This window comes from Pteronotus mesoamericanus, unplaced genomic scaffold, assembly GCF_021234165.1.
Source record: "Pteronotus mesoamericanus isolate MK-2021 breed Mesoamerican mustached bat unplaced genomic scaffold, CSHL_Meso_final contig_182, whole genome shotgun sequence".
NCBI classification, from domain to species: domain Eukaryota; kingdom Metazoa; phylum Chordata; class Mammalia; order Chiroptera; family Mormoopidae; genus Pteronotus; species Pteronotus mesoamericanus.
The window spans coordinates 34,490,142-34,634,320 of NW_026555078.1; the positions used below are offsets into that span (position 1 = coordinate 34,490,142).

The 144,179-nt window shown below is 39.6% G+C and overlaps 1 protein-coding gene across 3 annotated transcripts; it reads right to left on the reverse strand.

Moving 5' to 3' along the window:
- Positions 1-5,490: 5,490 nt before the first annotated feature.
- GNG2 (G protein subunit gamma 2) lies at positions 5,491-112,485 on the reverse strand. Of its 3 annotated transcripts, none has more exons than XM_054567572.1 (4): positions 112,350-112,485; positions 95,332-95,368; positions 22,972-23,087; positions 5,491-7,938 (listed from the first exon to the last, which is right to left on the reverse strand). In XM_054567572.1, the coding sequence occupies exons 3-4, from the start codon at positions 23,056-23,058 to the stop codon at positions 7,810-7,812; spliced, it is 216 nt and encodes a 71-aa protein (XP_054423547.1). In that variant the 5' UTR covers positions 23,059-23,087; positions 95,332-95,368; positions 112,350-112,485; the 3' UTR covers positions 5,491-7,809. The 3 variants fall into 3 exon arrangements, with proteins under 3 accessions (XP_054423547.1, XP_054423546.1, XP_054423548.1); XM_054567571.1 differs by having other exon boundaries at positions 95,332-95,372; XM_054567573.1 differs by having other exon boundaries at positions 95,332-95,372; positions 112,314-112,485.
- Between the last annotated feature and the right edge of the window lie 31,694 nt (positions 112,486-144,179).

Consider the following 144,179-nt stretch of genomic DNA (forward strand, 5'->3'; position numbering starts at 1 on the left):
GAACTTTTCTCAAAACCTTTCCCTTCCATACTTGTATTCCCGTATACTGTAAGATATAGTTAAGAGTTAAATCTTTGCAATCAAGACAGAACTAGGTATATATTCTTGATCTCTTACTTAGTAGCCGTGGGAACTTGGGGAAAGACCTATTTAAATCCCAAATTCTTTGTAAACTGGGGTTGAATTAGCTTGAGTGTCCCCCAAGGCAAAGCCAGAGCCAAGGACTTAGGGCTGGTGGTGGGGGTGATCTCAGAAGGCAGGAGTATAGGAAGAAAGAGAAAGAATAAGAGGAGAGACCTATACAGTAAGTTATTGGGCTCGTTACTCTGAATAATTGAGGCTCAGTCCTGCCAGAGACCATTTAAAATATACTCCAGAATTATCCTCTGAAGGGTGGGTGCCTGAGACATTTGTCCCTCATTGGCTGAGGATTACCCCATGGACACTAATTTCCCCCGTGGGAAGAATATGAGCTTATACAGAAGTCTCCACTGCAGCTGTGGCTGAAATCAGAAGTGGGTCACCGGATGTGACATGAGTCACAGAAAGCACCTGCTATGGGAGAAAAATAATATCTTTGTTACAGAGTTTTGTGATCATTAACTGAAATATCTATAAAAGGTTTAACATTGTACCAGGGACACAGTTAAGTACTTACCGTGTTCACTTTACTGTTGCTGCTGTTGTTGTCATTGTTATCATCATGATAATCATCATTGCACTTTCCTGAGTAAGAGGCAGAGTTAAATTTGTAGAACGAAACATAACCCACAGCTTGTCTCTTCTATACCACAGCCTGTAGGATTGTATGGTTGACCATGACTTTGTGCCACCTGTAATTATTACAGATTATCGTGGTACTATTACTTTCTCTCTGTGTGTGCATGTATGTGTGTTGACATTTGGTTACAAGGAAAAGTCATATTCAGTCAGTTTTATGGGGTGGAAAAAAGGTTGCTAACCATTTCTCCAGAATAGCATTATCTGATAGAACTTCCTGCACCGATGAAAGTAGTCTTTATTGCTGTCCAATACAGTAGCCACTAGCTGCATGTGGTTTTTGGGTACTTGAAATATGGCTAGTATCGGTGAGAACTCAGGTTTTAATTTTATTCAACTCTAGTTAATTTATATCTAAAAACAAATGGCCACATAAAATACAGCAGAGGACAATTAGAAATAGTGTTTTCAGTGGATTGTGGAAGGACCCTTTCCTGGAGCTAAGATTGGCCAGTGGGGTATTTAACCTGAATCCTAAGCCCGCCACATCTCCCTTTCAGGTTGGAGAATGAAATTGTGGGGACATTAAGCTGGTACTGGCCCAGGGAGGAGAAGCCACAAGCTCCCTGTGGCGCGGTCCGTTGTTCTGTGCACAGAGTCCCCTGCTGGCTATTGTGCAGGCAAGGACTTCATTCTTAGCTGCCTTTGCAAACTCACAAGACCAGCTCTTACTACTTATGCTTCTACCTTGTACCATTTCTCTGCAGGCATTTTTTTTCTGTGCTCACAACCCATGAACAATCATTGCTGAGTACTTACCGTGACCCCAGGTGCTGTGTGAGGCACTGAAGAAGATTAAAGAGAGGCCTATCCACCTGCTGTTCTCTATTCCCTAGATTACGGTGAGCAATAAGATTCTCATATAATGAGCCACTAACTTCAACAGCACCTTCTCTGGTTGGAAATCCATCTCTGCCTCCCTCCCCTCAGCTCCCTGTGTCCTGGAGCTTCGCACTGTGACTGGTAATTGACAATTTACTTGTCTACTTCCTCCACTAAAGCTCCACAGAGGCGGGGACCTCAAACAGTCAAATACCAAACTGTGTGAGGCTGATAACAAGGGCAACAGGAGCTGGGAGAGGAAAGAGATAGTATTCTCTGAAGCCATTCATAGACAACATGGAATTCAGGCTGGGCTTTGAAAAAGAGCAAGATTTATTTACTTGAGGAGTTGAGAAATGGCATTCCAGAGGTATAACATCATAAGCAAAGGCGTGGAGGTAGGATTGCAAATGTTATATTCACAGGAGGCCAGACGAATCAGAAGAGAGGTTAGAAAACTATGTAGGTTAGTAGGGTGGGCCTTGACAGCCAGGCATTTGAATATGGACCTGTCTTATGGGTGGATAAGACCACACTGAACCGGAGCACTCTGTGCTTCTGAGGGTGTTGAAACCCGAGGTTACATCAGAGAGTCTGTCAAGATGTGGTTGGCACCACTTGGTTTTGCCTTTAACCTTTGATCTCTCCTCCTATAGTAGGAGCACTTCAATTTCCTGAGAACCACTGTTCTGCCCATGAGGCACGGTGATATTACCTCTATATCTAGGTTTGGGGATGGATGGACATGTGAACCAGATCCAGCCAATAAGAGTCTTAGGAAGCATTTCATAGACATAGCCAGGGAGTTTTGCTGGAACCGTTATCTTTCTTCTCTGACTGCTAAATTAGTGAGATGTAAGCCTGGAGCTTTCTGACACTATCCTGATGCTGCAGGGTAAGTCTACTTGAGAATTAAACCAGCACAGAGCAAAGCAAAACCAAGGGATGAAAGAGATACCTAATGACATCATCTGAGCACCTGGATGCAGCTGAGCCTGAAGTAGCATCTATTTCTGAGCTGATCAGTTATTAGCCAGTTTCAGTTAGTTTCCTGACACTTGCAACCAAAGGAGTCCTGATTAATGAGTGCAGAGTGGTAAGTGGGATGGCTTAGAGTGGAGGAGATGAGAGTCGGAGTGCGCACACAAGCGGGTTGTGGCTGGAACTCAGACGTGATGCATTGAGGATCTCAACCAGGGGTAAAAAATAAAAAAAGGAGGTGAGTCAAGAGGGAAGAAGGAACTATTTAATCTTTTCCTCTCGTTTAAAGTTGTACAAGTAATGTCTAAGGATTCTTTATCACCTCTTCCTCCATGGTGCCCTTTACCTGCTCTCTCTCATTTGGTTTTCGCAACTTAGTAAGGCACATGAATCAGATATTCTTGTCCTTATTTTATAGCATGAAGAAGTTAAAGGACTTGCTGAAGGTCACACGGGAACTCTGGGGCCTGATTCTGATTCTCTAGCTCATGCTAGATGGACTCTTGTTTGCTTGCATATGGTATAAAGTCACCAGCCACTATCTCTCTGTCTGTCATCTTAGAGTGTGCACTGCATACCGCTCCCCACCCCCCGCCCACCACCCCTCCCCAGGCTTCTCTTATTATGGACGTGGAGAAACAGTAGGAGTTCTTACTGAGCAAAGGCCTGGGAGCCCATGACCCTCTTCATTAAAAATAAAGCCTGCTTGAGCCTCCTGGTTCTAAATAGAAGAAAATGTAGATTTGGGGCAGAACCAAAGGGAAAGGGATTTCCCTTGGCAAATTATTTGCAATTTGTGGATTGGAGCTGACCCAGCTCCAATTCCCACGTCATTGAGCGCGCTAAAATGTGACCAGCTTATTAAAGAACCGGAGCTGGAGGCAGTCCTCCCACAGGGCTCAACAGAACAGGAGCAGAGTTAAAGCCCACGAGCTTTCTCCTCAGTGACTCATGTCCAGGAGCTGCTGGCAGCTCACCCATGGGTTATACGTTCACTCTCAGGCAGGACTTCCTGCGCGGTAGAAATTAGATCAAGCACATTTATGATTGGCTTGTGTCTTTCCTTAGGCATTTTGAAAAGTTACCTCTCGTCGTACAGTTCATTCTTGAACAACACGTTTGAACCAGGCAGATCCACTTGTATGTGGGGTTTTTCCCAATAAATCTGTACAGTACTGTAAATGTATTTTCTCTTATGATTTTCTTAACATTTTTTTCAATTTACTTTATTGTAAGAATATAGTATATAATACATATACAAAATATGTGTTGACTGTTTATGCTATCAGTAAGACTTCTGGTTAACAGTAGGCTATTGGTAGTTAAGCTTTGGGGAATGCAAAGGTATAAACAGATTTTTGACTGCAGGGGTTAGGGGTGCAGTGTTCACAGGTCAACTGTACTTAACTTAGTAGTCCCCAGACTACAGCATGCAGCAAGTGTAAGTTCTTAAGTGCTACTGCCAGAAATTCCGAGCCATGCGGGGCCTGGTGTCGGCCTTTCTGATACACACCCCAGGTGATTCTGAAGCAGGTGGTCCAGGGGCCACAGTCTAAACAACAGGGATGTAAGTGGACAAATGCACAGACTGCAGTGGCCCCTTCATCAGAGGTTTAACGATGCTGCTGTCATCGGCACAAGTCCCAGGAGATCCAACATTTCCTTTTTTACTAACACGGTCAATTACTGGCATAATTTGAAGGACATAGGCCTTTCTTGAGTAAGGGTATCTCTGAGGAGCTGCTGACTCTAGAGTTCTAAGCATTTATCTTCTCCAGTACTCTTTTAAAATCATTAACAGCTGATGGAGAACAGCACTGTGCGTGCATACGTGTGTGTGCGCGCGCGTTTGAAAAGGAAAACCCCCACGTGGCACACCTACAGGGTGTCAGAGTAGGAATGCAGCGCGTCGGTCTCCATGGTCTAGCCCACCAGAGCCCTGGGTGTGTCCCCATCGTTTCCTCTTGCCCAGCCCTGTACCTGAGAGGTAGGGACCAAGGAGAGAGGTTTGTGAAGAGCCTCGTGTGAGGTTTTTCCTTCCTTTGGGTACCTCTATTAACAAAACTCTAAAGAAAATCGACAAGTTCCTATTTCCACATCCACCATATGTGTCATCAACCTTCTCAAATTAACCAGTGGGTGAGGTGGTCCACAGCCCTCCGCAATAAAATTGACTGCATATGAGATGAGTCTGAAAATTCCATTTATTAAAACAAATAAATGGTCCATGTGGGATGAAAATGTACACATCACATTCAGGTCTTCCTGCTTTAACATTTCTGTATTTTCCTCTTTGAAAGACACACTCCATAGATCTTATATAGGAAAAACATGAACAGTTTTTGGGCTGGGGAAACATTAATGTATATGTAACAATTCACCATTGCCAGGAGCAGCTAGAAAAAAAATATTTTAAAAAAAAGAGAGAGATTACAAAAATTCCTTAAGACAGCATGCTCGATTTCTCAAAATTCCATTCGTGAGTGAGTGTATGAAGAAATGATTTTTGGTTTTTCCTTGGTAAGCAACCTCTTTCAAATATTATTAGCAAATTAGCCTTAGACCAAAGTACTTATTTACAACCTGATTTAAAGAAAATAGTATTTGGTTTAAACATTGAAAAAAATGAAACAGTTAATATTGAGAATAATGTATTTTTTTTAAATATGCAGATTATTGTTACTATTTAACTAATTCTATGGCAGATTTTATTACCACTCAATACATTATACACAGAAATTAGGGACTTTAACAATTAGAGTAAGTTTCCCCTTAAGATAAAATTATGCTGGTGAAAAATGATTTTTGAGTCTCTAAAAGAATTAAAACTTTTTAGAGGCATAAATAATCATAAAGGTTTTTTTCCCTTTAATTAAAACTAAAAAGCGAAAACTCATATAAGACCCTTGTATTATAATTCTGTACTGTAAGACATGGAATTAGGAAAAAGCCAAAACATTAATTTCAGATGGGCTATATGTTTACTACCTTCTCTATCCTTTTACAAACAAGGTTACATGAAGTTCGGAGCTTCCTTAATTTTTAGTAACCAGAGCTGTATTGTGGTGCTTCCTAAAGTTTTAATTCTATTTTGATTGTTCCAAAGATCTAGATGAACACGAAAATATAGAGTCCTTCCAAGAAAAATAAGTGGTGTGGGTTATAAAAATCATCAGGGTGTTATAATGATGCCTTAATCACCACCAAAGAGTGCTTATTCACAGTTTTTATGTGACCACATACTCAATTCCATTTTGGCTCATATTAAAAATTGATATGGTTTTAGCTGATTCCACAGATTTGCTAAACTAATGGTACAACACTGTAGTTTGATACATACTCTGCCAGGGTTTTTCCCTCCAAATCATCATCTGTGTCCTACTGACTAGAACAAAATCCCAAAGTTTGAACAGAAGTATCTGGTTGTGGAAGTGCACTCATTCCTTTCACAAGCATTTCAGTATTCTCCTTGCTCCACACCCCCATGTGAGTATTAATTGGATGCATTTATTCTTTTGCCAGCATGCCCATAAGGAGGAACTAGGGAAAATATTTACCAAGTCTGTTTCAAAACCTGTTTTGGCATGTCAAGTCTTTTTGTCTTTTCATTTATTTTCTTTTTAAATGGGGGTAAAGGAAAGAGAGGAAAGTAAAATTAATTTGGAAATGGCCTTTTGGGATTTTGAAGCAAACAAGATGTGATAAAGGCTTCCAGCAACTCCCATCACCAATGGGAGACTAGAGCTGCCATGAAAAATCATTGTCAATGTCAGCTCTTGGGAGGAGAGGGCTCTAACTGCAAGGAAGTTGTAAATAAAGACTGAGCGCCTCTAACAAACAAGATGGAGAACAAAAACAAAAGAAAGATTCTAGTGAAAAAAATAGGTGAGTGACACACAAAGACCATCTCAGTGGAAAAAAGAGCCAGACCCCTCCGGTGGAGGTGGCTGTGGGGGTCACACCTGCCCCCTTCTCCCAGATGGGCGAACAGCTGGGATTCTGAGAATGGGTTTTCTCTGGTGCCATGGGTTCATTTCTCCCAATATTGGGAAAATAAAAACAAAACCAAAAAATAATAAGAAACAAAGGCCACATTTTTCTTAAGAGCACAGAAAGAGTTCTTTCAATCTAGAATTTCCATGATTCAGGGAAAGGAGGCATTTGCTCTTACTCTGTGACAAAAACACCTTCCTGCTCTGGATGGAGCCTTACATCTCCTGCTTGGTGGTAACTGTGATTCATGGATCCCAAATAAAACCCACATGCTTTGGATTCTGGAAATCATATTGAAGAGGCTGATAACTATACCACTGAAAACTAGGAGGTATTTTAGGTGTGGCTAAGGCGCTGAAGTCATCTCAATTTTCAAGATACTGAGTTTTTTCCTTCCCAGCTTCTTTGCTCTTTCATTTCTTTTCCAATCTCTAGAGTAAAACAACAAAACTTCTGAATGGATGTAACATAGGGACATGTTCATGCAAGAGTACTCAAAAACTGTCACAAATATATGAAAGCACCAGTCACAACACATGATTTACTTTTACTTGCAGAATCAAAGCTATCATGTACAAATGTTAGGAATAGTGATACGAGAACACAGACAACCGGCATTGTTTTTGTTACTACCATGAGGATAAACCACTAGGAATATCTCCCTAACACTGCGTGCTTATCCTTGCAGTTCAGTCTCACAGACAAGTCCAGCCTTATCTCTGTACTACTCTAATGGGGAGGGGGTAGCAGGAGGGTCAGGGAGAAAGAGAAAACGAAGGCACAAAGACTAGACATCAATGCCATTAAACCGAACCGTGGTTACACTGGACAACTCAGCTGATCAAAGGGTATTCTAAAGGCAATATTCATTCCAAAAAGGTCAAACATATCTTAGCTCAGTACAGCTGTCTGTTTGAATTTTTATTTTTTAAATATGAAGCAGAAACAGAAGGTTTTGGGAGGGATAGCAGAAAAGAAATGACACAGATTTTATCTTTACACAGTCCCCTCCTCCAGGCAGTTCTGCAAGATATCAGAGCTCTTAACTCAGGGTGTGGATTGACTTTCATTGTCATAAAGGGGACCAGTTCTTTAAACATGCATAGCCTGGAGTTTCCAGGATGGTTCTCCTCCCTCTATTTAAATGCTGTGGACTAGAAAGGCGCCCACTTTGCTAAAAACTCTACATCAGTGTCCCAGGAGCCCTGAGGCTCTTCAGCTCCTCATGAAGACTTAAAGGATGGCACAGAAAAACTTCTTCTCCCTAAATGGGTTCTCTGAAGCCGGAACAGGGGTCAGGAGGGGATCTTCCTTGGCATGAGCTTCACAGTAGGCCATCAAGTCTGCAGCTGCCTTGGATACCTGGAAAGGAAGATAACAACCAAAACTTTAGATGAGGCATTGATGCAAGTGCAGTCAGTTAAGGCCCAGGTTTTGGTGTTCAACTTCCCTCAAGAATTCAGGTTCAAACCCTAACCCCGCCACTTGCTAGCTCAAGTGAAAGTGAAGCAAGATACTTAACCTCCATCTGCAAAGAAGGGAGTTAATGCTCTTGACCTCACAGGATTGCTGCAAGCAGGTCTAGGTCTAGGGTGAGGGGAATAGGCACTTAGGGCACAAAATTGAGGGAGATGCACATGGTCAGGGTCACGCAAGTATCAGCTCTGCATTTGTACAGCCCCGAGAGTGGGTTATCCAATTTATTGGCATTTAATTGTTCATAGTATTCTCTTATGATCCTTTTTACATGGTGTTTGTGTGGTATTAGTTGTAATGTCTCTTATTGCATTTCTGATTTTACTTATTTGAGTCTTTTATTAGTCAAGCTAAGGTTTGTCAATGTTGTTCATATTTTTAAAAAAATCAGCTTTTTGTTTCATTGATCTTTTATATTCTCTTTCTGGGTTCCATTTTGTTTGTTTCTGCTCTAATCTTTGTTATTTCTGTCCTTTTGCTAGTTTTGTGAGTAATCTGTTTTTTTTTAAAGTTTCCAAAGGTATAAAGTTAGGCTATTTTAGATTTTTTTTTCTTAATGTAGGCATTTATCGCTGTAAACTTTCCTTTTAGAACTGCTTTTGCTACATACCATAAGTTTTGGTATGTTGTTTACATTTTTTTGTTTGTTTCAAGATTTTTTTAATTTCCCTTTTTATGTCTTCTTGATTCATTGGCTGATTGTTCAGGAGTGTGTTGTTTAATTTCCACTTACTTGTAATTTTCCAGTTTTTCTTCCGTTAGTGATTGCTAGTTTCATACCACTGTAGTTAGAAAAGATTCTTGGTATGATTTCAGTCTTCTTAAATTTGCTAAGACTTGTTTTGTGATCTATTATTTAACCTGTCCTGGAGAATGTTTCATATGCACTTGAGAAAAATGTGTATTCTGCTGCTGTTTGATTAAATGTTCTATATATGTTGGTTAGATTCATTTGCCCTAATGTATAGTTAAGGTGAAATCCAATATTTCCTCTAATTTTCTGTCTGGATGCTCTATCCATAGTTAAAAGCGGGGTGCTGAAGTCCCACACTATTATTGTATTGTTGTCTATTTTTTCCTTCAGGTCTTAAATATTTGCTTAATATATTCAGGTGCTCCAATATTGGGTACATACATATTTATGATTGTTATATCCTCTTGATGAACTGACCCCTTTATCATTTTACAGTGACCTTCTTTGTCTCTTGTTACAGTTTTTGGCTTAAAGTCTCACTCTTTAATAGGCATTACATTGCTTCTAAAATATTTTTATTGTGTTTCAATTTTGTTCCATATCTTGATTTACTTTTTCTCTTTTGATCTACATAAGAATCCTGAGGTAGAAAGTGTTATTTTCCTTTTAAAAATGAAAAATTAAGGCTCCGCACATTGCATATACATATAGCAGAGTACACAGCAGAAAAAGAACTTGAGCCACTATATTTTGCTATTAAGCCTCAGCCACCCACATACAAACTACTCAAATGCAGGGCTAGTTCTAAAGGTTGATTAAAATTCCTTGTGCATCTTTATGAAATGCTACTATGACAAAATGAAAGAAAACATCCTGTTCTCGTTTTAGCTCCTCTAAATAAAAGCAAAGGACAGACTTTCAGAATTTTGATTACTCTTCTTTTGTGACTTTCATGGTTTGATCCATAGCCATCATCGCACCAAACAGGAGCTTAGCTGCAAGCAGCAGAGACTGGACAACATTAATATCGAAAACTCACTCGTTAAGAAGAGATCCAGCGCCATCATTACTCATTTGCAATGCTTATGCACAAATATGTGCAGAAATTCTCAAAATCTTGTTATGAAGCAGGAAAGTGTTATTCTGGGAAAAAAATGAAGAGCTTACAATTGCTCATGTCTTCTATTTGAACACTTGATTCTAGATTTCCTTCTCAAAATATATTATGTGTTTTATCTTGTTTCCTTAACTAGAGTGCAATCTCCTGTGGGTGATAGTCCAAAACAATGTCAGAATCCCAGCAGTAATTAAAAGATTGCTAACATTTACCTGTCCTTGCTATGTAACAAAACTACACTAACCACTTTACATACAGTATCTCATTTAATTCCTACAACAATATTATTGGTCACAAGCTATTATTATCCTCATCTTTAATATGTGAAGTTGAGGCTTCATTAGGTAAATGTTTGCCTTAGGTCTCATAGCTCATGGGTGGCCAAGTCATGGGTCTCACCGTTCCTGACTTAATCTTTACGAATGTTCTTCCTTTCTAGCCCATAGCTGCCATTCTTGTTCCTTACCTTACAATGATTCACAACAATAGCCTGCCTGGCAAATCTTGCTTTCTGACTATTCCTTTTAACATTTTGTACATAGTGTCTTTTACATTTTATATCCCTAGGTCTACTTTTTCTGTGAAGATTTCCCCAATAACTTTAGATAATCTCTCCCTTTATCCTATTGATTCTTCCAAAAATATCTGATTTGTCCTCTATTGTCATCTCTATTAATATTACCCTAGTTCAAGCCTTCACCTTTTTTTCCCCATGATTATTGAAATAACCTCTTCAGTTAAAATTCCCAAAGGATCTGCTATAGACTGAATATGTCTCCCCAAATCATATGTTGAAATGTTAATCACTGATGTGATGGTATTTGGAGGTGGGGTCTTTGGGAGGTGATTAGGTTATGAAAGCAGAGCCCCCATAAATAGGATTAGTGCCCTTATAAAAGAGACCCCAGAGAGCTCTGTTGCCTCTTCCACCATGTAAGGTTGTAGTGAGAACACAGCTTTCTATAACCAGGAAGCAGGCCCTCATCAGACACCAAATCTGCAAAACACCTTGATGTAGGACTTCTAGCTTCCACAACTGTGAGAAATAAATTTCTACTGTCTATAAGCTACTTAGTCTATGGTATTGTGTTACAGCAGCTCAAATGGACAAACACAGGATCCATGGGTAGAATTCAGGGGTAGTTTATGAACGTCAGTGATTAAAAATAACTACATCTTTATTTTCAATGGAAAACAACCTCATTGGAAATTTAGCATTTTTTCCATTATAGGTGTAAACACCACACTGCAGTAGCAGTTTCTGTGACTTAGTTGCCAATAGAAATCAGATATATTCTCTCATGTTAGTTATTGCAAACATCTCAACATTTCATTTATGTTCACCCATTTTATATTTATAGATCTTCTTCTAGACGTTATAGTCAGTTAATAAAGGATTATGCATATATCACAAATATTTTTCTAAAAAATATTTTGATGAAATATATTTCAATATAAGTAGTTTCCTTTGTAAATTAAAAACATTATTCTGAGAAGGGAACCATATTCTTCAACAGACAGCCACATGGGTTCAGGGCACAAGAAAATGTTTAAGAATCTTGGTTTTAAATAACTTTTCTTTCTTCTTTTATAACTGTGCCAGGAGTAGTATTCTCCATATGCAACTAGAAAGATATTTTAAAAACATAAATTGGCTCATATCACTGCCCTGTTTAAAACTTTTAATAGCTTCCCATTGTATGTTGTAGAAAACCGAAATATCATAAAACAGCCTGCGGGTCTTGCCGGCGTCAGGCCTGCCCATTTCTCCAGCCTCATGCGGTATGCTCTCCTCCCCACACAGGTCTCCTCTCATTTTGCAAAATCTTCAAGTTCTTTTCTGCCTCAGAGCTTCATGTATACAATTTCCTGAAACATTCTTCTCCTCATCATCTCAACAGGCTGGCTCTTTCTCTTCCTTCAGGAGTCAGCTGAAATAGCGTCTCTTTGTAGAATCTTTGGCGAACACTTCCTCCAATAATGACTTTCCTCATTATTCTCTTTCAGAGCACCTCATTCTATTCCTTCATAGAAAAACACTTATCACACTATATAATTATGATCATTGTTTATTTTTTGATCTATGTCTTTCACTTTAAGCACTTGCTCGATGACGGCAGGAACCTAGTTTACTTTATTTACCACTGTGTACTTGGTGCCTAGCATGTAGTAGACACTCAGATAATTGCCGAAAGAGTTCTCAAACATTATCTTACTCAACAAGTGTTTCATTAATATTTACTGGAAACCTAATGTGCCAGACACAGTCTAGAGGCTTGGAATTAGGGAACAAAATTCACAAAGATTCCTGTCCTTGTGGAACTTAAGTGGTATCATAAACTTCCAATTCTGATTCTGATGGAGTCACTGAGACCAATTAAACCTTCTTGCTTTAACTTAAAAATTTGACGAAATATATGAAAAAATGTTTTTAAATGTTATATAATAGGCAGCAAAAGACAATAATCCCTGAGAGAATGGAGACAAGATAAGCCTTCCTGCCTGATAGGGTTTCCAGGCCGCAGCGCAGGCAGGGAGCACCCAAAGCGTTCAGAGGTGTCCCCGAGGTGAGGTGACAGTAACGGAAGAAAGATCTGGGGTGTGTGTGTTGAGGAGGGAGAGCACTCATGCTCTGGAAACCTTCAGAGGGTTCCTTTGAGTCTTTGGCTCAATACTGATAAGCACATTTGTGGAAGACAACTGCTCGAAGCTGTGCAAAGAATTTCAGAAAGTACCAAATGAATCAATCCCTGATGAGCACATAAGGCCCAAATAATTTGCTTCTCCATTGGTCAGAGTGGAAAAACCTCACAATAAATGGGGGATTGAGTAGAGTTCTAAGAAGGGCATTGCTTCAGTTGTGGTGCCAAATAGGCCTAGGTTAAAGGCTGTTATAGACTCCCCTATCAAAGTTTAAAAGTAAGCCTTGACTAAATCAAAATGTTTCCAAGTAACTTAATTGCACCACAGAACAAAATTAAAATATTTAAAGGGATACAAAAAACTTTAGCATGCCACAAGATAAAATTTACAATGTCTAAAATAAGAACAACAAAAACAGGAAAAAACAGACATGAAATAAGTAGGAAAGAACATCTCTCCTATAATGAGGAGAAAGAATTAATCCAAAAAAAGACCCAGAACTGACACAGTGATAAAATTAGTAGATAAGGAGGATATTAAAATACCTATTGTAAATATTGTCTATATGATCAAAAATATAGAGGAAAGCAAAAATGATGAAAAGAGATATGGAAGATCTTAAAAAAGACACAGATCAAATTTCTGGAGATGAAAAAAAAATACACTAAATGAAACTAGCATCAGCTTAGATGCTGCAGAAGAAAAGATTACTAAACTTGAATGCAACAAAGGGAACTCTCCAAAATGAAGCAGAGAGAAAACAGGCTAAAAATAAACAGCACACACAGAGCAAGGAGACAACTCTAAGTGACTATATATATATATATATATATATATATATATTTCAAGTCTCTGAAGGAGAGGAGAGGAATGGTGGGTAGAGGGGAGAGAAACATATTTGAAGACAAAATGGAGGAAAAACTTTGAAATTTGATGAAAACTATAAACCCTGCAGATTCAAGTAACTTAACAAGCCCCAAATGAAGAAATATGAATGAAACTACTCCAAAACACAGCATAAAGAAATTGCTTACACAGTATGTGAGTGGGAGAATAAAGAAAAGAGAAAATAAAACACAATAAGTTGATGTAGATAATATTAGAAGGTACTAAGTTTTATGAGAAAATAAAAGTAAAGTAGGGTCAAAGGGGTTGAGAGTGTGTGTATTTGGGGAGGACGGTGAGGAGCAGGTGGTAGGGCGTGAACTCCTGGATCCTGTCCTTGATCAGGGAGATGAACCTAATGTGCAAGTGAAGGAATTTACCTCTGATAACAGCAATGATCTCCCACATCAACAACTGCTAAAACCTTGCTATCTAGCAACTTCATTGAACCAGACTAGAGCTAAGAAACAGGGAGTAAGGGGAAGGGGGTCCTAGACAGTCCCAATAAAAGCTACCAGGTTGTGATGTTAGGCTCTTAAAAAAGAAAAGAAAAGAAAAGAAAAGAAACCTTCTCTAGGCAGACACCCTGACAGCTCTGAGAAGAAGCAATTTTCTCTAAGGATAAAAACCAGACCCAAGGATTTAAACAGTATGCTAGGATATAGCTCTGTCTTCATTACATACTGAAATTGAGACACCTCAAATTATGTAATTCCACCCAAGTCTATCTTTTGAGACACATCTTAAAAATGATCTTGCAAAATGCTTGCAAGCCATCAGGTAAAGAATTAAGCACTGACAGGCTGTCACTGACTACGCACGTGGGAAGTTGCTTGTGCATTAAGAGGAGCGTCATTCAATCACTCCTTTGGTTGAGTTGCTGGCGTTAATGGAGCCATCCAGGTTGACAACTCTAATTTGTTGCTTAAAAGAACTTCAAAAATTACACTTAGAGACTTGAAAATGGGATGTTATGCTGAACATTGATCATTGTCTGTCACAGGCCTGGCAATATAGTTGAGAGCAAAAGAAACCACTGAACCTCTGGGAAGAGATTGTAGAATTTTCACACTAGGAGAGAATGATCTGGCATTTGTTTAGAAAGACCTTTTACTAAGGTCAAAAGCTGTCGGCCCCTTTAAGCTTCAGTTTTCTTTGAACCATTAACATAATTCAAGTAAGGGAAAATTTACACACCTAGCTTGAGCACTAGTAAGTGCAGAAAAAACCCTCAGTTTCCTTTGTTATACCTTGGAATTACACTGAAAACATGGGAGGTGCTATAGAGAGCAAGCTCACTAATGTAGGGGCTGGAGAGCAGCGAATCACCCCAACGCCTGCATTATCGTGCGGCCACGAATCACTGTTGGAGGCCAAAGGTGAGCCTGATGGTCTTTCCACTGTGAGCACCCAGGATCAACTTTGGTTTTGATACTAGAGAAATTATAACTGTATAGATAAATATCTACTATTTTTCTTTATAAAAATGTATGAATATTCTTTAAAAATTGTTTTAAATTTATTTTTAGAAAGAGGGAAAGGGAGGGGGAAAGGGAGGGAGAAAGGGGAGAGAAACATCGATGTGTGAGAGAAAAACCTATTGGTTGCTTCTTGTGTGCCTCCCAGCTGGTGACCTGGCCCACAACCCAGGCAGGTGCCCTGACTGGGAATCCAACTGGCAACCCTTCAGTCCATAGGCCAATCCACTGGCTCAATCCACTGAGCCACACCGGCGAGTGCTAAACATTCTACATAAGCTTTTCCTTCCCACTCCTCCAAGGTGATATTAAATTGATGGTACATATCAATAGCATATTTTTTAAAAGGAAATAGAATAATTAATTTTAGAAACCACAGTCATCAGGAAAAATACCTTGTATTTAATGTACTCTATTTAATCAAAGAAGGAAAACATTCACAATTGTCACCCAAAATAGTTACATTGCTTAAGAAGGGAGACATCATCTGACCTGAAAACAAGGCTATTAAGAAAACTTCACTTTCCAGATATTTCAAGTTATCAAGGCTTTACAGTTCTACTTTTCTAGCTGCCGGTACAATGCATAAGGCTAAGCATATACTTGGTGCTAAACAAATATCTATTAAAATTTTAAAAATTATATCAACCCTCATAAAAATAAAGTTTTATGTTCAGTTATTAATGTACATTTGAATTAAATTTTAAAATTTTTGCTTCATTTTCAGTAAATCAAATGAATTAGAACTGGTCATCTTTGAACACAGCCCTTTTCTCTATGAGCCTTTTGATATGCTATGCCGATTTATTATCCCTGAAAAACTCTCAATTGGCCTAGAAATAGGCTTGCATCTCATTCTGTCTAATAAATTGAACACAAGCTTGTTCAGGAAAGAAAAGTTAAAACTTTCAACTCAATACTGGAAAAATACTTGAAAAGTCCCAAACTTAGGATGTATGTCCCCCCTCTGGTAACAAGTATGATGAATAACTGGCCCATTTCTCAGTACAGTTTTCTATAAAGTTCAGTTTCAATCTCTCATGAGCCAATCATCAGAAGGATGATTTAATTATTAGAAATGTTCATATTTGGTTAAACAGTTCAAACATATTTTCCAGTTATGAAAATTAGTATGTTCTTTTTATGTTGAAATATTTTAAAAAGAAGATATACTATAAATGCTGGCTAATTATAAACATACCAATGACATGATATATTTTACCCATAAAGTGATCAATTTTGCCCTTCTTTTTTATATTTCATTAAATTTTCTCCTATTACCATGCTTTTATTTGGCCAACTACCTCAATTCCTGGAATTTCCCAAACCATAAATATAATTAGCAATGTCATGTAGAATAATGTTTTTTCATATGACACTCTTAGTATATGAACTGAAAGCTATTCACTAAGAAAGTGTTTCCTGACTGCCTGTACACCTCAGCACCATGAAGGATGTAAAGAAGTAAATAACATGGTCTTTGGCTTTGAGGTCTGTCCTGAAAAAGTTCAGTCATTGTAAATATAACGAGAACAGTTTGTGCAACACTGATGTAACCGGGCAGCCAAGGAGAGTGGACTAGAATGCACATGGTGAACGATAATGACTTCACTGTACTAGTCAGTGGGGGGTGGTAGACGCTGTTGAGTGAGCATGTGCACTCAAAATGACTGAGTGAGTAAAGCAACAAATCTGCATCAAATTTTGCCTTAAGCTTGAACATTCCTTCGTGGAAATTATTCTGGTGATTCAGAAGGCTGCAGCTCTGGGCAACTGGTGATTGGCAGCCTCATCATGACAACATGCTCGCTCATGCATCATAGCCATGCAGAGTTTTTTGGCGAAACATCAAATCGCCGAGGTGACTCAGCCCCGCTACAGCAGTGATTTGGTGGCCTGTGACTTCTGGCTTTTGCCGAAACTAAAAATTACCTTTGAAAGGGAAGAGATTTCAGACTGTCAACGAGATTCAGAAAAATACAACAGGACAGTTGATGGAGATTGGGAGAACTGTGTGAGGTCCCAAGGTGCCTACTTTGAAGGGGACTGAGGCATCATTGTCCTATGTACAATGTTTCTTGTATCTTCTTCAATAAATCTCTCTATTTTTCATATTAAATGGCTGGATAGACCTGTACAGTCTAGTTGGAAAAATTATCTGATGAGGGCAAAATTAATTAGCAAATTCATTAGTAAATATGGTCAGAATGGAAAAAAGGATTCATGGACAAGTGGGGATTTGAGCTCACTTCTAATAGAGGCATAAGATTTGAATAGCATTTTAGATTATTCAGGCTGCTATAACAAAATACCACAGACTGGGTGACTATAAATAACAAAATTTATTTCTCATAGTTTTGGAGGTGGGGAAGTCCAAGATCAAGGTGCTGGCAGGTTTGGTGTCTGGCGAGGGCCTGCTTTGTGGTTCATAGATGGCTCTCTTATCGCTATGTTTTCTCATGGAAGAAGGGGCAAGGCCTCTCCTTGGGGTCTCTTTTATAAAATAATACTAGTTGTTCTTATGACCTAATCACCTCCCAAAGGCCCTACCTCCAAACACTCTCATGTTGGGGGTTAGGATTTCAACATACAAATTTTTGTGGGGGACACAAACCAAGCAGTTTATCATAGATAGAAAAAGAATAAGGGAAAGGGTGTTCTCAGTGAGGGACCTGAATAACCAGAGAGGTGGGAATTTGCACAGCATATTCTTGGGATGGTAAGGAGAGCCAGTTAGAAAGGTCTTGCTAGGACAGAGATGCTACTCTAGGGATATGGAATTGAGACTAAGAGGGATTAAATCAACCTATCTCTTTCTTCATGGAGCTGAAACTGTGCCATGTGATCCTGGGAGCCATGGGAAGCCATCTTGTGTCTGTCATGTGAAATAAGTAGCTGAGAAATCTATTTTTCCCCAGAGAATAAAGAGGCAGACACAGAGAGAGAAGCAGAGACACGTCACAGAACACCCACAGTTTCTGATGGCCTTCCAATTTTCACATTCACTGCTCACCCAGCTACATTTCTGCTCTTGGATTCTGAGACACTCTTTATCTTTTACAATCAATCCGCTTTTTCTTCTTAAGCAGGTGTGGGGTTAGGTTCCTATTATTAGAAACCCAAAGACTCCTAATAGAGCAATGAATAAATAGATTTACTGAAGTCCTGCTGTCCTTTACTTTTATGCATGTTCTCTCAACTTGCGCTCTCAGGACAAGGTTTCTTTCATTTGCCTTAGTGTGAGTACACTGCTGTTTCACATATCTGAGTGTCACAGTCTTCACCGTACCCTCTCTGTCCCTCCCCCCAGACCCCTGGACAGCTTCTTTGGATTTTACTTTCTGTCCCTGAATGACATGCTAACAAAGAAACACAGAGAAGCTGGGAGTATAATTTATATATGCCTGAGGCTTATGAATAGATAATGGGTTCCATGGCCCAAATCTCCCAGGATCTGTGATGCACAGGGATTGGAAACAAGAAGGTTTAAAAATGAAAATGCTATTCAGATTCTTTTATGGTAGGTCTGCTCTATGTTGCCCAAATTATTCTGGAGCCCACATGAGAGAGAAGGCCACCTCCTGCTTAAAAGACCCTCAGAAGCTCCAGGGCCAGCAGTGCTCCCTTACTGTTCCTTGTGACCTCAGCTGCAGTAGGCTCTGCCAGATGTATATAAAGGCCTGCTTCCAGAAATGACGGCTCGAAGAGGTCACTACTCTGACTAGAAAAATCACAACGTGGGATGTTCCAAGAGAAGCCCCTTTCTGCTGACAGTATCATGCATGAAAAGCAGGTTTGGAAGCCTGAATGCTCAGGAGCCCTGAAGGGACTCCTAAAGGCAGATAACCAAGCTCTAGACCAGCTAGCTGACAACTGTGTCAACAGAGTCACAATTTTATCCAACAGCTAAACTAAAAATAATGTGACACTTCACCACAGCACGCCTGCCTGGCTCCAATGTGCAGAACAAATGCTGAAACATAGGCTGCTGCTGTATTTCCAACAATTAAGGTCTAATGACATCTAGAGGAATTCAGAGATATGAATAAAAGATCACCTAGGAAGGTAACTCCTTGGTGTTCAGTTGGTTAGATGGATGCTTTACCCCTCTTTTAATAGTGATTTATCTGATGTCCTTAGAAGTAGTATACAAAGGGAATCAGGGTGTATTGTTGGTTTCTTTCTAATCATTTGGTAATTATGCTCCTTGGATATCTTATTGGCGTCTTTGATTGAATTTGTTCATACATTGTGTAACCCCTCACTAGACAAGGAGATCCTTGAGGGCAAGAGTTATGTCTTCAATATCCATCTCTATATCTCTAGGACCTAAAGAGGCCTGGCAGTTTAGGAATCTCCCAGTAAAATATTTATTACATAAATTAATTAATGAACAACTGAAGAAACAGCAAAAATCCAACTTTAGGAGGAGTTTCTGGGAAAGCTTCTTAAGGGATGTAATGATTGGTCCAAATGTTCAAGGAACTGAAATTCATTGGAGTTGGTTAAACACAAGGGCACAGAGGATGAGAGTGAATATTCCAGGCATTTGAAATTCCCATCAAGGTAATTAAGTGGTTTGGTAACATGTGGGCAAAAGGAAAGGGATAAAGCTAAAAGACGGGCAGGGGCCGGAAGGACCTTGCATACTCTGCTAAAGAATTTGAATTTTATAATGTGTAATACCACACAAACAAAATGAAGCCTAAAAATGATCATATCGAGAGATGCAGAAAAAACATATGATACAACCTAATATCTATCTATGATAACTCCCAGCAGAGTGGGGATGAAGGAACATACTTCAACATAACAAGGGCCATATATGACAAGCCCACAGCTAACATCATACTCAACAGTGAAAAGCTAAAAGCTTTTTCTTTAAGATAAGCAACAAGACAAGGATGTCCACTTTCACCATTTTTATTCAACATGGAAGTCCTGGCTATAGCAATCAGACAAGAAAAAGAACTAAAAGGCATCTGAATTGGAAAGGAGGAAGTAAAACTGTCATTATTTGTAGATGGCATGAAACTATATATAGAAAATTCTGCAGATTCTATCCAAAACTATTAGAACAAATAAATGAATTCAGTAAAGTAGCGAGATGTAAAATTAATATTCAGAAATTTATTCAATTTTATATACTAATAGTAAATAATCAGAAAGAGAAATTAAGAAAACAGTTCCATTTACAATTGCATCAAAAAGAATAAAATACCGCCCTGGCTGGTGTGGCTTGGTGAACTGAATGCTGGCCTGCAAACCAAAGGGTCACAGGTTCGCTTCCCTGTCTAGGGCACATGCCTGGGTTGCAGGCCAGGTCCCCAGCAGGGGGCGCATGAGAGGCAACCACACATTGATGTTTCTCTCTCTTTCTCCCTCCCTTCCTCTCTCTCTAAAAATAAATAAATAAAATCTAAATAAAAAAAGAATAAAATACTTAGGAATAAATTTAACCAAGGAGGTAAAAGATCTGTAAGTAGAAAACTGTAAAATATTGAGAAAGGTGAAAGGGATTAAGAGGCACAAATTGAAAGTTACAAAAATAGTCACTGGGATATAAATTACAGCATAGGGAATATAATCAATAATGTTATAATAACTATGTATGGTGCCAGACAGGTACTAGAATTATAGGGGTAATTGCTTTGTAAGGTTTATAAGTGTCTAATCATTGTTGAACACCTGAAACTAATATAATATTGTATATCAACTGTAATTGAAAAATACATTTTTTATCCTTACCTGAGAACTTTTTTTTTCCTATTGCTTTTAGAGAGAGAGGAAGGGAGAGAAACATCGATGTGAGAGACAAGCATCGATTGGTTATCTCCTGTATGCACCCAGACTGGGGATTGTATGTGCCTGGCCTGGGGATCCGGGATCAAGAATCGAACCTGCATTTAGGTGTGTGCTCTGCCTGGAAATCAAACCCTCAACCTTTTGGTCATTGGACAATGCTCCAACCAACTGAATCTACACAGGCCAGGGCAAAAAATAATTTTAATAAATGTCTGAATTTTATTTTACAGGTGATGGCAATCACAAAAAGATTCTCCATAGGAGGAGAATATAATGAGATTTCTTATAGATATATTCTTTGGCAGTAACATGGAGGGTAAGTGAGATGGAATTTCAGAGATCAGCTAAGAGTCTCCTGCAGTTCAGAGTTCAGGTGAGATGATAAAGGTCTGACCTATGGTTGAAAAGGCCTATATCTGTCATCTTCTTCCTCTGTTACCTTTTCATCACCATCAGCACTCTCACAAGTGCCTTCAGGAGCCAAGCCTGGGGGTGCTGAGTAGTAACAGAAAATGCCAATCACTATAGTGCTTCACGCTTTCCTCTTAGTTGGATCACCCCACAAGTCAAAGTGGACTTTCCTAGAAGGCCTGCCACCCTTCCCCCGCAAAAAAAACTCTGAAAAACTCTTTCTGAAGCCAAATCCTTGGGCCACCTCACTTCTCCCATTGTGCCCACCTGCCACAGTGTACTTTTTCAGCAGGGGAGAATACAGAAGAGGCAAAGGGAAGAAAGAAGAAGAGGAAGGTGGTAAAGGAGCAAGGCAGATGATGAAGACCCTTTACCTCATTTGTGAATAAAGATGAATGAAATCTGTAACAAGAAGAATAGAAGCTGTTTGCATCTTGTGGCCTCAGATTTGACAAGGGAGACTTAGGATAAATGGAAAAGTGTCCATGGATATTTGCCCAGCTTATTTATGGGAGAAGAGCTGGTGTTTCACTCTCTGGCACATATCTGATGGGAATTAAAAGGAGCTAACCCCTTTCTCTAGAACTGAGGTTCTCAACCTCAGCTATACATTGACATACTCATGCCTGAATCATATCCCAAGAGATTCTAATTTAATTGGTATAGGATATGGTCTCAGAATTGGTCCGTTTATAGAATTCCCTGGGTGATCTGGATATACAGATGGGCTGTGAACCACTGCTCTAGACTAGGGGTCAGTAAAGTTTTCTGTAAAAGGCCAGGGAGTAAATATACCATGTTCTGGGGGCCACGTGGTCTCTGCTGCAATTACTCTACTCTGCTGTTGCAGTGTGAAAGTTAGCCATAGACAATATGTAAAAGAATTTGTATGTAAATGAATTTATACAGTAGGCAGTAGGCTGAATCTGGCTCATGAGTCATAATTTATTGACACTCTAGAAGTATACTCCAAAGGCAGTTGGATTGTCCAACTCACTAAGTGAGGTATGGAGAAAATAGGAATATTCTAGTTTATACAAAAGACATTTGGAAGAATGTTCTAGTTTTTAGTAAAATGAGGTATGTTTCTGAGTTTGATGTTATGATATACTTGGATCTTCTGGGAAAGTGAAGTTTTGGTAGTTGACAAAAGTTCACTTTACCAACCCTGCCATAGCTATCTGTTAATAATGATACCATGTAGGTCAACTTTACATTTAAAATATGACAACAAAGTGTTTGGATTTAAAGTCTTGGTTCAATATGAGTTAGGCCCAAAGCTGTCAGGTTAAATTTGGGCAGTGAAAGAAAGGAGGAAAATAGTAGATTATTAACTTCCATTAAACCTCTATGCTGTTTGACTTCTTAGGGAGGCCATGTGTGATTTTCATGTTTCGGATTTTAAAAAATCCAATAAGGTATAATGAAAAAGAAATCCCACAATGGTGAATTAGAAAGACTAGACATTAAAGATGGACACAAACTTAGAACTTAAATAAGGACAGAAAACAATTAAAACCCAAATAAGAAGAGGGCCCTGCGAGGTAAGGGAGGTCGACTGGTGGACTGCTACATTTTATGTGTTCTTCAATTTCCTTGGCTAGAATTCAGTCATGAATCTATGTTTTATTTCTATTTTGTTGTTATTATTTTGTTTTTACTTCTACATGGATAACCAATTTCAATTTATACTCTCATATTATGCTGGAAAATCTAGAAAAGGCAGAGACATTAGACAAATGAACTTTTGCCTAATCATTAAGTTTCTCTGTCATTATCGCTGGTTTCATTACTTTCTTTGGAAAGAGAAGTAAATGATAGGTTGCTGCAAATCATGCTCCTTACAATCAAGGCTAGATGAGCTGTGTGGGCAATGTTATCCTTACCTTTATCCTATCGATGTTGGCTTCCATCTTCAGCTGTTCCACCAGCTTCCTGGCTTGTGCTATGCTGGCAGTGTTGTTGCTGGCCATTGGATTGCTGCGTGGGTTTTTCAGACACACTAAGAAAGAAAATGAGGAAGAAGAATGTGTCAGAGAATTTAGGAGCTGCCAAATGTGCAGGTTCATCATAACTAAGGGATCCAGCCTTCTACCTCTTCAATCCAGCATCGCCTCAGATTGTCAGGCAGACCAGAACCTGGGGTTTGCTTTTCCAGCTCCCCCCACCTTCCGCCCTTTCATCCTTATTTAGGGGAAAAAAAGAATGTTACCCACTCAGTTATAATAAGACGGGCCACCACATTAATAAAGCAAGTTATTAAAATTATCATAGTTTATAAAATAAACTCAAGATAATAAAGGTGATGGTATACGTTATTATTGTTGTTATTTAATGAGTACAACTCTTGTCAGATACTGTGTAAGTGCCCTGGGAGGCTGAGCGAAAGGCAAGCAGAGAGAGGAATGGAAAATTACATAATCCTTCGGGATTAAGGACACCAAGTTTACCCTGTTCTCTTGATGGATGGGCTCACCCTCCAACTTTCTGTAACTCTCACCACCTAGGCCTATAAAACTGCAGAGACACTGCAGTCTGAGATATGGCTTTGCAGTGTCTGTCATCCAGCATTGTTTTAAATAGTCATTTCTCTTCACTCTGTCTGAAATATGGCTTTATTCACAACTGTTCACTTTACTCACAACTCTTCAGAAACACATCTATAATGTCCAGGGGGAGGGGCCGCCATGTCTAAGTTGTTAATTATATCAATGATTATTGAGTTCACGAGTGGCATTCTAAATTAAATACAACAGACTTACTACTTTTTAAAATGAGCAAATGGAACATAAATATTTAGAGAGTGGAGCTCTGAGCCTATGTAGATTGAGATGTGGTTTCTTTGCCGCTGACTCTGCAAGACTCCCTCCTCATCCTTGCCCCCACCCCCTCCCACTTCCTATCCCAATTTTATTTCTCTTCTAATTTTTTCTTGACCCACTGTCTTGCTTTATTCTTGTTGTTCATCTCAGCATGCATCCTATTTTATTTTCAGTGCTCATTTTCCCTGCATTCTGATCTTGCTTCATGCCAAGGTGCCACATGCTATTTCAGGACCATCCACGTAAATATGCCCCTTGAGGTCACTGACACACAATAATGAAGCAATGTCTGACAGCTGCAATTTAACTAGTGTGCATGACTCAGAAATGAGGTGCATTAAAATACTGCTTCAGTCAACATTTGTTGAATCTTGTTCAGAAGACTTTATATTAAAAGCTGTGACTTCTACTAGCTTTGGGGAATATTTTTATCTAGGGATAAAGTAGGATCAGGTTACCATCTAAAAAAAGGAAAGAGGACAAATAGAAAACCTGGGGAAGGAAGAATAACCCATAAGTTCAATACATAAATTTTTTCCTAAAATAAACAATTTTTAATTACAAAAAGGCAAAAGATTATAAATTATCTCCTTTGGTTTTTATTTCTTCATATCTAGTTCTTCACAACAAAAAAAGAAATTATGTATAATTCTCTGAAAACAAAGAAGCCCTTTGCTAGAGAGTGCTATTTTACAAAGAATACTGCAAAAGAAGCCACCTTGGCAACACTTACATTATAAACTGGAAGATAAATTAACTGTTGCCTCACTTTATTTTCAAAGGGTTTGGAGATAATAGAATGGGAGGGAAGATGCAAGGGATTTTAAAGCCACAAAGACCTCCGACTCTGCTTTCACATGCTTGAAGATCAAGAAACATGGAAAAACAAACAAAAAATAAATAAAAAGAGGCTTTAACAACTATGGCTTCATCTACATGGTTAGGGACCCAACCATCTCAGCCCTACAGGGAAATTAATTATATGCTCCCAAATCAAACAAACATCTAACCACCTTGCAAAACCTCACAGGGACAAGATGGAATATCGACTTATCCATTAGAGTCGTCTAACTCTTCCACTCATCCTAATTGGAAGCAGTCATGATCTTCAAAGCCCAGGACATTGTTCTGTGAAGCTAATGTTTCTTACAAACTAAAATTTATGAATTTTACCTGGACATATTTTAGCAGAGAGATACATCCCCCCATCCTATCTTACAGCCCAGTCTAGTTAAATGACTAAGTTTTGGCCAATGGGATATAAGTAGGAGTGTCCTTGAAGGGAGGGGGTGTGTCCTTGGCCTCTCTTTCTTCCTGCTGCTGGCCTAGGGGGTAGTCATGTTGACCATAGAGCTCCATCTTAAATCTCTAGGCTACACTCCAGGGTAAGCAGGAAGGATCTGGATCCTTATAGACACTATAGAGCCACCAGGCCAGCTATAAACTGGTTACCATCTATGTGAAGAGAAAGAAGCACTTATCTTGTTTCCATCACCATTAGGGGTTTCTCTGCTACTGGCTGACAGATCTGCCATTAACTGAGTAAATAACCCATTATTTTCATTTGAGTGTCTAGGAAAGTCTATGTCCTATAATGCCTGTTCCTGTTCCCCGGGAAAGCTGTGGATGTCCTGAGGAGACTGAGCTAGAAAGTATATGAATTGTCTATTGCTGCTGAAATATATTACTGTAAATTTAGCAGCTTAAACAATAGAAATTTATTATCTTACAGTTTTGGAGGTCAGGAGTCTGATGTAGGTCTCACTGGGCTAAATTCTAGATGTTCTGGGGCTGCATGCCTTACAGAGTCTCTAAAGGAAATCTGTTTCTCTTCCTTTTCTAACTCCTAGGGGCAGCCAACATTCCTTGCCTCTTGGCCTTTTTCCTTATCTTCAAAGCCAGCAAACATGCGTAGAATCCTTCTTATATCATATCACTATAAACTCTTCTCTAGTCATGTTTCCCTTTGACTCCCTTCTGCCCCCTCCTTTCACTTATAAGGACCCTTGTAACTATACTGGGCCCACCCAGATAATCCAGGATAATTTCTGTATCTTTGGGTCAGCTGGTTAGCAATCTTAATTCCATCTACAAGCTTAATTTCTCTTTGCCATGTAACAACATATTCACAGGTTCCAGGAACAGGGACATGGATATCTTTGGGGGCTTTTATCTTTCCTACCATAGAAGGACACCTCTGTACAGATAGAGAAGGGACGTGGGGAAGGGAGGGTAGAGATGGGAAAGAAAGAGGAATGGGGCAGAATGCATGTCCAGAAATGCTGGCGAGAGAACACATCTGAAACCTAAATGGACTTAAGAGAAAAAGGTAGCAGGCTTTGATTTGCGCTCCTAGTTTTAGGAAGATACATCCTGAATGTCCTTGTTTTATCATATGACCCAACAGACTCTACTGCCACTTTTAGAATCACTTTGTGCATTTTTCTCTTTTTTACATCCAGCTGCTTTCCCATAAAAGTAGGGACAAAATCCCCCTTCTGACGACTGAAAACTGTGAAGTCCTAGACCAGTATTCCAAAGAGCTATGTGTTTTCCTAAAAAGTGGCTGTGGTAAATAGAAAAAGCTAGTCTATCTTCTAAGCTTGAGGCATCTGGACAAAGCATTTTGCACTTACACACATACATGCACACACTGTTTTCATCATATAAAACTGAAACTATATTCAATAAACAATAACTCCCATTCTTTTCTCCCCCAAGCCCAGAAAACAACTATGCCGGTTTCTGTTTCCATGATTTTGGCTGGTCTAGGTACCTCACAGAGGTAAAATCGTACAGTATTTGTCTTTCCATGACTGGTTTATTTCACTTACCATAATGTCCTCAAGGTTTATCCATGTCATAGAATATGTCAAAATTTCCTTTTTTGAAGGCTGAATAATATTTCATTTTGCTTATCCATTCTTCTGCTGATGGGCAGTTGGGTCACCTGCATGTTTTAGCTACTGTGAATATCACTTCTGTAAACATGGATGTATAACTATCTCTTCAAACCCCACTTTCAGTTATATTTCTAGAAATGGAGTGCTAGATCATATGGTAAATCTATTTTTCATTTTTCTGAGGAACAGCCATACTGTTTTCCACAGCAGCTGCATCATTTTACATGCTCATCAAAAGTGCACTAGGCTTCCAATTTTTCCTTATCTTCACCAACACTTGTTATTTTCTGTTTGTTTTTTTGGTAGTTGTCGTCATAATAAGTGAGAGGTAATTTCATTTTGGTTTTGATTTTTATCCCCTGATGATTAGTGATATGGAATGTCTTTTCCTTATTAACCATTTTTACCTTCTATAGAGATATATCTATTCAAATCCTTAGCTCATTTATTTTTTTAATTAAATTTTTATTGTATTTTTTTCCATTACTAACCACCCCCCTCCCCCCACCAACCACCACACTTCGCACATTTTGAATCAGTTTTTTTGGTTAAGTTTTAGGAGTTCTCTATATATTCTAGATATTAATCTCTTATCAGATATATGGTTTGTAAATATTTTTTTCCCATTCCATTAATTGCCTCTCCACTGTGTTAACGGTGAGCTTCAATGCACATGAGTGTTTAATTTTCATTAAGTCCAATTTGCCTTTTTTTGTTGTTGTTGCTTATGCCTTTGTGGTTATATCCAAGAAATCATTGCTAAATCCAATTTTGTGAAGCTTTTATCCTATTATTTCTTCAGAGTGTTTTATAGTTTTAGCTCTTTTATTTAGGTCTTTGATACATTTTGAGTTAATTTTTGTATACGGCATCAGGTAAGAGTCCAACGCCATTCTTTTGCATGTGGATATCTAGTTCTTTCAGTGCCATTTGTTGAAAAGATTGTCTTTTTCCTATTAAATACTTGTCACCCTTGTTGCAAATCACTTGACCATATATGTGAGGTTTTATTCCCTGGCTCTCTGTTCTATTCCTAAATTAATTCTATTTTAATTTAATTTCTAAGTATTTTCTTCTTTTGACACTATCATAAATGGAATTTTTAAATTAATATCCTTTTCAGACTGTTCACTGTTAGTGTAAAGAAATGCTATTTACTGATTCTTAATGGGGAAAAAGAAGCCTCTTGCCTTCCAACCCTACCCGACCGGAGAGCAGTTGCATGCTGTGAGGAGTGTTGAGGAAAGGTCTTGCGCCTTGTGAACATAGTGACCCAAGAAAACCTGTTGACAGAGTCCTGTCAGATGTTTAAGCGGTTTCAACAGGGAAGCACAGACACAAGCCGGATATTCTTGGCTAATGTTCCTGTTTCATTTTACGTGTAACCCAAGTGGAGCAGAACTGATTTTTTTTTTTTATAATAGGGGAGGAAATTGTTTGAATACACTAACCGAAATAGCTAAAAGAAAAAGTAAAATTCTGCTGAAAATGTCATGCAGATAAAGCCTTAAAACACACATACCTCTTCAAAAACAACCGATAACTTTAGTTAAAAGTAGAGAGTGCCTCATTGCTATGCGTTGCTCCTCTCTGACCCCACCAGCCCGGTCTTTGGCCTGCCTTGTGATGCACTGGAGCTCACCTCTGCAGCGCCCAGCCTGGCCCTGCAGTGGTCGGAGGGCCACAACAGAGATTCACCCGACTATGGGCTCTATGTTTTCTAAAAATCAGTGGGGAAAAGGGAAACTGAGTCAGAGCCTGGTTCTCTTGGGGGAACTTTGGATTCCTGAGGTCATTTCTGGAATCTCGAAACATCTCTGGGAGTCAGCGGGGGTGATGACCAAAGGTGGGTAGTGCTAGAGTGACACTCTTTAGTCCAACAGGCTGTTCTTAGCCCAGCAATTGGTAGCACCTGTCAAGTGCTGGATCCTCTGACAACTAAGTTATGGCACAGAATACGGGTGATTACACATCTCTAAGTTGGACTTAGAGAACCATAATACTGCATACTAATTCTTTCAGAATTCTATAGCCAATAGCTCTTTTTAAAATTCTAATAATTTACCCTCTGGAAATTCCAAATGGGATTCAATCTATTCTCCAAGCCCCACACCAGCTTTACTGGCGGTGGTTCTCAACCAGCAGAGGTACCACCCCTTAGGAGGCATTTGGAAATGCGTGGGGGTGGTCTGGGTTATGACAATCACTAGAAGTGCTCTTGGCATTTAGTGAGCAGAGGCAGAAACTCTCACGCCCTGCAGAGTGCCAGGCAACAATGACTTGTGCTGCTCAAAAGGTCCACAGTACTCTCAATGGGAAAGGACACTGACCAGATGCCATAGAGCCATGCATGAAAAATCGGCTCAAAGAAAGTACTCCACAAGGAAATTTTCAACTAACTGGGCTGTTATACTTATGTCTTATGATCCCTGTTTCCTTTCTGGCAATGAATAAGTCTTAAGTGCTCATAATTCTCATTAGCATTATGCTTTATGGATATTTGATTCCTGCTATTTAAAAGAGAACATAGTCTCTTTCTTGCAATGAGCTGGTAGAATGAGATTATGCTGGGTTTTATCTGCCAGTGAGCAAAAAGAATACAAACAACAAAAACCCCGAGAATAATGATAAAGCTTGTGTATGACAGATTGGCAGGAGTCTGCAAGAATGTCCTAATTATCCCACCTGAATTCCAAACCCAAGAATAATACAGAAGGCATTTTATTCTTCTCAACTGATGAGAGGAGCATTCCCTCACCCCCACCCCAGCAACATGGGCCTGTCATGGAATAATAACCACTAGATGAGTTTTTTCTTCCTAAAAATACATCCGGCATTTTAATTTCTTTCAGGAGGAACTTTTCTGTTAAGAAACCACACATTTTCTTGCCATGGAGGCTTAGGAGTAAACACTCAACCCCTTATTTCTGTGGCACAAAGATAAATAAATGTTTTGCTAATGGGATCCTTGCTTTAGAAAGTGCAGGTTAATTGTGGAGGATTCCATTCTTTTTTATACTCTAATGGTGTTTTTTGAGGCCAGTATCCGGCAGCTTCCCTGTGGCCTTTCATTTTAATTATAACTATGCGTTTCTCAGAACTGTGTTGTGATATTTGCAGTAGGTGCTAAGGGGGTTTGATTTATTTGTTTTGTATCTTTACAGGTTCAGATTACATTGGCAATAAAACAAACAATTTTAGGTCTAGAGAACAAATTAGAGGTTTATAGTCTCCCAGTCACCTGATGATACCTTTATTATTCTCATCTGTGAGTTAGCCATATCATTCATGGGTGAGCAGTTGTTACTTGATTTTGAATTAGGGGGCTAATTTCAAACTATTCCAATTTAAAATATTTCAGGGTTTCTTTCTACAATTAGTCACCTAGATAAATGTCTTTGTTAACTATTCATACCACAACCCAAGTTTAGCTTGATCATTTTTTGTCACTCATTTTTTTTTTTTTTGGTCACTACTCTAATTTATTCTGTAGCAAGTAAGTATGCAGTCATGAAATTGATTAGATTATGCAAACAAAGGGTAAAGTTAATACGCATTCCTGTGAAGGGCTTCAACAGTCAGAACACTAGTGAATTTATGCCCAGTAGCTGCAGTGTGTATCAAATAATAACTGTAAAACAGTCTGCCAGGCTTCAGTGTAGCTTTCTGTCAGGCATCTCTTTCTATTACCAGTTGGCCACTTTGACTTGATACCAAAATAGCAATTTCAATCTGTACCAATCAGCACACACTAATTTCTTTTTGGTTCTCCAGGCACTGGGAACACTTTAAATTAATAAGGGATTTATTTGCAAAGCTTGTTGCTTTTCTCCCAACACTTTCAAGCCCCAGGGTATCAGAGTTGGAACGGGCCTTGGATGCTCACTCTTTCCCAATCATGTGTTTCAACAATTGGAGAGGTTACCAAGATATCTTTTGGGTGTCACAATATCCTAGTTTCCTCATTTGCCTTTGCTCATTTTTGAGCAGCAGTGTGGAGGCTGGAGGTGGAGAATGAAAGCAGAGATGAGAATACAGCAAGTGGGGGGAGGAAGAGGGGTAGGGTAGGGTATATCCACACAGACTTAGGCATTGGAGGAGCTTGGGGATAAAGGGTATGAAATTATTTAATCCTCACCCTAGGATATATTTATTGATTTGAAAGGAGGAGAGGGAAAAGGGGGAGGGGGAGCCAGAGAGAGAGGAACATCAATTGGTTGCCTCCTGTATGTGCCCCAACTGGGGATCTAACAAGCAACCTAGGTAGGTAGGTGTGTGCCCTGACTGGGAACTGAACCCACAACCTTTTGGTGTATGCTACAACATTCCAACCAACTGTGACACCCAGCCAATGCTGAAATGATATTGGACTCCACTGGCACTGGTTGATATTTGAAGTGAAGAGGGTACCTGAGAGGGGTAGGGAGGAGAGGGCACCCAGGGAGATGAAGGCGGCACAGGGAGATACCCTTCCCTGGGGAGTCTCAGGGAGTTCACAGGCAGCCTGACCGCAGAGAGCTGGGTCACACAATCGTGGCTAAGATGAAAGGTGGATTTGTAAACAAAACAAAACAGGGGTCTTCTAAGTGCCTTTCCCCCACTCTGCCCCCTCCTCCATCTTCTAATGCTTCTCATTTCTGGGAATTCAATTTTACAGGCCAAAAGCTCTGTTCTTTCACCAGAGGACCAGGAACTCATACTAAAAATGAATATTAGCTTATAAACCAAGGGCTTGCCATGTGCCAGGAAGTGGACCAAGTGCTTTAAAGCATTATCCTATTTAACTCTCACAGTTCCAGGGGAGTAAGTAACCAGTGCATCCCTACTTGGAGGAAACTGAAGTTTAGTTTAAGTCAGAACATTAGTGAGGAAGGTGTTTCTGAATCATGCTCCCCAGGGAAAGATTTTCTTCTAGTCTCTTAATTCACATTTTTAGAGGCAGCAGACATCCTAATCTGGGACCCGTGGTATACGTTTGGTCGTTTCACACATGTAATAGCCATTTTTATAGTCTTTGGAGTTACAGAGAAAGCAAATGCGAATGAGGGCTAGTGTGGATGCTATAGCAGCAAAAGGGCCAAAAGGGAAGAGAAGGAACCAAGGGAGCGACATCAACTTAAAATCCACTCTGTCCTACTTCCATCCAGGTTTGCTGGGATATTGCCACTCGCCCATTAGGAGGAAGACAAGATCGCGTCTGATTTTCCTCAAACCAGCATGGAGCTGTCTATGCTGTGTAGGTGGAGAGTAAGACACAACACAGCTTCCCTGTTGCACTGGGTGCCAGAAACCATTACATGAAATGATAGCTTTCTACTTTCCAGTAAACCGTTGCCTTTGAAACATCTCTGCAAGATGCAGCCCTCCTCTTAGAAAAGGCATCATTGGTTAGCCGCTTTTAACGACCTTGACAAAAACATAGCCCTTGGAAAATGTTGACTCAGTCACGGATTTCACAGATTTTGTAAAAAACAAGACAGGAATGAATAGGCCATGTTGCAACTTAAAAATGACACGTAAGCTTTTAGTTTTTATCTGAGCCTTGGATAAGGAAACGGCTTGTTATCCACAAATGGGGCTGGCAGTCTTAGATGTTAAATGGGCTTTGTTCACTCCCTGAAAAAAAAGATTAGTATTTTGTGTGGCATATGTTGAATTTTCTTTCTTTCTCTCTTTTCTTTTCTCCTTCTTTATTTTTTTTAATATGGAAGCCCAGACCATGAGCCAGTAGGATTCCAACAAAAGAGAAATAATGAGCTTGTTTCCATAGAAATGGCTCAGTTAACCTCCTGATGTCTCATACTCTGCAACAGCAGGCAAGGGGGATCTGACAGGCAGCAGCCTTCTGTTTCCTTGTAGGAAATTATCTATTGGTTAATTAATTTCTAAAAAAAAAAAACACTGCTTCAGTTCTAAATCCTCAGCGGATCTCAAGCCTCAGGCAGCCCTGGAGTCCTGGGAGCCTGCCTGTCGGAGCTTCCTCGCCGCTCTGCCAGTGGCCCCCTGAGGCTTACAACATGGCTGAGCTCCTCAACACGGCCCCCTGCCCTCCGGTAAGGACTGGACCGCCTCCACTCAGAGTTGTTTTTTTATCACTGTGTTGTCTGGGGATATTCCCTGTGATACAGCTGCTGGGTGGAGCAAGGCTGAAAAAATAGGCTCTAGGAGATAGGAGACCTGAACTCTAGTGTATTCTGATGCTCCCAGCTGTTTTACAGTGGGAAAGTCACTTCATCTTTCTGGGGGCTCAGGGGCCCAGCTGTAAAGTGGCGATAACAACTCCAGGATTGCACAAGTGTGCTTAATGCTTGTGACAGCTTGTTATGGCTATGGAGTGCTATGCAAGCAGCAGGCGTGAATGGAGAATGACCGCCACCATTTATTAAGCAGCCACTAAACACTGGGGCCTAAGAACATTACATACATAGTCTTTAGTCCTCATAAGGAATGTAGAAAAAGAATCAGTGACTAAGAAAGGCAAAGGAAAAAAATCTATAATGATGACCAACTGTGACTCTGTTAAGTGAGAACTTAATTATACATAAGAACTTAATATTCCAAAGGGAAGGAAACCTTCTTTGGGAGGAGGAGTAAATCTTTACATTCAACTTTGAACTTTCCATTTGCACTGAAAGACTAGGGAAGAGATGGAGATTATATGAAAGTCAATTGCAATTTAGAATCAGTAAACAAGGATTTATTGAATGCTTAATGTGTATGAGCCGGAAGCCTGTGCCCAGGCTACACACAGTGTTTCTAAGGAAACCAGCCACTGAGCAGATGTGCTACCTCAATAATTCTAGAAAGGCACTTTCTTTCACTGGTATCTTCTGGAGGGAAAGGCTCTCACATTCACATATAGTGTTTGTAAAGGTTTCCTGTGGCCACAGAATAAACTTGCTGCCTATCACCTGAGGCTAATTGGTTTCAGCCTCCTCCTCAGTCCTGTCTCCTGTATGTAAAGGCCAGCAGAGCATCTGTGCACACACAGCAAGCGTTGCCATCAAAATCTCCACTGCCTGCTGCTGCCTCACATCAGCAGCCCTAGCCTTCAGCCAACCCAGCCATGTTCTCTGTTCTCCGGACACAGCTCAATCCCATGGTGGCCATGATTTTGCCATATCTCTCATCCCTCATGCACGCCTGTATCTGACAGCCCAGATCGAGCCTCTCTTCCTCTGAGAAACCTTCCTTGGCAACTATATAAACCTCCTTGGTCCCTCAAGCCCACCCCAGCTCAAGAGGTAGTGCCCATATAAACCAAGCCACTTCTCTATTTTTAAAATTGCATGTTATTGGTATTATCAATTATTAGTATTTTGTCCAGCCTTCCTCCCATAAATATTTATTAAACCTGCCCTTGTATCCCCCAAGTTGCTCACTGGTTAAACAGGTCAAGCCAGGATTCACCTGAAGGCTCTGGCACCTGCTGTTTCCCAGGTGCACGATGCTGCATTGTCCCTGGGTGGGGCCACATGCAGCCGCTGCAGTGTTCTCCTTTAGACCTATGTTCAAGTGCCAAGTGTCCTCCTGATCATACCCTCTGAAGTGCCCCGTCCGGCCCCTGCCATTCTCCAGTACATCACCCTGTTTATTTTCTTCAATGCATTACAATAATCTAAAGTTACTGAATTAATTCATATATTATTGGTCTCTTTTCTTCTCTAAGTGTAATCTAAGAGCAAAGACCTTGTCTGTCGTATTTATAGGAAGTGCTCAATAAATATCTGTTAAATGAATGAAAGTCCTGCAGAGAACCGCTAGCACCCAACCTAATATACATATATTAGGTGCATCAGTAAGCGTTTGCTACTTCTGAGGATGAGTGCCTGGCACACAGCATCATCCACACCCCTCTCTGTAGCCCCACCAAACAGATGTTTCTGGATACAGATTGCTAACAATGGCTTTTGTCTGGTAGTGACGGGCTTATGAAACGCGGTCCCCAAAACGGCACCTCACAGATTCTGTATCTCATCTGATCTTCACGTATCCCCACATTCTTGGGGCAAACGATAAGCTTGTGACTTGCACCTCTTCCCTCTCACCATTTCCTGGCTCCCACCAAAAAAGGGACAGATCCTCAAGTGACCAGATGCATTCCAGGTTGTTTTTGGCAACATGTAAAGCATCAATAAGTTTTCCCAGTTTGCAAAGGGACACAAACGCTCTGTTTGAGAGAGTAAACATCAGCCCGATGCTGAAAGCTCCTCTGTAACTTCAGCCTTGCATCTCCCCGCTGCACCCGTCTGTGACCGCCCATCTCAGACAGAATCCCAGCCATGCCCTGACAGCAAGGCATAAAGGCCTTGTCTCCTTTTTATTAGTTTATTGTCAGGGAAAGCAGGAGATCCATTTTCCCCCAATTCACGTGTTAAAATATTTTTCCTTATAAAACAAATACATAGCCATTATCCCTGTGAAAAACACAGATTCAGAAAACAAAAACCTCCTATAATCCTTCTACTGATAAGACAACCTGGTTAACCTTCCCAGTAACTTTCCAAGTGCCTCTCCCCAACTTGGAGTGCTTATTTTTCTGGTGTATAATATCATGCTGGGATGATAACATTAACTAATATACATAATCACTTGCTGGCCCTGCATAAATGTTGGCCTTCTGAGATGCTTTCTCATTACCTCCACTACAAGATTTGTTCCCCTTCCGCCTGACATCCTTACGAGAATGAAGTTATTTTAATGCTCCCCCATTACTCAAGTGTCAAATTTTATATTACGTCATTTAAGTCTATTACATATCTCTGAAATGTCATACAGAGACCATTTTTTATTCTTTCAGACAACATTGTTTTTAAAACTACTGCTCTAGGTGCATAAAATAAATTGCCACGCCAATATCCCTCTGATCACAGGGAGGAATGTAGAGGAAAAATTTTAAGAAATTAAAGATGAAGAGACACATAACTTTTTTTTTAACTTTGTCCCTAAGTAAGGACATAGACAGCTACAGCTACTGCCCACTCTTAGTAAAAGAAAAAACAACAAACACTTGATTGCAGGAGAAGAGTCAAAAAAGGCTCCCTTCCCCTGCTGTTTATTGCCATTTCCAAATGGTAAAATGAACTTGTCTGAAATATTGATTTGAGAACCAGGAGTTCATCTTACAGATACGTTTTGTAAAGTAAGTTTTATCATTAAAATTCCAGGTTTCGGTGGGCTGATGGAAGGGTTTAATGACTGTGTTTATGGAGTCTCGAAAGTATCTCAACTGCAGGAACTACTTTCAGGAGCTATTTCACTATGTTGGCTGCTCACTTTCTTCCTTTTCTAGCCTGCCCTCATAGAATGAACACCTCTGAGATCAGTCCCCAGATATCGAGAGCAGTTCTGAGAAAGCAAAGGCTGTGAACTGAACTGACCTTAATTAATATTCTCTGGTATTCATGGAGTTATTAAATCTCAGACTTCTGCAGGACCCAGAAATTATCTTGCAGAACTATCTATCCAAAACAGAAATCTTTTTTATAACCACTGACTTAATACCCTTTAATCATTCGTGACGCAGGTTTAGAAAATACCTCTCAATGTACAGAGCCCAGAGTGGCACTGTGTTTTACTTAACATTTGGTCCACTTTTGGCAGCCCCTTAGGGGCTCATGAAAGGAGGCATCTCCAGGAAAAGAGTTCAGGATTTTTCTAGGAATGAGCAAATTAGAAAATGGCTCCTCTGCAAATTTATGCCACTAGCTTAAAGAGAGGCTAAATGTAAGACATCTGAAACCCAGGGAACCAAAGTTCTTATTTCCCAGATTAAAAAGACTTAAGGGTCAGAGTGATGAAATGAATTGCCTTAAAAAAGAGCTATAACCCAGCATCAGAATCAAGGACTTAAATCCTGGTTAAAAAGTTAGATGCACTTTTCACTGTTTCTTGAGCATTTCTAACATTTTAGTCCTCTCTACATTGGAAGCATTATTAAGGTTCAGGTTTCTTACTCAGTTGTCTTCCCTCTCTGCCCAACATGTGTGGTCACTACTAGGGAAACCCTATTAGGAAAACGGGGGAAGGGGAGAAGGGAGTCAATGAAGTCAAAGTAATAGTCTATACACTCTCTGTTGACCCCTCATACTCTATGGTGACCACTACTCGACAGCGAGACATTATGGGTGAGAGGAGCTGGGCTTGCTTTTCCCACCTTAGTTACTTTTTGTACTATTTTTGCAAAGGATGTAAATAGCCAGCAACTTTGACTACGACGTTTCTCTCATTAAGAGTGAATAGTATTTGCTAAGCAGATCCCTGCTCTTTAATAAAATAGGTTCAATGTTGTGTGGAAGGAGAAACAGATAATTATGTAGATCCCCAAGGAATTTTTTTAGAGGACATCTCTTTTTAATAACTGTGGTGTCTCCTGATAAAGATGTGAATGGAAAGACAGAGGGGGCATGCAAATAGCAGAGCCATGAGGATGCTCAATGAGCTGACAGTCACGGCACCACAAGGTACGGAACCGACCTTCAGGGAGGAAATGTGAGAAGCAGCATGGGGTAATACGGAGTGCTGAATTCTGAGGCTGGAGGTCTGGATTGGAGTTTCAACTTTGCTGCATAGTCATTAATGAGTCATTTCACCCTTCTTGGCCTTAATTTCCCCCTCCGTAAAATGAGAGAATTGAGATTGATGATTGCTTTATTCCTCTCTCTTTTCAAGAGATGTTAACATAGTTCCGTTTGTCACTGTATCATGAAATCCCACAGCTTTGGGATTCTCCACATAGTTAAATTTCAGCCCACGTTCCAAAATTAAATGTCCAAGGAAAGCGGGCATATATGCAGAAAAGCTGTAAGGCCAAGAGGACCCCAGCTGGTTAAAAGAAGGCTTTCGAGCTTTCTATTCTCTCATGTCCATTTCCTGTCTTTCCAGGTCACTCCCACTGTCCCCCAATTCTAAGAATTCAGGACACCAATCTATTGAGCCTCCTGCTTCTTCACTGTCCCTCAAAACCCTCATGTCCTCATGAGCTACCTTGCCAGGCTTAGAGAGGGTCCATGATCTACCAAGTGGTCACTCCCTTTCCACTCACAGAAACTCTTTTTCTCCCTCAATCATATCAGCTGATAAAATCCCCAACTCTGGTTGAATCCAACCCTCAGTCTGTCCTTGGGCAACTAGAGTGTTGAGTAGACACACAACCACAGACTTATAGATATTAACTTCAGGCAGGTCCTTAATGCTGCCCAGCATTTCTTCCACCTTTCCTTAGACAAACTCCAGTAACATTTTTCACACCTTTTCTCTCTCCTCAAACCTCTACTACCTCCTCTCTCACCATCCTCATCCTTAGCTGGTAACCTTGCTTCTTATTTCACTGAAAAAGTAGCAGCATCCAGAAGAGAATGCCTATATTTTCCCATGACTAACCCCACCAACTTACCTGCACCTGCACTTTCACAAACTCTGCCTTCTCTTTCCGTGTGATGATGAGCCGCCCATGCCCGGTTCTGGCCGCCCCTCGGCCAGGAGCCCCTTCGCTGCAGCACTGCTCCCCTCTTCTCTTATCTACTGCAGGCCTTGACCCTTGTCTTTTTTTTTCTTGTTTTCTCCTGCATCACTAATTTTTCTCTCCTCTATATTGGACAATCTCATTAGCATATAAACACACTAAAACATCTACCACCTTAAGACAAATGACAGTAACATCTGTCTATTGACTCTCCATGCCGTTCTCAGCAAGACTCCCATTTTTTTCTGCTTTCTCTTACAAATGACCTGGAAGTCTTGTCTAGCCTCACTACATCCACTTCCTTTCCTCCAATTCTTTTTTGTACTCACTCCAAATAGTTTTCCCCCAATTACCCTACAGAAGCTACATTTGTCTAGGTCACCAGCAGGTCCAACTTCTAGTCTGCCAAATCTAATGGTTACATATCAAGTCCTCGTTTTACTTGACCTCTGTTTTAATTTTCTATGGCTGCTGTAAGAAATGATCACACACTTGAGGGCATAAAACAATAGAAATTTATTCTCTCACAGTTCTGGAAGCTAGAAGTTTAAAATAAGTTCCACTGAGTGGACATCAAGGTGACACTAGGGCCATCCTCCTACTAAACTCTCTAGGGAAGAATCCATTTCTTATCTCTTCCAGCTCTAGATGGCTACCAGCATTCCTTGAGTTGTGGCCACATCACTCTACCCTCTGCCTCTGTGGTTCCACTGCCTCCTGTTCTTCTGTGTGTCATTTCCTTCCACTGCTCTCATAAGGATACTTATCATTGGATTTAGGGGCCACTAGGATAATCTAGGACAATGATTCCATGTCAGGAAAATTACCTTAATCACACCTGTGAAGACTCTTTAACCTTATAAGGTAACATTTACAGATTCCAGAAATTAGGACTTGCTATCTTTGGAAATCATTATTAAACTACAATTACCTTGTAGTAGCATTTAACACAGTGGTCTACTCCCTTCCCCTTAAATACTTTCTTCACTTGACTTCAGAGATGCTGCTTTTTCTAAATCGATGATTCATTCATTCATCCATAATTATGGTAAAGTACCATAAAATTTACCATCTTAACCAACTTTAAGTGTACAGTTCAGTCGTGTTGTTTACATTGTTGTGCAACAAATTTCTACACCATTTTCATCTCTCAAAACTGAAACTCCATGCCCACTGAACAACAACTCATTTCCTCCTCTCCTCAGCCTCTAGCAACCACAATTCTACTTTCTGTTTCTATTAGTTTGACTAATTTAGATACCTTATATAAATGTAATCATAACAGTGTTTATCTTTTATAACTGGCTTATTTCATTTAGCATAATGTCCTCAAGTTTTACCCACATGTAGCATCTGACAGGATTTCCCCCTTTTCTATGGTTAAGTAATCTTCCATTGTATGTATACATTACATATTGTTTATCTGTTCCTTTATCAATAAACATGTGGGTTGCTTCCACCTCTTCGTTATTGTGTATAATACTGTTATGAACATAGACATACAAATATCTCTTCAAGATCCTGCTTTTAATTCTTTCAAATATATATCCAGAAGTTGGATGGCTGGATCATATGGAAATTTTATTTTTAATTTTTTGGGGAACCTCCATACTGTTTTCCATAGCAGCTGCACCATTTTACATTCCTACCAACAGTGCAGTGCACATTGTTTCACATGATCCACCTCCTTGCCAACACTTTTATTTTCTGTATTTCTTGATTCTTGTCTCATTTTACTGTCAGTTCCTTCTCAGTCTCCCCTCTTGGTTTTATTCATCACCTTGATCCCCAGGTCTCACTGTGTTTGCACTTTTATCTCCTATGTTTACACTCACCTTTTACCCTCCCTTCCATGATCTCATTCAGACCCAGGACGGTAAATACCATCCCTTTGCTTACATCTCTCAAATTTACATCTTGAGTACCAGTGTTGCTCCTAGACTCTAGACCCATATATCCAACTCTCTACTCACCCTCTCCACATGAATGGACACCTCAGACTTGGTATGTCCTAAACCAAGTTCTTGATTTTTCTCCCCCAAACCTGTTCCACCCACAGTTTTTTTCATGGAGATCAATGGCAGCTCCATCTCCCTGGCTGCTCAGATTAAAAACATTTAGGACAGTCTTTCTTCTTCTTTGTTTCACATCTCACCTATAATGTACCAGCAAACTCCTGGACTCTTCCTTCAAAATATCCCCAGAACCCAACCCCGCCTCTCCCTTCCACTACTGCCATACTGGCTTTGCCACCTTTATTTCTTGAACATTCCAATATCCTCCTATCTCCCCTGATTTTACCCTTACCCCTTTCAGTCCATTTTTCAAATAGCAACCAGAGTGTTTGTTAATAAAGCATATGTCAATGATGTCAGTTCTCTGCTCACAACTCTCTGTTGGCTTCCCACCTTTCTCAGAGCAAAAGCTCGGTCCTATACAAGGTCTATAGGAGCTGGATAATAACATCCATGGGTGTTTCCCTGATTTCATCTCCCACCAGCCTCTCCTTCTCCACTGTAATACAGCCATAGTGTGTCCTTGCTGTTTCTTGAAAATGGCAAGCATTCTGCTGTCCTGGAGCCTTCGCACTTACTGATCTCGCTATTTGTTATGTTCTTCTTAAAGTTCACATCTTCATTTTATTCAGCATATACTCAAATATCAGCTTATAAGAGGCCCTCCCTGGCTCTCCTGTCTAAAAACCTACTCCTGCGTCTTGCTGTTCTCATCCCCCTTACTCTGCTTTACGTTTTTCTTGGCACTTAACACCACATGACACAGTTTATCTTTATTTACTTGTAGTGTCTGTATTACTTACTAAAATATAAGCCCCATGAACACAGAGGATTAGTCTGCTTTGATCACTGCAGAATCACTGGTGCCTAGAACAGGGCCTGGCTCATGGCAGGCTTTCAATAACTATTTGCAGGATGAATGAATGAATGGATGAAGTACCTATAATGCCTTTATCAAATAAGTCATTTCTCAAAATGGGATTTGCTTCTATTGATTATTCATAGATGGCTCTTGAGAGCTCTGGCAGTTTGAGACTTTAAAAAAGACCTTACAGGAAGTTAGCTTCCAACCAGGTTTCCTGTTGTACCCTCTAAATACTGTTCTCACCTATACAGGTTATGAAATTTGATGCTAACATCTAAGTGATACTCCTGAGGCTTATTTGTTCCATTGAATTTTAGGTCATTAGTATAGGATGGTAACTATAATTGTGGAAGCTTATCTTCAAGAACATACTGTACTGTCCACTGTTTTGGGGAAACATCTCTGAGACAAATCAAAAACAGATTTTCAGATGAAAAAACAATAGATAGAACAGGTGAGCAGACCAAGGTCACAGATGGTGAATACAAGCCACTCTTTATATCTCTGAGAACTAGTACTTTCACTAGAAAACCCCAGAAAATAGAAATCTCTTTTCTTACTAGTTCTTTTCTATGAAAATGACTAATTTCCTCCATTATGCAGGGTCAAGGATGGAGCTCATATTCAGAACCCTTTTGTTTATGGTGGTGATGGGTTAGTCAGGCCTCATTCCCAAGAGGCAAGGCAGGACAGGGCCGAGCAAGCATTTTGTGGCCCTGGGATAAAGCAAAGCTGACTCTGCTGAAGAGGAATAAGAGCGTTCAAACCATACTTGTACAGTGTGCTAACCAAAATACACCAAAGGAAGTACACACACCAGAGTCAGAAGGGAAATTCACGCCTGGTTAGAGCATTATTCGCTTGGCTGAGAGTTATTTACAGTGTCACACAGGTTGAGGCTAAGATGAATAGGCCACTCCACAGACATGGGTGGTGATTAGCAGTCTGCATAGAAACATATTCTGGAAGCCCTGGAGATAGATGCTTTCATTGCTGGTGAGTTTAAAATTAGGGTGATACATTTTCTTCTGGCTGTTGGGAACAGATATTATCATCCTAGCAAATAATTTTCCAGAGGCATTGTATCTTCCATAAAAGTTTCATTTGTCTGTCGAACTGGTATCAGAGCAACCCATGTCAATTACGACTGCCAGCCTCTCCTCTCAACGCTGGCCTCACCTCCTCCTTGTGTTTTCTACCTGGCCAAGCACGGAAGGATCGAGGGAGTCCCTCTGGCAAGTAGATTCAGTCTTCTCTCATCCTAAAGAATATTTCCATGAAAATCAAACCAAAACTGAGTAGGAAACAGAGGTGGATTACATTTAGTTTCGACACCTGGATGTCATTAACCTTACCCACACCGAATTACTTTTGGCTCAAGGCACATAAGGTTTATAGCTATGACTAATGCCTGGTATTGTTTCTTTACCCTTTGCCTTGCTTGGAGAGGCAAATTCTGCTAAAATTGCTAGAGATTTCTGTGATTTATAGATGCTCACTTTCAAAAACCTTGTGTGTTTGAAAGGCAGCTTAGTGAGTGACTCCAGGTTCTTGGCACCCTCACATCTTTCCCTTCTTAAGCAAATGTGAGATGGTCCATGCAATTATGAACTGTGTCCACTGTTGGGGGTAGATAGGAAGGGGATGAATGAAGTCAGTGGCTCCATTTCAGAAGTTATTTGAAAAGCTGGGTAAGAAACAATAAACAACCCTGTATCTAAGCCAGCTTACTCGATGGGCCTGTTATTCAGGTGACTCTTGATTAAACAAACAAGCCCAATTCATTTTGTAGAGGTCTACTGAATACTCTAACGTTACAAAGTCATTTGAAATTCCAAGAATTTGGTGCTAAAAACCCTTGCTTATGAAGTGCTTTTTATTCATAAATTTTCCACATACACACAAATGACAAAACAGAATCTTTAGTAAAAGTCTTTAAAATGTACTAAAGTTATGGTTTAGTGCAAACAACAAGAGTCCATGATTTATAAGAGACAATGGCTCAGTTCATGCCAGGTGCTGTGACAGCTCAAAGGCCAACAAAAGGCAAACACCCAAGAGGGACTTCAGAGGAGACTTGGTATTTTCATGAAGTGTTTTGGTGTCACAACAAAAACCTTAGGATTTTAATTCCACAGGAAACCAATCATCTTTTCTTCCCATTGTTTGCAAAGAGCACCAAATGACTTAGTTTTAAAAACTTTCAGTCTTCGTTATATAACAGATATTCTTCCTTAACTCCTGGATGGCTTTATTTAATCTAAACGGGCAATTAAACAGAAATCTCGTTGCCCTCTGTGGCAACTTTCCTGTCAAATATCAGTGTAATCAAGAGATTTTGGGCTTGTCCGCTTAATGTGCCAAGCATTGCTGAGAGCCAAGGATAGGACAGGGCACTCGACACAACCCAGCTTTCAGGGAGCTTATGCTCTAAAGGTAAAGACAGACCCACAAACAGGCAATTTCAACATGGCATCTGGTGTGTTAAGATAGAAGAAAGCCCAGGTAAAATGGAAGAACCTACCAGGGGCATCTAAACCATTTTTTTCCCATAGAGAGGAAGAAATAAAAAAGACTTCATAGTTCTAACATGAAATATAATGATATGTGAGGTTAAATAAGAATTTCTCTCTGAGAAGAATGGTGGTTGCCAGGGGCTAGGGGGTGAGGGAAATGGGAGATGTTGTCAAAAGGTACAAATATCCAGTTAAAGATGAGTAAGTCCTGGGAATCTAATGTACCGCATGGTACCATAGTTAACAATACTGTACTATACACTCAAAAGTTGCTAAGAGGGTAGATCTTAAATTTTCTTACCACACACATACACACAATGGTAATTATATGTGGTGATAGATGTGTTAACTAACGTTATTGTGGTAATTATTTTGCAATATATTATGTTTCAAATCATTACACTGCATATCTTAAACTTGCACAGTGCTATATGCTAATTATATTTTAATAAAGCTAGAGGAAAAAATAAATAAGAATATGATGCATAAAGAGTCCTCCAGGAAAACAAAATAAACACTACTATAGGCTTACTTTGTAATATCTGTGTAAAAGGCATTGTGGTTTAACCTTTAATAATAAAACAGTGAAGTACAAAGAATAATAATTTATCTCTATCTAATAAATGCAGATCAACGAGTGCTCAGTGCACAGTATATGATTTGTTCTAGTCATAGACATAAAGGTAAACAAATGTTTCAAGTGACAGTGAGAAAGGCAAAGGGACTTAATTTAAATATGTGACAAAAGCTGACAACAGAAGCTGCAAACAAAGACACCAACAGTTTTCTCCACCTTTGTACTTCAATTCTTATTTGATCCCTGGTCACATGCATGAGATGTCTTAAATGACGTGGAATCATAATTTGAGCCAATGACGTAAAGAATCAGATATGACTGATTTTGAAGTTTTAGTGTCATTTGCTGTTATTCATACAGTGGTGGGTGGGTCTTAGTTGAAATAGAGACCCTGGCTTAAAAAGGAAATCTGAATTTGAAGAATTTTAATGCTATTAAGTTGAGAAAAGCGGTCAGAGAAAAGAAGTATAGTGACTGTAATTCAAAATGACATCAGCTCCAGATAAGCAATAGACATTTGATCCCAGACAAAATTATTTACCATGTTGCTGGATTGATTATGCACTCAAATGGAATTATCTGACTAAATGGGACTGCTAATGGTCAGAGACAAAAAATGAGAAGGCCAGCGCAGCCCAGGAAGGAGGGAAGACTCTTCTCCTAATTAATAGCCCAAGAAAAGGAACCGGCTGAACTGTGTTTGGCAACTTGCCTCAAGTCAAACAGTTGCATTTGCCTCTAAGGGACTCCTCTCTCTGAACACTGCAGAGCGTAAGAAGGGTGACCACACAATGAGTCATTGATCAGGACATAGTGAAAGTCATTTCATATGAATGAGCTGAAAGTAGGGAAATACAGATATCTGGTCCCTATCTCCTAGTATTTTTTCAAAATAATCATCTTATGGTGATTTTAATACCTAGACCATTATAAATGTTACTCTATTTTATTGACCTTTTAAAAATAAGAGTTGGTAAAGAATAAGAAAAATAATCCTTCAAAAAGTTAGGAACTTCAGACAGGGAACGGTATTGGAGCCACAGTCTCCTGTGTCAGTGGTGATTTGTGCTCGGTCGCAGCACGCAGGAACATCAGTCTCAGGGCGACATTTCTGCTCACTGCACACCCCGCCCCTGAAAAAATTAGTCCAAAGCTCATTCAAGAGTCAGAAATAAACCTCATGCCTTTTTTCTTTCATATGAATCTACTTTTGCCTGTAATTTCTATGTCTTATTTAGAAGGGAAGGGAGGATATTTTTAAAAGTTAAGATCTAAAATCCACTATTTTACTTTGCTCTTCATGACTTTCTCCAAATAAACTTAAATGTACCTTAGAGAAGTCTGGTGTTAGAAGCAAGCATAATGTCAAACTGATGATTTCAGGGGGATTTGGAAGACAGCAAAACAACTCAGTGTATTCCAGCATGGCCAACAGCAGAATTGAGAGCTCACTATATATACTACAGATCATTTTTTATAATAAAAATGGACACTTTTATGTTCTCAATATCCCTACCCCTCTGTTTTTCTCAAACCCTTATTTAGCTTAAAAAATACAACTGATCACTTCCTTGGAGTCTTTCCTTTTTTGGCCTTACTCTGTCCTCACTTCTCCAAGTGCATTTAAGGCTTCAATGTCAAGTCTCGTGTAAGAGGAGTTGACTGCCCCAAAAAGTGAGCATCCTGCCACTGTCAGAGGAGCAGACTACGCGGGCTCCGGTCTTCTGTACGTTGTAATGATGGCCTTTACCTACAATGGCTATGCTGTGGGTTGGGAGGAAGTACAAGGAGGCACAGAATCAGTTCAGTTCTATAGTCACGCTACCTGGTTTCAGTTGGATCTTTTGCCATATACTAACTGGTCAAGTTACTTAAATACTCAGCTTCAGTTTTGTCAACTGTAAAATGAGAGTATTATAGTACCCAGTTTTTACGGTTGCTGTGAAGATCAGATGATTTCTGTACAGTGTGAGAATAGTACCCCATATGTAGCACTTGCTTAACAACTGCTGCCATCACTGGGATGATGAACACCAGGGGAGATGACAGGCGGTGTCACGAGAAGCACACAAGACCACTACGTGTGTTGAAAGGTAAGTGGACTCAGTGTTTACCTTCAATTATCTACACTTTTGGTAGATCTTTGCTTTGAAAAATATTTTACTCAGAACTCCACAGTCTGTGTCCTTGGGACTGTCTAATAATTTAAGATGAATCTCATCTATGGACTTTTTTTTATAGCACCTTGGGCAATCAGGGGTCTACCTGGAGGTCCCTCTGCTGAATTGCAGAACAGGACTTTGTTCTGGCATTTACTCACCTCTTGTCTTCTTCCTTCTCTCCTCGGATTTGTAATACATTCAAATTCCAAAGTCCCTCACTGAGGTGATGCTGTAATTCTGACCTTCCTAAATGTCTTATATTTCAAAGTTACCTGTTCCTATACCTTTCTCCTTTATCTTTTAACCAGTCTCAACTAAAATGATTAAGAATGATAACTGATATTTAAATAGTACTTCATAATTTAATAAGAGGTCTTCCATGAACATTGTATGTCATTTTGACTTCATAGCTGTACTATGATGGCAAAGCAGGCACTATCATTCCTAATTTCAGATTAGAAAACTGAGCCTCAGATGCATGAACTGGTTAGTTCTAGTCCACAAAACATAAGTGACCTTACATTAGGAACTCGCTGCTTCTGATTTGGTCTGTGAAGCCAATCGGAGCAGAAAGCTAGTTGTTTAAAGGAATTCATACTCAGGTGTGGATGACCAATTAACTGAAACCTATCAAGAGATATATGCTTTAAAAAAGAGAAGCCTTGAAAAGGCTAATGAATTCATAGTTATAGAATAAATGTGACAGTGAGGAATTTAGTATATTTCAACACAGAATCTTTCTGATTTTCGCTGCTGACCTGCACGGCCAGCCCTAAGCTAAGGTGTCTCAGGGTGTCTGCAGAGGCTGAGAGGCAAACAAGCCTATGCCCCCAGGGAATCTGTGGACCTTTCCTATCACAAATAAGGGTTATGTTCCATTTTTACCTTAAATTCATATGCATCTTGCATTCTATTCCATGCTTGCTTTATTTTTTTTTCAGATTTTATTTATTTATTTGTAGGCAGAGGGAAAGGGAAGGAGAAAAGGAAAGAATCATCATGTGTGGTTGCCTCCTGTGTGACCCCTACTGGGGACCTGGCCCGCAACTCAGACTTGTGCCCTGACTGGAAATGGAACTGGGACCCTTTGGTTCTCAGGCCGGCACTTGACCCACTGAGCCACACCAGCCAGGGCCCCATGCTTACTTTAATATAAATTTTTAAAAATAAAACAGAGTGAAACTTTTAGCATATTAATCCTTGTATATGGTAGCATTATCCCAGTTTAAGAAGGTTCTATGAAGTCCAGTTGAGTCCCATAAACAAATGTCTTTTCATTTAAATCTAAATCATTCATATATGTAAAATGTCACTTACATAAAATATAAATGATATACATATACACATGTACCAATACAGCATGGAAAAATGTAACTGTACATATATATTTGTACATGTATGGGGAAAAATATGAAACTAACCATTTAATTTCATAGCTTCAAAAAAAGTTGTGAATCACTAGATCCAACTCTCTTTACCTCCACAATTTAGATTCAAATCTTCCGGAAGCCTGATGACCTTTATGTAATTAAGATCCAAGACCCAGAGGGGACTCTCTCCGAGCAGCTGGGCCTCGCTCTGGGCGCCCTCGTGAAGGCTGCCACAGGAAACGCGACTCGCTGGCCGGCTGTGGCTGCGAGAGACAAAAACCTTCGGTTCCAACCGTTTCCTATGTAATGCCTATTATTTTCTCTGCTCAGTTGTTATATTTAAATATGGGTATTGTGTGAAAAATAAAACCTCCTGTCCACGGAAAGCCACAAAAAAAGTTATTTGGCAGAAAGAACTGCTCTGCGAACAAAATATACGCTGGCCTGTTTCAGACGGAGCTCCCGGGGGCGGGGCGGGGGGGGCTCCGAGGGGCGGGTGGGAAGCGTCTCCACGGCCGCGTGCACACGGCCCCTGCTCCACCCCCACCAGCCTCGGAAATGAGCAGTTGCAATCTTCGACTGGACTGTACTGAGCCTCCCACCCGCGGCTGCTCAGGAAGCACATACCAGCAAACAGAATGAAAGGGGCCTTTGTAAACAGCAGTCGGTTATTTCTTAAACAGACTCCCACATAAAGACTTTTTTGTTTCTTACTCTTTAGGAAAAACTGAGCTCTTTCTGAACAGTCTTTGGAGAGGGAGGAGAAACTGAAGATGGGGAAGAGGCTCAATGGGGGGTGCGACGCAGCCAGGGACAAAGGCCGGGCAGTGGGAAGCGTCGGAGACCTTTCTGAGGTTAAAGCTCCAGAGTTTCGTGGCTGCCAGAGAGCGGGGTCAAGGTGTTGCTGTGGGGGTTGAAAGCAGTTGGCTGGACAACCGGTTACTTGGGGTCTTTCCCCCCCCCCCGAGAAAGGGAGCCATTCATGCAAGGAATATTTAGGAGAAATCTTAGTGCTCTGCTCTCCAGAAAAATGTCAGGGAACAACGAGGTGCTCTCTGAAGACACTTGATTTCTTGTCTCTTTCCCCCCCTCTTTTCATCTAAAAAGCTGCAGTTTATATTTTATAAAATTCACAAACAATTTTCTTCCCATCACACTATCCTAATTTGTTTCTCTGTTCCTAAACAAGCAAAATCTCTTAAACTATTTCAGACATCCAAGAATCTGAATACATCGGAAAAGGCTACAGTTTTACCATCTCGTTTATTTGGCTATAACATGGTTAAGCACGTGTGTACGCATGCACAGAGGCGCACACAGAAAAAAAGTCTCAATTTCTCCTTCATTATTTAAACATTTACTAAAAATTTATCATAATCTCACTGAATCCAGGTGCTACCACTGATGAAGAAAATGCCAAGAAAAACAGTACAAAGAAAAAATGATAGGGTCTTAGAGATTTGGATTCATTAATAAATGAAGAGATTATGATATTGTTTATTGCAGTTCTGTATTAGCTTTACTAAAACAGAATCCCTACTGTAGGTAGGAGTCGGCTGAAGTTAACTCTTAAAATTTTTAAAGAACTTTTCACAATTTGAAAAATCCCCGTTTAATTTACAAGGTCTTATTATGTTGTTTAAAAAGAACAAATACTCATTGTCTTAAGAGAATCCACTTCTCAGTACCTCTGGTCATGGCATTTATCTCTCTTGTTGTCCTGGCCACAGGTGTGACAGCATCATGAAGTGAGCACTAGTTTAATATCCTGTACACCCCCTCATAGCTAAGGACTTAATTACCTGCCTGTGTCCTAAGGAAGAAGGGAGTTCCTCTGGGAATCAAACACAGCATTCTCCGGTTAAGGCCCCTCTACCGGCAATAAAACGTTATCGCTTCAAAACAAAGGGAGGTTTGGTAGGAATTGTGAAATTTTAAATCTCAGTTCCCACACACTAGTCTGTTTATATGTTTGCTCCAATGTCTTGAGCATTCTGCACCTATTGGAGTCCCATCCTTCACGGAGGTGACTTCCTTTCAGAGGATATTCATAATAGTAATACTTCTTAAGTACTTACCATGAGGCAGCAGCTGCTCTAAGTACTCTACTTAAATTAATGCATTGAATTCTCACAACACTATGTGGTGGGTACTAATGTTATCCTCCATTTTACATTTGCATGGATGCACAGAGAGGTTAAGGAACTTACTCAAGGTCACACAGTCAATCAGTGACAAAGCTGGGATTGAAACCCTCACAATCTGTTCCAGAGTCTGTACTTTTTGTCACTATACTCTACAGCCTTTCAGGACTTTGGATCTAAAAGGACCTCAGAAATGACATCATCTCAATTTTCTCATAAGAAAAAGAATAAGAGTCAATGGAAGTTAGGTGACTTTTTTAAAGACATACAGCTAGTTATTAGAAAGCTCAGAGCAGAATCAAGATCCCTCTAATCCTAATGAAATGTGTAAGTACTGTCCTCTTCTCTTGTCCATTCCCTCAGAATTCAGGTTTTCCTAAGGTACCCAGTACCCTTTTCGCCAGGCAACATTTCCTCTGATACTATCATGGCCCAAACAATTGCAATGTGTCAGGCATATGTAAATTTATATCTTGGTTAAGAAAGATCAATATTGGCAGTAACAAAGGCAAAATTCCTTGGGGTATTGTGGTTACTTGTAAAAGATGAAAGGGAAGGAGGGACTAAGAACCATTCAAGGGACACTATTCTAAGAGCTCAAAATCCCTGATGCTCTCCTGGACCTTACCACTTAAAAGTTCTATCCAAAGTAAGTCTTCCTTACTGCATCTCTTGGCACCTGCTCCTATCAGAGTACTTCTACATCACAACCTGTGATTGTATACGTGTGTGTGTGTGTGTGTGTGTGTGTGTGTGTTACAGATAGACTGTAAGCTCCTTGAGGACAGGTGCTAAATCTGTTCTATGTGCCTAGAACCTGGTCTATAGTAGGTGCTCAATTAATATTTGTTAAATAAACTTACATCCAAGACTCAGCAAACACAGTGTTAAAGAATGTCTGAGGTCTAACTCTTCAGTACTCATTACCTGGACCACATTCATCACTAGAGCAGAACATGTGCAAACAGACAAGGTCTCAATCAGCAGAGTCAAGTTGGCTTACAAATCTACCTTTCAGTCAGGGTCAGAAACCCCCAGGGTGGGGCTGGTTATAATGTTAAGCCTCAATCATCAAACTAAGTAGAGGACCAGTTGAAAACATCTAAATTATGGAATATATTAGGAGGAAATGCGTTACTGTTCAGTTCTCAGGGTAACTCAAAGTAGGTGAGCAGAGTTCACCATAAGACGCTTCTTTGGGGACCTGATTGAAAGATTAGAAAAAATAATTTGTGTTTGGCATGTTCATATTTGGCATGAACATTTATATGTAAAGAGTTATTTCAAAACACCTTCAGGATGTTCAAAAACAAATTATTCTTTTAACATTTTAAACATTACTTTTATAATCTTGTTTACACATCAGTATATTATAATTACTTGCATTATTATCACCAGAGAAAAAGTCTGTTGAGCAAAATTAATGTCAATGAAGTCACTGCCTGAAACAAAATGAACTGTGAATTAATGGACTTTAAATTAACAAAGTTTTTACACTAGCTGAATTATAAACAGTTTTCTAAGTTCTATTTCCTTGACAATTATGTATAAGAATTTCTGCAAACACAATAACACTTTTAACTCTTTCACAATGAAGAAAACAGACTCATGTCAGTAGCATTAACTTTGTGTCCAAGTGACCCATCTGTTTAGTTGCTATTTTATAGCTGGATCCAAGTGAAATCTGTCTTATTTTTGTGTTATATATGTTAGTGTATTCATTTACTTGTTTCTAGGAGCATAAATGATTGAAAAGAGAGCCTGCAAAACACAAGGTAAGTGCTCTCTCACGGGGACCATGCCAGAGATGAACAACTACTTTTTTCTTAAAGACTATTTATTTATTTTTAGAGAGAGGAGAAGGGAGGGAGAAAGAGAGGGAGAGAAACATCCATGTGTGAGAGAAACATTGATTAGGTTGCCTCTTGCTCGCCTCCAAATGGGGACCTGGCCCACATGCCCTCATGGGGAATTGAACCTGTGGCCTTTTGGTTGGCAGAACGGCACCCAATCCACTGAACCACACCAATCAGGGTGAACGACTACATTTTTATTGTAGAAAATACTTTGTATAAGTTGGGATGGATACTTTTTGAAATTTCGATTCAACACTTAGCCTCACCCTATCAAAATAAAACTGCAAAATCTGCTTTTTCCTTTTAAATGAAAGAGATCAAAGTCAACTTTATATTTTTGAAAATGCTCTCTGTTGAGACTTGTGCTCACATAGGACAACTAGGAAGCAGAATTAGCCAGAAGCTGCCTTGTGTAGCGCAGAGGTAGCATGCTCCTCACCAGCGTACATGACTACATCTGGGCGCTAGAGCCTAATCTTTTTAGGTCCCAGCCTCAGCAGGTGTCTTGGACACTGTAAAAAATGCTTTGGGGATCACTACTATCCCTCTGACTCCCACTGTTTTCCCCCGTCACTCTAGCTTGTTACTCTGTAACTTTAGTCTTCTTCCCTTTTTTGGAGCGGGAGGTAGAGCTTGCTTGGTAGTGTTTAAAATAATAGAGTGTCTGATGATAAGGAAAATGGCCAAAATTTCAGATTGGCTTTTATGATTAAAATAATCATGGCTAAATAGCTCAATGGTATGTCTTATTTTTTTTTTAAAAAAAGTCTGATTTTCAGGGGACAAAAAGACTAATTCTAAATGCCTTTAATCAGAGGAAATTCTGACTTAAAAATATACCATTTGCTAAATGTTCAGTTTAAAAAAAAAAAAAAGACATGGTTCTAATAAACTCGGCTCCCGGCTAAGGCTCTGGCGCCGATCCCCTAGAGGATGTTGCATCTCGCAGGCAGATTACAGAGGAGATTGCAAGATGAAGGAAACCAGTCCTGTCAGGGCCATCTGACAAATGGGATGCAATATTCCTATGCTTCCTCCTGGAGCTTAGCTGGTGCCTCTATGGAGAAACTGCTCCTTCTTCATCCATCTTCCGAGCAGTGGCTGGGTTTCACTGGCAAGTGTGGTGACTGGGTATTTTAACTGCAGAGCATTTGGGGACTGTCTCTACTTTTGATGGAAGAAATTTTGAAATTGAGTTATCATTTTGAAAGGGTGAGGGATCAGCTGGAGATGCATTCACAAACCTGAGGGCCATCGGAGGTTTAGGGCAAATTCATTAGACCATGTCTTTCCTAGCCATCATCTCTTCCTCTCTAGCAACAGCCTTACTTTCTAGCAGGCTTTCTCTAGTGGGCAGCTGAGCCAGCCCTGAGCAAGCCTGGCAGTGTATTTAAAATCAGATCTCTAGCAGTGGGTGAGTTATGGAATAGATTTTGCTTCTTAAGCCATATAGCCAGAAAGCTGGGAACACCTGGGCACCTAGGCCTGGTCCCTGTTTTCTGCCCGTTTGTGTGGGCCTTCTGCTAGGCCTCAAGCCCCAAGGGCTAGGCCTTCTTCCTGGAATCTTAAATGCTATTAGCTAGGAGGCAGCTTCAAAGCTGGCAGATGGCCCTGGGGCCCTAACACTGTTCACTACCTGACATTCCCTGTCTACTGCACTGCCCCCTGGGATGCCTACACTAACCTGGGTGTGGTCCAGGGTGGCCGCACTGCCCCACCACACCGCAGGCAGCTAGGTCTCCCTGTGCCCCCACTTCTGCTCCAGACTTCCACCAGCTACAAATCCTGTTTTCCCGGGAGAGTGTATTTAATTTTATTAACTTCCATTTTCTTTTTCAGAATTATTTTGGTGGTGAAATTTTAGCACTTTAAAATGTTACAACATTGGCATTCTAGAGACTGAAATATGAAATAACAGCACAAAATAGGTCCTTGTGGAATGCGAAAGTGAAAATTTCCCCACCACGTTCTGCCAACGGTGCACAATTCTCAACTACTCCATTTATCTCCAGGGGACAAATAATGGGTATGTATGTTCCAGCACCCACTCAATTTGTGTTTTCTTCTGACTAAAATAATAATAGATCTAAAATGTGGTTTTCCATCTAAGATTAGCCCTTTCTTAGATACTATCAGTTACCAGTCAACACAGAGAAATTCCATACAGAAATAAAATGATTATGTGATACAATGATGCATGATTTTATTAATTGAATCATCAATCGTTCTTTATTCATTTGGTGCCTCTTCTATGTAGAATGTTGTATAACAGAGGACAAAGGAATAAATAGGAAGAGGTCTCTTCCCAAAAAATTATCTCTGAGGTTGACTTTCTATAATACTTTATAGTCCTGCTGTATTCTTAATGCTACTGTCTCTGAAAAGGACAGCAATTACAGGTTTATCTTATCATAAATATTATTGTCACCTGTCCCCTGCTGCCATACTCCCAGAAGAATGAAAAAGCCTATATGTGGTCTTCTGTAGTATGTTTCTGCCTGAGAAAAGACTGCAACACCTGCTTACAAAGTTCTAAACATATACCCTCAATTCACACATATAGGCCAAAACGATTGTTTCCTGCTAAGTGCATACTCCTTTCAAAGGTTTAATTTAGAGCAATGACATTTTTTTTTCCAAGTATTTTCTCACAGAACATTTTAGAAGGATACCAATTTTCTGTCCTGGAGAAATTCTTTTAAGGCCTTAACATTTATAGAGGGAGGTCGATTTTTAAATAGAAATACATGTTAACTCAGACTGGGGGACGGTGGTATCAGCAAGGATTGGGGTTTGTTTGAAAGGTGGCGTGAGGGCCAGACCCCACACTGGGAAGTCTCCAGAAGACAACTGGTAGCTTCTAATGTATTATATCTACCCATTTCCCCCTTCATTTCCCACTTATTTCAAGTTCAATTTGTTTACCTGCTGCCTCTCTAAATCCCTCCCATATCCTACAGCAGCTTAGGTGTCTTTGCCAAATTCGTTTATGCTCTTTGCTCTATTTATTTTATTTGAGGCTGTAACAGTTTACAAGAACAAAGAACATTTATATTGTGAGTCAGTCATAATTCCTACACTCAAATGCATCTTTTTCCCTCATAGCAGAGGAGAGGTTCAGTATCATAAAATAACATTTTCTCAACCAAAAATTGCCATTTTTATCCACAAGCTAGGTAACTGCCTTTATAAGGCTCTTTTCTTTTGAAGATGATGCCCTTATTCTGAGAAGAGATGAAAGAGAGAATAGTGACCAGATACTTGAACTAGTTAATACATTGGAGCACTAAACATGGACAAAATTTCTTAGTAGCTGAGGCAAAATGGCAACTAACTTTGGGTTATGTTGTTTCCTGACAAGGTAAAGGCAAAGGAAACTTGTGAGTGGAAAAAAAATGCCCCTGAAGTTAAACCCAAGGGAAAATTCATGAAGTGACAGGCTCTTTGGCCCTTCCTGATGACAGTGTGCAAGACAGTAAGGAATGACATCAGTCACGTGGACCTGTTGTCCATTTCCCCTGCTTTATCAGGAGAGGTCCCAGCCCTGTAATCTTCAGGTTTCTTCCAGATCGATGAATATGTGAGTGGCTCTGGTCAATATAAAGACCAGTTTAAACCTATATTTTACTTAAAAAAAACACACAAAAACTCTTCAAATAAAATCTGTTCAAGCTAACTAGACCTATGGGAACACGTCCAACAAGTTTCATCAGCCAAGATCTCTCTTCTGGACCCACCAGATCAGGGCCACAAAGGGGTTTCCTTAGACTGCTTTAATTAGGTACTTCACTTACAAATGAATTAATTAATTAGTGATAAGCACCTGAAGCACATTACTCATGTGGTCTATTTAAAGCCTTAAAGAGATAAAACTGCTGACATCTCAGTACTATCAGAAAACATTACACCCAAGACACCCAAGATGTCTTACCAAGCTCTCGCCAAAAGTTTGCATTTATTCTAATCCCTCCTCCACTCAGGGCACCCTTAGCAGGCAGGATCCTTCAAGGAGATTCAGGAAGAAAGGGTTAAAGCAGGAGCTAGGGTTACTGTGGTCAGCGTTTCTTAATCAGCATTTCTTTAGGCCTAACAAGGCACCCAAGAAGGTCTTCTTCCTTTGTGCCCTGATCTGCTGTCTGTCTCATGTTGCCTGAGGGTCCCTATGCAAAGGGCTAAAAGTGGTGACTGACATGCACAAGAGCCAAAATGGAACCACCACATTCTCAAGAAACAGAAGATCATTGTACCTTAAATAACTTCTGGAAAAGTATACAAAAAAGCAAACAAAAAGAAACGTTAAATTTTATATTTGCTGCAGTGACTCTCAGTATTAAGCACACATATGGCAATTCCTACCTACCTAGGCCTAGTAAATACTGAAAATTGAATAAAAATTTTGAAATTGGAGTTTTGTATGTACTTTATAAAACTCCTTCATGTAAATTAAAAAAAAATCATTTGGTTACTTGTGGACATAATATGGGCCTAAGGATAAGAACACATTTGTCTAGAAAGTGAATGAATTCTTGGCATTGGTCTTCATTCAGGATGCCACTGGAGAGATTCCCATCTGAAAATAATCTTGGGAAAGAGAAATATCTAAGAAAATAAATCAAGGTATGATAAATGCACATCACAGTTTTGAACAGAGTAGCTACCTAGAAAAGTTACCAGACCAGGACAATCCTACTCAAGTTTTAAAGACGGTTAGACTGAAATGCTGGCACTACTGGCTGAAGCATTCTTAAAATCAGTACATGTGAAAAACTCTTCAAAATGAAGCAAATTAGTAAGATGTTCAAAATTCATAAAATAAAAATTATAAATAAAGCCATTAGAGGTTTATTCATTAACTGCTGTTGAGATATAGGACATGCTCCCTGGAAATGTCTAATATTAATTTCTGGATAAAAGGAATAAATTCCATTTGATACAGTTGTTAATGTAGTAAATATAGGGAAGTTATGTAGAGATGCTATGTACATAACATTTATTTTATAAAGTACTGTTTTATTCCTGATTATAAAATATGTCACTTGAAAATAATCCAGTAAACTCAGAGATGTAATATGAAAAATATAAAAATCATTTGGAACCCACTATTTAGAGAAAATTTTAGGAATGTTCTTTCCATTTTTTTTACATACATATGAAATGAAACATGTGAAAAAACAATTCACATATATGTGCAACATTTTTATCATTATTGTTGGATCAGTTTCAAGGGAATATAGGGAGTACTTTCAAGGGAGTATAGGGAATCCTAATATTAGACTTACAAATATAATCTAAAGGTGGTAACCTTCATTCCCACAGTAGCTTTGAGTGCAGCAGCAGCGATGCTTACTTGTTGATGTGGAGCACCCCTTTCCCATACTCCCATATGTGGCCCTTCCCTAAGCCTCTCCAGGTCTCTGCTGCTCCTCCTGCCCCTGCGGCTGATGACGTGGAGAAAAGGACAACTAATCCTGTACTACCTCCCAGGTACAGAGTCCGTCTGTAGCAACTATATTTTTAAAATCCTTCCCCTTAATCTTATTTTTAATGCTTTTATTTCCCCCAATTTACTATGTAAAAAAATTGTAAACATACAGAAAATTTGAAAGAATAAAATAATAAACACTGATATATCATCCAACTAGATTTAACAATTATCACTTCTGCTTTCTCTGTCCCTCTCTCTCTCCTGACCATTTGAAACTAGGTAGTAGACATCATTCATCCCCATTCTGAACATTTCAGTAATAGGGTAACAGGGTGCAAAGTGGGGGTCCCCAGAATATAGGAGGAAAACCCCCACAAACCTTGATTGGGGGAAGGTGGAGCAGATGATACCTTAACATACTTTGCATAACAATGGTAAGTTAAAAGCCATCCTGCTGCCCCAGGCAAAGACGTACAGGACTTTGGGAGCATTCAAGGACTTATGACATAGAGCAGGGGTTGTTTATACAGTGTCTGTTTGGGAGGGAGGGGGCAGATGCCCATGTGTCACTGAGAACTCTTGTCCTAACTAAAGATGGCACCCAAAAGAAGGTAAAAGATACAGGGGAACTGGCAAAAGTAGCACTTTGTAGGAGGGGCTGGATATGAAAACACACAGGAAGTTCCAGGTCAGAATTTAAAAATCAGGGTGGACTGAGAGAGGGGAGGCAGCCATGAGGAAGGAACCATGAAGTAGAGGGGAATTCCGCCATGAGGGCCAAAAGAGTAGGGAAGCAGCCACGTGGGCTGTAGGATATTCAGCCATGAGGTCTGAGAGAGGAAGCAGCAAGCAGCTATGTGGTTTGTAGCGAAGTGGTCTGCCATGAGGGCTGGTGTGTAAGGTGGAAGCCATGCTGGCTGGGAGTCAGGATTCTTCCATGTGGCCTGGGGTAGTCAGGAAGGCAGCAATGTGGGCTGAGGTAGGTGTGCAAGGAGAGGACTGATGGACCTGTGAGGGGATCCAGCAAAGCTGATGGAGCTATGCAGAAACCTGTCTGACCAAGCATAGATTCACAGGAGATGCTTTGGAACTGAGCTGTCACCAGGAGAGTAAACTTCTGCTTCTCTGAAGGACGTACAGAGAAGCCACTCTCTTCGGATGTGTGCCTCCTTGGACTCCACCATGATCCCATGTAACATGGCACATGTTTTCTGGACTACTACATGGAGACTGAGGACAACGTACCCCAGATCCTGAAGGCGAGAGCTGCTGCAAGAGGATGGCGACTCTGAAACCTATGAGTGTGCCTTCCATAGGTGATGGAGAACTATCTGCACAACCGATTTAAGAACAGATAAGGATATGGGGAACTTTGGGGCATACTTTTGGCTTATAGCCTGGTGGGGAGCAAGGAAAGTGTTGGGTCCCGTGGGAGAACAGGGCTCTGAACAGGAGCGCTCTCAGGCCCCCTGAGGTTGGAATCCTGTAAATAAAAACCTGTTTCCTTCAACACTAATTGTTGGGTCATGTAGTCACATATCAAGGCAACATGTGGACGGGCCCCATTTTGCTTGGTTATAATAGCATCCCTTGAAAAGTAAAACACTAATATTACAGCTTAAAATAATTCCCAGAGAGTTAGTGAACTTCAGCAGTTTAATCTAAATATTTATTTTAGCTTTTCCTAGGCAATCTCCCCCCAAAGGAACAAAAACAAATCTGAGTCAGGTATCAGAGACATGGACTGCAGCATAATATCTGGTGTAAGGCTTTTTTTAAAGGACTGCCCACATGATGTTGTTCCCCTGTGTGGTGACTTTGGCCTCCTATTAGAATCACTGACATATTAGAAGAAAGAATCTAGGCTGGTAACCCTGCAGGGAATAATTCTCTTCTAGAATGTCAGATTTGGTCAATCATATAATTCTGTTATGAGAATATCACCCCTGAGGACTTCTTCCGGTGTATGTGAAGAAGCCAGTAGAAATAAAAATGGACAGGACTCAACCCACAAGAGGGCTTCTGCCCTGGCAATGGTGGCAGGTACCCATGCAAGGACCCCTGGCAGCCTTCACTAACCAGGGCATCTACGGCAACAGCAGGGAGTGGCAGTGTCTCTCACCTAACTGGGATCATGAGGTTTCAGTGAGGGTGTAACATTCTCAGAACACAGTATTTAGTCTGAGCCACTGAAAGTAAGGGGTTTGGGTGGAGGGAGTTAGAGATAGTATGAGGAGTAGGGGTTGAGAGTAGAGAGAGAAAGAGAGTCCCAGACCTGCCCAAGATATAAGGGAATCTTAGTGCTTTGCTCTTCATTTTCTGGACATTCCTACCATATTTCCCCCATCCTTCCTTCCCCTTCACCCAGTAATAATGAAAGTTGACATTTATAATATATGGCTGAGAGGCACTGTAGCAAAGTGGCTAACAGCTTGGATTCGGAGCCCAACTGTCCAAGTCTGAGTCTGAGCTCTAGCATCTCCCAGGTAGATGATGTTCGGCAGGTTATTTAACTTCTGTGCCTCCCTGTTCTCACCTGGAAAGTGGGGATGATAAGAATAATTACACACACCTCCGGGGATCTTGTGAAGATTAAATAAGCTAATATACTTAAGGTACTTAGAACAGTGCCTGGCCCTGTTAGCTGTACTTTAAATCTACTAAATAATTGTGTCATACAAAGGCCTATTCCTGCCTCCATTCTTTTAATCCTGACAAAATCCCCATCAGAGAAGGCTATCATTATTTCCATTTTATAGCAAGGAAAATAAAGCTCAAGTAAGTTCATTAAATCTCCAAGATTTCCCAGATAGTAAGTGGTGGTACCAGGTTTTGAGCTCAGACCACACACACACTCTTTGCCTCCGAGGCTTCCCAAGTAGGGACACAGGAATATGAAGTTCATGTTCAGGGACAATTTCATTTTCACAGGCCTGGATGAACATTCCCTTCCCTGTCTCATAATGGATTTACTTGTGCATCTCCCCATCTGAAATACACACACACACACACACACACACACACACACACACACATTTTATAAAGCCTGACCTTAAAAGCATGACAACATTAAAGCACGATACCAGGCCATGTGATACTTTTTTCTCTGACACAGTTGCAAAGCTGAAGCTGACCATCTTGGTGCACATCGCTGACAGGCCCCTGACCCAGTTCCCCAGGCCCTGACCGCACTCCCCGCTCACTTCCCCAGTGGCACTGCTAAAGAAATTCTGAAGCTAGAAGCACAGCTCTCAACTGTACACCTCTTTGTTAAATAATGGCTCAGAACCGACTTGAGCAGCAGTGACGCATTTCAGAAGTTCAAAAACTAAAGGCAAAAGCGAGGGAAAGTAGGTTGTTCTGGAAGCTTTACCAGCTAATTCCATGTAGACAGGTGACCCATATTATGTCAATTAAGTGCTGCTTTAGAGGCATGCCACAGTGGGCTTTTTATAACATTCAACATTTTAATGTAATGTGGAGGTGGATTAAGGTTTGCTGAATGCACTAGGGCCTTTCCTATGTAATTCAATTAACAGAATCGGGCATGAACTTTCTTCATTGGAATCCTCCCAGGCAGCTGACAGGCAAAGTGGGGCACTGACTTTTAAGTCCATGAGGGCAGGAAGGTAGGCCTTGGCAAAGCTGCTCGGCCCCTGGAGCGGGTGCTGGCGCAACAACGGGTCCCAGCCCAAGGCCATGCTGCCCATGAAGCCCAGGTGGATAATCAGGGGAAGAAGGCACGTGGCTAATGAAGCCAGTGGGGCCTTCTTACCCAGCTGACATCTCATACTTCCAGCCCAATGTCTATCACTTTGTGCCCACGCCTTCATATCTGCCCTTTTGAACATTTCCATATCCTGAATTCCATTTTTTTTCCAAACTGCTTCATCCAACTAAATATGTCGGCCCTGGGTGATCTGGTGCCCAGCCCCTACTCCAGCCTCATCTCTTGTTAGGATCTACTCTGGCCACACTGGCTTTTTTTCAATGTTTCAAATAGCCCAACCCCTTCCCACCTCAAGCTTTTACAAGATTGCTATTTGTTACTTTATTTTCTGCTCAGCCCAAGTCTCTCAGCATCTCTCCTTCTGGCCTCAAGCTTATCCTTTAGATCGCCACGTTCCTAGTTCCCTAAAATACTGCTCATTTGTAGACATAATTACAGTTTGTAAGTATATATTTGTGATTATTTGATTATTGTCCATCTCCCCCATGAGAATGACAGCTCCATGTTGGTAGCTGTTGGGAATCACAATCATATACCCAGGGCCTATGATAACTTCTAGCCCACAGTGGGTACTCAATAGTTATTATAAGTTGAATGAACCCATAAATAAATGAATGGTCTCTTCAAATAACGTGAAATATTAAGCTTGTTCACACATTAGTGGCTGGTCTCAATGCACTACTTTTCTCAGACAATATGCATGCTATTTAAAGGATCTTGAGTTCAAGGCATCAGGTAGAGCAATAGTGAGATTTTTGGGAAGGAACTGAGCAGGCTGCTGGAAAGAACTGGCAAAGCTGCTTGCTACAATCCACTCATCTTCACGTCTAGGCCATGACCACCTTCGCTGATGCACAGACCGCTGAAGACATCAGGTATTTTGGTAAGAGGTGAGCTGGGTAAGGAACCCACTGTTCATACTCCAGGTGCGCCTGGGCTCTGGAGCTACATGCAGGACTCTGGGGGCTGGGTAGGGCACAGCCGCCGAGGATCAGCTGCTCATGGGAGCCTTTTCACTCTCTCTGATGGTTACTCTGACCTCACTATAGGCCTTTTCTCTCCTTTTTGTCTTAGGTTTCTTTGCAGGTAAATGCCGCATGCCTTCCTCAAAATCGCAGCAAGATGTGTCATTAGAAGCCAGGTGTTAGGGGCACTTTTGCCACCGCTGCAAAGGGTGTACGTACAATACTTTTAGCAGACAATTCCGCAGCATCTAGTAAATTTTTAATGCACAAACTCTTCACTCAACAATTCACTTTAAAAAGGTATCCTGAAGAATTCTCATACAGCAGATGGATGTATAAACATAATTCTTAGGGACTGGATTCTTAGAAAATTCTGGACAGTTATTCTATTTACTACCATCATCCAACAGAAGATCATGCAGCCAGTAAGAAATAAATTTATATACTGACATTGAAATATATCCACAATATACTGTTAAGTTAAAGGGAAAAAAATTCATAATAGTGTATAGTGTTCATTAAGTGTATTGTATAGTGATATATAGATATGTTGTTAACTAGGATTGAAAGTTTACATGAAAATTTAAATTTCTGTATTGTATCCTATTATTTATTGTTTATAGGCTTTGTAATTTATATTTTATTTAAATATAATAATATTCAAGCTTGCATTTTTAAGCAAGAAGATAAAATTTGTTTTCAAAATATGGTAGTCATTGTTATTCACATGATCAACAGCCTGCCATCAGATATAGGGGCAGACTTACAATGAATACAGCTAACCTCTTCCACGGTTTCTAGAAAAGCTGGCCAATGGGACCTACAGTAGCCAGCCTCCAGGATGACCTACAATAAGTCCTGCCCTCTGGTATCCATCCCTTTCTGTGACCAATAGAATGTGGTAGAACTGATGGTTTGGTACTTCTAAAATTAGGTTATAAAAGTCTGCGGCTTTTATCTTGAGCTTTCTCCCTCCTAGATCACTTGCTCTGGAGGAAGCCATGTCATGAGCAGCTGTACAGAGGCCCCCGCAGTGAGGAACGGAGGCCTCCTGCCAACAGCTTACATGAGTTAGCTCGGAAGGGGATCCTCCCGCCGAGCCAAGCCTCGGGTGGCTGCAGGCCCAGCTGACACCTTGACTGCAGCTTCCTGAGAACACCTGAGTCAGAGCCACCCAGCTAAGCCACGCCTGGTTTCCTGACCCACAGAAACTGTGAGATAATAGATGTTTGTTGTTTGAAGATACTGTTAGGGTTAACTTTCTTATGCAGCCACAGATAACTAATATGGGACCAGATCAGCTATATAATTTGGGGGGTGTCCTTCCCAATCTGCACATACAACCTATTGAAGTTGCCATCTTTATGCTCTGAACTCAGTCTCACATTGGTTCCCGCTCTGCACCAACCTCAAACTGGTGAAGACCAGCACCCGAAGTTACTATAGGACACTGTGTTCTGTCCTCAGAAGGGCACCGCTGATGGGCAGGAGAAAGGCGCCAAATGCAAGGGCAGTCACCAGAGACATAGGTGCCTGGGACTGATTTGGTTTCAAACTTTCAAATTAAAATCCTGTGCTTTTAAAAAGACTTCTGCCTTTTTTATCTGACCCAATCAAGTCATTACTTTATTGATGCAGGCAGTGGTTCATATTCAACGTCACATAAGAACACCCATAACAAAGACAAAAGGACAAAACAGCTGAAAAAGCTGTCCATTCTTCCCTTGCTAAGTAGGGTCTCTGACTATGGAAGAAACGGACTCCTTTCATGAGTAGGTTTAATTCAGCTTAATGTCGAGAGGGAAATGAGTTTCCGTTGTTGTACCAGTTTTTTCTGCTGTTATTATTGGTGTGTTTCCACCCAAGACCCTTATTTTTGGTGGTTTTTAATCTAGCCAGAAGCATCTGTTCAAATAGTTCTAGGAATGGTTTTTATGTTCTGTTTTAAAATGGCTTGCACATGTACTGCACATTTTGTGTAACTGAACAAAACATGTGTATGAACCACCACCTGAAAAATCAACGAGAGACCAGGGAAGCACGACCAGCATGTCTTGGGTGGGGGGAACCAGTCTCTCCCATGGCACCATCAATTCACTGCCAGCTTGGCCCCACAGGGCTTGGCAGTGGCCGCCAGCCTGCATGACATCTAGGAGATGCCATGCCTGTGCCGCCAGAGTGGCTTTGTAAAAAAGTCTTGAAGTCCTTGCAAGGGGTTCTCACACAGGTTCCATGTAAAATATACTCAAAACATATGTGTTCTTCTATTTTCTAAATATAAATAGATGACACTGTGATATATCAAATTAAAATTCATTTAAAAGTACTCTTCAATTAATAGCTTTCTTAATCAATGGATATTACAAGCATAGCTTTCATTGTATGATACACTGAGATTTGTAAAATTTTATTTGAAAAAGACTTTTTCTTTCCTGTTTTCCACTGAAATGTAACTGCAAACTAATTCAGTTTTACCTACTATATGAACATGAAAATTCAGTGCTTTATTAAAGCAAATCATGCTTTATGCATACATTTACATTAAACATTTTAAGGAAAAAGTGCAGTTTCATTATACATTAAGTGTGATATATAAAATGTACTACAATGTTGTAATTTCTAGTATGTCAAAAATTAATATAGAATAGTAAAATAAGTAAGGAAGAGGAAAGAAGGAACAGAGCAGGACCCTTGGGGCCATGTGGTAGGAAAGTGGGGGAACAAAAACTCCTGCTTCATGTGGAAGATTCTAGAAACCTTAGTGGACTGGTGAAGGAAATAAAGTCTACTTGAAAGGCTGAAAGGATATGTTGTTTGTCTTAACTCTCTGTCGTATCTGAAGGCACCCTACCAAGGAATATCCCCTCTATTGCTATGGGTCACCCATTTCTGCAACATATTTGGCTTTCATGCTTCTGAGCTTGTCTACAGTTCAAAGGGAAAAGGTAAAGGTAATTAAAATGAATCCAACTTCCCTAAATCTTCTCTGGACCAGCTCTGCGGTAAGGTCTGAATGTTATTTCTGACTAACCATCCTCCCCCCAGGCACCAAGATTCTTCAGCTCTCCCCGAGATTCTGCGCCACATACGCTTTTCATAAATGCCATGGGAAAGCTCACCCAAGCTAGTTACAATCCCTGGTAACTAAGAATGCCCACAGCGGACAGAACTAGGGAACAGAACACAGATCTCTGAGGTCTGAGTCTTTGTGTCCAGCAGGGGCTCTCTGGTTAGGATTTGGGTCACAGCCACCATGCTGAGCTCTTCCCAAACCATGGAGTGGGCAGTAGTTATTAGCTCTTGATCTTGAGGGGACATAAGTAAAACATATTGGCTATATCAGGTTCCTGTCATTTTCTTAGGAGTTACTGGGCGGTCCTCCACTGCTTAAATAATAATATGCTTATTGATCTTAGGGAAAAAAAAAGGAAAAAGGATCTAAGAAATTCCACAAAAGCTGATAGCCATGAAGATCTGGAACGGTGTATGTTCACAGCTGTGGGGGAATAAAAACAATAACCTATAAAAACAGACGCTTTTTTCTGCCTCGCCTAAGACTTTGACTATCACCAAGATACTTGACCAGATGTGAACACTTAAGTCTATGCCCCTACTAAAACCACATATGGTCAGCTCTCATTATTCGTGGTTGGTATGTTCTGTAAAGATGCTGCTAATACTGAATTAACAAATGCTGAAGCATTGCACCTAGGAGAAATATAGGGTTAGATTCCTGGGAGCCTTTGGTCATAACATTTGGTTAATGGATCAATACATAATCTTGCTTTGTGTGTGTTTCTGTTTAAAGACTCTTTTTATATATTGTTGATTTGTTCACATTGAACTAGGGGCCAACAGCACTGTAGTTCAAGCCTGAATGAAGCTTAGCTTATCTGTGAGGAGTAATGTAAATTGCAGAGAAAACAATATTCGGTTTTGGGAAAATAAATTTTGGGTTAAATTTTCATGTGCTAATTACAGTCTGCAGTGACTTTCTATATTAGCAGTCTGTAAGGGAGGTCAATTTTTCTTTAAGGGTATCTGTTTATTCATTAGCAGAGAAACAATAAAAATTACACCCCAACAGCTTTTCATCCAATTGATAGATGTGTCATTTTGAAACATGGCTGCGGAAACAATATGCATATTAGTTAACATTTCTCCTAAACTTCTCTATAGACGATTCACATGTATCATTTTGAATGAGTGCATATTATTCCCCTGAGCTGTCAGATATTTTAATTGCTTCCAATTTTTGCTATTATAAGTAGCTCTATTATAAACATTTTTAAAGAAAGTTTTCATTTTCTTCCTGAGGCTAAGTCCTCAGAATGGGTGAGAAAGGTGAGCATTCTGGATTGCTGGCAGTAAATTAACTAGGTCCTTTCAGAAGTGGTGACAAGCTTTCTTGTATCTCTAATGGCTCTCCAGCATTGGTTTTATTTCTTAAATTCACTAACTTAATAGGTGTGACATTGTACCTCATGATTGTTTTAGTTTGCACTTAATTATTGGTGAGGATGAAAAGCTTTTTTAGTCATTCACTTAGTCAATTAACATTTAACAAGTCTCGAGCAGGCAACCAGGAAGCCAGGCTCACATCAGCGTCCCTGCCCTTGGGGAACCTCTCTTCTGCCTATCTTTACTTTTATATTAACTGTATTATGAAAATTCCATTGGAGATATATGTCATCTTCTTAGCTTTGAATAAATAGTTTATATATATATTTAAACAATAAATCTTTCCTATTATATAGCCAATTCATAGTTTTGTTTTGTTTTTAATCCTCACCCAAGGATTTTTTTTTTTTCCATCACTTTTAGAAGGAGGAGGAAGAGAGAGAAAAACAGAAACATCAATGTGAGAAAAAAAATTGGTTGGTTGCCTTCTCATATGCACCCTGACTGGGGATCGAACATACAACCTGGGTATGTGTCTTGACCAGGAATTGAACCCACAGCCTTTCACTCTACGGGACAATGCTTCAACCAGCTGAGCCACACCAGCCAGGGCCATTTTTCTTAGTTTTAGTGGTTTAACTAAATAATTTTGATTTTTATATAGACAGAAATGAATCATATTCAAAATATTTAACAACTAGCAAGCTAAAATATTAATATTTAATGTAATAAACCAAATTATTTAACCAAAATATATTTAATATCCCTTTTATTTTCTGAATTAACTACATTCCAATATATATTCATAAGTTATATATTATGAAAATGATTGATCAAAATATTCTGAAAATTTCCAAATCCTTTGTTGATTTTTACAGATTGGTGTTGTGATCTTAGTTGTTGGAGCTGGTACCTAGCTATGTGATGCCCCACAAAAACCACATCAAGGACTTCACCATACGTTGACAATCACGGAACCTCCAGTGCCTTTGCCGAAGCTGGGCATGCTGAAGGCTTTTCCTAACACGTTTAAGCCCGGTTTCCTGTGCCTCTCAAAGGGCCTGTGCCTGTTTTGCGACGCTGACAACTCCAGACAGCCCCAGGGCAGAGTGAGGACACTGCACACACTTCAGCCCCCGTTTCCCCCCAGACCCCGCAGGGGCTGCTGGGGCCACTAGCATCTGCGCTGGCACCCCTCCCGGGTCCGTTATCAGCTCCCTGGCCACTGATGGGCACCATCATTAGATGCCTTATCATCCCGAAGACAGGATAATCCCTCCTTACCAACTCATAGGAAAACATGTCAGTATTTTAACACGTCAGGAATACTTTATATGAAATAATTACTCAGAAATGTAATTAATTCCTCCAGATTTGACACCTGCTTAGATAACAAATCCCACACGTTCCCAAATATTTTAGATGATCAACTTTGCAGTATGTGGGAACATATTGGAATCATCCTTAAATGCTTCACAGTTGAACTTTGCATGCACTGGCCAAACACTTAACCTATATAATCAAAACCAGAAGTCAACTAATAAGAGCATTTAAATGTCAATGGGCACTTTTACACCACTGTTTAAAAAAAAAATCCTTAACCAAGGATATGTTTATTGATTTATTTTATTTATTTATTTTTTAGAAAGAGAGGAAGGAAGGGAAAGAGAAACACCTATAGATAGCCTCCTACACGTGCCCTGACTTAGGGGGATCAAACATGCAACCTAGCTATGTGCCATGACCAGGGAACGGACCCCCAACCTTTTGGTGTACGGGACACTGCTCCAACCAACGGAGCCACCCAGCCAGGGCTACACCATTGCTTTTATTCAGTCATGAATACTGAGATACTCTTCCTGGTATGAGACAACCAATAGGTCTAAATCTCTGTTTAGTCCAAGTCACTCTGGTCAGAGAGGCTTAGAAAGGTTGAAGTAAAGTGACTGAATAGTTTCTCTCTGCTATTCCCCAGACCCATCTCTAACTTCTTCCTGAGAACATCTAAACAAGGAAACAGTATTGCTCTCTGACAGTAAAACTATTAAGTTTGTTAAGAAAAATATTCCAAAATTCAGAAATTAGGCAGCGAGGTTACTGTGAGCCATTTTGGTGCCTTACTAGGAGCACTGTCTAATGAGCTTGCCCAGCTTCATCTGATGCTGTGAAGAGTTAGATTTTCAGTTTACAGCTGATTAGGGCCTGGATCCGGCAAAGCTAGACATTCACTTGTAGAAGACTGATAAATCAACAGATGATTTTTTCTTCTGGTAGAATGCAAATTATTTGATTGAAACAATAACCCCAAAGGTTATGCCTTCATTACCCTATGGGGCATTAACCAGTTTTGTATGTAACTTGGCAATATATTTCAGCATTCTTTCTTTCTTTGACTATATACACTTCTTGTATTCTTCAAAACAGCTTTTTCATTTGTTGTTTTCTTTAGTGAGTTAATTAAATCTTTGATGTGCTCACTATGTATTTGTATGAAATTCACATTCTTAACTTTTTCAAAATTGACTTTGACAATCATAACTTCATAGTTTACAGCGCAGATTTGCCAAGGCATCATCAAAGACAGAATTACTTCCAGACAGGGCTGACTAGATTGACTGAATTAATTTCATCATCTGTCAGGAAGGGGAAATTACAGATCAGCAATGGAAGCTTCATAGGTAAATCTCCATCCATGTAAGCAACTCACCAGGGGGCCGAGGGGCCCACTGAGCCGGTATATCCCTGTCTGCAGCAGATTAACAGTGTGCTGTCACCAACACATGAACCATGTATCTAGCTCCCTCTTTCCCATGTCCTTGCTCACTAACTAACCTCTAGATTAAAAGTTGGTTTCCCAGGCGGAAATGATTTGCAGGTCAGGCCAACGTAAGTAACCCATCCAGTTAGTAGTTGCGTTTTTCCTTGCAAACTAATAAATTGTCTTTGGTGTGTGGTTTTACATTCCAGTTCCTTGTGGAGCCTGTGAGCGTGTGTCTGTGTTGTGACTCTGGCTCTTCCACTAGATCAAGTTTCCAGGCCTACGGGCTGTGGCCTACCTCAGATCACGTGATGCCACTAAGGGAAATGCCAGCTGGTCAGAACTCTGGGGACAGTGCTTTTCAAGCTATCTGTGGTTGCGGGCATGTTTTTTTGTTCATTTGTTTGTTTCCAATCTTTGCAGACTAATATTTTTATAAAATTTAATAAAAATATATTACTAGAAAAATGAAATTTAAAAATATTAGATTCAATAGAACCCAAACATCCAAGCTACTCTGTAATATAGAATTTCCTCTTAAAAGTATAATAGTCTCTCAGTGCTTACTCTCAATTTATGTACTTATTGCAGGTCCAAGGACTACGCTTCATCTGGGAACTTGTGAGAAATGCAGGCTCTTGGGCCTAACCCCAGGCCTACTGAATCAGAAACTCTAGGATGGGGCCCTGCAGTCTGTGTTTAACAAGCTCTCCAGTGAGTCTGATGTATGCTCAACTGTATGCGACTCACTCACCTAGAATGAGTATTCATCACAAGTCATAAGCTTAATTGCCAAAGGGGCCAGGCAGGCAGAGAAATGCAATTTTGACAACATGAGGATTATAAGGAAGGGTAGATTCAGTGGCAAATTATAGCCTGGATGTCCTACACAGAAGCATTCAAATACACACACACACACACACACACACACACACACACACACACAGCCCTCCTCCCCTCCCCCCGCCCTGCCAACATCTGGTCAAACATACCTCTGGTTAGCAGGGACCCTTTGGTCTATGACTTTTTCTAAATGTGCATTAATAATAATTTCAGCCTTGATAAAACAATGAGATGCTTTTCCCAGACAATTGTGTAAACTTGCAGTATTATATATTAAATCCTAAGTGTAATGAAGGCTATTCTTGAGGTCTTAATCTTATCTTAATAATCTGTTTCTCCTTTTAATTATCTATCACTGTTTTGAATTGTGAGACATTATAATACATTTTTAATCATCCTTGATTCGTTCTTTTTATTTAATAGTTTTAAAGTTAACCCTTACCAATTAGTTTTAGAATAATTTTGTTATATTCCATAAAATGTACTGTCCACATTTCAACTGAAATAGCTATTGGTTAACTGTTAACTCACTTGGTGGTGGATTAGGTAAAAACAGGCTTTGGGTTCCCATATCAGCTCTGCTGCTCAGGAAGTTTGTGGGTTTGGGCAAGATATTGAGCCTAAGTCCATGACCTGGAGCAATAATGCCTCCCTTCCAGGCCTGCTATGAAATTAATAACACATGTAAATTACCTATCAGTTGGCAGGTGCTCCAAAACATTACTGCCTGTTTCCTTCTTCCCATTCTCAAACTTTGGAGGCCACTTCTCTTCTCTATTCAATTAGCAGTTTTCTTTATCCCAGGGAATGAATAGCTGAAGAATAAAGTTATCCTGAAAGCAATACACTTCTTCCTTTGTCTGCTTTTCTATAGACAACATATTTTATATATAGTTATTTTTGTTACAACTATTTTTGGGTGAACTGTACTATGGTCATGAAATGTGACATGATATAATTTATGATTTCTTATTTCTTATGAAAAACTTGTATGTGTTCAAGTGGAGAATACGTTTTTATAACTTCCTATGTGTCCAAGAGAAAAATATTTTCCACAGGCAACAAAGAAAAAAACTGTACATAAATCAGGCTAATCAAAATTAAAAAATTTTGCGCATAAAAGGACACAAATGGAAAAGGCAACCCATGGAATGGGAGAATATATTTGCAAAGTATGTAAGGGGTTAATATACAGGATATGTAAAGAACTCTTACAACTCAATAATAAAAAAAACAAATGACCTGATTAAAAAATGGGCAAATGAATGTACTTTTCTCCAGAGAAGACACACAAATGGTCAATAAGCACAAGAAAAGATGCTCAACAGCACAATATCAGGGAAATGCAAATCAAAACCACAAAGTGTCACCTCACACCTGTTAGAATGACCATTACCAAAAGGACAAGAGATTAAGTGTTGTTCAGGATGTAGAGAAAAGGGAACCTTTGTGCACTCTTGGTAGGAACGTAAATTGGTGCAGCCACTGTGGAAAACATATGGTGGTTCCTCAAAAAATTAAAAAAAAATTGAACTATTATATAATGTAGCAATTCTATTTCTGGGTATTTATCAAAAAGAATTGAAAAGAGGATCTTGAAAAGATATTTGTATGTACGTGTTTATAGCAGCTTATTCACAATAGCCAAGAAGTAGAAGGAAGCAAACCATGCGTCTATCAATAGATGTATGGGTAAGTAAAATGTGGTATATACATATAATAGAATATTATTCAAAGTAATTCAAAAGAAAAAAATTCTGGCACATGCTATGACATGGATGGACCTTGAAGACATTATACTAAGTGAAATAAGCCAGACACAAAAAAACAAATACTGCATATAATAAACATACTGTATATAAATATTTATATGAGGCACCTAGAATAGTCAAATTCATAGAGACAAGAAGTAGAATGGTGGTTGCCAAGGGCTGGGAGTAGAGAGAAATGGGGCATTAGTGTCTGATGGGTACAGAGCTTCAGTTTTGCATAAAAAAGATAAAAAGAGTCCTGGGGATGGATGGTGGTGATGGTTGTACCACAGTAAGTATGTGCTTAATACCACAGATCTGTGCATTCTAAAAGGCCTAGAATGGTAAATTTTGTTATGTGTATTCTACCACAATTTCAAAAAAAAACCCCTCAAAATAAAACCCCAAGATGTTTTTCTTTTTCCTACCCTTAATTGTGATGTAAATCATAATTCTGCCTGACTGTTGGCACCATTCTTGCTTCAGTTCCAGCTAAGGCCTGGGCTGGCCCGGCCCCAGCCTGAAGAAGGGGGTAGGTTCAGGCCTCCGAGCCAACAGAGAGAGGCTGGGCCTTGGCAGATCCCAGGGCAAGCAAGAGCTGATGGGCAGAAATGGACTGGGACAGGGAAAAACATAAGGTTCCCTGAAAGTGCCCAGAAGCAAACTCTAATGGTCAGCAAGGTGTCAGGACCAGAAGTATCCTGCAGAGCTAGGGGAAGGTCTTACAAACGGCTGGGACATAAGTCCTTGAAGGTCAAGTCCACAGGAGAGATGGGTTTTCAGAAAACTGACAAGGCACCATGATGGGTGGAGATTTTGTCACGGCCACCCTTCCTCCCCTTTCTTTCCTCTCTCCTCACTGCTGCCGAAGGGGAAATACATCAGAACTTAAGGGCTTTATTAGTGAGTGGTCTGGGTCACCCTGCCTATTTTATTTCCACCAAATCCTTGTGGTATTGCGGAAGGAACCTGAATAGCAGGTGCTGTGGTAGACTGTCAAAGAAGCAAGGGGACAGTGACTTGGCCCCAGCAGCAGTTGTCAGGGAAGCTCTACCCTATGGAGGCAGAGGCATCCCTTGCTCAGCAGCTGCAAAGTAACAGCCACAAGACTCGGCAACGGAACACACATCTGTACTCAATGCACATCCTACAGTTTTTTAGTTATTTTTAATTCAAAGAACTCTCCCCAGTCTTTTGTGGCTATCTTGTTTCGTTGGTCTTTTGCTGGAGCTATTATTGTAACAATTTTCTCTTTCTTTCTTTTAAATGAGTGATCTTTTTAGCCTTCATGGTTTTTGTTGTTGTTGTTTTTGTTTTACTTTTATTAAACAGGGATGAGGAAACAAAGGAAGAACTATGAGGGCAATCTTTTCTCCTGGCCAGGCCAGTGGCATTCCTTCCTATACCTACTCAACGAGTGAGACCCAGCATAACCTAAATGCAGGGGTTATTTCTGTCCTTAAAATTCATCATGCAAATAATTCAAAAGAACCACTAAGAGACAAAGAAAAATCTATGTCCTTCCCTATATAATTTAAATGTTTTATAATCATCTGTAAGCAATAATATGAGCCTCAAGTACAGCTTGGGGAAATAGTTGGAATAAACACACTCCAAAATTTTCAGAATATGAGATCTGTAAACTAAAATCTGTGGTCTCTAACATATGTAACCGCAGGACAGAGACAATTCGCTTGAGAAGTACAGGCCACAAATGGAAAAGAAATGAAAAACAGTACCCAGAAAACAAGAATCTTCTAGAAAAGAGCCAGAGAGTATTAAATGCACAGTCAGAGGGTTTCTCTATTTATAGAGCCCCTATCACATTGACCTGCCTTCCAACCACCTTATTTCCAAGCAGGACTTGAAAAGAATGTGACTATCATGCAGATATTTCCCATGGCCTTCCTTGAAGACATTGTTCCTTTACACATTGTGGGACATGTGGCTGCTATAACCTATGGGACCACAGCCTCAACCATGGCAGGGACAATAACCATCTCTGTGTACTTGGTCACTTTTAGCTCCATCTGGCCTTTCGCCAAAGGAGCTCCCTGCCCTCCCAGAACCAGATAAGAAGGGACCACAGGCCACATTGCAGGTAGGCTTATGTCCCTGCAAAGCAGAGTTGAACACTAATTCAGCACCCAATAACTTTTTCATCAGTTAAACTCTACATTTTATTTTTCTTTCTTTATCATTAGGATTTTAATTCAACTGGATACCTGGTTCCATCTTTATAAACTGCTCATCAGACACCTTAATTCTAACATCCTTTTCACATCACAGGTTTACTCCCTCAGCTCCCTCCGGAGTTGTGCAATGAAGTAACCCTGCCTCTAAGATCTATTTCCATTCCCTTTAGCTGCATTAGCAGCAGCGTTACTTTTGTTTACCATTCTTTGTGAGCTTCACCACATCATTCTGTTGCTGCTGCTGTTTCGCTAAGTTGTCTTTCTTTGCATGGAGAACCAACTCTGTGATGCAGTTTAACATCTCTTCCATGTTGACATTTTCCTTGGCACTGGTCTCACACAGCTGGACCCACATCTGCCGGCAAATTTGTAGGTATCTACTGTCTCCACCACCTTCCGCTAGGGTCATCATTCTTATTCCCCACACATGATATTTAGCACACATCAGCTTTGGTTAATTTTGAGAAGTTGCTCTTTGATGTTGACAAAGTGCTTGACCTTAGGAAGCCTCTTTTGTCCTCAAGATGATTAAGCCAAGGAAACTCATATGTTTGCTAACTATAAGTGAGTAAGTGGTTTGACTCTACTATATCTCAGTCTAGATACAACCTGACTGTCCTGTTCTACTCGGGGCCGGGAAACCAGGAGGTATACAACATGCATTTCTATATTTCAAAAGGCCAAAGCTCCCCACTGGCCTTGAAGGCTCTTGGAATATACCACACAATAAATCAACCTTCACTTTTAGAATGGTGCCCCTCAAAGGATAGGCTCCACCCTAACATTGCCACTTAGGCCTTTTAACATTATTTGCTTGTTCCTTTTCCCCCTAAGTTTCCTACCTTACCCATTTTGTTGTGCAATTAATTCCCAGATATTACTATTCTCAGGTTCCTTATGATGTTTAATTCATGTGTCATAGTCTGGCCTTGTATTTTAATATATGGACTTCTGTTTTAGGTCATCTATTTTGTGGCATAATTAAGTTTGTATCTGTTATAATTATTACATTTGTACTATCATCTATCATTCTTTATTTCCTCTTATTTTTGCTATTTCTTATTTTGCTTAATATATGCCATTGGTATTAACTAAACATTGTATATATACTCCCTTCTTGCTTTTGAAATATGTTGGGAAGGAAACGTTGAGTAAACTTGTTTCTACTTAAAGCAAATCTATACACAACACACACACACAGTTGTGACAATCATCAAATGCACTTTTCTGTTGCTTTCTAATTATAGTCATAATAAAACCCAAACTTCACAGGCTCCTTTCCATGAGTAAAAGAGAGCACCTGAGGTATGAACTTTGGCCCTTCCACTTCTTATCTCATTCTCAGCTTTTGGGCTGTTATTCTGAAACTTCTACTTTTCTTGCAGGCCAGAAAGGCGTTCTCACTCTATTACTTAACAGACCAAATTACTCAATCTCTGAGAGTGTTTTCCCATCTAAAACAAGGGGTTCGTACCACCAGGGTTTTTGAAGAATAAATGAAATAAGGTATTATGAATACATGTAATACATAGAAGATGCTCCCTAAATATTGGTCCCCTTCCTCACTTCCTTTTAAGTTTGAGATCACAATTTGATTCTGCAACGGGACTGTGATCAGAAGCATTTATCCTTCCTATCTAGTGTTTTTACCCTCTCATCTTGTGAGTTGATAAATCAGCCACAATATAAAGAAATTTCTGTTTTGGACCCAAAGTGTAAGAGCAGTGACTCATTAGGGTTGGTGAGATATGGGAAAATCTTTCATTAGCTTTCCCAAATGACATCTTGCCTGGATAACTTTTTCCATATAAAGAACTGCAGATGTTTTATTTCCTTGGGGAGTTCATGGTCTCAGTTGTGGCTCCATCTGAAAGCAGAATTTTGAATGTTATCTAGCCTTTCAGTCCAGATGTTTGAAGATTTCTTCCTTACTGAAATTTGAAAACATTATAAGTAATGTCTTGATATCTTTCTCAACATGTTAGTTTCTACTTATAGGTTAAGTCTTTTGTCAATGCTGGAAACAATTTATACCTTAAATTGTTGATTCTTTAAAGTTTACTTTTTCTATCAGCTCATGTGCTCTTATTATTTCTAAGTTAAAACACTGTGCTCAATTCTAAAAATGTGTCATTTGCATCCGCTGTTATTTACACACTTTTAAGCTATCTAATTTTGGATTTGATTCTGTAGTTAAGAAGCATGTATCCTTAATTAGCTATTTAGCGTTTCTCATTGTAAACTCTTTACTACTTTTAGAAATATCCTTGTTGTGATATTGCAATTTTCACTATATGGTCTTTGTTTCATGGCCTTTTATCTTTTTTTTTTTTTTTTTATCATTTAGAGTATATTTAAGCCATTTTTAAATTCTGAGACTTTTTGGTTGTTCGGTATCAGATGATTTTAAAGTTTATTATTTTTTAAATTCTTTTATAAACATTTAAAAATTATTTGAGTTATTTTGAAAATTTTTCTTTGACTTATTGTTTGGAAATTGAGGTTATGTTATTAAAGATTTTTGTGTGAAACATTATCATTGGCATTTTAATGGACTCTAATATGAAGAAAGCTATCTATGCTGCTACTTATGCCATTAGTTTCCAAGGGTAAAAATATTTCTACTTGTATATTCTAGTCTTTAAAAGTAAATACAGGAGTACTGTATTTTTTTAACTGATAATAAATTTTTTAATAAATGATATTTCTCGTCTACCTTGTTTCTTGAGGTTTTATCTTCCAGTAAGTCTCTGTTCAACAGATAAAATTATGTTTCAAAGAAAACTGAAATGTATATCTTTTAACAAAGTTTGACTAATCTAAAACTAAAATATGAAATGACATGCCTAATCACACAAAGTGCACAGTGCTGCCTTCATCTAGACTAACATTGCCTCATAGTAGCAAAGTTGGAATGAGGTCAAATAACACAAAGCTCTTCTTTAATATTCTTTAAGTCCAGCCTAACACATTGGCCCCTCAGGATCAGAACTGGGCTACTAGAGACTCCTCTGTAGTTTAGTCTGAGAACAAGTTTTAACACTTTTTTATACTTATCTTATAACCAGCCATTTAATAAAATTTCAATTTCCAAAAGACACAAAAACTCTTATATGCTAAGGTATACATTTTAAACAAAAGCTACAATATCTATTTGAAAGCCATTATAAAATATTTTTAAAAGATATAAAACAAGTCTTGAACATAAAAGCATGTTTCTTGGATGGGAAAAAACTGAATATAGAAAAGGTGATCCTTTTCAAATTAATATATGAGTTTAATGCTGTTTTAATCAGGCTCTTCAATGGTTGTTTCCACCTTAATAGACTATAACAAAATAAATTTAAAGTTTATATGGAAACAAATGCCAAATAATACTAAGAAATATTAAAAAGAAGAGTGAAATATGACTCAGTTGTTTTTCTATACAGGGGTAAGATGAATAGATTTTCAGTTGTGAGTATGTGAAACAGAGTTTATTTATTCTTGTATTATTAATTCGTGTATTATTTTCCATGTGAACTGTAAACCTAATTTTGCCCACCCTGCATATTAAAACATAAAAATAAAACTGTTATAATCAAGAAGGTATTATATTGACACAGGAATAGAAAATAGATCCAGGAAATATAACACAAAGTACAGAAATTGATAGAAGTATATGTGAAGCCATATATAACTAACATCACATTTCAACTCAGTAGATAAAAGAAAGTTTTTAAAGTAAGTAGTGTCATCAAACTGGCTATAAATTTGAAAGAATATAAAGTTATGTTCATACTTTATACCATATACAAATATATGGATTTAATATGTACATAGAAATAAATCAATAAATAGATTAGAAGAGTTAGGGAGATGTTTGTATTACTATGGATGAGAAAACCATCCTAAGAAAAATAAGAAACCATAAAGGAAAAGATAGATACTTATAATTAAACATAATTTTTTTTGTATAGCAAGAGATGATATAAACAAAATCAAATACAAATGATAGATTGGAAGTTAATATTCAATAACTGCATTGCTATCACTAATAAACTAAGAGCTCCCTACAAATTGAGGAAAAAGTCAAAAAATGTTAGAAAAACAAGCAAAGGATAAGAAATAACAACTCACAGAAGAAATATGAAAGGACTATAAAAATATATATGAAAACATACTCCACCTTACTAAAATTCAAGGGAATGTAATTTAAACTAGAATATCGTTCTTTACCCAGCAGAGTAGTAATAGCAGAATGACTAGAAAAGAGAAAACGACTAGTCTCACTTGTTAATGAAGGCCTGAAATGGCATAACTTTTCTGGAAAGAAACCTGGCAATATACTTTAAAATTTAAGATGCATGTGCCTTTGACTCAATAACTCCCCCACCCTTCCACTACACCTGCTTTTGGGATTCAACCAGAGTGAAGTACAGGTAGGTATACAGGGACAGGCTGATTGGACAAAAGACAACCGCAACCCAGGAAAACCATGTTAACTTCTCTCCATAGGGGACAGTGGAGTGGACACTATGCAATGATGAGTGTGAAATCAGTCAGAGTCACACCTGTGAGCTGGATAAATGTCGTGACATTTGCATGAGAGACATGGTAACATTGTAATGCTTGTATTTGGAAAAAATCCTCAAAGGCACAATATGCACGCATGTGTTATTAAACTATAAGAAACTGCTGATGTGTATGTGACTGAACTATACAAAATTGATGACATTAAACTGACTTGGAGCTAATAAAATAGCAATCTCATAAGTATATGTAATATAAGTTTATGAGCATAAAAAATGTGGAATGATGTACTCCAGGGCTTTATACTGGTTACTTGGGAAAGGCGAGAGATAAGGAAAAAAATGGGGAATAAACTTCTTCATACATATTTGTACTGTTTTACTTGTTAAAAATCTTGCAACTTAAAATATTTAATAAATTAAAATTTTTTAAATAGAAAAGAAATGAGACTTTCAGTGTGGATATTACTTGAAAACATATATCTAAGGGCACAATCTATAGCAGTGGTCCATTTAACTTTATCAAATGTAGCAAACAAAAACAAATTTCTTTCCTGGTCTCCTTTGTTAATATAGTTTAAAATAAAAATCAAACCAATTTTTGTTATTTACAAAAGGAATTTCATAGCATAGCTGCAACAAAACTGAAATTCGGAGAATATTACTGACAAGTAAAAATGGAAAGTCAGAGAACATATTGACAAGTGGAATAATAGGAACACTTTTACACAGTTAATGAAGAGCCAACTGGTGTAGTCACTTTAAAACAATTTAGCATTACTGAATAAAGTTGAACAATGCATATTCAATGATCTTGCAACTGAACTCTAAAATATAAGTCCTAGAAAAATTCATGGATGAGGAATAGAAGACATGTATACCACTATAACAGCAGCATTTTCAAGAGATCAGAAAGCTGGAAGCAACCTGAATGCCGTGAATGGATAGAATGGATAAGGGGTGGTATATTTCACGTGGTGAAAGAACAATACTGACGTACTGATTAATACTAGATAACGGTGGAAATGAGAGACCTATAACTATACATATCTACCTGGATGAACCTCAAAACATAATGCTGGGTAAAAATTCAAAACAGAGAAAATGCATGATTCCATTTCAAAAACAGGCCATATTAAACAATATAAGAAAAAGCAGGAGAATGACAAGTAATAAGTCTCCTTTCTAGGAAGGGGAAGAGAGGAGGAAGGGGTTGGGGGAAGGCAAACAGGAGTCTTTAAAAGTGATCTGATCATTGTTCCTATGAGCCTGTTTTTGTTTTGTTTGATTGTTTTGTTTTTAGTTTGCATGTATAAGTGAGCCATATAGTATTCGTCTTTCTCTGACAGTTAACTTAGCATGACACCATGTTGTTGCAAGTAGAAAGATTTCATTCTTTTTTATTCTCTCTCTCTATGATTTCATTCTTTTATATATATAAAAATTTAATTCTCATATATATTAAAAGATTTCATTCTTATATATATAGATTCCATTCTTTTATATATATAAAAGGTTTCATTCATTATATATTATATATTTATAAAATCTTTATCCATTCATGAACTGATGGGTGAGAAGGGGAAGAGGAATATAGTCAGTAATACTGTGATAAGTTTATATGGTGAGAAATGATTACTAAAGCAGTGGGGTGATTACATTGTAAGTTATAAAAATGTTGAATCACTATATTATATACATGCAGAACTAGTATAACCAAACTAATATAAAATTGTATACCAACTATACTTAAAAAGTTAATTAAAAATGATTTTTAAGTGATATGACCAATAAAGCTGGGAGGAAAGACAAGGAATATATGTGTGTTTGTCTAATTAACAGTTTTTAAGTATGTGTATGTATGTACATGCATGTATGCTTTTAACGTATAGTCCATTTCACACATGCACACACAGAGAAAGAATCTAGGTCAATGTCGGCTCATGACTACAAAGCTCATCCTATTACTAGAGAAGCCACTTAACCATCTTTCAGGTGTACTCTACATTGTAAATGCTTAACATAGAAATGAATAGATATTTCACTAGCGTAAAAGTCAGAGGCACATCCCTGGGAGCCCTGTTCTTCCAGAGCCAGGGTAAAAGAGAAAGTTCTCTTATGCATTTTTTTTTTTTATTGGATCAGGAGCTGGAGAGAATATAACAGAAAATGCAAGATAAACACTCATACTGACATAAAATTTTCCCAGTCATCTTAGGAAAGGTTTATTTGCTTTATAGCAAAGGTAACATTTCTGAGTAGCATTACATGAGTTTTGCTTTCACCCTAGGTTAGTACCTTTCATTCACTATATGCATCAAACGAAACGACATCAAAATTCAAACTCTGGCTGGTAAAATTTTGAAGAGCAGGGGGAAAAAAGCCTTTTTCTCAATGACAAAACATGAAGCCCCAGGAAACACTGATTTCTTGGGACTATACCAGGCAGAGCTCTATTTCCAGATGTGACAATGTAGGCCCTGATTCCCAGCACTTGAACAGCTAGGAGCGTTCTAAATAAGGCTGTGTTTCAGCAGGTGAAGGAAGACAATTAGAAAGGGAGGAAGTCTGTCCTCATTCCCATCCTCCACAGCTGCTTGGAAACACTACTAATTCTGAGCTACTTGCTTCTTTTCCTTTCCGAGGATTATTTTGAGTATTTGGACTTCTACCTTACTTATTCTATCTGCTGCTGCTAGGAGTTTGGTAAATTATGTGATTTAGCTAAGATGCTTTACTGACAGGATATCCTGAAACTAGTTTAGCTAACTAAGGCTAGAGGAAGGGGTGATTAGACAATCTGAACGCACGTTATTTTTAAAAGAAAAGGAGAAGACAAAACGTCAAGATAGCTACAGGCGCTCTACCATCTCAAGAAAACCAAAACAACATGATGCTGAACTACCTCCCAAAATATGGCATATTGCAGATGTGACCTTTTTACTTCCTAATGCTGGCAAGTTCCACTTTGTGCTCAAGACCTGGATCAATGAGGTAAACAGCTGTAAGTTTTCCCTTCTGCAAACAAAGAAGAGAGAAATTAGAGTGATTGTTGCTCTTGATGTTTTTAGCCACGCAAAGTTTCATAGATTGTTTTTAAAAGTAATAGCTCCTCTTGCCCTGACTGGTGTGGCTCAGTTGGTTGGGCATCATCCTGCAAATCAAAAGGTCACTGATACAATTCTCAGGCGAGACACATGCTTGGGTTGCAGGTTCAGTCCCCGGTTGTGTCAATCAATCAACATTTCTGTCCCCTTCTTTCTCCCTCCCTTTCCCTCTCTCTCTCTAAAAGTAATAATAATAATAGCCTTATTGAAATATTTAAATATACTACACACACTATAAAATTCACCCTTTTAAAGTATACAATTGATTTTTAGAATATTTAGAGTTATGTATCTATCACCACTGTCAAATTCCAGAACATTTTCATCATCCCAAAGAGAAAACCCACACCCATTAGCAGTCCCTCCCCACTTTCCCCTCCCCTTTCAGCCCCTGCAACCACTAATCTATTTCCTGTCTTTATGGATTTGCCTACTCTGGACATTTCAAGAAATCAAGCCATATAACACGTGGTCTGTTGTGCCTGGTATAATCTTTTCAAGGTCCATTCATGTTGTAAACATGAATCAGTATTTCATTCTTTTTTTATGGAAAATAATATTTTATTATAGAGCTACACCATAATTTCATCAGCTCATCAGTTGATGGGTATTTGAGTTGTATCCTCCAAGTTGCTTGTTTATGGTAAAGAACTAAAGAAAGCCTAGGAAGGAGAATTAACTAAACCAGTTCAGAACTCAACCTAAACCATGGATTAATAAACACAATTAATCTGACAATAGGGGACCCAATTCTTGCAAATTGTGCTACTCCTGAAGGATGTTAACGGGGATGTCAGTGGTGGTAACATGAAATATGTGAAAATTTTTTCTCACACTATTAATAAGAGAATAATGGAAACAGAATTAAAACGTAATTGAGTAATTTCTTCTAATAGGTGAGCAGATAAACAAGTTGTGATACACTATTCCAATAGTACACTATTCAGTGATAAATAAACTATTAAGACATGTAACATGGATATATCTCCATGTAATTATTCTGAGCAAAAGAAGCCATTTTCTTCCAGAATTTTATAACACTATATATAACTGCATTTATATAAAATTCTAGAAAATGCAAACTCTTCTAGAGTGACAAAGCAGGTCAGTGGCTACCTGAAGATGAGGTTGGGAAGGAAATATTGCTATTGGGCATGAGGAAACTTTGGATGGGTATGTTCATTATCTTGATTGTGACAATAGTTTTATGTATTTATGTAGTCATAATACATCAACTTTAAATATGTATCATTTATTGTAATGCCAATTATATCTCATGTAAATTGTACCTCAATAAAGCTGTTAAGAAACAATATTATTTAAAAAGTGAGCATACTCCCCAAAAGTACTTGAATGACTAGTGTATGGAGAACACTGTCTTCATTTTGCATATAAGGTTTCAATTAATATTATAAGAAATCAAATTATTGTCATTTTGCACATGAGGAAACCTGAGACTGAGAGAGTTCAGTAATTTGCCGAGGTGGCTGCAGTTAGTATGAAGCTGAGATCTCTTCTTTCTAACAACCAAATCCATGTTCTTTTCACTACACCACACTGCCTCTCACTGTTCCTATTACAGATGCAACTCTTCTGAAATTCCCAGAATTTCCAAATTCAGGGAATTTTCTGGTCCATAGAAGAGGTTTATGCTTTAGGGTGTGGCATTCCAAATTTGTTTTCTTTTGCCTATCATCATATGCTGCAACAAATACCTCTCCAATTAGGAGGATTTATTTGACTCAGTTGATTTATTCATTTTCAGTGGCTCAGAATGCTAATCTGGATTAGATCAAGGCCAATAACCCTGGTCCTTGGGTCAAAGGACTGAAAGTAGTTTGAGATGAAAAGCAAGCTGGACACAACAAAAAACTGGCCATTCAACCCACTAGCAAGGCATAGTGACAATAGTCGCTCCTTTGATTATGTGAGACCTGAGAATGTGGATTATTCAGAGTTGCTCCCTACTTTTTGCTGACCAAACTTGAACTTTAAGTTGAGGGTGTCAGCTCATCTCTGAATAGGACAAACATGAGGGTTGTTTCCTTCCTCCAGATCACCTTTCACCACACAAACAACTGCACTTCACCCAAATGCTACCATTGTATTGAGGCCCATTTGAACATGGATTAAGTAAAATTAATTAAAAAGTGAAAGTTGGTTAAAACAATTTCTTTTCATAGGATAGCTACATTTTGGGGGAAGAAAGAGTGCCATTTCTTTCAAAAAGACTAATAATGAAGGTTAACTGTGTTGGATATTGTATGATTTACTTGCCCTTCCAGATTCATCCTTCATTCTGCTCCACCCAACTCTGTGCCCTAAGAGACTAAACTGGAAGGACTCAGCAGCAAGGCTATTTTGTTCTGTGTCCCTCCTGTTAGGTTTGGTCAATGGGAAAGACAAGCAGATCAAAGGGCAGGAGGAGAATCATTTCAGGGCATTTATTTCCTGGATCCCTGCCTGCTGTGTCATTACAATCTGGCTACCCCCTTTCCTGGGGGCCACAGGTCTACTCAGGAGGTCTTCTCATCCCAGTCCTCATTCCTTTGGGCCAACAGGTGGTAAAGGAGCCCTAAAGGCATGTACTCCTCCTCGCATGTTCCCTACACTCTTCCGATGTGCTTGCAAATATTGTCCTCATTAAGCTCTCCTAAAATAAATCAATTTGAGATTGTCAATTGTTTCCAACACAGCTGACATTTTCTGAGGGATATTCAGAAAATGAACTTATTCCAAGCCCTCAGTTGACAGGAAAACGCCGACGTTCACAGAGTTGATATCACACCTGGGCAAAGGTGCGTGACAGTCAGGTGACGTGTGGTCAAACAGTACTGACTCAATCCCGCTGCACTGTTCACTGGGTGAGGCAAAGGCATATTCACATAGATTTACAAGAACAGAAAAGGTAGTGGATACATCTCTCAATTCTCAGATTTTAAAATGTAAGAGATGTAAAACATCTTCAGGTTGCTATATCAGGTTTTTTCACAATTACAAATCATATTTCTATGGTGCCTTCAAAATTTTTGCATATGCTATTCTACTTAGATTGAGACTTCAAACCATTTTTGGAGTGCTATTATCAGATATGAAGAAAGAGATGTTTGCTGCAACAAAAATGCAAATACACGAAATACACAAAATACTGCAAATACACAAAAGATAACAGATTTCACAGGTACCCTCTGTTTTCCCTCATTGCGAGGTATTGAGGTATTTCACATGTAGTAATAAATGCTATGAAAGTGAAGTGAGGCATCATGGGTCATGCATACACTAAAATCTCAAGTAGGCTGCGATTACTTAGAGATTATATCAAGTCCTTTAAGGAAAAAAATGGATCTTGATCACATTTAAGCCCAAAATAACTAACCTCCCATCTCCAGAATCACCCCAATTATATCATTCCCAAATAAAATATAACTACAATAGCTATTTTAAGGTTGATTTTCTTTGATGATTTTTCTCTGATGAAGCCAAAATGTTTTTTAGTATGAATCTATAAGGCAGTTTTAAGTGAAAAAGTTAAAATATTGAAATATTAATATGGTGTTTGGTTTATTTTTGGTGTGTGTATGTGTGTGTGTGTGTGTATTTGCCACAGATTAGGGCCACAGGTAGAAATGAGAAATTCATTGAATTAACTTGAATCAGTGAGGTAAGAGCTATCCTTGTATTCACTATGAGCATCTGTAACAACTTAAGAGTATTTGAAATAAAAAGAAAATCTGGGGAATTCTGGCAGCTTCCATTTAATTCTTCACAACACCAGATGGCTCTTACAAAGCTCTTCTTATTTTCTTTATTTCATTCTTTCGAGTTTTCCTAACTCAATGCAACATATCAATGAATAATATCATCCTACGTTTATACAGCATTTTACAATTACAAAATGTGTTTCTATTCATTATCTCAATTAGTCTTTATAGCACAGTAGTTCCCCCTTATCCACAGTTTTGCTTTCCACAGTTTCCGTTATCCCCAGTCAACTGAAGGTCTGAAAATATTAAATGGAAAATTCAAGAAACAATCAATTCATAAATTTTAAATTGCATACTGTTCTGAGTAACGTGATGAAATCTCCTGCCACCCAGCTCCATCCCACCTAGAACATGAATCATCCCTTTGTCCGGAGTATCCTCCCTGGATCTGCCACCCACCCCTTAGTCAGTTCGCAGCTGTCTCAGTTATCAGATCAACTGTCATGGTATCACAGTGTTTGTGTTCACGGAACCCTTATAATAGCCTAGCACTATGTCACAATGCCTGTGTCATGCACCTCATTTCATTTCCTCATGCAGGCACTGTATCATCTCACATCATCACAAGAAGGCTGAGTGCAGTACATAAAGATACTCTGAGAGACTACGTTCACATAACTTTAAATAGTGTATTGTTGAAATTGTTCTATTTTATTATTATTAGTTGTTGTTAATTGCTTACTGTGCCTAATTCATAAATTAAACTTTATCGTATGTATAGGGAAAAAATAGTATATGAGGTCTGTCAGTCATTGTTAATATAATAAGAGCAGTTTGCACGACATCTGTGTAACCTGGCAACCAAGGAGAGGGGACTGGAATGCATATGTGTGAACAATGACAACTTCACTGTACTAGTCAGTGGGGGTGGTAGACACCATTGAGTGAGCACATATACTGTGTATCATCGCATTCAAAATGAGCGAGTAGAGCAAAGAATCTGCATCAAATTTTGCATTAAGCATGAACATTCCGTCATGGAAGCTATTTGGATGATTCAGAAGGCCTCAGCTATGGGCAACTTGATGACTGACAGCTTCATCACAGATAATGAGCCTGCTCATGCCTCATGCCTCAGGCAGAGCTTTTGGAGAAACATCAAGTCACCCAGGTGACTTGGCTCCCTTACAGCCCAGATTTGGCACCCTGTGACTTCTGGCTTTTTCACAAACCAAAATCACCTTTGAAAGGGAAGAGATTTCAGACCATTGATGAGATTCAGGAAAATATAATGGGGAAGCTGATAGTGATTGGAACTGTGTGAGGTCCCAAGGTGCCTACTTTGAAGGGGACTAAGGCATCATTGTCCTATGTACAATGTTTCTTGTATCTTTTTCAATAAATATCTCTACTTTCCATATTACATGGCTGGATACCTTCTACACAGACCTTGTATATAGGGTTCAGTACCATCCAAAGTTTCAGGCATCCACTGGTAGTCTTCAAATGTATCCCTTGTAGATAAGTGAGGACTTCTGTCATTCAGATACAGGCAGGACAAATATTATAACTCCCATTTTATGGATGAAGAAACAAAGGACTGCAGATGCCAGTCAGGACTCTTTTAGTAGCAATTTAAATTATCTTAGGCAAAAAAATGGAAATGAATTGTCTCATACCAACTGGATTCATGGACTCCAATTGTTATTTTCCTTTCTCCTTTGCCTTTATCTATCTGTCCTTGTCTGTCTGTCTCTCTTTTGCTTCCCCTTTGCGTGCCGGATGTCATTCTCTCAACAGACTGAACATGGCCTCACATGATTCTTACTGCCTTGGGGCCTCCCTTCCTCAACTGGAGTCAGAAAGTCCAGCAGGAGAACTTACTGGCCCCTGCTGGGTTGCATGTCCACCCTTTGAACCATCTCCTGTGGTCTGGTTTGAAATACCTCTTGGTCAAGCCCCCACCCCTGTGGCCAGTAGTACTGGAACAAACAAACAAAACAGGAATAGATACAGTAGTGAGGAAACTGTGAGGAGAGAGCCAGTCACCCTAATTTGGGTGTCCGTCACTAAATAATCTGCCTAAGGAACAGAATCAGAACAACTTCATGACCCATACGTGGACTGCAAGCCCAGCACCCTTCCTTTTTACTTCACAGCTTGTCACTGCTGGAGCCACAAAGGGGTTTCTGTGACTCGCCCTTCCCCACAGTTACCAGTGTGGTCTGGTTCAGGAGAAAACTTGGACAGACTCCTGTTCGAGAAGTGATCCTGTCACTCCAGCTGTGTTCATGGGCAAGTTACTTAACCTCTGGGAACCACAGCTTCCTCCTTCGTAAAATAAAGTAAACAATTCCTGCATCACAGGGTCACCAAAAGGATAAACGGAGATAATGGACACCAGATGACTTTGAAAATTATGATGAACTACTGTAAGGTTTATTCCTTAAGTTCTGTATGTAAATTCTACAGAGGCTAAAATTACACATTGACATTTTTCAGTGATAGTTCTCTCTACCACCAGTCCTCTAATAGCATCACTTTCGTTCTGACATTTTTACTTTTTCATTTTTAAAAGGCACATTTCAAAAAAGAAGTATCAAGTAGCATCTCAAAACTTAAATATATAGTCCAGAAAAAATGCTTATGAACAGATGGTTTAATGGCGCTTACCGTCATCACTTTTTCAATACAGATGAACGAGTAGATAAAAATCTCTGGAACATACGAGAAACTATTAACAACGTTTGCCACTAGGGAGTGAGGCTAGAAGTTAGTGTTTGGAGAGAAACTTCTAGTTTTCATTTATTCCTTTCTACCACTTGAATTTTTAAAATCTTACACAAATTCCTTTCATAATAAAAAAATTGGAAAAAATTAAAAGCATGGTTATTACAGAAAAGAAATATGGTATATACCCAGTATAGTGTCTGACACATCAAAAGCTTTCAGTGCATTCTTGTTTGTTGATCATACTAGTTATTTCTAGCTACCACCTATCCAGCACAGTAAAATCAGCTTCACTAGAATGAAAGCCAGCTTCCATCTCTGTGAATGTATGTTTTCCATCAATCACTTTGTGAGGAATGCTCATTGCCACCTGCTGAGGAGATGGTTTTAAACTCTTATACTTTCACAAATCCAAAATGAAACCTACTTTCTTAATTCCCAATTACAAAGCACAGCGCATGCAGCTACCTGTCAGCTCTATTACCACTGCTCTTGTATGCACACTTCCTTCCAAATATCAGAGGACACTGGGCTTCTAGGAACCATTCTATTTTAGAGCTGAGAGTTTGCATGATATTTTCCAAGAAATTAAAGGTTACGTGGAAGCATATGACAAAGCTAAAAGATAGATTTAAATAGTATTTTTAAGTGATGTAATAGCTATGAACTTTGGATGCTATGCACTGGTTAAGTGCTATACTGGTTGCCTAGTTACATCTATGAAGAAAGGTCAAAATGGTTGTCTCTGAATCTAAAAGGAATTAAAAACCTTAAGGTTTCATCATTAAACCAGAGATTGTGTGTAGAGACCCTATGGAGTTATCCCTTAAATAATTGCCATGAGACTTTGATCAGGTGACAGCCCTTGAGGCCAAGGAGATATCTTAATAAAAGACATTTATGTGAAATTTCCTATGCTCACATTTCATTAAAGTTGCTACATCATTCCACTTATCATATCCAACTGCATCCACTACTATAGGATATTGAAAAACTTTCCAGCTTCTTTGATACAACTTCTATCCCATGAGAGATAGATGAAAGTCCAGTGTTTTAAATTGTTACACTTAAAAAAACAATTTTTTTTTTTTTTTGTGATCAGCTTTGTAAAGTAGAGGCCAGCCTATAATCCAGTAACAAAATCAACACATCTTAATAGTGTCTTAACTCTGAGAGTTTCCTTTTTTTAAATTATCACTCAAAGACATGCTTATTGATTCTAGAAAGAGGGGAACAGAGGGAGAGAGAGAGAGGGAGAGAAACATGGATGTGAGAGAGAAACATCGATCGGTTGCCTCTCCCACATGCCCTGACCAGGGACTGAACCCGAGACCTAGATATGTGCCCTGACCAGGAATCAAACCTGACCATTGCTTTATGGGATGATGCTCCAACCTCGGCCAGCACAGAGATGTTCCTCTTTCACCTCCTAGAGATTTTTCTCATTAGTTCTACTTTGCAGACACTGTTAGGTCTAAGTATCTTCTCCCACTAGAGGACAGAACAAAATTTTGATCTAGAAATATAACATAAGGGTATTAAAATCGATTTAAACTTCTTCCAGAATTTTAAGATGAGAAGCAGTCTTAAAAAAAACTCTTGAAGTTCAATCAACATTTCTTTTAATTGAGGGAAAATTCACATAGCATAAAATTAACCATTTACCATTTCAAAGTGTTCAGTTCAAGGCAGTTAGTACATTCCTGATGTTTACAGCCATCACCTCCAACTAGTACCCAGACCTTTCTATTGTCCCCAAAGAAACACTGTACCTAAAGTAGTCATTTGGATCTCTTATTTAGATTTATTCTCCAATTTCTTTTTGGAAAAGAATAAAATAATCAGTTTAAATGACAGCACCATGTTTTGACCTGCTTTCATTTCTGCTGGAACTTGTTTAAGTCACAAAAAACAACAACAACAACAACAACAGAGGTTCAAAGCTGAAATGAGGCTGGTCTGAAAATAAAACCAAGATTGGGAGCCCTACAGGAAAGGAACCCAAAAAAGGAGTGTGGAGGACATCAGAATAATTCATAGTTCTGTCAAAGGCTTACCCTCATCGTCAGAAACCCAGATCTTACCTCCCTGACTGATGGTGCACAAACTTTTTATGGACCAAAAAGAAAAAAGAATTGAATGAGAATTCTTTGTACCTATCAACCAGGACAGTTTGGAAGATAGGGAACAATTCAATATACATACGTGCATACATACATACATACCAGCTCCTAAAAGTCAAATGTCTATTATGGGAAAAAGCTAGTTTATTGCTCTTTCTAGTACACTTAACAGTCCTCTGCTTAGTCCCAGTGGCTTAGAGAGCAAGAATCTTCAAATAAAGGCCACAGAAATGTAAGGGATAAGGTCCTAGGACCTTCAGTATTCCTGTCTTCTCAGTCCAGCTTTGCTATGGATGACAGGGTAGGGTTGGGGGAAGCAGGAAAGGAAACAAGTCTTTACCCAGATGTAGCCACTTATATCATTATGAAGTTTAAGTTCTATAATAGGGTGGGCAGAGGGAGTCAGGAAGCACCAAGTTCTTAGAGCCTGAGAAGACCCCAAGACATTATCCACTCCAATCTCTTCCCCTGGGAACATTTAAGATAGACTACCTAATACTCATCTATTCCTGAATGAATAGTCTATGCTGTCTTTTACAGGGGTAACGTCCAATTTTGTTCCACAAAAGGTAGGATTCAAGCTAAGAGAGCTTTGTGCTGCTTTGGCAAACTTGGATTTTATAATTTCCATAATTTCCAAAAGTAATTAAAGCTGTGATCACCAGAGGCATCATGCAGGAGCATGCTGGTGACACTGGAGAACTGCAAGGGTGGACTCTGAAATACATTTGGTAAATATTGCTGGTTCTTAGTTCTGATTCTTAGGGATTTTCTTTTTTAAGTTGATTTGGGCAAACATGTAAATGTGGATATAGATTTTCCAAGAGTTAGATTAACCCCTGTTGTCAACTCAAACCCTGAGGTTGTTGTCATTGTTTAATTCAATCAAAATTTCTATTTTAATTCATCAACCTGACAGTCACCTTCCACTAGAGCCATTTGTTAGACATCTGGGTTGACCGGCTGTCCCGATTTGTCCTGAGACTCTCAGTTTCAGCACTGGGTCCCATGTACAGGGAATACCTCAGTCTTGGACAAATACGGATGGTCTGTTACTCTTCTGCTAGCTCTAGCTTTGGCCCTCAGATCTGCATTGCTGAAGTGTCTACAAGTGGATAGAAAAGGGACTTGCTACAAAAATAGCTGCAAGATTTTAAATCTCCATCAAAAACTCCAGCTACATTCTATTCTGTTAACCCAGTGATCCATTTCATTCACTAGGTAAGAAATACTTTTTAATTTGTGGGGGGGATGGCCTATCTAATGTATGGAGGGAATTTAACCATACCTAGAAGTTAGCTATAGTAAATACCACTACAGTCAAGCTCTGAATTATTATGTTATTATTTCCCCTCAGTTTCCACTTTTTAGAGACTAATAAATAAAGTATGACAGGCAGACATAACAGCATGAAATAAAAACCTCACATTTCTTTGCTGCTATTCAAAAACTTTGGAACCTGCACACTATAGGCAAACTTTTCAGAGTTGGAAAAATGCCAAAGCAGCACCGTCTCCAGAGGCCACACCCATAGTACCAGACAGTCTGGCCGAGAAAGGAGCCCCTGGACTTCAACCTTTGGGTCCACTTGACCCAATGCCAAGCACTCCAAGAAAACCAAAAGCATCAGTGCCTGTATCTAGAAAACAGGATTTGCAAAGTCAAGACACCAACTTGCTTCATCAATTTGGAAACCCTAAAACTTCTCAATAAAATGTTAGATAATCTTATCTCTGTCACCTGAGGCACTAAAACAATTAATTACTTTGGAGTAGGCAGATAATAGCCCCTAAATAGATCCATGTCCTAATCCCTAGAACCTGTCAATATGTAACCTTACCTGAATAAAGAGACTTTGAAAATGGGATTAAATTAAGGACCTTGAAAAGGGGAGATTATCCTAGATGATCCAGGTGTGCCACATCTTATAATAGGAGACCTTAAAAATCAAAGTAGTTTCCCGGATGAGTTCAGAATTAGATGTAATTATGGTAGAAAGCCACAGCAATGCACTGTTGCTTCCTCTGAAGATGGAGGAAAGTGGACTCTAGAAGCCATAAGACAAAGAAGTGAACTCTCCCCTAGAGCCTCCACAAAGGAACGCAGCTCTATTGAAACTTTGCTGTTAGCCCAGAGAGATCCCTACGGAACCTAAGCTACAGAGCTATAAGGTAATAAATTTGTCTTGTTTTATACCACTGTTTGCAATGGTTTGTTATAGCAGCAATCAGAAATAAATACATTCTTCATCATTGTTGCTATTCAATTTGCATGTTGCCTTAGTAGCACTTTGCTTTAAACATCAATATTTGACCATTGCCTACCTAATGTTTAATTTGCTTCTCTGTATAGACTTAAAAAAATAGATTTAGTCCTAGAGCAAATACACTCAAAATCCCTCCAACAGTACAAAACAATACTTCCTTTTACACATCTACTTTATTTAGTTTCTTTCCTTAGTTGGTTAGCATGCAGACCATTTACATAAAGAACCACTGAGAATAACTGAAACCAATAATTTTACAAGGAGCAAAAAGTGCTTTTAGGTGAGAGTGGAAAATGCCACATAACCTCTTTAAAGTTGTATGCTAGGACACAGTAGTTCTCAATGTCTCTGAATATCACAATGAGTGGAAGATGCCTTTGGCTTTATGTGAGCCAAGGACAGGGTAACAAAGAGAACAGTGGGGAATTGTTCCATTCAACATGCCTGCGGCCCCCATTGAGAAATTCTGCTTGGATTGATTTAAGTCATTTGAGAACATTTATTAGCATTGAAGAAATCACCCTAAATGTCAGACAAAGAATATCAAACGCTTAAAAAACAGTCTTCATTATTAGTAAAATTTGGGCAAATGTAGGGATGGCCCAACACTTACCTGTCAGATGTTAAGTACTGAACCCCAAAAGAACCTCATTATGGAGTGTCAAAGGCTATACATGGTCTTGAAAGCAGACATATGAAGGCCTTTCTTTTAATAAACTCCAGACCAGAGATTCTCAACCTTGGCGCACATTAATATACGTGGAAAGCTTTTAAAAACTGCAGGTGCCCATGCCCCACCCCCAGGGATTCTGATTCAGCTGGTCTGGTTAGGGCCTGCGTATGAGCGCTTTTAAACTTTCCCCTGGAGATTCTGATGAGCAGTGTGAACTGTGAACCACTGCTCGGTACCCATCTATGAGCAGCCTACTGGACAAATCTGCCTGGATGTATTCACTCCACAGAGTTGAATTTTTGCTTCCTATATTTGTATCCCAGTTATCATGACCCGTATCATTTCCCAAAAGGGAAGTCTGGCAGTTATTCCAGATGTCTTCTGTCCCTTCACTTCTCATCTTTAATCAGTAGCTCCATCAGTTCTCCCATCATTTCTAAACCCAAGACCTCTACCTGTCTCTTTTCCATTAGTCTCTCCCCACATCTTTGTTTTACTAGGCAACCTAAGGAATTATCCTTAAAAAGAATTACGTGCCCTTCTCTGTCTTCCCACCTAAACTAGAATCCATCTTGGGCCTGGCACTTGGAGTCCTATGTAAGTTTCATCAGCCTGCTTCTCAAGCCACATCTCTTCAGTCTGCTACATCCCAACCATGCTGTCACCACTATAAATTGCTAAAGGTTCCACTATGCTCTTTGGGGCCTTTGTGTACTTTCACATGTGATTCCTTATTCCAGAATGCCTTTCTCTAACTTTTCTGACTGAGGGCACTTCATGTCATAGCTCAAATAAATGTCCCCTTGATTATCAAGCCTCTTACCAGACTCCCCACCGAGTTAGTCCTCTCCTCTCTCACCCAGAGCACTCTGCTGAGAGAGCTCCTTTTTTGCAAGATTTTCTTTCCTACAAGCTTAGCAACTCTTGGACGAGGCCTGTGTGTTTTTCATCTTCATATTCCCAGTATCTGGCATTCATTCATTTGTTTATTCATTTGACAGTCATATTAAATATATAACAAGTGCCAGACACCTTGCTAGAGATGGAAGGCAAAATGCTTTCTCAGAGCTTAGCCTATATTCTTGAAATGGAGGGAGATAATTGGACAAACACTTATGATAAAATAAGAAGGTACACAAAAGACTTGGGAAAAGTGTTTTGTGTTTTTAAGTTTCCAGTGTATTAAGTGAAAAAAAATTTCAAAACAGGATTTAAAAATTGTAGCACATTTCAAATGTTGACATTTAACAATTAAAGTTATATGATGAGTGTCACCTTTTCATTCTATCAGTGTTTTTCCAGCAGATAACCTCATTTGGAGAAGTCAGAAGTCCAAATCTGAGGACTTCATAAATGTGAGGTGGGGAAAATCTGCTCTCTTATCCTAGGAAGGATCTGACACTAGTAAATACTAAATATTTGTTGAAAGAATAAATGGATGAATGACCAGCTCCAGTAAACTAAGCCAGGTTATAAGTAGGTTTTATTTCTTATTAGCATTTTGCTGTAGCCACTGAATAATTATGTAAATAAATAATTAAAGATTCAACAACCAAATTCAAGCCACTGTCACATATCCAATGAGGAAAGAAGAAAAGAGGGTGGGTGTATAATAAAACTATACTGGCCATGAGTTGATAATTGTTCAAATTAAATGATTACGAATATGGAAACTCATTATATTATTCTCTCTATTTTGGTCCATGCTTGCAATTTTTCATAATAACATTAAATTTTAAAAGAGAGGATGATAATCCAATTCACTGATTAGAGGAAACTGTATATGTTAGTTGGAGAGAACTCACACATTATCTCCTGTCTCAGCAATATGGTGACCTTTCAAAAATCTACAGCCAGATTAAAATGGCCTTACTTAGTTTCAGAAGCAACTCGGCTTCTTGAAAAAGAAACCCACCAGCATTATACTGACCTTTTATTGCAGTTATTGTTGTTGCTGCTGGAAAAGCCCTTACAATCTGCAAACAACAGGGTTTACCCTTCTCTGATCTAATCTCTCATCTAGCTAACGTCTCTCTTTCGCAGGCTATGTCCTCAACGGCTGTACCCAATTAGTCATGTTTAGTGCCACAAGAATCCATTTTCTTAATAAAAGCACTGACCTCAAAGGTCTCCAACTCAGGTTTGTAAGAGAAAACAGAGAATCTAGGTGAGAACTCTGATTTCGAGAATTGTTTTTTTCTCCCTTAAATCCTGAAGTCCTGTCAATATTGCTAAAGATGCTATGAATGTTTGATAAATATTATATGTTAAATGTTTTCATCCATAGCATCACTTAAGATATTTAGTTTGGTTTTAAAGTTCTGGTTACATTAAAAAAGATCCTAGAAGAAAATATTTCAGGATCCTTACCTTTTCAGTTCCCGAAGCCTGGGGCTCACAGGCAGATCTGGCTGTCAAAAAAGCAGAGAGGAGAATGTGTTGTTTAGAAAAAGGAGAAATAACATGATACATGAGAGCTGAACAAGCAAACAAATGTTTCTGTAAGTGGGATTGGGTGGTGATGGCCAAATGGCTCTAAGAGCAGGAAGGTCTAACAGGTTTACATTTCTGAGCCAAGAAGCAGACATTTTATTAACTTTTCCTTTTAACAAATATATCTGTGCAAATAGGAGTTCTTTCCTTTGTGAACATCCCTAGCCTGCCAGACTACATGAAAACACAAAGTTGTTTTGGGATCCCTAGGTGAAGCAGAGTTCTCGGCTACAGAGGCTGTGTACCAGTGTGATGAATAAAAACAAGCTTTCCTCCTGCCCTCCCCTCATTTGCTCCCAGCAGGGCCAAAGTGGCCGAGACAGGGCACATTCTTTCCCTAGGTGCTAGGGGCGGAGTTGGAGTACCCTTTGTGTGTACTGAGCACTGTAAGAAGGTAGATGAACAAGGTAGTGGTTGCAAAAGTGTCTTTAGCATCCAAAGCTCCTGCAGGCCTTTTAAAAGTAGAGACACCTGCCCTGGTTGGTGTGGCTCAGTGGATTGAGTGCTGGCCTGTGAACCAAAGGGTCACTGGTTTGATTCCCAGTCAGGGCACAATGCCTGGGTTGTGGGCCATGCCCCCAGTGGGGGGTGTGCAAGAGGCAACCACACATTGATGTTTCTCTCCCTCTCTTTCTTCCTCCCTTCCCCTCTCTCTAAAAATAAATAAATACAATCTTAAAAAAAAAGCATACCTTTAAAAACAAAGTAGAGACACCTGTACCCTGAGGCACTAATGACCTCTGAGAAGATTTAGCCTAATTTTGCCTATTGCCTGAGTATGGTTCATATCTGAGGAAGTTCCTGTGTTCAAAAGCACCTTTACTCCTGAAAAGCTACCCAGCACCTAGCTCAAAAGAAATTGCCTCTGCCTCAGGGAGTGCTTTACCGTTATTTTCTTGTATCTCAGAACAAAGAGGTACCTCCCATCTACTAAGATACTAAGTACTAAGGGTTGAAATCCCATTCTCACAGAGTCCTAGGACCAAAGGAACATCAGTGTCTCTAGAGATCTCACATTGCTAGAGAGTGACACATGTACTACAATCTCAACCCAACCAATTCCATTCCCGGATGAATTTAAGGGATCATATGTTTTTAAATGAGCCAAAGTTATTAGAAAACTATTATCGTGATTAATGACAGCAAAGGAATAAAAAACAAGCCAAGAGCAAAAACAATCTATTTTCAGAGAACTAGCCCTAGGGATAACAATGATTAGTGGGACTTGCAAAATAAGCCTGTCTGAGGGTGTTCCAGCACTCTCATACATTATTGCTGATAGCATAAATCAGCAGAACCTCTCTGGAAAGCAGTTTGGGACTATTTATCAAGATCCTCAAATATATTCTCAATTATTGTCTTAGTAATGCTACTCCTTGACTTTATTCAAAAATAAGTAAATAAAATCCAAAATGTAGAAAAAGAATTATTACCATGTGTTAAAAAGAGCCTGAATACCAAACACAATCTATGAAATAAAACAGAAACTTTACATGATGGCACTTTAAAACAATGAACAAAAACATTTAAATGAAGAAAAGTGCACATGATATAAAGTTAAGTGAAGGAGAATATAAAATTTTATATATAGTATGACCTCAACTCTTTTTCTAATGTACATATTTACAAACACATGATATTTTCTAATACATATTCTATATTTTGCATATGTGACATTCTTGGAGTAGCAGAAATTGCTGGATATGCCTCAATATCTGCTCTCTTCTTATTCCATGTGTATAATTGAAATCTAAGCAAGCACATACCACATACATGTCAAAAATAACTATTTTCCCACCCTCCCTTGTTGCTAGGCATGTGGCCATGAGTCAAATTTCAAAGGAATGGCTGCAAAAGTGATATGTGCCTCTCTGGGTTATGTCTTTCCCCTTCAACGTTCTCCCTTCTTGCTGGTTAGAGTAGGCTCCTTATGGCAAGCCATGTTAGACCATCAAGCAAGGGAAACATGATAGGAATGACAGAAAAATGTGCTATAAGAAGGCTGATCTTGTGGAGCAGGATTATGTTACCAGCCCTGGACCACACACCTCTGAATTGTTATGCAAAAGAAAAACAACTCCTAGCTCTTGTCAGCCACTGTGCAATCAGGTCTCTTATAAGCAATTCAACCAACAACCTGATTAATGGGAAAAATCATTCTTATTTTTTCTTAACAATTGAAGCATTTCCCAAATGTTCAATAATTATCATGAATTACTTTATCAGAAGAAAAATGTAAGCTTTGTTTACTAATGTTAATAAAATTAAGATAGCACAGAATAAGTTTGGGCAATGTTTGCCCTCTTTCCACATATGAGAAAAAAATGAAATCTGTAGTTATGAGAACTAGTTGTTACATCATATGCCAGTGCACAGATTACACACAAACTCCCTGAGTTTGTATGACCCTTAGTCACACCCCATGGCACTTTATCTGAAACCTTTTGAAAAATAGTTTTAATAAGGGAGAGTTGCTTAACTCTAAATAAAATCTGCTTTAAAATCTGCTTGAGGAATACTCTTAAAAAAAAAAACAACAACTCTAGTCAATGTATCACAGTAGTTCCCCCTTATCCATGGTTTCACTTTCATGATAAAACATGGTTCAACAATACTGAATGGAAAATTCCAGAAATGAACATCTCATACATTTTAAATGACATGCCATTCTGAGTGGCGTGATGAAATCCCGCACCATCCCCTTCTATCCTGCCTGGGATGAGAATCATCTCTTTGCCCAGAGTCTCCATGCTGTATATGCTACCTGCCCATTAGCTGCTTTTAGTAGCCTTCTCAGTTACCAGGTTGATTGTTATGGTATCTCAAGGTATGTGTTCAAGTAACCCTTATTTTACTTAATAATAGTCCCAAAGCACAAGAGTAATGATGCTGGCAATTCAGATAGGCCAAAGAGAACATGTAAAGTGTTTCTGGTAAGGGAAAGCTATGTAAGTAGAGGAAAAAACATAATATATAGGGTTTGGTCTTACCTGCAGTTCAGGCATCCACTGGGAGAAGGTCTTAACATGTAGCCTGCACAGATATGAGGGACTACTGTATATTTCTCCATTTAAGAGGATACATAGAACTTCTTAAAGTGAACTTAGAAGCATTTTTAAAAACAGTTTTGTATATGCACTAACTCATAGCTTTACTTTAAGGGTGTTGTTTGGTCCCCATATAGAATCATAATGAATCACTCTCATGGTAATTCTATTGGCCCAATAACTCTGTCGACTGTCCATCAACAGAGTTTTTGATTTATTTTCCCCTGGAGGGGTGAAAGATTTGGCAGAGCTCACATAACCTTCCCGGTCTCCTCTGTAACTTAGGGGCCCGCGTTACAAGATGGCTGTCCAAGAAAAAGGAGTCCCATCTACTCCACAAAATACAGGAAAGATATCTGGTCTACTTGGGGATCAGATCTGAAACAGGGCCTCACTAAAACCGGCCTCTAACCATATTAGAATAATGCACTAAAGATCCTTTAAATCTGCGATAATGTTATGCCAGTGGCATTTCATGCCTTTTAGAGATCATTAAAGCCCTATGCACCTGCATACAAGACAGATCACCAGGTAGACCTTAGAGACTTATGTGTAATTATATATCAGATACAAAACCCTATCTTTCCCCTTCTCAGGAGAATGCCAAATGGTCCTTTCCCCACCTGTGAATCACAACATCCAACACTAACATGGCTAACTTACATTCAATAACAAAGGCAGGATGCCAGAGTTTCATCACTTCCCTCTGAGGATGACTGCCAATATGTTTTCAAGAACACCCTATATTCTCTCTTGCAATACTTAAAGCTGATAGGCAAAGCTCTGAATTCTCAGTTTCTTTCCCCTTTTTCCCTTTACAGGAACATGAGCAAGCCAACTCAACAGGCCTAATTACCATGGCAACAACATGCACTGTGATGATGAGTGTGTTTGTTTTTTAAAATGACTCACAGATTGTTCCCCCAGAAACCCCAGACACACGGGTTTCTGGCTGGTTTATAAAATCTCTTCAAAGTTTTCTTGCAAATTTCTTACTTCTATTAGCATAATTGGTGTGATGAAGAGAGATTCATCACAATCAAATATGCCCTTCTCCTTAAGGTTAAAAAAAATTTCACTTGGTTCCTTAAACACTCCAAGATTAATCAATTTAAAACTCAAGTTAATAATGAAATTAATTTGAGTTTGTACACTGGAGATAATTAATCTGTTCCTAATTTAAATAATTAAGGTATTTCATAATGTAGTTTTAGAGACCCAAATGGAATAATCAGCTGAAATATAATCAGGAATAAAAAATTTCAAATAAAATAGCCTAAATCTGTGGGTACGTGGTTGGTCACACGTACTGTTACAAAAGAATAAATGTCTTAATACTGAGATGTTTCTAAACTAGTGTCCAAAACAAAGGCATTTATTTTTAAAGTACAGACATGAAAGTGTCCAGGCATTTGGAGAACTGTGGACTACTTCCACAGTTCAATATAGATTTATTTATTCAATATAGATTATTTAAGATCTTCTATGTACTAAACACCATTGTTTATAACTGGAACATTTCAGTAAGGGTTAGGGAGGACTATTTTATTACTGGAGGTGAAAGCCCATGTGCTCTCAGAGGGACCGTTTGCTTCACAAGACACCATTCTGAACGAGCTCTCAGTGAGAGGACCCATTACTTAATGATCAGATCAGGCCTTGAATTCAGAGTCCTGATTTTGGCATCATAGGTGACTACCTTTCAAAAAAAAAAATGCTGGTAATTTTGGTATGTTGATATCCTCTGTATGAAGTGAAAATAAATTTTATTTTGCAAGAAATATAACTAGAAATTTTTATACAAATCTGTTTAACTTAAGAGTCTAAGTCTCCTGATGCTTACATGTAATATAACATATAATATGCTTGCATACACACAGAAAATAATCACTAAAAATTACTGTCTCTAAACAGCTACACATCTTACGCACTCTTACCAATAATGTACTTTTCCTCTATAGTTTAAATGGGTAACCTGAATTTATCTATCGGTATAGGCTCAGTTATACTGCGATAACAACCCCCAAAATCTCAGTGGCTCAAGACAGCAAAGCTTATTTGTCACTGTCACTACATGACAGGTCAGTGGAGAGACCATCTCTGTGTTGTCTTTACTCCAAGATTCAGGCTTAAGAGAGCAGCCTCTTTCCTCCTGTGCTCTGCTACTCCCAATTACCAAGCAATGTGTTTACACCCTGGTTCTTATAAGCTTCTTCCGGGAAGTGATAAATGTCATCTCTGCTCACATTTCACTGGCCAATGCAAGATACATGGCTACACCTAACTAAGGTGGACGGAGAAGCATAAGCCTATCATAAGTTGAGAAGGAAAGCTGGAAATATTTACGAGTAAGCACACAGATTACTGACCAAATACACATGCTTGACATTGATACTTAAGTAAATTAGAACATTAACATGTGACTATCCCACGCAAACAGCCTTCCTTAGGTGATTCCTTACCCCAAGTTCTGAGCATCTATAATTGATGTTGGGCCATAATCATTCCTGCTAGAAATTCGGTAAGAATTCCATGAATAGAATAAAAAATATTCTACTCCAGCTTGTGGTGACAATAACAGTTGTAATAATAACAGCTACACATCTGAATAATTGACATAAGTCAAGCACTATGTTAAATAAATAGTCCATATACATTATATAATTTCTCCTAACAATTTTGTGAAATAGATATTGTCATTATAATTTCCCATTTTACAGATGAGGAAACAGGTATACGAAGTTTAAGCAACTCGACCAAGAAATTCTGATTACCATGTGTTTTAACTACCAGGTTATCCTATGTAGGAAGCCTTAGGATATTATTTTTTATACTATATTTTGGAATTATTCTAAGACACAATAAAAGATAAGTTGTACAACTTTTTTTGCCTAGGACTTTTCACCTTTGCATAGTTAAATTTTTTTATTATTTTAAATTAAGAAAGTCTTGGGGCTGTTCAATATCCTTTTTTACCAAAGGAGAATAAAACTGTTAGTGAAATAAATGTCTTTAATGCTTATACACAGCAATGTCTCCTAAGCACAACCATCATGCATGATGTTAAAAAAATAGCAAAGGATGAATCAAATTTTCCAAGGATAGCCTCCAAAGTGAGAAATTTTTTTTCCTGTTTAAATTTTTCACAATTTTTTCAAATGGTTCTGCACAGATCAAATAAATATCCTTCTTAAACAGAGCTCTGTTGGCAAAGCCTAAAAATTAACTTTACTTTCCTGTTTAAAAATGCAAATATAAGAGTAGGAAGCACTCAATCATTTATTACAGAAAAGGTACTCCTACCATTAATACTTAGTCTGTTATGATGAGAAAGCACAGAAATACACTTAAAGATGAGCAGTCAAAACACTGTAATGATGACAACTCCACTGAAATTTCCCTTTTTCACTGTTGCTGCTTCACATACATAGCCTCTGAAATACAACACCAAAGTGGAAGGTAGGAACCATGAAGAAAATGCAACAATAATGAAACTGCATGTTGCCTCGGAGCTGGAAAGTGAAAACCTATTTTCAAAATAACTCATAAGAGAAAATTCTGGAGATTACTCATTCTTCTCTAACAGGTGCTATAATCAACAAAATACATCCCTCTCTGGAAAAAAAAACCCCAAGATTTTCGTTTAAGTCTGACGGACACCATACACAGAACCTTGGCCTCTCTAGCTCATTTCTTGGCCCAAGGTGGATTTTATTTTGATGAAATTGATTTAAATGACCAGCCAGGAAGACTCAATTTAATTATATATTTTTACAGTGCAGGCATTCAGGACTGGTTGTCTAAATTAAATGCTATTTTTATTGCTTTATAGAGCCTGATGTATTTTCTTCTGGAATAATTTGTTTAGCAGGTTCTTCTTTACTTCGTCTTGCATCAGCCATTTTGTATTTTCTTCTAGGATTCTTTTTCCAAACTACCTAGATCATCTCCATCAATCACAAGTTTTTTTTGTGGGGGGTGGGTGTGTGTGTATCAAAGGGAAATGCATAAAAGCACTGTTCAACTCAAAGCTGTATGATCTTGGTAAGTGATTTAACCTTCCAAGCCTTGGTATGTATCTTCACTTATAAGATGAGAATAATAATAGTTACAAACTCTGTTGACTCCCTACCTGATAACCATTAGTGCATCTTCCTTGCTAATAGAACCAATCCTTTTTTCTGGGGTTTGGTGACTATGTTCTTCAGAGAGGCAGGCTGCTCCAAAGCCTCAGGAGGAAACTCTTTTATTTTTAGCCAATCACGGTGGGCCATCTGCCTATCCACGAAGAGCTAAGTATGTGAGTTGTGAGGGGAATTCTGCTGGAGAGAGCTTTACCTGTAACCTTAGAAAAAAGATAGATGAGAGGAAACTAGCCATTTCACTGTGTCTCTAGACATTGAAATCTGCCTATAATTCTGCAATTATAGTAGCCATCTCAGCACAGGAATAAGATGGGCCTAACAGGGTAAGCCAACCTACTGAGGATGTCAAGAGATGGGAGGAAGGGAAGAATTCAGGTTGCTAAGAACGTTGTTCACCTCTGAATAACTCACTGGATTTACCCTCCTTTCAGGAGGTTTTGAAATAAGTTTCCTATTGTTCAAACCATTTTGGTAATGTGTTCTTTTCTCAGCAGCCAAAAGTGTCCTAAGAGAAAAATACTATTCTCATCTCATAGGCTTATTTTTAAAACTAGTGGAAAACCGTACTGTATATAAAGTATCCAACATACAGCAGCACAAATGGAATGTGCATCAAGTGCTAGTTCTCATCTTGATTTTTGAAACATGTTGATTGATCTTCACTCATTGAAACGTGAGTGAGAGCTGGACTCTGTGTTGTTTGAATGACTCCTCTGTGAGTTTCCCTAGTTCCCTCAACAGAATGAAGGGCAGAAGCCACTATTTCCTCTATTTATTCACGTAAAGGTAATACTTAGTACCCTAAGTTTATTTTAAACAATGAAATTGGCATTTAATTCTGACAGCAAGCCCTGTAGTGCCAACTGCAGTGTAGAAAAATACAGTTCAACAGAGGCATCTTCCTGACTGTGTAAATCAATGGATCTAAATAAAATTCAGCCCTGGCCAAGTACTCAACAGAACAGCCAAATATTCCACATTTGGAGTCAGCCTAGTTTAATCGAAAATCTTTTGTAGATGAAAGACGTATTTTATAGATTACTGTACACATATGAGAAAAGGCCACATTTCATCTGGAATTTTATCTCATCCTTATTTCAGAATCCAGCATCTTATGCTTGGGAACCCTCTACCACCAGATCTTCATATGGCTGACTCCTCACCATAATACAAGAATCAATTAAAATGTCACTTCCTCAGAAAGGTCTTCAGGGATTACCCAATCAGAGTAAACTCCCCAATAACACCACCATCACACACACAACTTCTATGATTCAACCAGTTTCTATTTTAATCCATCTCACAACTTATCACTGTCCAATATTTTCTTGCATTGTAATTTATTTCTGTCAATGGAGTCCAATCCTGGCTGGTTCTGATCTAAAGAGTCTGAGTTGAGGCTTGGGTCATAGGTATTTTTTAGAAGCAGTCCTTAGTGATTTCCAATGTGCAGCCAGATCTAAAACCCACTGGTTTATGTGTTTATTGGGTATCTTCCAACATTAGAATGTAAATTCTAAGAAAATAAAGGACTGGTCTGTCTCACTTGTCCAACTTCACCTAGCCCCTCAAAAGACACGTGGCACATGGCACACATTCAATTAAGACGTGTGGATGGACTGACTAACTGTGTTGTAATTATGTCCGCAGTTGTCTGTACACCAGCAGTTTATGAGCGGGCTCCCAGAGTATCTAGCCCACTCTGCATCAAAAAATAAGTGAATCCAGAAAGTTCAGCAAATAAATGAATAACAAACAAAATGTATTTTTGGACTTAAATGTTCTCACCAAATATAAACAAATAAACAAACAAACAAAAGTGATAGATAATGAATGTGTTAACTAGATAGGAGCAATCTTTTAACAATATATTTCAAATCACCATAATGTACACTTCAAATATATTATAATTTTATCAATCATGCCTCAATAAAGCTGAAGTTAAAAACAAACAAACAAGACCTGGCCAATTTGGCTCAGTTGGTTGGAGCATTGTCCTGTAACCAAAGGGTCACGGGTTCAATTCCCAGTCAGAATACACACCCAGGTTGTGGGTTTGATCCTGAGTTTAGGGTGTGTACAATCCCTGGTCTGGCCTGGGAGCAAACTGGAGGCAACCAATTGATGTTTCTCTCTCTCCCTTCCTCTTTCCCTTCCTCTCTAAATAAAAAATGTCCTCAGGTGAGGATAAAAAAAATTTAAAATAAACAAAGAATCTCCAAACTGTTTTTGTGTGCTATGAGGAAGATAAAGATGAAACTGGATGTGGCCACTCTCCTCAAAGATCTTGCAAAAGGAAAAAAAAAATGAGATTGCCATTTACACACTAGAATGTGCTCATTGCTGTGATGAAAGAACAAGAGATTTCTGGGGAGGTGAAGATTGTTTCTTATTGGGGCAGGGAGTGAAGAAAGCCAGCAAGGCTTCATAGAAGAGGCAGCATTTAAACTGAGCCTCACAGGGCAGATAGAATTTGGCTATTTAGAGAAAAAAGACTGTGGTAGTCAAAAGACATGTGGAAGGGGAAGCAGGAAGGTTGTTCTAGGGAAAGGCAAGAACATAAACAGCAAACCAGCCCAGCTGGGGGTTAGAAGGGCCTGAACTAAAACATGGCTATAAACATGGATATCAACATGGAAAAAAGTGTCATGATATGTTTTGAATGACAGTGCAAAGGGCTATGCAACTGACTACAACTTGGGCTGTTGGTGAGGAAAAATAGTGAAATTGAGCTTTTACAACTGAGGGACTGAGAGAATGGGCGTCCTTAATAGTCACGGAATCAGGTGAGGAGCTGGTTTTGAGATGGGGGATGAGGGTGGCTAGTGCTGTTTTGGACACGAAAGTTTCACTGTCAGTGGATGGGGCGCTCTGGGAAGTTTGTCGGTAACTTGAGGAGCAAGTTTGGGAAGGAGGTGAGCGATCAGGATGGAGAATCAGTTTGGGGACAGACTCACAGAGCAACAATGATTGAAATCATAGGAAGGGATCTGATTAAGGGAGAGAGAAATTAAATGGCAGAAGAATCAAATCTTGAGAACACTCATATTTAGAGAGAATTTAGAGTTAGTGTAGAAGATGGAAAACTTCGGAGAGGAATGAAGGGTGGCAGAATATGCCACCTCAAAATTTGCCTCTTTGGCATAAGAATTATTTTGAGATTATTTTGGAAAACAGCACACGCAGGAGAAATTCTGAAAACAGACTAGAAGTTACCTCTTTTATAAGGAAAATTTACATTTATGAAGGAAATTTCCATTTGTAAAAGTGCCTCCCTCTCTGTACTGTGAAGAAAAGGATGGCTAAAGAACTAGAGAGTGTTATCTATGGAGAGGCACCAAGTTAAATGTGCATAACAATCTCACGCTTATTTACCATGATTTTCCTGATCGCCTCTCTGTAATTGGCTGCCTCCCCTTCTCCTCACTTTTATCTTTTAGCTGAAGATGTTATTTAACACTGAATTCTAAACCACCTCTGAGAGTTACTCATCTTTCCCTGGGTATCTCTCTTGTACACATGAATATATATGTTAATAAGTGTCTGCTTTTCTCTTACTGATCTGTCTTTTGTTACAGGGTGCTCACTGAGGACTTAGGAGGGTAGAAGGAAAATTATTTTTCCTTTTTTACAGGTAGGAGGAAAACAAGCTTAGTAGAGGTTTAAAAAGTCCAGAGGAAGCTTTGCTGGCAGCAGGGTTGTTTAAATTTTAATTAATTTATGTATGTCAACTAAGTGTGTTTGTAAGCTAAGAGGAAAGGGCCAATAAAGAGAAGAAACCAAATAAGTAGGAAGGGGAGAGAATTATTGTCAGAACCGAGTCCCCTAGAAAGTAAAAGAAAATGGAATGGAAAAGAAAATGGGATGGAGATTCCAAATATGTGTTTACTCCTGACTTAGAAGAAAAGGCTGTGTTAATTTGACCAAACAAGGAAGGATGTAAGAATGAATGAAGACAAAGAAATCTTGAGATGGTAAGGAATAAGGTTGAGAAAACCTATAACATATGCCTTCTCAGAAAAATACAAGGTGAGTCATCTGTAATGGGTAAAGGGAGTGGGACTTGGGTTTAATGGTTTTCATCAAAAATGCACAGGGGATAGTCAAAAGTGAAATAAAAAAAGAAAGAAAGAAGAAAAGGATTTTCAAAGAACAGCAGCAGCCCTGCGGATGTTGCAATGGACCTGGAGCAGAACCCATCACCCCGGCTGCCAGACCCTCTCCATTAGCTCTGAGAGCCAGGTACCTGGGAGCAAGAATCATGGGACTGTCTGACCCTGACAACCAGGTTGGCAGGTAGCAAGGGAAGGTCAAAAGAACAGGGGTCAAGTGACTCATTTTCCATTAAGAGCCTGACTGTTTACACATATTTGCCCAGAGATAAAAGGGTTGATTCTGTCTTGTTTTGAACCTTGGTATACAGTGGTGCCTCTTCTAAAAAATATGTTATCACTAAAGTTTGAGGATTGACCTCCCTCTTTTTAAATGTTTCACGTCCTCTAGAGATTGTCTGAACATGGGTTCTCATTAAATACAACTCATTTTGTTTAATATAAAAGTCTTGGGAAACCGTATATATCTCAAATACTCCTACCTGAAAATCTGAATCTAATTTCCACAGTAGCATCTTTACATTTGAACAAAGAAATTCCATATTTACATAAGGTGTTAAATGTAAGCAGTACCTTTTCTTTTTAAACAAAATAATTTGGTCTATAAACAATTTTAATAATGACAAAGCATGAAGACTTTCTCTATTCATTTGCCCTATTATGGAAGAAAGTTAAGTGGAGATTGAATTTGGGAAGTGGGGTATTAATCAACTGTGCAACTTTGGACAGGTAACTTAAATTCTGGGTCTATTTCATTATCAGTCATGAGTGGTTGTTACAGGCTAGGTTGGTTCCCAAGTCATTTTCAGTTCTACCATTCCTGGTGTCTTAGGCCAGGGACTAAACTTACTACAACACTGTAATTCCCCTCTTCCTGTGTATCCATAGAACCAGGCATGGATCCTCCCAGAACTTGTGAAATGAATAGATTTGAAAAGTAAACAAAGTCAGGGATCATTACTGCCAGCCTCAATCCTCAATCCCAAACCCCTAACCCCCAACCCCCCAGTACACACAGAGTGCATTACAAAAAGTTCACAGCAAATCATTCAGAAACTCTTCCAACCACTCAAGGTCAACGACTGCAGCCACCGCATATAGCTTGGATACCGTCCCTGTCCAACAGAGGCCTTGCTCTGCACTCCTCTTGCCTGGCTCCCCTCAGCCCCATTCACACCCTGCCTAACCCGTTTGGGAATCAGGAGTGAAATATGTAGTGGAAAACGAAACAGAGAAAGGTTCTTTATTTTCAAACATGAAATTTAGATTAGAATCCCATTTCATTAGTAGAAACCTGTTGTCCTAGAAATCTGTTGTTGTTTAACTACTGTAACGCTTCTCTACATGGTAATGCTCCCCATTATAAAGGGTTTGGGAGAAATTTAGTGCTTTAGTATCTCCTCTTCTTTTCTGACACTGCTACTTATTTTTTTTCCTCTTCCAGACGAGAGAAAGCTGGAGAATCACTTAGGAGATAGGAGGTCCACACGTGACCAGCAGGGTCCCTGGTGTGACTGTCTACGTAGGAGTTTGAATTTCACTATTGAGTTCCTGATGTCGCCAAGTATTAGGAGCTCTGCAGATTTTCTTTCTCCTTTTGATTTTATTTTATTTTTATTTTCTGAAGATTTTATTTATTTATTTTTAGAGAGAGGGGAAGGGAGGGAGAAAGAGAGGGAGAGAAATATCAATGTGTGATTTCCTATAATGTGCCTCTAACCGGGGACCTGGCCCAGAACACAGGTATGTGCCTTGACTGGGAATTGAACTGGTGACCCTTTGGTTCACCGGCCAGTGCCCAAACCATGGAGCCACACCAGCCAGGACCTCCTTTTGATTTTAAAAGTTACTTTTGAGAGACGTATTTTACTTGTGCAGGAATGATACTGATGTATGAACAAGGTTAAATACAAATGTTATAATCATGGTCTTTATGACATACTATGTTAAGAGACCCAACCATTTAAAAATGTCTCTTTCAAAACAATCCAAGTAAAAAATGAGCAAAGGACTTGAATAAACACGTCTTCAAAGAATATATATAAATGGCCAAGAGCACATGAAAAGCCACTCCAAATCACTAACCATTGATGAAATACACATTGAAACCACAAAGAGATATCAATTCATATTCATTAGGATGGTTACTTTCAAAAACAAACAAACAAAACCTCCAGAAAATAACAAGTGTTGGTGAGGATGAGGAGAGAAGGGAACACTTGGACACTGCTAGTGGGAATGTAAAATGATGCAGGCAGCTGCTGTGGAAAACAGTATGGTAGTTCCTCAAAAATTAAACATAGAGTTAACATATGACCCAACAATTCCACTTCTGGGTACCCCAAAATAAATGAAAGCATGGACTCAAACAGATATTTGCACACTTATGTTCATAGTAGCATTATTCACCATAGATAAAATATGGAAGCAACCCAGTGTCCATCAAATGACTAAACAAAACGTGATATATTCATACAGTGGAATATTATCCAGCCTAAAAAGGAAGGAAATCCTGACACATGCTACAACATGGATGAACCATGAAGCCAAGTGCTAAGTGAATTAAGCCAGTCACAAAAGAGCAAATGCTGTATGATTCCCCTTCTATGAGGTACCTAGCATAATCAAAATCACAGAGACAAAAAGCAGAATGGTGGTTGCCAGGGGCTGTGGGGAGGAGGGAATGGAGAGTTAGTGTTTAATGGGAACAGAGTTTCACTTTGAGAAGATGAAATGGATCTAGAGATAGAAGGTAGTGATGGTTGCACAACGGTATCACTCCACTTAATGCCATAGAATGATTATCTTCAAAATAGTTAAAATGAGAAATTTTATAATAGATAACGTTTATTTTACTACAATAAAAAAAGTCTCCTGGAACCTTTGTGATAGTGGCAAAGATCAAGTATATGCTAACTTTTCCTTATGCCACCCGGGAATGAAAAATGACATCTGAGTACCTACTATGCCCCAGGTACCCACATATCCACAACAAAGTAAAAAGAGAATAAAAATCAACACCCCCACCACAAAAGAATCAAAATAAAAACCCACCACCTTGATAAGGTGCTATTAAACCCTCTTTACAATGAAGAAACTAAGACTCATAACTTAACATCCTACGTCAAGTAGTAGGAACCAGTGGTAGGATTCAAAGGCAGATCTGCCAGACTCTCAAAGCCTGCATTCCTTCTAGTCCATGATGCTATTTCCTTTTACCTACAGTTGTCTTTTTGAACAGGCTTTCTGTTTTGACTGTGGAGCTTTTATACTTAAAAGTTGAGCCTGCCTTCAGAAGTAGGGTAAAAAAGTCAGTCGACCAAATACATTCATTACGTGCCTACCATATGAGGCCCAGGGCTGGCTATGAAATAATGGAGTCATGTTTCCTTTCAGCCATTGGCCATATGGCAGAAAAAAAAAACATTCAATTAAAATTTCCGTGTTGGTAGACTCCCTCAAAAGCCACTGAGTTCCCTGGGCAAAAGCATTATGTCTTTCAATATTCCATATGGCCACAATAAGTGGAAATAGTCTCATTTTACAGCATATGAGCATTTTCATCTTTTTCCTAAACCTTCTACCATTGTAGTTACTGATCTGTGTTACTCACTAATGTTGTGCCTCAAGCTGGAATTTAACAATTAAGGAAATGTTTTGTGCTCTGCAGAAAACGGGCACCTCTTCGCTGTTTTCCGAAAGAGAGCAGGGGCTCCCTTGACTCTCCACTGCCTGTGGGCCAAGGTTTTATTTTCTTACTCTTGTGTGAAACACACAGAGAAGAGGAACGCAGATCGTCTACACGCCCCCAAACACGGCAGAGTGTTGGCATTATGTAGTGAATACAGCCTGCAGATGAGTAAGTACCAGAGTATGGGCCCCCTATTCATTCATACATCCTAGATTCCCGACTTCCTACTTCATGTAAATGACAGGCAGCTTGATCAGGGAACTCCAGTTAGGGGCTTTCTGGATCCCGGATCTAGCCCAGGTCCCCTCTCTGGGGCAGATATCCTTACATATTTTACTAAACGAGGCAAATGAGAAGTGGAACTGTGGAATACATGGCATGACTTGTTTTACCCACAGATTTGATTAAATGTAATGAATCTGTCAGGGGAGTTCCATGGTTTTACCTCTTAGAAATAGCACAGGTTTCATTTAATAAGTAACCTCAGAAAAGCATACTTATTTTTTTTCTTTTGGTACCAAAATATTCTTATCTCTCAAAATTTGCTGCTACACTACAAATTTTGAGACGCCAAATCAATTTCATAAAATAGCATTAAAAAACCCTATAGCTCTTCATAGTTGAGAGTGGTGACAAATGAGGAGGCACATGCAATCTCGATGGCTTATTTAGTGTTTAAAAACCTATATTTTAAGAATTTATTAGTGCCTAAGTATGATATGACCTTTTTATTATTTTTACTCCACTACAAGCAGTTCTTTTTTTTCTTTGAAAATTTATCTCCTTTCATTCTAATAACTCAAGAAAAACCTTTTATCAATGATTATTTATTGCTTAACTGTACTTTCTTTTGGAGACAAAGCTTAATTTTTAAAACCAGCTTCCCTGGGGTATCAAACTCTTTCTCCTACATATCCTGCCAAAGGACTCCACAATCTCCTTTATTATCCATTAGACCTATTTAATGCACTTTTACATAGCATTCATAAATATGAACAAGTCATGGTCACAGGCTCTCATTAAAAGCGTCCATTGCTCAAGAAAATCAAAGAATAAAAATCACGTTCCGATTTTACTATTTCAGTCTATCCATGGTATATACAGGTAAGGAAACAACCCAGCAACAGCAACACTTTTATATTTTGTTCCTCACTGAGATTAATATGCATCTTGACCTAGAGATGAATAAAATCCATATAAACATAAATCCATGTATACACTGGTATCTCATTCTGGGCAAGTGAAACCCGCCACCCTCCTTCGAAAAAGGATGCAACTTTAGGATGAGACCTATGGGCAAATTCTATCTGTTTCTGAGGTTATCCTGAAAGCAGCTGCACAGAGCACAGGGAAGAAGACACCGGTTTTTTTTAATGGTAAATACTGCCCCTCACAATACGCAGTTCTACAGCCTTTGTTGGCAAATTCTGAGTACAAAAGGATTTAATACCCCCTCCCCCCAAAAAGAAGCCAAATCACAGTCATTATGTTGCAAAACAGATGATACCCCAGCGCAAAGTGTAGGAAAGAGAATGCAATTAACATTTTACACAGCTTACACCCCTGAAAGGGGACTGCAACGCTCATGTGGTCAGCGCACAGCTTCACAGCTCCAGTTGATTTCAACTCAGCCCTGCTTCTCTTCTGAGAAAACTATGCAAACAGCTGCTTACATTTAGTGTTTTCTTGACCAGTCACCAAAGATAAGCACTATGATCTTTTTCTTTTTAAAGCAAACGTGGTCATTCTCAAAAGCCCTCCTGCAAGAACCCATCTGAATCATTTTCCCCAATCCTGAAACAATGTCCCTATCTTTCTTTAGAAATCTGCCCTTAAAACCACAGGCGATGGTCATTTTACTCACTTAAACAGGAGCGACAATGAAAAGCCTTTCTTTTACCTTGGCTCTGAGGCTGGTCAGAGAAGAGTGGCTTTTCTCCTGCCTCCGAGCTGATCAGTGCAGGCAAGCTCCGGTGCAGCCCGCCCAGCCCAGCCCAGCTCAGCAGTAGTAGGAGCTGCCCACAGAGCAGCGGCCGTTGTGTGTATGTGTAGCAGCTGCGCCTGCAGCCCAGGGACTAGTCCCCACCCAGCTTTGTCTTCAGTCATCGTTCTTTCTACAGGAAGCAGCACATCTCCCACTTCCTCCTCTTCTTGGTAGCTGTGAGCTGCTTTCTTCTTTCCCTCTTATTCCATTTCAGGGCTCACTAGCGATTTCACCTTCTCCTGGGCTACTGACACAATTTGACTAGAAGAATCCCCTTTACCCCTTTGTTCCAAATCCCTTCGGTGGTGTCCCTTCCTTCCCTTCCTCATTCCCTCACCCTCACCTCCACGACCTACCACCTTCAGCAACTGCCTCTTGGGCGGCCCCCTTGCCAGCACACAGTCTGCTTTCTTCGCTTGAACTTGGCTTGTTTTCATTGTTGCTGCTGCTGCTGCTGCTGCAGTGGCTGTTCTTTTGCAGGAGTCAACAGCCCCTGGCCAGGTTCTGGCCCTGAGATCCAGCACCAGATTCAAGGGCTCCTTCGATTCATTATAGTCCTTTTCAAATGAGCTAGCTGGACGCTTGCAGGGTCTTGCTGCAGCATTTTTCTCCGGGCCAACCTTCCAGACGACTAATTTCTCCAAGGTCCCACTACCACTGAAATCTTGCTTAACCCACATACTCAGAAAAGAATGACCCTGATAAGTATTCTTGTGGGGCATAGGAGCTAAACCAAATCCGTCAATGCTACCTGTAGCCTAATGACAAAGACATATTTCCAAGATTCTTGATGGTGGGAAGGGAAGGCTGTGGTCCTAAACGCTATACAGTCCCAGCCCAGAAGTAGAGTCTTCTTCAGCACCATCCCCCACCCCCAACACACTGATTGAACTGAAAGACCTACAGAGTCCTTGCCAGTCACTTTAGTAGGTGGAACAGCATTACGGATAAGGGTAGAGACTGCAGGAAATCTGTTCATCCACCCGGATTGAAATCTAAGCTGTCACTACTGACTGCATCAACTTGGGCAAATGATTTTTACTTGCCTCGATTTCCTCGTCTGCGAAATGGAAATGATTATAGTCATATCCCACAGCTGAAATCTGAGGATTAAATGAGATGGTATACAAAAAAGAATATAATAATTCCTGAAACACAGGAAGTGTTCGATACATATTAGCTCTTATTATTTTTAGAGGACACTGAAGCCCAGGGAAGGCAAGAGACCTCGGCAGTCAGCAGCCAAACCACCACAGTGCTTGGTTTCAGGATTCCCCACAGTTAATATATTCAGAACTACACTCAGATGCTCCTGGTGGCACTTTATTCAGCTTGCGAGTCATTCTCCCCCAATACCAACATACGGTGCTTTGCAGAAGCTAGAGATTAAACACAGCTGGGGGTGGGGAAATCCTAGTGTCCAGGCTGCATTGTTAAGAAACCTCTCCTCAGGAGTCAGTGACTGGAAAGTTAATTTTCCCCTGCAAGAGTTAATTCCCCAGCTCCACTTTTTAAATTCAGTCCTGCCTTAACCGTTCCAGCAAGTAAACAGGAAACATTGGAAATCTAGGGCTGATGAAGATAACTGGACCATCAGGTTAGTTACCAGGTAAGTCTTCCTAAACTATTTTGGGGACTACAGCACGTTAGCCCAGAAGGTACAAAATTTAATACCTATAAAATGTTATGAGACAGCCCAGGACACCCTTCGTTTTCATTTAATGTCTCTTGAACAGAGTTTGTTTATTTCTTCCAGGAAATCTTGTGTCAAAAAGGACCCTGATGTCAACTCACTAACATTAGAAAATTACAAACAGACTGTTTTAAGATTAAAAATGAGTAACTACTTTTGAACCATTGGCAAATAGAATTTTTGTAGTGGGAGAGGACCGGACATAGATTCCCAGAGCCTCCTGCAACCCAATGAAAGTCAGACATGAATTGCCTTCAAATCAGGAATCTTGGTGCCAAAGGTTACCAGAAGCTTTTATATAAAACTTTAAATATATATGATACTAAGTCTAAGAAGAATGAGAAGCACAATTATTAATGGTTGGAAAGATTAGAGAAAAAAAATCTTTGGTTAATTTTAGACTAGTAGATTCTGGCATTAACTCAGGATTCAAATAGGTCTTCTTCATTTTTTTTAAAATCCTCTCTCTCTCCCCCCTTCTCACACACCTCTCAACCGTCAGAGAGTGGTTGGAACTTATTTTTTAGTCTAGATAGGAAAACTCTCTCAGACAATAGCATATCTAGGTGGTTGGCTGCCTTCTGATGGGTCTTTCATCTGTGGCCCTTACAAAACTCTTAGTAGGTTAACCTGGTCATTGCTGGGAAGTAAAAACTAGATTTGAAGGTTTTCCTCTTCCTGTCATTAGCCTCATTGCTTTCAAGTGGTCCCCAAAGCCTCCTTCTCTGAAGAGAAAAGAAAAATGTGGGGGTGTAGACTGGCTAAGAAAGAAGATCCAGTTTAGAGTTCTTAACACAAGTGTGTTAAGTATGCATGCATACTAAGTCTGCTAAGTGTTTATTTCTTAGGAGATATAATTACATCACATCACTAACAAAATATGAACCTATCCTAGATACATTTTATCAATGCATAAAACAAAAGCCTGTAAAACAGTCTAATTATTCATTAGTGGCCCTATTTGTATGCATTGATACCTTGTATTTCTTACATCTACCTGGTAGAAGAAGTGGGAGGTAATAAAGAGAACATCATTTTAGCCTGATATCTCTCCTGCATTATTGAGCATTCTAGCTGAATGTACCTTGGAATCCTTAGTATGAACATCCCCCAAACCATGTATATTGCTTCATCCAAAGCTTGTTTCCCTTTCTCTTTTGCCTTTTCATTGAATGAGGAATATGAACCAGTTGTTGACAGGAATAAAAGAATGATATCAGAGACATTTGTCTTTGCTACCCCATGTCTGACTTAAAGTTCCTCGTCCTTTCCTTCCCACCACCAAACTCTCTCTTTGACCAATACCCCCCACCACCCTTTCTTATCCTGCTACTGTCTTATTACATAAATGCCGGCAATACTCCCTCCTTCCTCTAACCTCTCTTCTTTGCCAGGACCCCAGGTCAAAATTAAAGGATATAAATCAGGGAGATTAATATCACAGGAGTAAACCATTTTGAAATGCCTTGGGAGAAAAGCTATAGAATAGTAGCTCCAATAATTTGTATGCAATGTATCTGAAATGAGATGAACATGTCTCTCTGCCCTGCCAAAAGTTTTCACTACCTCCCCTCCCCATCTCTTACAGGATACCCATTTTAATTTCTTTGCCTGGTACACTGTACAAGACATTTTGAAATGTTGCCAACTATGCTCTAACCTTATTATCTAACCTGTTGCAACCGCATATCCACCCACCCCACATCCACCTTTATGGCAGGTTTCTCATGGAGCCATGCTCTTTTCTCCTCTACATCTTGCCATGTGCTCTTCCTTTCACCAAAGATGCCCTATTCCTTCCTCCGTTTTGTCTGCTGGCAGCTTCTGCTTACCCTGCAGACTCCGCTTCTCCCAGAAGACTTCCCTGTCCACATGAGCAGAGCTGGGGATGTCTTGCTCTGTGAGGGCATGGTCCTTTGCCTCGATCTCCATTTCTCAACTAACTGCATTATTTTAAGGAGTTGGTATATATCCACCTCACTCATTATTTGAGCCCTTTAAGGCTAGGGCTATATTCTAGTCATTGTTGCTTGTCACGTACTAGGTATTTAACAGATGTTTGTATAATGAAAAGACATCATTGGCAGAAATTCCAGAACTGCTTTTGTATGAGAAGTTGGTCATGGGATAAGAAAGATTTCCCCCTCCCTGTTTTCTTTTGGTGTTTGTTTGTTTGTTTGCTTGTTTGCAAAGTGTTTGCAGAAAACCATGGTACATGCATATCAAATTCTACATGTATGTTATATAGGTAACCCTAAAGAATCCCGAGGCAACTCTTGGTTCAGTTATGCTGTGAATTGCTTGTAAGAAGCAAAGCCTGGCATAATAAAAGATCATTTAAAAAATAACTTTTAAAAAGAAATAGAAAAAAAGGAAAGAAAACTGTTCTTCACTTGCATTTCTGGATGAACTTTAAAGAGATGAATTTATAAGCCAGAAACACTTTTCACATTCCCTCCTGCACTCTCCAGTTTTTGCCACCTCACAGCTGTCCCTGAGCTTCTCGTATGTCAAAGCCTCCAACTCTTCCTCTAATCTTTTTACACCATTATTCCCCTCTCCCTCCTCCCCTTGCCATGCCCAGCTAGCTCTTTACTATTTTGATTGACTTGCCTTCTCTGGCTAACACTGCTCTACTTTTTTTGGCTGTGTCTCAATTGTGGCCTCTACCATTTCTTATTATATTTATCAGAAAGGAGCTACAAACTGTACCAGCAATGCTACTCCTTGAGTGTACGTGTGGGCTGAGATGAAGAGGAATAAGTGAAATGGGAATAAGGTGGAATCATAAGCCTTGTCCACTCATATATATTGATGATACATTTAATGACTTGCTTAATTGTGCCAAATAGTGATTAAAATAAATAAATCATTGAACTATTATTTTATCACAGAAAAACCAGAATTCCAGGCAATTCTTGGATAAACTCAAGGAAATAGAAGTCTCTCTGAAGACTTCTTCATAAAGAGGCATAATCACGATGTCATCTGTGTGTCACAGAAACATTTCCTCCCCCCTCCCCCACAAACATCTGAGCCAACCCCCAGCTGTTAGGAGCCAAGAAAAATGAATCTTATTTGGTTTAAAGACAGTCAGGGGGTAAGGGAAGCAAAACTAATCTTTCTTAAGAGAGGCATCGACCCTAACAATGGAAAACTGTCAGTCTCTCTCTCATAGCCCAGCATAAAAGCTGATAGGTCAAGGGGGGTTTGGAGTGGTGGCCAACTCTTCCTCCGGAGAGGGCAAAATGTTAGAGGCAAGAGTTCTTTCCCCTTGCCCTGGGAAGGGCTAAATAGGGAATTAAGTGGAATGATGTGAGGTGCCCCCTGCCCCCAGGTTCTCTTCTGATATTGCCTGAGATGTCACCAAAATTAAACTCATTTGGGTTGTTATATGTTACATACATAAAGCCTTGGGAGGTTTTCAGTGATAAATAAGTTCAAGAAATTTGCTTTCCTAATGCCTCATGAGAAAACAAATACACATGTGCATGGGAAGAAGGGGATGGGCTCGGAGGCCAAGGGTGGGCAGAAGCTGGGCGCGCTGGAGGAGGGCTAATTGTGAAGCAGGGGGTCTTGTTGCTGAATGACAATGAGTATGTAAGGACACAGGGAGGAAGAAGGCAGGAGATGGTTGAAAGTAGGTAAGAAAGAGCCACAGACATATGGATGTGGGTCCAAACAGCTGTGCCCATGGGGAGTTTGGCAAGATAAGAACAAAGGCTAGGCACTCCTTGAGTAGAGACTGTCTGCAATGTGTCTGAAGTTCTGGTTTTCACATAAGCAGGAAGAGTTCAAAACCATCTACCAGCAGAAGGTAGAGATGAACTGTCAACTAGGGTAGTAAAAGTATTTAAACCAAATGCATTCTTACCATAAAAACAGAAGTAATTCTGCAAAATACACGGCCCCTTTAAAATGTCTTTGAAGATGCATACAGAGTATCAGGGACAGCAGGAAACGAGCAACAAGGTCAAGAGCAGGGAATCAGCAACAAAGCATGACAGAGGTTAGGGAACATTGTGCACAAGCAAAGCCTTGGAAAAACAATCCTTTGAAAGAAATGTCAAAATTAAAGGATATAAATCGGGGAGATTAATATCACAGGAGTAAACCATTTTGAAATGCCTTGGGAGAAAAGCTATAGAATAGTAACTCCAATAATTTGTATGCAAGGCAGAAAGGCAAGACTTGATTTTTCTGTGCTAAATATGTGGGCGAGACAGGGTCATCTATTTTGATAGTAAGTAGGTTGGCAGAAGTCTGGAGAATAAAAGATGTTTGGAGGCATTCTATCTTTGTTGATTTTCATACTATAAAGAATATTCATAGATTTGCTTATGGTCTCCCCAGCTCTATATTTCTCCTAAGTTTTAAGGTTCTCACTTGTCCTATGATATAACTTCAGAAACTGAACTAAGAGTCGAGGAGGGCATTGTGATGTTAAGTGTGGAGTGGTCAATCTATCTCTTCTACTAGAGGTCACTTGAGTCTAATAACTAGACGGAGCACTCCCTGAAGGCAAGGGCTGTGTCTCTCATCTCTGTGTAGTCAGCACCTTACATGGATACAATATTGGCAATGTTGTGTGTGCTCAGTACATGTTTGTTAACTTTATGTGAATCTAAAAAATTAGGCCGCATGGAAGAAAGGTATGAGTACTACTGACCACTTTGAAAACACAAGAACATGCGTTTTACAAAATTCTAAGAGAATGAGCAAACAAACCACCAAACCTTCTTAAAATGTTACAAAAATGTTCTTGGTAATCAGAAAATGGGACGAGGATATGGCAAGGATGAAAATACAATATTGATGTTGAAAAAGGAAAGAACCTGAATAATATTAAACCAGGAGGAAAAATCTGTTATTTACTTAGGTTTTAATGAAGTTCCACTACATATAGAAAGCTTTTAAAAAGTTTTGTCAATTGATTGTTCTTGCAAATCTGTAAACTCGTTAGGTACATTTTCAGTAATGCAAAATATGATATTGCATTGAATAAAATATTCAATATAACTTCCTATGAAATGTTAAAACAATGATTGCAGTTACTTTAGTAAGAAGTTACTTGACACTCTTAAGTATTACTTTTATGGTTACACAGGGAAATTGCAACAGTTAAGAAATGTATGGTGTATAATAAATTTGGAAATCTCAGATCAGTGACTTGGCAAAAATAATAAATAAATTTCCTTAGCAAATTGCTATTTTTACTTGTATGACTTTCTAAAAGAAAATGACTGGGTTAGGTGTACTCCCCTCCTCCACAAATCACCTCTTGCTTATCCTGGTGATAGCTCTTATCATGCTGTATTGCGTTGTGTGTTTCCCTTTCTCTATCCTCCACCATATGTAAAATTCTAGAATACACAGGTAATGCCTTACTCAGTGCTGTATCTCTAGTACCTCTCACCATGCTCAGGAAATAGCACATAGTAGGTGTGTAATAAATACTTGTTGCATACATGAACAGAAGCAAAAACATGACAGGTGAGGCACAGAGATTAATTTTAGGAGGAAGATTATAAACCAGATACCTGTAGGTTTATTTATAATGAAAAAAAATTAAGTCCTATAGAGTTAGTAAGCAAGTTGGCCATTATTTATACATTGTCATGTATGGTTGTGTTTTAAAATGAAAAGAGTGGCTTACCTGCTCAAGATCAGTTATTGTCATTGAATTCTTCTGTGCTCAAAATAGTGAAATTCACCCAAACCACAGCAAGTCATTTTTTTGCTATTAAAATATTTATGTACATTCCTCCTAACCCTCCACCACCAAATGTTCACATCTAGAACATAGAGTTATGCTAACTGAACATTGACAGCATGAATATGACTTAAAAACCCACCAATATACTATAACACTTAGCACTCTGCCATCAGAGTGGAAAGCTATATTACCTGCACCCTTACTTAAGCATTACATACACCAGTGGTTTTATATCTGAGGAAGGTGACAGCAATAACCTCAAATAATATAGTCAAGAGGGTAAGATGTCATACATATCATAGCTGAGGAGACACCTTGGAGAAAAATAAGATTTCAAAGAAGGAAAATGTGTTCAGAGTGAATGAATTTGCTTAATCATTAGCAAGACATTTTATTCTATCACAGTAGGAAATTCGAAGACCCAATGTTTCCAATGACCATCAGATGGGAAAATAAAAACACATTTCTGCACCTAAATTTCTAGGAAGATAACTGTGTGCCTATCTTGATTAGCCAGGGTCTTGGTAGTGGCTGGTATACAGTAAGCACTCACTAAACCATTGTTAAGTAAATGAATGAACTTTATTTAAAAGAATAGCAGAAACTCACTATTCACATTTAAAAGTGTATACATGATGGAATTTAGTATTAATAAGAGATAAAAGCTGCTAGTTTTGGTACAAATAGTAAAACGAGGAGCACCCATTACCAAAAGGAATTACAATAAAGACCGCTGTGTAAATTTCGTATGGAGCAATAATCAGTTTGAACATGTGTCATCAAGCCATGCTTTTATAGTCCTGGCTGGGCAGCTCAGGTGGTTGGAGCATCGTCCCGGTAAGCCAAGGTTTCAGGTTGGTCTCTGGTGAAGTCACATACAAGAATCAACTAATGAATGCATAAGTAAGTGGAAAAACAAATCAATGTTTCTCTCTTTATCTCTCTCTCTCTAAAATAAATAAACAAATAAAAATTTTTTAAAAAACTCATGACTTTTCACCCACTGTGACAATCAGCTTGTCTCCTCTGCTGCATTGAATCGTGCTTCGTAAGAGATAATGTTTCTCCAGCTTTGAATCTGCAAAGGTGTTCATTTATAATGCACACTCTAGGGCTGATGGAGGAGAATAAAACCATCCTTCCACCCTCTCTAGATTGCCTGCGGAGGTTCCTGAGCCTGTCTTCTTCTGATCAGGCGACTGGGAGGAAACATCGTGACTGCGGGCTCCATAGAGTGCCCAGGTGCCCACGAGAAACGTTTTCTGCTGTGATTTGCTCTCTTCCAACCTCTTTAGCTTCACGGGTACCACAGGGGACAAAGGATTTCCTCAGGTGCCCTTGGCATATTTCAGGAATAAAGAAAAGGGGATATAAGGAAGACAATTGAGTAGAAGGGGTTTTTCTCATGAGAGCCATTTTAAAAATAAAACCTCTGAAAAGAAAACAAAACAAAAGACAATTTAATTTACTTTTAAGAGGAAGAAATAAGAAAACTTGGTTTTAAAATTCAGGGAAAACAATACTGACACCTCAAGGGAATGACAAAGGAGAATAAAAGAAAATGAAGAGGGAAAAGGGACCAAGAAACAACTGTGTTGCTTGTCAAGCTCCCAAAGGCAAACAAGCTCTAATTTGCTGAGTAGTATTACTCTTTTTGGAGGAGCGAGGGGATAACCCTTCAGTGTACAAAATGGGGATGCTACTGGAATTCGTCATGTAAAAGCATTTACTTCTTACCTGAAATTGGGTATAATTTATACATTTAAATATACAAGTTTTATTGGAAGCATATAAGGTGCCAGCAGGACACAAAATGGAATAACTTTCCTATCTTGTGGAATTTACATGATAGCAAGGGAATCAAAAATAAAAGTTAATATAAAAATATATGATGTGTCAGGTGCCATTAAGTCCCGTGAAGAAAAATCAGAGTGAGGGGAACAGAGGGGGAATGCATGCAATATTTTAAGTAGGATGGTCAAGGAAGCGTGCTGGCTCTTCTGTGATTTCCATCCAGCCTCACCGGCTTCACTACAGTCTCCACCTTTCTTCGCTTTGCCCTGTGTCCCCAATTATTCATGGCCCCTGGCATTGGCACCCTCGTGTGGTCTCCTCGCAGACATTAACTCAGAACCGATCTATGTGACTAAGAGAATGAGGCTGAGGTGACCGTGTGTGATTTTCAAGGCTTTGTCCTAGCAGGCACTGTCCTCTTGGGTCACTCACCCAGGGGTAAGCCAGGGGCCGTGATGCGAGGACATTCAAGCAGCCCTGGGAGAGGCCCATCTCGGGGAGGATCTTTGGTCTCCCACCAACAACCAGCAACAACTCACCAGCCCTGTCAGTGAGCCACCTTGGAGTGTGGTCTTCTACTCTGCATAAGCCTTCAAATAACTGACTTTTGACGGCAACCTTGTGAGAACCGGCACTGGAAACATCAAGATAAGCTGCTTCCGAAATCCTGACCCACAGAAACTATAAGAGATAATAAATGCTTATTGTTTGAAGTCACTGTGTTTTGGGGTAATTTGTTATGCAACAAAAGATAACTTGTATAGTACCCAATACTACATTACCCTCACTCCCTTGGACTGCGGTTTCCAGCTGTTTTTGGCCAACGCACAGAAAGTGAAGTCGGTGTGTTTATTCCTCAGTGAGTTTACTGTGCTTGGCCCGGTTTCCTCCCTCAGTCACCACAGCTCTTTCTGGGCAGCCCCATGAGTCTCCAGGCCTGCCGCTCTCCTTGTGCTCCTGCGACACTCTTTCTTCCCTTTGCTTCTTCAAGCCCAGGTGTGGCATCAGATCTTGGTTTCCTTAACCCTGCACACACATCTGTAACCAGTCCTTTCATTCTCCTAAAATTTGCGTGGTTTCTAGTTTGTACCAGGACCCAGGCTGATACGAAAGTCCGTCTGTAGGAGAGGGCATTTGGAGACTTGAAGCAAGTGAGGGAAGGAGGACTCCTAACATGTGGGGGAGAGTATTCCAGCAAGTGCAAAGCATCTAAGATGAAGGAACGCTTGGTGTGTTTAAAGGACAGCAAGGTGGTCAGCAGGGGTAGATTGTAATGCACAGACAGGACAGTGGTAGGGTGTGAGGATGGAGGGGTAGTCAGGGGCCGTGTCACTTAGAGTTTTGGCGCCATGGTTGTACTTGGAGCGCCATGTACAGCCATGGAATGGGCTCACCAGGGTATGAAATGATTTAACTTGCACTGAGACCAGGATATAGGGAGACCTTGTGGAAACTGGGAGAACAGTAAGGAGGCTCTTTTAGAATTTAGAAAGATGATGATGGCTTAAGAGTAACAGGTAATAAAGGTGGAGAAAAGAGACTGAATTCAGGGTATATTTTGAAACCAGACCTATAAGATTGCTGCTAAATTGAATGTGAGGGAAGAAAGGGTAAGGAAGACTCTAGTGTGAAGGATGGACGCTGGAGCCATTCACTGAAATGAACACAAGGGAATGGAGGTGATATAGGTAGATCTGGCCAGACCACTGGGCAGAGGAAGGACGCAGTGAGGGAGGGGCCACAGGAAACACCCAAGGCAGCACAGGGGAAGCCACGCTGCTACACGTCACACGGCGTGTGGCGACAGGTTTTCCTACCCCGGAGCAGGGACACTGCTGGAGAAAGCCTTGCAGAGAGCATGCATGAAGCTAGTGAAGAGCCCTCCTTCTCCCTTCTGGTACATGGCAGCAGGGAGTGGTGCTGACCTGTCAGTCTAACCTGGGAAAAGAGCAGGATTGGCTAAGGAGCTGGACACTCTTGGAGGCCACGGAAGTTTGGGCCAGGAGATTTAAATGGCGAGAAGGGAGGACCATGCCCTTTCTTTCCCTCACTCACCCAGTTGGAGCTGGCTGGCTCCGAGGACAAGTCATGTGCACTGGGCCCTGCCCCAGGCATCCCAGGGACGTATGCCTGGTGGTGACCCACAGGATGCCACATTGTCTTTCACTGCTGCGCTAACTGTCCCGGACTGCAGCTCTTTCTCTGGGATCTGGGGCATGCACGGGTGGACCGGAGCACTTGGTGGACCAGCGGGCCCTGGGAGCCGCATGGCCAGGTGGCAGGTCGCAGGCCCTGACACGGGAAGCTGTGGCGGCAGGTGGCAGTGCGCCCACGCACAGATTCCAGAAAGGAGCCTGAGGCCCGACAATTATGGGGAAAGAAGCTAAGCTACTGCGTAGATGAACATGCAGCGGCCGCCTGCGGTTTCCCAAAGGATGGCATTTTGAATGGGAAAAGGAAGTCTGGGTGCAGCCTGGGGCTTGTCTGGCAAAGGGTGGCGCGGTTTTTCTCTGGGTGTTCTGGAGGCGTTGGGTTCTGAGGCAGAAGCCTGCCTTTCTTCCAAAGTTGTGTAGCTTTTGAATAAAAGCCCCCTATTCTTCTTAACCAAACCTCAGCCTCTAGAATTTGTCTATGGGGGATGGTGGGCAGCAGAACCTGTTTGTTTGGTAACAGAGGGAGTTTTGAGGAAAAGGGGGTGGGAATCAAGAGTTTGTTTATTTCATCTTCAAAAGAGAAAAAGAGTAACATTCTGTTGTTTTTAAAAAAGGAAGATGAGAGGAGTTTTCTCACTTTACAAAGAAAAAGGTCTACATCATAAAATAACATTTCTATCTCCTGGACCATTAGGATATTTTCATTAAAAATCAAAATCTAGTAATATATTCTCAACTTTATTTACAAATGTAATCAGTTATGGGCCAGTTCTGGCTCCCCTAAGGTCAGACTAAATAAATTCAGGAGCCAAGTCTTTTCCTGGGGTGCGTGGGCCCTATTGTCTATTATGAAACATAATCTGCCTACCAACAGAGGATTCTAATTATCATGGCTGCAAAAGATAATCTCACTGGCTAACCTCACATGACTTTCTTTTTTAAACTTTGAAATATGACAACCTTCAACTCCAGAAGCAGATGTGGCAGGAAATAAGACTTAGGCACTTCCGTTTTTCTTGGGACAGCACCCTTTGCCCCACTTCCGCAGTTCAGGGCTTCTTCTTACCATAAAAGTACAGCTGTGCCCCGACCCAAACCGAGACTCACTCTCCTTACACAACATGGGTTACCTGCTTTTCCTTTGCAGACCTGAAGCTTAAGGGCAATTCAGTGTGGAGCTTGCTCTTACAGACTTCTTGCTGCAGACTTGCTAAGAAACCAAGCAGCACCCTCTGAACCCTGAGGGGAGAAGGCAACACCCTTCATCTTGTTGTAATGTTTGCCACCTGCTCCTTCACACCCTCATCCACAGCATGCTTTGTGATGCCCGTACACAGTTGTCTTGATGCCAACAGGCACTTTTGTGGTTGCTGTGTTCATAATAACCTCTGTCTAAAAATTCTGTAGGCTTCCAGGAAGAGACACAGCCGGCTGTGATAAAATGGACTTCTCCCTCCCCCTCCCTTTTGCTACCATGGTAACTCTGAATGACTGATTTCCTGGTTGCTATGTAAATGCAGTGGGATCCCATCCACTGCAACACACAAAAACGTCAGCAGGAATGGTGAGAAAACAAAAATCATATTTAAAAGACAAAGAATTTCACCTCAAGCCTTTTTCTCACACAAAAGTGGAGGGAAGGAAACAATTGTAATTAGAAATAGCACTCTTCCCAAGGTAGGAGTGAGTGTGTCTCTCCCTCATTGGAGGAAAGACTGGGGAAAAAAAAAAGGGGGAAATCCCTCATTTGTAGCTGGAGGAGTTGGCATGGTGACAGGGAGGCAGATGCCATTCTCAGGTGCCTAGAACCCTTTAGTAATCAGCCTGCTCCCACTAAGAGGAAATCTGAAATATTTAACCGGAGCGGGAGAATTAAGTTAAATTGAAAACAAAACAAAAAATCAGGTCTCATGGACATTTTTTAGAATTCCTTTTATTTACATAGTTTAATAATTTTAGAAATAAGTTTCCGAATGCTGTAATTTAATATTTGCTTGATGATAAATTTTTATTTCTATCCAACAACTTTGGAAAAGTAACAAAATGCAGTCATTTATCTATATATTAACTTGATTCATAACACCCTGATAAAACCACATGCAAAAATTTAATTAACCCAGATTTCTGTGATTTTCAACAGCCTGGGTATAACCTATGTTTAGTAATATCTATAAAGAACATTGGCATGTAGAAAAAATGTAAAATATATTTTGTATGACCCTCTATGTATACAAAAACTAAAACTGTTGATAACTTACCTTCTTGGCTTTTCATGAAATCTTAGAATCAAATAATTTAAAAATAATGTGTTGTCCTTTCTCCCCCAACCCCCCAAAAATCTTTCTGTCTGTTGACAAGTGTTTCATATAAAGGTTTCCAAAACCTAATCAGGAAGAATTTCCATAGGTTCACTGATAAACTCACACTCCTATTTTTTTTTTACTGCTAATGGTACTGTTGATTTTTGGAAGCTGAATCACGAGGTCACTTTTGAACACCTACCTTGTGGGAGGTTGGAGCTGCAATGAGCTGAAGCATCCCATGTTTTATAGATGCTAGCAAATGACCTGAGGGACAAAACTCTATGCCTGGGGTAGTCCAGGGTACAAGGTAAATGGATCCAGGCAACGTAACTGCCGTTTCTTATATTCTTTCTGGCATTCAACACTTACTCATCAAACTGGGTCAATATCACACAGGATAAAATGTTGAGGCAAGAAATTCAGAGCACAAATAATTTTTCAAAATCTTAGATTCAAGAATGCCAGACAGGCTTATTTACTGCAGAACATCTCAGAGCATTTGCTATCTATGGTGACTCTAGAGAATATGACGTTTCTCAAATGTTTGCTACTGAGCAATATCTTGAGAGAACATCTTAGTTCTTCTGAGCTTACTTTGAGAAATGCTGGGCCAGATTTACGTTAAAAAGATACATGTATTTTTATTTGTGATTTAAAATTATAAAAATGTAAAAAGTGATTGGTTCTGTATGATTCTCCTGGGAAGGAACCACCAATGCTTAGGGGAGTTTCTTGGAACTGAGTCTTCTTCGATGGAGATTTTGAGGTTTTTGTCAGACCACACTGACTCTTTATACAACAACCTCACCTGCCCTCCCAGCACACCAACCAGCTGTGAAAAACAACAGGGTTGCCAGCAACCTCACCACCACTGAAGCCAATGAGAACAGAGACTTGTGCTTCACCACTTCCCTCTGGTGCTTGAAGTATGAAAGGGACCAGGTCAGAGAGCAGACACACCCCTCCCTAGCCTACTCCAGTCTGCCCAGAGAAGTTGAAGAGAGGTCTGAGCCAAATAGGAGATGGTTTACAGGACCAGATTGTTTTTAACAAACAGAAGTGACTGAAGAGTTATGGGATAGAATGAAATTTTGTTTAGGGAGCTTGCTGCCCCGGGGGAAGGAGAGTCAACTTGACCAAAGTTAAGGGTAGTGGCCATTTCAAAGATAAAACAGGTCCATGTCTTTACCACAACAAGTTGAGTGTCTGCAATGAAACTGGCTAAGTAGCTGGGATGGGCATGTAAACAATGTAGGAGCCTAGATGGGAGAAACTAAGAGGAAGCATAGAGAGGAGATGGATATATTTTGCCTGGCTTATCAGGAAAGTCTTTAGAACAGAGATAGTAATTGAGATGGAAACCTAGGGCCAAAAAAGGGAAAGGGGACTTTGCAGGCTGAGGTAACTGCCTATTCAGAGGCATGAGATTGGGACAGAACGTGGTTTATTCTATAAACCGTGAGTGATTTAGCATAGCGGGATCAAATGGCCAGTGTGTGTTGGTGGGGTACACTGGATTGAACAGGTGCGCTGGGGCCAGTTCGGGAAGTACTTTCCATAACATTTTGACCAATGTGGATAAATGAGGGACCATCAAAGATCTTAGTCAGAGGACTGATGGGACCAGGCTTGCATTTTGAAGAAATCATTCCATGACCATGTGGGGTAGGCTTTGAAAGGGAGTAGGGTGGAAGGCGAGAGCAGAGTAGACACAAAATACTTGAGTGGTTTCCATAGCACTAAAGAGTCAAGTGTCAGAAATGTCTGGGAGGAGAACAAAAAAGAAGGGGTGAGGATTACTCTCAAGAGTAAACCAACCAGAGTAGATGGCGTTCCTTCATCTATCCATTCAACAACTATTGACTTTTATGAATACGATACCAATATCAAAGACCTTCCCTATGATTCACGGTAAGATTTGTGTTGATTAGCAGCACCTGAAATAATTCAGGTAATTATAACTTAATTGGGTTGTTGGCCTCTTCTGCTTTACAATAACATGGGTGGGTCTTTTGCTGTAACATTTAAGTTTGCTACTTTAGTGGCACCAAGATTAGCAGCAGAGTTCTCCAGAGGAAGAGGAATTTTTTTTTCCTCTCTTCATTTCTAGCAAATAACTGCTCTATGGGAGGGGGAAAAAAGGGAATAACACAAGGGCCCTCCTTATGGCAACGTAGGCCAAACCCTGAACAGGTCCATGACTACTCTGGTGGGACCTCAGGAAATGCCATTCCTGTGCTGGGATAGGGAGTGGCCAGCTTCTCAGCACTTTTGTTTAGGTGAACAGAGCCCTGTGGCTGCAGCAAAAGAAATTCCACCTGTCCATCACAGGTTCAATGATTTATGCTGATGGCTTGCAAAGATGCAGAGAAAAGGCACACAACTGCTCTGGTGAAGACCTGGGAAAGATGTTTGCTCTCTCATTTTCCCTCTAAATATAACGCATATTAAAATCAGATTTTTAGAAAACTTATTGCAAGATATCGACTCCAGACTAAAAGATTCTGATTGTACCTTCTTTCATGAGTCCCTATGTCTAGACTAGATGTTATCAGGATAATTGTCTCATATCTGAATAAGCTTTTATAGAGTCCTGGCTCTGAATAGGAGGGTTTCCAAGGACTTCAATTTCATTATTCTTTAGGTCAGGAGAGGGCAAATCAGCATGACATCATAGTGTCCATCTAGGTTAGACAAGAAAGGAAGCCTTTTAGACAATAGGAAAATAACATACAGTGGAATAAAAACTTCCTTAAGCAGAGTGTTCAGAGATCAGCATATTTCCCCCATGGGACATTCTGGAGGCTAAGAGGAAGAGTTAACTTATGTTAAACATCTTTCTCAAATGTATCAGTATATATTTCATGTACAGTCTACTGGCCATAACTTATTCCTTTTTCATGACAGAGTTTGCATTGTCTGGGGGCTGTCATTAAAACCATTGTACAGGCCTGAAGAAAAGCATTTCATTGAACCTGTACATATCCCTGAAGGCTGCAAGTCACGTCTGTTTTCACAATAATTTCATAAATCCTATGGAATGATTTTCTCATTTACCTCCCATTTCCTCCCATCCTTTTTCTTCCATGTGCCCTAATATTTTGCTTGCTTGTCTTATTTCCTTTCTACAGTCCTGTTGAAATACTATCTTAGACCCTGAAGCCAGATTCCCTGATTTCAAACGTAGGCTCCACTGCCTACTAGCTGTGTGACTTCTCTCTGTTTCAGTGTTCTCATCTCTAAAATGGGGCCAATAATAGTACCTTCCTCATAGGACCGTAGTGAGGATTATGTAAATTAGTATAGAATAGCAAGGGGCTCTTTTCCTGCTGGAGCCTCTAAACATGGGGTTCCTAAACTTGGGCAAAAGGCAGAATTACCTTGGCGGGGGTGGGATGCGGGCGCATTTTAAATGCCGATTCCTAGGCACAATGCCACAGACTCTGATTCAGTCCGTCTGCAGAGGGGCCCATTGCAGCTGATTCACACAGTAGCATTTAAGAACTACTAATTAAAATTAAAATTCTGGCTCCTATTCTCATGAGTTTTCCCCATCACATGTGGTCTCACAATGTCAAGTCTCAGATTTTAGAGATTCTGGTCAACTTGCCTACCAATGGTGGACTTCTATGGAGCTAACCATCTTCTTACTTACAAACCTGGTTTTATATTATGCATTTGTGGCCATTCCTCAAGGTCTGCCTGTGACATCTACTCTTAAAAAAATGATCCGCTACATGAGGGCTGCAATTAATCTGTTTGCTATGCTGGGTGGTGATATGTTTTATGCATTGTACAAGTGTGCAACTGAATCTAGCTTCAGGGCTCACTGCATAGGAGAACTTTCAGGGACTTGTTTATATAATGTAATTTATATAGAACATGGAGGGTTCTCTTCTATTGATAGCTATTAGCATAGCAGCCATGTTAAAAGTCAATCACCAGTAGTGGTGTGAAAAGTCAGACTAGTCTCCTGGATGTTTGATCTGCGGGCAGAGGGGCAAAGGAAGCTTTCTTCTTTCTTTATCTACTCACTGGACCCAATACCTTCTTCTATCCAAGAAAAATCCTGAGGCAATGGTAAGAATGACAACCCAAGCACAAGGCTAAGGGGCAAAAGTAAGGATATAGAAGCTTTTAGAACACCGGGAGGCAGTGAGATGAGGAGGACCAAGGGGGGACATTTATAGAAGGACCACACCCTCAGGAGACCAGGGACAGTGGGACCTGCACCCAGACTGAAGGACTGAGACTCTGCCCATAGGGAGCAGGCAGCCTAACAGCTTGAGTAGCCACTTCTGATTTTCTGTGGAAGGTAGATTTTGTGAGGGATATTTCACAGAAGTCACAGGGGACATGACTGATGGAAAGATTCCAGCAGACACAGTACAGGAACATGAAGTCTCTTAATGATAAAATGATAAGGGATAAAGAAAGTTCTGGAGTGAGGTAAAGCAGAAGACAAGGTGGCACGCTCTAAGACTGAGGTATAGGCTCTGACAATGATGTATAGATACTGATGAAGCCACCCAGGTAGAGTAATAATTTTACCATAATTTTAATGAGAAGCTCACCTTGCCCATTCTTAGAAGTATTTTTATACCTTCTTGAGTCCTTCATAGCTTCCTGGTTTCCAGAAGTAATTGATGCAAAACAACTACAGCACACCTCTAATGCCTACTGCAAGATAATTAAGCATAGATCTGTCCTCCAAGAGCACCTTGCAACTGGCCAAAGTTTGAGGGCTACTGGAGATCTATTCCCAGAATTGCGATCATTGGCTTGTAACTGAAGTGTTAAATGTTTTTCTGCACGTATTACAGGACTCCTTATATGTAATTGAATGTCTAACAGTAAAGCTTTTTTTTTTTTGTAATGGACTGTGGTACATCTTACTTTTTCTATTTTTTAAAAAGGTATGATTTGCAAATAGAAAAATTAACATTTTCAAAGTACAGTTATATGAGTTTTAAGAAATTCATTCAGCCGTGTAACTGCCACCACAACCAAGAAAAAGAACAGCTGCATCACCCCCTCAAAATGCCCTCATTTCCTTTTGAAATTAATTCTTCCTCTGACCTCTGGTCCCTGGCAACCACTGATTTGTTTTTATTCCAGTGATCTTCACTTTTCCAGAATGTCAAATAAATGGAATCATGCACTATGCAGACTCTCGTGTCTGGCTTCTTTTACGCAGCATAATGTACTAGAGATCCACACATGCTGTGTGTGTTTGTATGTCACTCATTCCCAACAGACACATGAAAGGATGCTCACGATCTCTAATCATCAGGAAAATGCAAATCAAAACCATAATGAGATTTCGCCTCACACCTGTCAAAATGGCTATCATCAAAAAGACAATACAGAATAAGTGTTGGTGAGGCTATGGAGAAAAGGGAAACTGCGTGCACTGCTGGTTCCTCAAAATGTGAAGAAAACAGAACTATCACTTGACCCAGCAATTCCACTTCTCAGTATTTATCCAAAGAAATCCAAAACACTAATTTGAGAAGATATATGCACCCCTATGTTCATTGCAGCATTATTTACAAATAGCCGAGATATGAAAACAACCTAGGTGTCCATTCATAGATGAATGGATAAAGAAGAGGTAGTACATATATACAATGGAATATTACTGAGTCATAAAAGCAATGAAATTTTGAAATTTTCAAAAACATGGATGGACCTAGAGGTAGTATGCTAAGTGAAATACTTGTAATTCAGGCAAATAAAGACAAATACCATGTGATTTCACTTATATGTGGAATCTAGAACACAAAATAAATGAGAGAACAAAACAAAGCAGAAACAAACTCAGAGAACAAACTGATAGTTATCATGGAGGGGAAAGTGGAAAGAGGTGAAAATAGTGGAAATGGAGTAAGAAGTACAAACTTCCAGTTATAAAATAAGTCACAGGATGTAATGTACAGCATAGAGAATATAGATACTAATATCATAATAACTCTGTATGGTGCCAGATTGTGGTGCTCACTTTGTAAGGTATATAAATGCCTAATCACTATGTTGTACACCTGAAACTAGTACAATAGTGTAATTATAATTAAAAATAAGTCACTAAATTGTATACTTAAAATTTATACACTCTACCATATATATGCCGTATGTCAATTAAAAAAATTAAAACATTTCCCTTTTGTCAATATATTCATTGTAGCAAGAGAAGCAAGGATTTAATAATTAAATCTGAGTAATCACCTATGTTGAATTTGGACAAATAGTTTTATCTCCTTGGTTTTCAGTTTTCTCACTTGTTTAAATGGGATAAATAATAATCACTTTTCAGAACTGTGTAGATCTCATATGATGAATAATAAATTTTTCTATACAATATGCATAAATTGCTGTTAACAGCAATTACCCAAAATTTGGAAGTGAGTGAATCCTTCAGTTGTCTCCCTAAGCAGTTAGCTGGAACAGGAGTTGTATATAGACCAGTTTGGGGGATTATCTAGGCAATGGGTACTTCTGATTTGCTACTTAGTGATTAGAATATTTGCTAGTTAGAATATGCAGTTATTGATTAGGATATTTTACAACTCTGTAAATGTAAAAGTTAACCTGTAGAAAACTGCTGGCAATGTAAATTATTCTCGTGAAAGAACAATGCAAATGAATTTTGTCCAGAAGAGATGAAAAGGATTTTGGGGTTGAAAAGATAACCCCAAGATTACACTGTCAATGCCTTATAGGACATGAACCAGTTTTATATCTAAATTACAAGTTTTATTGAAACATTCCTCTTTGTTTTTCAGCCTCTATAAATACTTCAATCTTTCTAATTCTTTTTGCACCATCTTGCTACTTCCCTCATTAATGAGTTAAAAAACCTTTGACAGGCTGCTCACTTTGCATTTGAATGAGTCATGCTGTTAGCTTCACAACGGGACTGTGCAGAGTGCTTTGCTCGTGGCAGGTGTGCAATAAATTCTAGCTCTTATTCTCACCCAACCTTTTTTCCTCCTTCCACGTCTAGAAATGGGAAACAACATAAAATGAGGTTTATTTAATAACAGGTTTTCCAATTAATTTTTTGTTTTATTTCATGATGTTAAGTGGAGATCACTTAACAGAATAATACTGGAAATACTTTACTACATTTATAAAAACAAGCTTTTCATTGTAGGCTGGCATCAAGTCTTTTATTTATTGCAAAGTTGTGTTTTAGAGGCAGGAGTGGATAATTCTATACATTTGCCTTACAGTGTTCTTCCAGGGGCAACTGTTTAGGAGTGTGGTAGAGAAGCATGCACTCGGAGGAGGAGGAGTAGGTTAGACTCAGTATGTTTGGGTCAGGTTATCCAAACTGAGGTAGGGGGACGAGGGGTGCTTACGAGAGTTATGAAAAGGGTAGAGACAGGTGATATACTGAAGTAACTATAAAATATATATTTGTATGATTTTTTATAATTCTAAAAGCATTTCCACGTACATGATCTCATTTGACTCTAAAAGTAACCCCATAAAATGTATTCATCAGTTTATTATAAAAGGAAGTAGAGGTATGAAGAGTTCAAGGTCACTTAATGAATTAATTAGTGACAGAGCTGTGAGTATCTCATCCTGAAATTTCCCAGGCTGGATATCAGGGTTTCCTTTTAAGTACCTGTCAGCAAAAGATCTGGCAATTAGCAACAAGACTAATATTTACAAAGTGATAGGAAAAGGAAAAATACCGCCTGTTGGTTAAGTTTTTCTACTTTGTTAAATGTTTGTATTTACTCTCAATTCTGAAAGGAAGACAGTTTGGGAGCCTCATGCATGTGGGCCTTTCCTTTATTGGGAAGTTGTAGGTAAGGAGCAGGAATGGATGGCCCTGAAAGTTTGCCTTAAAATGTTTTTTTCTCTAGGTGCATCTGTTTAAGTGTCTGTGGAGGTACAGGGCCCCTGGGAAGGAGGAGTGGGTTAGACCTTGGTAGGCCTGGGCTAGCACATTGCAAACCCACGGGGGTGGTATTCTGGAGCTGTGGGGAGGAAAGAGGGAACAGAGAGTAGAGTTCTACTCACCTGTGTAGCCTTGGGTCTCTGAAACATTACAGGGAGAGAGAGCTGGAAGAGCTGGAGGTTTGAAAGTAAAAGTAATTTTTCTCCTCAAAATAAAAGAAATGGGATAAGCCAGTAGGTTAAATGTTGAAACTATGAAAACCCCAGATGCCTAGCCTGTCTCTTCATTTCATATTTGCTGATACCCTATGTCCCTTATCCAATATGATTAAGTCAGCGTTCCCTCCTGCCTCACAGGACAATTACTGAATCTCGGCTTCACTTTTCCCTTCAGCTGAGCCCGGGGCCATTTATAAATATCAGGTTAGCCTCGAAGCTTTCTCCTCTTGTGCTAGTTCTTCAGAGAGAGCATCAAAGAAGCTGAGCCTTCGTAATAATTCCAGGGGCTAAAGTCTAATCCTACAGAGACTGCCTTCTGTTAATTTGCATTTTACTATTTTGGCAAAGTCCCTGCTGATCATCAGAGTCCCCCGCTCTTTTTAGCACAAAATTTATCCTTATCCATTTACACGATAACTGGGTGGGCATTTCAGGTATCATTAAATCAGGCATATAATAAAGAGTTCTAACTCAGAGCATACAGGAAAATGGGTCTCTTTGGACATAGCAGAAATAAATTGAATGCCCTAAAGGGAAAGAAAAAGAAAATCTATTTCCAGAACATTTGCATTCTATTAATGAGCACTTCAGGCCATGTACCCAATAACTTCACATTTATTACAGCCCTAGTTATGTTCCCAGAATCTACTTAGGGGACATCCCTTATGCTTTCCTCTCCCTTCCCCATGGAAAAAAAAAAGACTTTCCTCAAAAACTAAAGTGGCTTTAACAACCTCAGTGACAAGTAACATGTGTTTTTCCTCACCAAGGACCCAGTTGCTGTGGCATCCACGGGGCACAACCACGCAAAGCCTATTGCACAAGGCAGGGAACGCTTTCTTCTGACTTGCTACCCTCTGGAAGGAATAACATTAGCACCTTGCCAGCCTTTCATTTGCCTCCTTTCCCAGCACTTGATTCTTGTCTCTCAGCTGGTTGACAAGCTCTGTTGTCATTTACCAGGGAGGTCCTAGCTTCCACGCGGCTCTGACCTCAGCAGGGGGCCCAGGCCAGCACAAGCCAGGCCAGCCCAGCCCGGGGATGGAGATCAGCCCAGTGCTGGCACCACGCACTGCTGTGCAGGAGCTGCATACTGAGTGCTGAGCACGCTCTGGAGGACTTTTTATATATAGAAAAATAGGTATACTTGCATTCTTCTAGTTAACAGAAAAACAAGACTTTTCTGAGGTAATTCCTGCTTTCCTTCCTCCTGACAACCATGAAATGCCCTTCCTCTGCTTCCTCCACAAGCCTCAGTGTGTTCTTTATTTAATGCATTTTCTGAAGGAAGTCAACATTCTGCAAATGTTTTTGTCTGGCTCTTTTTTTTTGGCCTCCAATAATTGTCCAGACAGCAGGAGCATGTTTCCAACTCAATACGTATTGTGTGATAAGGGTGTCTTAAGGGCATTCTCATGCTGTTGTTGAGTGGATCTCAAGTCAGTGACTGTAAGCTATGAAAACACAGTGTATCTCGTGCTACCCATATGGCCACAACACCACTGTAAAGAAGATGAAGAGAAAGAAGAAGCAGGAGAAGGAAGAAGAAGGAGGGGAACAGGGAAGGGGGAGGAGGAGGAAAAAAGAAAAATGGCAGGGAAAGTGGTGGCTGGTTTGATGTGGTGGTAATTTAATTCATCATCCCAGCAGATGGCACAAAGGAATGATGTGATGAACTGGGTACAGTGACAGGGGAGTAATATTCTACAGAATGCGCGTTCCTGGTAGCTTTTCTAAAATCAATATTGCCATTCTCTATGCCCCTCAAATGTCACGCCATCTTCTCATCCCCTCGGCCTGAAAGTCCACAAATAGTGGTTTGTTGGGAAACGCCCTGTCTGGTTTCTGGGACTGCAGCTTTGCCGATAGGCAAGAGGGCCCCAAGGCTGAAAATAATCAAGGAGGCTTGGAAAAACAGGCCACTGAGGAGACAAAATCTGTCCCCCGGCAGGCATACAGCCCCCTCCCTCCCTCACATCACCTTGCTTGGCCCTGTGATGGTCAGCTAGTCAAAGACAGGTCAAAGACGGGTAAGATCTCTCACAAGGAAAGATGACCTAAGACAGATATGGCCAGTATGGGCAGCAGACAAGGACTTGGAAAACATGGAGAAATGTTCTTGGGAGGTGATTATGGTTAGATGAGGTCATGGGCACAAAGCCCTCATGATGCAATTAGTGCCCTTTTAAGAAGAGACACCAGAGAGTTTTCTTTGTATGTCCCTCCCTCTGTCATGTGAGGACACAGGGGAAAAGGCAACCATCTACAAATGAGGAAAGAGATCTAGCCAGAAGTAACCAGGTCAGCACCTGATCATGACCTTTCTGCCTCCACGACTCAGAGAATCAATATGTTATTTAAGCCACTTAGTCTATGGTATTTTATGGCAGCCAAAGCTGATTAAGGCATGTGCAAAGAATAATTTTTGTCTTGTAGAGAAGCAAACTATTTCTCAAAGTAGAAGAGAACTCCAAAGATAATGGGGTTTTTTCCCCTGTAGTAAATAATTTAATTTTGTATCTAACTAATAATCTCATTTCTGCATTCCTTGTTGCCTTCACTGATTGTATATAACATTCTTTTATTATCCTTTGACCTGGCTTCCACATCATTGTAGTGAGTTAAAATAAAGCTTTAACATACTCTCACTGTGTATTTATATAAGAACTGTGTTTTTCATTTTGAAAACACTTTCTTTTTTAAAAATTTTATTTTATTTATTTATATTTTAGAGAGGGGAAGGGAGGGAGAAAGAGAGGGAAAGAAATAGCAATGTGTGGTCGCTTCTTGTGCACCCCCTACTGGGGACCTGTCCTGCAACCCAGGCATGTGCCCTGACTGGGAATCAAACCGGTGACCTTTTGGTTCTCAGGCCAGTACTCAATCCACTGAGCCACATGAGCCAGAGCATGAAAATAATACTTTTGATTTGTGAAGAGAATCTTTAGGAACTGTGCTGCAAGTTGGTATCTCTTTGTGAAACTTCAGAAAGATTTAAATTACTTTTTGGAAAAACTATCCTAAAATTCATATGGAATCACAAAAGACCTCAAATAGCCAAAGCAATCCTGAGAAAGAAGAACAAACCTGGAGGCATTGCACCTCCTGATTTTTAATTATATGATAAAGCTATGGTAAACAAAGAGTAAGGTACTAGCATGAAAACAAATACATAAACCATTAAAACAGAATTAAGAACCCAGAAATAAGTCCATTCATATATGATCCTAATATCTGACAAGGAGCCAAAAATACTGAATGGAGAAAATGCAGTTTCTTTAATAGTGCTGGGAAAGTTGCATGTTGACATGTAAAAGACTGAAACTAGATCCCTTATACATTATACCACTCACAAAAGTTAAATTGAAATGGATTAAAGACTTAAATGTAAGACCCAAAATCATAAAATTCCTAGAAGAAAACAGAGAAGCAGCTCCTTGACATGGGTCTTAGTAATGGTTTCCTGCCTATGATACCTAAACACACACACAACAAAATGAAAAATAAATACAAAGGGGACCCCCAAAACCCTGGAATTACCTTCTGGAGGGTGTGCCCTTATAGTATAGGCTTCCCCCACTAGTTAAGTGTTCTAGGAACCCATCTGTATCAGTGCACCAGCTGGTGTTGTTGTGAGAGGCTGTTTGGCTTCAGTGAATTTTTTTGAAGACTCTTTCAATGGGTTTGCCCGTTTCATGACGGGTGGTTTACAAGCGCCCCTGCCCACATCGCGCTGAGTGTTTCGCAGGTTTTGACCAAAAGCAGCATGACCCCCATATGCCACCCTCCCTATTCACACAATCTCATCCTAAGCAACTTTTTGTTTCCCTGGATGAAAAAAGTTGTCAAAGGGAAATGTTTTGCCCATGTGAAAGAGGTGAAACAAAAAATGTCAGAAGCACTAAAAGGTATTAAAATTGATCAGTTCAAAAACTGTTTTGAGCACTGGAAAAAACCTCTCAATAGGTGTATTGCATCAAATGGGCAGTACTTGAAGGTGACTGAAGTTTAAACAACTTCAAGAATAAATAAGTGATTTTTTTATAAATAAATAGTTTCTTTGGGTTCCCCTCATATGTGTGACTACATCAAAATAAAAAGCTTATGTACAACAAAAGAAACAATCAACAAAATGAGAAGCCAGTTGATGGAATGGGAGAAAATATTTGCAAATCATTATTTGATGAGGGGTTAATATCCAAAATATATGAAGAATTCATAAAATAATAGCAAAAAAATTCAGATAACCCAATTAAAAATGGGAAAATGACCTGAATAGATATTTTCCCAAGGAAGATATTAAAATGGTCAATAGATACATGCAAAGGTACTCAACATCGCTAATAATCAGGGAAATGCAAATCAAAGTCACAATAAGATATCACCTCACAATAAGATAGAATGGTTGCATCAAAAAGACAAGAGATAAATACAGGGAAGAATCACTCTCTTGAACAGCTATCTGTACCCGCATGTTCATTGTAGCATTATCTGTAATAGCTCTGACGTGGAAACAAGTGTCTAAGTGTCCATCAATAGGAAAAAATAAAGAGAATATAATACAATATATATTTATAAGTTTATGTATAAAAATATGATACTATTCAGCCACAGAAAAGAAAAAAACCTGCCATTTGCAACAACATGAATGGACACTGAGGGCATTATGCCAAGTGAAGTAGACAGAAAGAGACAAATACTGTATGATCTCATTTATATATGGAATCTTAAAAAAAAAACAACACACCACCTAACTCATAGAAAAAGAGATAAGATTTGTGGTTTCCAAGGCAGAGGATGGGAAAAATAGAAAAGGTGGTCAAAAGGTACCAACTTACAGTTGTAAAATAAATTTAAGTTCTGGGGATGTAATGAACAGAATGGTGATTATAGTGAACAATACTGTATTATATATTTGAAAGTTGCTAAGATACTTAGTAGATCCTAAAAGTTCTCATCACAAGAAAAAAAGAAATTGGGTATCTATATGAGGTGATGCATATTAAATAAACTTGTGGTAATCATTTTATAGTAAGTACATATGTTATTATGCTCTACACCTTAAACTTATACAATGTTGTATGTCAATTATATCTCAAAACTGAAAAGAAGTTTTACTTTTTGGATGTCAGATTGTGATTTCTTTTGAATGTAATACAATGTTGGCATTAGCCTTTAGGTAATTCAATTATATTAGGGCTTCAAACCAGATTACCTTGCATCTGAATTTAAGTTAATGTTTGAGATACACCATCTTACAGGCCATGATAAAAGGAGGGAAAAACACCAGGTAATACCTGAATTTTGTGGCCCTTTTGCTGTGACACTTCTCCCTGTGAATTGTGGTTTCTGATATTGATGGTCTCGGTTTTATGGATCCAGGTGGCCCTTGCCATCCTTTTCATCTATGATCATCTATTCATCCAGAAAATATTTATTGGGCACTTAATATATGCCAGATACTGTTCTAGGTACCAAGGAAAACACAGTGATCTAAACAGGTAACAATTCCTGTTGTGTCCTCATGGAGATTCTATTCCATTGGGGAGCACATGCAATACAAATACCCTATGTTAGATGGTGATTAGGTATTAGAGAAAAATTTGAAAGCAGAGAGAAATAAAAAGTGGCAAAACAGAGGATGAGCAGTAAGCTGAAATATTATTAAGTACAGCAGTCTCTGGAAATATGACATTAAAGCTGCCGGAGTTAAACAATATTTGGTGCTGGGGAAGTACGAGCAGATGTCTGGAGAAGAGCATTCCAGGCAGAGGAAATAGCAAGTACAAAGGCCTTGAGCACAGAACATGGTTGGCATATTTGAGGACTAGCAAGGCAGCTTTCATGTGGCATGAGCAAAGGAGAGAATGGTAGGACACAAGTCAGAGGAGAATGGGGGGAAAGAAATGGGTCATGTTGTAAGACCTTGATGGCCATTTTAAGGATTTAATTCTTGCTTTGAGTGAGATGGGTCCTTTTTGGAAGAGTTTTAGAGGAGAAGTTTGTCATCTAATGTTTGAAATAGGTCACTTTGGCCGCTGTATTGGGACTTGACTGCAGGAGAGGCAATGATGAAAGCCGAGAAACCAATTAAAAAGTTATTGTATTAATTCAGGTCAGAAATACTGGCCCTTTGGACCATGGTAGAAGTAACTGGAGTGATGAGAAATGGTTTACTTCTGGATATACAGAGTCTGGCACAAATAATGCTCCTTTTTTATTACAAAAACCATACGCGTGTAATTCTGTAACATAACAATATCACAATCAAGCACACCACATGACGTTTTAGGGGAAATGTTCAAATTGCTGTCCATTTCGTGCAAGACATTCACGTACTCTGCCAGTCACACTCGAGCAAGGCGTTACTTCTGCCAGACCCTGTATATTGAAAATTGAACCAACAAGTTTGCTGATGGATTAGATATAGAGTCTGAGAGTAAAACAAAGACCCATGGAAGACTCTGATGTTTGGCTTGAGTAATTGAAAGGATAGATCAAGCTGCATTTACTGAGCTGGAAGAGATTTGGGAAGAACCATTTAAAGGTAGAGGTTCCATATTAAATATGTTAAATATGAGATGTTTATTATCTATCAAGTAGGTATGTGCAATAAGCAGTTGGCATGTGAGAGTGGAGTTCAGGTGAGAGGTCTTTTCCAGAAATATAAAATTGGGACTCATCAAGACAAAGATGGTATTTAAAGTCATGAGAAAAAAATGAGTGCAGTAAGGGAGTATAAACAGAGAAGAGGTCTAAAGAGTGAGCCCTGAAGTTCCTCACTATTTAGAAATTGGTAAGATAAGAATCAGCAAAGGACTCTGAGGAGAAATAGCTAACGATAGTGGAGAGAAACCAGGAAAGTGTGGAATCCTGGAAGTCAAAAGAAGATAGTGCTTCAAGAAGGGAATGATCAGAGATGAAACACTACCTATTGATCAAATAGAATGAATGCTAAGAACCGACCACTGGATTTAGCAATGGATGTCTCTGGTGGTCCTGATGAGAGCAGAGTTGTTGGAGTGGAGGAGATGAAATCCCAATAGGAGTAAGTTTAACAGTGGGTGGGAGGGGAGAGATTGGAGACAGGGAGGACAGATAACTCTTTCAAGGGGTTTTATTAGTATCGGGAGCAAAGGAATTGAGGGTGATGCGGAACCAAGATAGGGTTTTTCTTGTTAAACAATAAGACATAGAAGCAGTGCAAACATGAGTCTGTAGTGTGTGATCTGTTGGGCTTAACGAGCATGCAGGTTGCCACATGAGGATGGTGGAGAGAGAGAGAGAGGCAAGTGAGATGAGAGTGTAAGGGGGAGAGAATGATGAGCTACAGAATCTGAGCTAGATAAGAAAGGAATAAGGGTTTGGGGTTTAGAGAGAGAGAGAGAAAAGGTCGGTAGGGCCAACGGCTTGTAGTTGTGCCAAGGAGCTATTGGAATTAAAAAATTTTGAACTAGGAAAATAAGCTGGGAGGTCAGCAGATGATGACTGACTGGAGAAGGGGTCGTCGTCAATGGTAATGACAAGTGGACAGCGGAGGCAAAGAAGGACATACACACGGGAGTGGGCAGCTGAGGCAGGGGCAGATAAGACCACTGGAAGACTGGGCGGTCCGGTAGGCAGGATGCAGCTCCTGAGCCAGTGTGTGCCTTGCTGCTTTACTGAGGTGTTTACAGCTGGTGTCTGTTGAGTGATCAGTGCCTTTTCTCTATCATTTGTTATATATTGTGAATATTATTCCTAAATCCAAGGAATTAAAAAGCTGACCATTATGGTGGACCCTGATATATGCAAGAACTGTGACAGGAGTATTTGGTGTACTGTGGCAGTGAGCTAAGAGCCTTCGGGGAGTGGGGGTTTGTCGTGACTGCACATCAAAACCTTATGTAGAAGGAGAGGAACAAGCTGTCATGCTGTCCCAGCGCTGAGCCCCTGGGGATGTCCCTGAAGAAGGGTAAGCACAAAACTATATAAAATGAGGAAAAGCCAAGGAGAAGGATTTTTGGAGCAGGAAAAGGCTCCAAATGGCATACAATGAGAAACAAATTTCATTGGTTTCACAATTTAGCCTTGGACCAGCCTAAGCAATTGTTTTGTTCTGTAAAGTAAGGTACATCTTGCAGCAGTCAGAACACCTAATTCATACCTGGGTACAATTCATTCCACAGTCCTCAGTGAGACCATGAATCAGGCGGAAATCATAATCCAAACTACACAGCCCAGCAAAAAGGACCTGTTTTCTTCTGCTTTTGTTGTCATCTTGATTAATTTCTTCCTCCCTTTCTCGTCCTGCCTCGTTTATCAGTCACAGCCAGGATAAGCAATATCTAAAAGCATTCAAGGTTCTTCTGATTCTGCTTTCCTTTATGATAACAACCGGGCCCTGCAACCATTTTCAGGCAGGCACATCCTGCTGGATAGAAGTTCTGGGAAGGCGGAAGGTCTGCCAGGTGAAAGAGCTAATCGCAGACCAGGCCTGTCCACGGCCCACCCGCCGCCCACCCGCCTTGAGACTGCTTCCTGCGGCCTGCGGTCTCTGCCTGACACGAAGCAGCTCCGTCAGGGGCTGTGGTTTTCACCACCAGGTGAGTCAGCTCCCTGGGGTATGGCGACAAGACTATCTGTGACCAAATAACTCATATTGAGGAAGCTAGTCATTTCTACAAATGCCTCTCCCACAGATAATTCTTGGTCACTGCCCTAAATACAAATGGTACCTGCCCTCTACCCCCATCCTTCTATACCCAAACATCTATCCTGTATTTTTCTCTCATCCTCTGCAGCTTTATGCTCCCTTCTCTTGCTCCTCCCACCCCTCTCATCAAACCATTGACCCTTTCCACCACGCCCTCTGAAGCCACCATGCCACAGAAAATAAATGCTTCAATATTTTCTCCTTCCCACCACCCTAAATTAAAGCCTACTTCTCCCAAAGATGTACATCCTTTTGTTCCTTCTTCAGTGGAGGCTGCCACTGTGCCCAGACAGGAGCCAGGTATCAGGGTCAGGAGTATCTCAGCTCCCTGGTGCAGTTTTTCCACCATATGTAAACTCCATCAAAGGTTAGGCCACTTGACGTTTACTATTTCTACCTTCCACAAACACGGAAGATCTAGACCTGCGGTCGGGACTATAAGTTCCTCAACATGCCCCGACCTTGACATAGCTCTCAGATGTTTAAACATACATGACCATCCAACATGCTAGCATTTAGTTCTTTCACTAAAGGCTTTGCAAGGCTGAAAGCTGAGGTAATTATTCTCTGGAAATGCTGGACATTGAAGGGTACTTCCACCTTTCTTGCTGTACCTGCTTTTCAAGGGATTACCAGGACCAAGATTCCTTTTTCTCCTCATTCAGTGGTTGTTAAACTTTAACAAGCATCAGAATCACATGGATGACTTGTTAAGCTACAAAATTGCTGAATCCCACCCCCAGAATTTCTGATTCAATAGGTCTGGACAGGGGTTCAAGAATTTGCATTTTTAACAAGTTCCCAGGTGCTGCTAATGCTGCTGGCTCGAGGATCACATTTTGAGGAACTTGTGCTAATATATGTGCCCAACGATCTCCAAATTATCTTCATGTTAGAGCTACCTAGAGATCTTCAAGAAGTATGATGTCTGTGCATGTGTCCCATACCCCTGGGTTGCAATTTAATTCACCTGAAATGTGTCTTGGGCTTTGCAGTTTTAAGAGAGCTGCAGGTGATTCTACATGCACAACACTTTGGAAACTGCTGGTATCAACACCTTCTCACCTCCCTTTCTCTCCTACTCATCCTGGGAGATATCGTTAATCATCCAAACCACACCTCCCACCTAGATACTCCCTGTACCCTGGTGTCAGCCTCCTCCCCCAGGGAACCTCAAACCTGTGTCAAGACCTTTTCTCACTGCTCTTAAACACTGGCCATACAGAGTTGCTAGGGAAAACCATGTAACCTTATCATCCTAT

Coding starts and splice junctions, on each gene's coding strand:
- GNG2 (XM_054567572.1), bottom strand. CDS start 23,058: ATGGCCAGCAACAACACTGCCAGCATAGCACAAGCCAGGAAGCTGGTG. Junction 7,939..22,971: donor CCAACATCGATAGGATAAAG/GTAAGGATAACA, acceptor CTTCCTTTCCAG/GTATCCAAGGCAGCTGCAGA.